Source organism: Cricetulus griseus, chromosome 4 (genome assembly GCF_003668045.3).
Source record: "Cricetulus griseus strain 17A/GY chromosome 4, alternate assembly CriGri-PICRH-1.0, whole genome shotgun sequence".
In the NCBI taxonomy this organism is placed as follows: Eukaryota; Metazoa; Chordata; class Mammalia; order Rodentia; family Cricetidae; genus Cricetulus; species Cricetulus griseus.
In genome coordinates this window covers 121,798,468-121,936,873 of record NC_048597.1, presented here as the reverse complement: position 1 = coordinate 121,936,873, position 138,406 = coordinate 121,798,468, and the positions used below count along the sequence as shown (strand labels likewise).

General features: G+C 40.8%; 5 protein-coding genes across 5 annotated transcripts; all 5 read right to left on the bottom strand.

Moving 5' to 3' along the window:
• Positions 1 to 2,974: 2,974 nt before the first annotated feature.
• On the bottom strand, positions 2,975 to 12,890 carry LOC100754854 (interstitial collagenase A). The gene is made up of 10 exons (XM_027415187.1): positions 12,792 to 12,890; positions 11,989 to 12,230; positions 11,741 to 11,889; positions 11,415 to 11,540; positions 10,361 to 10,519; positions 10,146 to 10,263; positions 5,938 to 6,071; positions 4,221 to 4,383; positions 3,313 to 3,416; positions 2,975 to 3,075 (listed from the first exon to the last, which is right to left on the bottom strand). The coding sequence occupies exons 1-10, from the start codon at positions 12,888 to 12,890 to the stop codon at positions 2,975 to 2,977; spliced, it is 1,395 nt and encodes a 464-aa protein (XP_027270988.1).
• Positions 12,891 to 19,836: 6,946 nt separating this feature from the next.
• On the bottom strand, positions 19,837 to 20,385 carry LOC100759664 (histone H3.3A-like). The gene has a single exon (XM_027415191.2). It carries the CDS (start codon positions 20,368 to 20,370, stop codon positions 19,963 to 19,965), a length of 408 nt encoding a protein of 135 aa, XP_027270992.1. The 5' UTR covers positions 20,371 to 20,385; the 3' UTR covers positions 19,837 to 19,962.
• Positions 20,386 to 22,028: 1,643 nt separating this feature from the next.
• Positions 22,029 to 30,961, bottom strand: Mmp3 (matrix metallopeptidase 3). Its single transcript, XM_027415181.2, has 10 exons — positions 30,848 to 30,961; positions 29,754 to 29,998; positions 29,513 to 29,661; positions 29,215 to 29,340; positions 27,163 to 27,327; positions 26,863 to 27,007; positions 25,750 to 25,883; positions 25,220 to 25,379; positions 23,523 to 23,626; positions 22,029 to 22,413 (listed from the first exon to the last, which is right to left on the bottom strand). Exons 1-10 carry the CDS (start codon positions 30,959 to 30,961, stop codon positions 22,313 to 22,315), a joined length of 1,443 nt encoding a protein of 480 aa, XP_027270982.1. The 3' UTR covers positions 22,029 to 22,312.
• Positions 30,962 to 75,624: 44,663 nt separating this feature from the next.
• Mmp12 (matrix metallopeptidase 12) lies at positions 75,625 to 86,895 on the bottom strand. The gene is made up of 10 exons (XM_027415185.2): positions 86,737 to 86,895; positions 85,370 to 85,617; positions 83,586 to 83,734; positions 83,318 to 83,443; positions 80,521 to 80,682; positions 80,018 to 80,144; positions 78,813 to 78,943; positions 78,266 to 78,425; positions 76,579 to 76,682; positions 75,625 to 76,070 (listed from the first exon to the last, which is right to left on the bottom strand). Exons 1-10 carry the CDS (start codon positions 86,815 to 86,817, stop codon positions 75,964 to 75,966), a joined length of 1,395 nt encoding a protein of 464 aa, XP_027270986.1. The 5' UTR covers positions 86,818 to 86,895; the 3' UTR covers positions 75,625 to 75,963.
• Positions 86,896 to 122,082: 35,187 nt separating this feature from the next.
• On the bottom strand, positions 122,083 to 131,872 carry Mmp13 (matrix metallopeptidase 13). Its single transcript, XM_027415183.2, has 10 exons — positions 131,723 to 131,872; positions 131,397 to 131,638; positions 130,334 to 130,482; positions 129,962 to 130,087; positions 128,678 to 128,839; positions 127,376 to 127,493; positions 126,414 to 126,547; positions 125,094 to 125,253; positions 124,176 to 124,279; positions 122,083 to 123,339 (listed from the first exon to the last, which is right to left on the bottom strand). The coding sequence occupies exons 1-10, from the start codon at positions 131,840 to 131,842 to the stop codon at positions 123,239 to 123,241; spliced, it is 1,416 nt and encodes a 471-aa protein (XP_027270984.1). The 5' UTR covers positions 131,843 to 131,872; the 3' UTR covers positions 122,083 to 123,238.
• Positions 131,873 to 138,406: the final 6,534 nt, after the last annotated feature.

The window sequence follows — 138,406 nt, the reverse complement described above, 5'->3', positions numbered from 1 at the left end:
TTTCCTATGATGTGGAAACCATCACTAAAGGTGTTAGTTTTTATGTGTACACCATACTGGGAACAAAGCTCCTTTTCATTTTATTCCCGTGTCTTTAACAGACACAGCTTGTTCCTACAGATTCCTAACAGCCCTGAGGTGCTGACTTGACAGGTTCTGAGCTGCCTAGTGTTTATTTGAGTCATATCTTTGTTGGTGTTGGCACACCCTGCCAGTGGTTCCTGTGTGCCCAAGAGCTATGGCTGTGACTGTAGTTGAGTAACCATGAAAGGACGTGCCTCCCAGGAGGGATTTTGTTGGATAAAATTACTCTACTTTAAGCCACCACACCTGGAGGAGATTAATGATTAAGGCTATGGAGTCCTGATTGTTACCTATTAAATTCACTGAATATTTATGCAGTAAAGCAAGCAGGGGCATATTCAGTTCAAGGAAAGTTTCAATTCAACCCTCAGAACAGGGCTCCTATATGTGAGATTTTAAGTATGCACGCTTTCTAATCTGCATAAGAACCCAAGAAGATTGAGACTAGAAACAAAAAACAGGAATGAACTCAAGGTCATCTAGCTAACCACAACTTACATGAAAATAAAGGCTGGTTATGATTGCAATTCCAGCATGGCAGGGGTGGGGTGGGTGGGTGGGAGGTGGGGGTGGTGGTGGTGGTGGTGGTGGTGGTAGGGAATCTCTGAGCTTCACTGGCCAGCCTGCTCAGACAATCCAGTGAGTTCCAGGCCACTGAGAGATGCTGTCTCCAAAAACAAAGAAGAAGAAAAAAATAAGGAAAGAAGGAAAAAAGAAGAAAGGTGGCTGGCATATAAAGAATGAAAACTGAGGTTTCTGTTTGTGGTAGTTTGAAGAGGAGTAACCCCAACAGACTCATGTGTGTAAATGTCCAGCCCAAAGGGGGTGGCACTATTAAGAGGTGTGGACTTGTTGCAGGAGGTATGGCCTTGTTGGAGGAAGTGTGTCACTGTGGACACAGGCTTCGAGGTCTTATAAGCTCAAGTCTGGTCAATGTGAGACAATTTCCTTCTGCTGCCTGCAGATTAAGATGTAGGACTCTCAGCTCCTTCTCCAGCACCATGTCTGCCTGTATGCAGCTGTGTCCCGCCATGATGATGTTAGACCCCTGGAAAACTCAGGTATCCGGGGTAAGGCCACGACCTCGGTCACCCCAATCAGCAGACAGATTTGAGAGCTTGATGCAAACTGCATGAGGTTTTATTGTTGTTTAATGAGCTAACCCCATGTTAGCTTGGGTCTTTCACCCACCCGCCATGGCGGATGGCTAGAAAAGACACCTCGAACCTGCTGCCAAGCGATGTTGTAGGGCAGCTTCACAGGCTTAGGATTGGTGTGCCTTCAGGCTTGGAGGGCTTTCCCTGTGTTGATTTCCCAGGGTGGTTGCTGTGCTCTGCACGTCATTGCTGTGCACTTGTCCGTAAAGCACACCCAGAGCCATAAAGCATAGCACCACCAGCTAACTTCTGATTGGTTCCTTGCCACGAGGCAGGCACCTAACCTCTTAGTGACCAAGGCAAGGTCATAGCGAGCATGTGTTACTGTCATGGCTGCCAAAATGGGGGGCTGGTCCCTTCAATGATAATGGACTAAATCTTGGAAACTGTAAGCAACCCCAATTAAATATTATTCCTTTAGAAGAGTTGCAGTAGTCATGGCATGTCTTCATAGCAATGGAAACCCTAAGACACTGTCTGACTTCCCCAGATGTATGGACATGCACCCACACTCATAAGTGCCTCAGACACCATTATATCCCTTTTCTAATATATACCTTATAGTCTTATGGAAAACTGCCCTCTGGGCCTTGCTAAGGACCAGAGTCTGGTGCAGTGTGCTTAATTTCCATGTAATAAAGCTCCAGTCTCCCTGCACATTCTAGCTGCTAACTCAACACTGAGACAGAAGTTTTGATCTTTATATCATTTACTATGGAACATCACTGTGTGCACGATGTGAGGTGCCAGGTAAACAGCACATGGGAACAGCTCCTGGATTCCTTTTGGAATGCCAAGTCCCAAGTTTTAGGTGCCCATTTCAATAACTCCTTTCTTGTCCAGCCTTGTAGCCCTGCCACGTACATCATAGCCCAGTGTTTGGGACCCACTCTGAGCACTGCACCTCTGTACTTGATGATAATTAATAAGGTCTAGGTGCCATGATGTCTGTGCTTATGAGACACATCCTGCTGTAGATGATCTCCACAAGAGTGTAGAAATTTGAAAATTTTGGATAGACTAATTTTCTCATGAGTATTTTTCATATTGTTTGTTTTCCATTTCAAATTTGAAAGAAATAACATTTATAGGTGAGGCTTTATAAACATGTAGTAACAAAATAGAAATAGAAAGCTTATAAAGCATTAGAGACAAAAGTAGCTTTATTTTAAGTATCAAATCTTTATTTTGTACAAAAAAATTCTTATCTGGGCATTACGGGCATGCCTGAAATCCTAGCATTTGGGTGTCAGCGGTAGAAGAGGTGTGAGTACAATGCCAGCCTGGCCTATAAGATTTGTTTTAAAAAACAGACCTAAAGCATCAATGGATTTTCCTCATGTAGAGCTATTCGTGTGTTCAAGAACTGCCTTTCTTCTGGGAGAGTTTGTCTGCTGACCCTTCTCTCTTGAAAGGAGAGGCCTAGGGTTAATGTCAGAGTCAATGGCCTTCTTCAATGAATTATCAACCAGGAACTCGACCTTGTTGGGCTGTCAATTGTGGCACTAAACTGTTTTAAAACACTGAACTAAAACATGCAAGATGAAATATAAAATATATAAAATACGAAAATATAAAAGGCAAAATATAAATACAAGTGTGCTTAGTAGCTCTGTATATCAACAATTCTAGAAGGTAGATAAATATAAAAATGCTTGACTCTTCAGAAGAGCATCTTCTTTTGCATCATGAGACATGTATTTTCATAGACTGGGAATAGGCTGCCAGAATCCTTAGCAGTTGAACCAGGTGTTAGAATCCCGGGAAGCATCAACCACTCTTGTTTGGAGGTTAAATCTGTATTGATTTGATTCGTGAAAGAAATAGAAATACCCTAGAAATACAATGAAATATATTTATTATATCATATATGCAGTTTCCAGATTTTAACTCAATCCTGAGTACTGCATGACTTCAGTATATATATGTTTAACATTTGCATTTTAATTTACATTTACTTTGTGTGGATTTTTTTTTTTTTGAGACAGGGTTTCTTGTCTTGGCTATCCTAGAATAATACTGTTACTTTTAGTATTGTAACAAATGGAGAAAATGCGTTTTATACTCTTACCATCTTTCTGGAAAACATCATCAACTTTATTGCCAACTCCAGGGAAGTCCTCTGTTATTAATTTGGGATAACCTGGATCCATGGACCGTCTATATTCATCATACCTGATCAAAAAGTGGTTAGAAGCATCAGGACCTTTGACCAAGCATGCAGATTGCTTAAAATATTTATGGAAAACACATCAGCATGGATTGCATACCAATTTCTAATTCTTGAAATTAGAAAAGAGTGAATTGGGTGAGGGAGGAAAAGTTGAATGTTGGGTATGTCAAAACATGCGTAAGGTCCCTCTGAAACCCAATGAACTATTTAGATACTCTCTGAAGGTAAAATGTTATGTGAATGGTTAAGTTCGGGCCAAAGTTGCTCTTTGTTGGATGCCCTCACTGTCCTATCTTTTCACAGACCCAAACAGCGCCATAGGCTCACTGACTAACGGATGTTCAGTGGCTGCAACCTGATGGGGGAAGTCCTTCTATGTATATGTTTGTCTTATTGGTTAATAAATAAAGCACTGTTGGTCAATCGGGGAGCAAGTTAGGTGGGACTAGGAGAGAAGGAGGATCCTGGGAAATGTAGTAAAGACAGGAGCAGCCATGTGATCCCAGCAAGAGAAGATGCCTGCCACTGGCGTCCGATAAATCTTTATAAAATATATAGATTAATGGTTATGGTTGATACTTAAGACAGAGCTAGAATATAAGAAATCCTAGTCATTGGCCAGCAGCACTGCAATTAATATAAGACTCTGTGTGTTATTTGGGGACCCTAACGTGGTGGCAGAACTCAGGCAGCTGGTGGAAAGAGTTATCGTTACAATAACCATTCACAAAAAAAGGCAGTTGGCCAAGGCCATTTCTGTATTCAAACAACTGGCACTCTAACATTATTTAGATTTCAGTCTTTACCTCCAATACATGTCATCAACAAAGAAGTATGTCTTTCCAGTCTCTTCCTCACAGACAGCTGCGTCAATGTGTGTCACACTTGTCGGGAAGCCGAAGTAACTGTGGATGTCCACTGGGAATCCACTCAGGACACTCCGTGTACGTACAGCCCACACCTTATCGCCTGCCAATCAAAAGCCACAGATGAACTTCCTTGTCTACATTTCCAGCTAAGCTTCACAGGCTAGAGCATTAACCTAGCTACGGACTGCGACCATCCAGGGAAGATGGTGGTGTCTTGTTCTTTGTTTAATGCTGATACTGGGATCCAATTTCAAACCAATTAAATGAGTTTACCTTTTGTTTGACTGATTGATTCTTGTGTTTTTGAGACAGAGTCTTACACTATAACATAGTCTGGTCTAGAATTCACTGTGTAACCATGCTTGGCCTCCAATTTGCAGCAATCCTCCTGCCTTAGCCTTTTAAGTGCTGGGATTAAAGGTATGAGCCACCAAGCCTGGTTTATATGCATTTTTTTCTTTTTAGGCTATTCTACTCTGAGAGTTATGTTTTTTCCCCCCTATTTCAGTTGAAGTTTTTTTCCAAAGCCAGATAGTCAAACAATTAGAAGTTCTAGGCTACCTCAGTGGTAACAAAGCTCAATGGCATCTTAAAAAGTAGATATGTAAATTTAGTCAGATTCCAGAGTCTATATACAGTACCTAAGCCATATATCATAGGAAACTGATCTGTTTTGAAGGTAAATCACTCTTGTTCACAAACATGCTTATTTCAGCTCACATGAAATTGTGTTTTAAAAGCTGTGTTTGTGAACTTCTATTTAATTTTACATAATAACGGCTGGAGATGTGTTGTTTCCAGTCTGAACTGCATTCTCTCCTTTGTTTGAGTGTGCAACTGTACCAGGTGTCTCAATAATTGTACTATACCAAACATGTTGGTAAAAACACATGTGTCTGACATGGTCTTCAAGTCAGAAGTGCTAGACTCTTTGATCTCACTGAGACACACAGACTCATTGAATTCCATCCACTGTGACTTTGATTTTCACATACATTAATCTATGAATGAGTTTCCTGGAAAACTTAGTAAAATTTAGATTCTCTCAAGGAAGGTTCAAAGTGAGACTTGAGAATCTCTTTTGTTTTTTGAGACAAGATGCCATCAGCAAAAGGGTACTGGGAACACGACTAATTTCATTTACCACCATGTAGCCTGACATCGAGAAAAGAGCCTTGGAATGAGAGTCAAAGGAACATGTTACCTCTTTCCAGGAGAAATCAAGTCAGCAGTGCCTCATCTGTCTACCTGGTAATAGCCACTCTCTCTCAAGGGGATGGTTCAAATTAAAATGGGGTCTAGGAAACTGCATACACAAAAGCCTTCTGTGTCTTCCTTTGTAGGACTGGCCCGTGTCTCTCAGTTTTACTTCTGATCAATCTCAGTGATATGAAGGAAGTTTAAAACACAGTGATTGTTTGCAAGGTCTTTAACAAGCCTAAATCTCTATATCTCTAGTCATTTACTTTTTAATGAACATTATGCTAAACATACAATATAACTTTTAACTAAGCCTAAGGGCTCCTATTAACTTACTTCATGAAACTTAGATTTTTCAGAAGTGCATTTGGTGACTACAGCTAACCATTTTATCTCACTCCAAAGCTAAATGAAAATTTCATTTATAAAACAGAGAAACAATCAGAAATATTACCTTTGAAAAAGCGGACTTCATCTATTATACTAGCTTCATAAGCAGCATCAAGTTTACCTGGCAGATTTGGCCAGAGTATACCTATCAAATTGAGCTCAGGTTCTGCCATGAATCTGTTTACTCGAATGTAGAACCTGATTTGAAAGGAAGAGAGAGCACAGTTGTCAGTGAGTCTCCCAGCAGTCCCCACCCCCTTTTCACTGGAGTGCTGCCCTCAGTAATGTTTACAGTCTCTCCAAAGGAGAGGCTGGACATGAAGGGTTCTGTTCAATATGCTTGTCTCTTGACAGAAATACTCATCCTGTGGCAAATCTTAAAATCAACAATAGTATATCATCTGGGACCCCTGTCATTTGAGACAAATGGCATGAACAAACTCAATAGAATGAATAAAAGGTAGTGAAAACAGGACCGGGGAGATAGCTCAGTGTTAGAACTCTGGCCTGGCACCTGTGAAGCCTCAAATCAACAAATTTCAGGGAAGACAATGACAAACAATTAAACCTAGAAGATGTCAGCTACCTAAACAGACTCATGACAAATGAGGAGACAAAATAGTAATAAAAAACCCTCCAAGCAGGAAAATTAAAAAAGAAAGTCCAGGGCCAGGTGGATTCACATCAGAATTCTATCAGACATTCAGAGAAGATCTACAGTCAATCCTTCTTAAACTATTAACAAAAACAGAAGGAACACATCTAAATTCCTTCTATGAAGCCATTATCACTCTAATACCCAAGCCAGGTAAAACATACACACACAAGAAAATTATAGACCAATAGTTCTGATGAACCTAGACTCAAAAATCCTTGGTGAAATACTTGAAAACAGAATGCATGCATATTTAAAAGTGATAACCCTCATTCACTGTTGGCAGGAACTGCAAACTGTCACAACCACTAGGGAAATCAGTGTAAAGAATTCTAAAACAAATAAAAATAAATCTACCATACAACCCAGCTATATCACTCCTAGGAATATGCCCATAGATACTTGCTCATCTATGTTCATTGCTGTTTTGTTCACAAAAGTTAAGAAATGGAAGTAACCTAAATGCCCTTCAACTGATGAATGGATATTGAATGTGTGTGTGTGTGTGTGTGTGTGTGTGTGTGTGTGTGTGTGTGTGTACATATACACTAGGAGTATTATTATCTGTAAAGAAAAAATGAAATTATGAACTTTGCAGATAAATAGATGAAACTAGAAAAGATCATATTGAGTGAAGTAACCCAGACTCAGGAAGACAAACAACACACATTCTCTCTCATCAGAGGCTCCTAGCTCCAGATCTTCAGAGGAGAGTAAATACCCTCGAGTAACTACAGAAACCAGGAAAGTGAAAAGGGACCATTACCAGAGTAGAAAGGTTGGGGAGCAATAAAGAGAAGAATAGTAGGGGACAAGTGATTTGATCAGAAAAAAAAGTGGGTAATTTTTTTACCCACTAATTAGAGAGGGGGAAGGGAGATAAATACAGAAGAAAGGTAAGAGTAGCGATATCTGAAACTGTAATAAGGATTCAGAGCACCTAACTAATAAAAACCTCAACACCAGGTGTGAGAATCCCTCTTTTGAGTTATTGGTCAGGGTTCTTCAAGAGAGTCTGCAAACATTATAGGCTATTGCCATTATCCTTGGTTGCCCCCAGAGGTGGAAGATAAGTCCCTATTGCTGAAGACACCATTCACCTCACACACACTCACCTGAAAGCCTCTTCCTGGAGCACTAGCCATCATACCGGAGAGTGCCATGTAAGCTCCCAAAGGTGGAAGGCTAATGACAGTTCTACCCAGCTGTGGTGTTTATGAACCACAATAATGTTCAACATGGTACCCTTAAGGGTACAGTAGTGGCATTCATACCTTGAAGGTAACCAACAACTCTCTAATTATACTTCAGATCTGCTCATTTAGAGGTAAACTGTGCCTGGCATAGTGGTATCATGTATATTGAAGGAAAACCTATAATAACCACTTTACTAAACTGTCATAGTCCCTAATTGCATTCTAAATATTTGTCTTTATGGCCACAGATAAGTGTAGTGTTTAGCCCTCAACAAGGAAACTCCTTTTTGCAACATACAGAGACCACTACAGAAAACCACAGCCAATCAAAATGTGACATTGTGGAGTTCAGTAACAGTGTATACATCTCCAAAACACTCCCACACCTAAGGCTCAGGGGACATTGAGTAAGTGGGGTGGAGAGAGTGTAAAGGCCCTGCTCGTAGATGAGCAGGGAGTCTGCTATGGCACTGTGTCTCCTAGTAATGTCAGAAGCTACACCTGAAACATCTCAACAACATGACTGCCTAAGCATGAGCTGTGTACAGACAACAACAGACTTTCCAAAGTGGGTTAGAAAAGTCCACAAAGCCTCAGCCTTACCCAAAGAACTACAGGCAATAAGAAATGCCAAGAAAAGAGAAATAGTCTTCCCCAAGGAATAGCACACCAATTGATTATCCAGTACTAAACCCTAAAAAATACATATAAGTAACAAGATACAGAGTGAGCAGGTTATATTTAAGGATTTACATATGCATATACATAGATGCATGTAAAAACAACTAATGAAAAAAGAGGCCATGAATTTGAAAGAGAGCAAGGAGGGGTGTATGGGAGGGATTTGAGGGAGGAAAGGGAATGGCAAAAGGATGTGATTATATTATAATTTCAAATATAAAAATAATATATATAGTCTATGAACATCTTGTTATGCTTTGAATTATCTAAATAATGCTATTTAAATGTTATTATATGATAATATTTTGGTATAATGTCAAGAAAACTCAGTACGGATGAAGTAGAAAAATATTGGTTAGCTTCATAGATCTTTGACTAATTGAATCCATACATGTGTAACACAGATACAGAATACAGACTCAACTCAAAAACCAAACAGGCTTACCTACATCATGGGTTTTTTTTGGGGGGGGGCTTTTCAAGACAGAGAACCCAAGCTAACTTCTAGGATAATTATCTTGAACTTGCTTCAAAGGTTTTTTTTTAGATTTATTCATTTTATTTTTGTGCATGAATGTTTGCCTGCATGTATGTCTGCGCACTGTGTGCTTGCCCAATGGCCACAGAGGTTGTGGGTGCTGCAGACCAAATCCAGAACTTCTTCAAGAGTAACAAGTGCGCTCTGTACTGCTCAGCTATCTCTCCAGCCCAATGCTGAACTTCTGAGATTCCTGCCTCTCCCTTCCACTTGCTGAGATTACAGGTGTGTACCATCATGTTCGTGATGCTGTGAGTCTGTGCATGGCCTATCTACTGAGCCACATTCCCAGCCTTTGAGATTTCCTTTAAGGCTATGTCTCAAAGTCTCACATCATGCAGGATCCATCCTTATCTTTCATTCTCAAAAGTAGTAAAGGAGAGCCTGGAAAGCATTCAGAGCCAATCACAATGTAGCCAGACAGCACCAAGTGCACCCTGAAAGGAGAGGCTGGAGGAACCCAGCCTTCCAGAGCACCTCTGCTCTATTCACTTTTCAGTGGGGAGCATCTGGGTGTGCTATTATGTTGCCTAGATCTTTAGAAATCACTGTGATGTGGAGAGTAAGCCTGGTGTGGAAGGGACTAGCATGTTTTCAGGTCCACATACTGAGAGGGAATTTTAAGTTCTCTTCCCTGTGCAGCTTGCACAGCATCCTGGCTGCCCTTCTCTGCCTGAGGGAGAAGCTGAGGAACTCAGAAGTCTTCTGGCAATGGCTTTTTCCTTTCTCTTTCCTGATCCTCCAGGGGCCACAGAGACCCTTGAGGAGAAAAGCAATGCTGTGAAAAGGTTTGGAGGCCTACGTAATAGTTTGTAAAAGATCCACGTTTTCTGGGAAAGTACTGTTATACTCATCAATGCACAGATTGAGAGCTGAGACAGAGCTCTGAACAGGGGGTAGGAGACTGATATCTGTTCTGCCACCCAGACCCTCTGTGTCCCCAGAGGGCCCCTCTTTCCTTTCCTGCCTAATTTTCAGATCCACAGAATGACATTAGACTGACTTGTTTTCACTACCATGGTGAATTTTCTCAATCAACTGACCTAATCCATGTAGAACCAGTCATTATAAGTTGCAAAAAGAAAAGAAAAGAAACATAATCAATTGTTACCATGTAATTACAAACACTGTAGGTTAATACATGAGCCATGTTGGTGGCCTACAACAGTGAATATAGAACCCAGTGAAAAGCAAGACCTTACCTGCCTTTAAAGAACATCACCTCTCCCCGAAAAGTAGTTATAGCATCAAAGTTTAGACCACTCTCACACGGTTGTGGGGTTGTTGCACCTGTGGGCTGGATGGGATTTGGGGAAGGTCCTAAAGAATATCAGAGACTTGGAGTTAGTTCCCATGGTTCCAGAAACCCACCCGAAGAATGAAAGTGCTTTCTACAGCTAATGGCTGCTTCACTCACCATATAAAGCCTGGATGCGATTAATATCTTCCTGGTTTAGCACAAAGTCATCAGTGTACCATGTGTAGCTGGGGAACATTAGTGCCCCTATATCAGAAGAATGAGTGAGTCCAAGGGAGTGGCCCAATTCATGAGTTGCAACATAGAATAAGTTGAAATCTGAAAGGACAAAGATCCATTTCTAATTACTAAAAATTATATTGTTTTGAGGCAGTAAGGAAATAATCTTCCAGGATGAATGTATCTCCCAAGTCCCTTTTTGAAATACACATACGTATACACAGTCTTTTTCTGATGGTGGGAGCATGCACACACAGTCAAGCCTACACTCTAGGATTATATTGGCACAATAGAGATCTCACTGATCTAAAGCCCAGCTCACATGAGTTCATGCTAACAATGAGCTGGGATGAGTTCCTTTGCAGAGGGGCAATGAAGCTCTAACAGTTTGCACCTTTTTATTTTCAAAGCAGGTAAATGATTAGTGCTGGAGAAATTGGAAAGCACAAAACCATCTTTTCTCATTCAGTTTCCTAAGTTCAATACCAAATTTATTAAGTTTATTATCCCTTTCTAGTAAAAAAATATTCCAGGTCCATAAGTAAAACTTTAAAACCTTCAACATTTCCTTTCTTCTTCAAAGATAAATTGTTTACATTTACTTATTGTGTGTGTGTGTGTGTGTGTGTGTGTGTGTGTGTGTGTGTGTCTCACGTGCAAGCTCAGAGTACACAGAGGATGACTGTGTGGAAGGCAGAGAACAACCTAAAGGGTACAGTTTCTCCTCCCAAGGAATCAAACTGTGAATTTCAGGAGGTGCATCTCATCAGCCCTCAGAATTTCTTAGGAAGTTTTAGAGTGACCTTTTTGCCACCAGGGAGATGAGACACCGTCAGAAACCACTCCTGTTTCACGCTTCTCAGTGTGCCACTAATTCTCTGAGTAATAATAGATCACCTACTTCCATAATGCATTCTGTCCATCAAATCAACTAGCACTGCAATGAACTAGGGAGTGTCAGTTGAATTGAGAGAATCAGTATCAGTAGACTTACTCTCACTGGTGTCAGTCCACCTTTCATCAAGATCAAAATGAACATCGCCCCCAATCCCTGGGCCTGGCTGAAAAGCGTGAGCAAGGCCATAGTTAGGTCCATCAAAAGGGTTATTGTCATCATGGTCTGCAAGAAACAAAATTCAATAAAAGGCTCATTTGGTTCTGATGTTGGTTAGCTCTGAACTTTGCTGAACAGTCAATAGACTTCCATGCAATGTGATGCCATTTTACTCCTCCACCCATAAACTCAATAACACTCTTCAATAAGCAACTGCCCTGCAGAGCAGAGGAGGTTGAAGGGCAGGGTGAGGTTGAAGAACTTACCTCCTCTGTAGAAAGCCAGCACAATGTCTCCATCCTCATCATAGACCCTGGTGAATGTTAGTGGTGTCACACTACTCCAGACTTGGAAGGCTTTCTCGAAGGACTCTTCCACAACTGCTCTTGACAAATATGGTGTGTAGTTTAAAATGCTAAGAAAAAAATAAGATGGAGACACATTGGGTCTTGCGTCCTTCTCCTCAAATGGCAAATGATGACCCCATTTTGATTCTGATGCACTGTCTAGTTACCTGTATGTCAGATCTGTTTTTGTCCAGCGGGGATTGTCGTAAGTGATAGCTTGTGGTGTCACATCAGATACCCCACACCTGGGCTTCCTCATGGCACTCAGGGTTTGAGAATCAGACTTTCCAGTCACTTTCAGCCCAAATAATTGCTGCATTTGCTTCAGCTTTGTAGCCATCAACTCCTTCCCACTCGGGTTGTTACCTGCTGTATCTTTGTTCAAGTTGTAGTAGTTTTCCAGGTATTTCTGATAAAATATAAAATTAATGAACCACTAAGTCTGGAGAGATGGCTCAGCAGGTAAGAGCACTGACTGCCTGCAGAGAACCCAGGCTCAGGAGATTTGAAGACCACTGTTGGCATCTACCTGAGGTGGGGTGGAGATAGATTACACTTAATTAAAATACATAAATAGTTAAAGTTATTGAAACACTAAATGGAAATAGGTTCTCCTTTTTAAAAACCTGACATTCTAAGTTTTAGCCAAACTAGATAATTATTTTTACTGCCCTCATTATTGCAGAGCAGAGATCTCCCACCATTAAGTACTGAGAATCCTGAAACCTGTGGTAGAACAAGATTTGTAGGTGAGGTCTGCACTCTGTTGCAAATCCACGTTTTAGAGGGAGCTGCCTCTCCTTCCTTGGGTTCCCTCCCCGCCACCCAGAAAGAAGCTATCTAGACTTGGTTTCTGGCAAACACCATTTCTCTTAGAAGACAATCTATCCCTAATTGCTATCATGCTGAAATAGAAGTGTGCAAAGTAATGACGCGAATTCCTGTCATATGCAATTTAGCACCCATTTACCCAGGTAGTCTCCACATCTTGCCGGTGTCCTTCTTCAAACACGGGGAAGGCATAAGAGCTGGTGCCCCAAAGAAGCAACAGCAAAGGAAGGCTAGGCATGGTGTCCCTTCTCTCTGGTCAGACCACCAGTGGTCCCTCCCTGCCTGCTCCAGGATCCCGTTTATATAGGGACTTCTCACACTTCTAGAAAGCCAGAGGCTGTGTTACTCATGACTCATAGCATTCTCTTCATCCCCGGCGAAGAGCCCTGGGAAATCAGAAACTGTGACCCCTAGCAGATTGTTTGGGCTCAAAGAAGACATTTGTGAAAGAGATGTCCTTCACCAATTAAATGGTTGTTTTCTCCAACTCATATCCATCTTACTTTAGAAAAGGCCAGCCTGTTAAACACATAGGCACAGCATACTCCAACAGCATGCTCCAATAGCACACTCCAAGGCTGTGTGTGTGTGTGTGTGTGTGTGTGTGTGTGTGTACGCATGGTGTGTGTGTGTGTATGGTGTGGGTGGTATGTATATATGTTGTGTGTGTGGTATACTTGGTGTGTATATGGTATGTGTGTGTGATGTGTATTTGTGTGGTGTATGTGTGTATGGTATGTGTGGTATGTATGTGTATGGTATATGTGTGTGTGTGTGGTGTGTAGTATGTGTATAAGTTGTGTGTGGGGGTGTATTGTGTGTGCGAGTGTGTGTGTGTGTGTGAGGCATGTGTGTATGATGTGGTATATATATGTGTGTATGGTATGTGTGTTATGTATGTATGGTGTGCGTTGTATGTGTGTATGTGTGTATATGGTGTGTGTGCATGTGTGTATGTGGTGTGTGATATGTGTGTGGTATATGTATATTGTGTGGTGTGTATAATATGTGTGTAGGATATGTAGTATGTGTGTGTGGTGTTTATGATATGTGTGGGGTGTGTTGTGTGTATAGTATTGTGTGTATGGTGTATGTGTGTGTGGTGTATGCATGTGGTATGTACGTATGTATGCATGTGGTATGTATGTGGTATGTGTGTGGTATATATATGTGTGTATGGTATGTGTTATGTGTGTGGTGTGTGTGGTATGTGTGTGTATCAGGTGTGTGTGGTATGTATGTGGCATTTGTGTATGTGTGTGGTGTGTGTGGTATGTGTGTGTATCAGGTGTGTGTGGTATGTATGTGGCATTTGTGTATGTGTGTGGTGTGTGTGGTATGTGTGTGTATCAGGTGTGTGTGGTATGTATGTGGTATTTGTGTATGTGTGTGGTGTGTGTAGTATGTGTGTGTATGGTATGTATGTATGTGGTGTGCATGTGTATTTGGTGTGTATGGTATGTGTGTGGGGTGTATACTCACATGCCAGTGTATATGTACATAATTGAGCCAGGGGACACATGTTTACACTACATACACACACATTCATGCACAGATTTATATGTTCATTCATTCAGAGAGTCTCTGGCATAGCAAAATACATGCATGACTGTACAGAAAGACATGCACTCAAGGACTCATGTTTCATATAAAACTGAAGTGGGAGCTGACTCGTGGTATCTGTTTCCCCATTAGAGACAGGTGGTCTGCCTGTGTAGGTACCTCTACTCCTGAATAGACATGGAGAAACACTGACCTCCATTCCCTTACTTCAGCCCTCATGGCATCACCCACCTTCCCCAAGGTACCAAAGTCAGTGTTCTCAGGACACTCTCACCTTATGGATGTCTGTTCTCTCTGTACAGCCAGTATCTTATTCATAAACAATGCTTTGATAGATCTTGTCTTGATGTGAAGCATTCATTTCCTCTCTAGTCATTTGTCCACAGCTTCCTCATATAAGGGGAGTTATATCAGAGTAAAACAGCATAGGATAGAACTGGGAGAAAGTCTCACAGAGACAGAACCCTTTTTGTGGGCATCTGATGGGGGGTAGGTGGGTATGAGAAGACTTCAGCGGAGTGACTGCAGCCTAGGCAAGGAAAACAGTGAAAACACAGTCATCAGAAGAGAGGCACAGGCTATGCTGCGACAGTTAAAGGGGGCTGGCACTCCGCAAATGCTTATTTTATTTTACATCCTATGTAAAATAGTTATTTTCATACGATGTATTCTAAAAATGGGTTATTGTTCTTCCCACCACTCCAATCTTCCAACTGCAACCTTCACTCTCTCTCTCTCTTAAAAAAGACAGAAAAATAAAAAAGACAAACAAGGATAAAACAAAACGAACAAACTAACAAAAAGAAAGAAATAGCAAGAGACACCACACACACACACACACACACACACACACACACACACACACACACACACAAGTACACACACCATAAAAATATAAAATCGGAAACCATAATACCTATAAGTAGAAGACCAGTAAAGTACTATTGAGTTCATTTTGTTTGTCATCTACTGCTAGGCATGGGGCCTGACTTTAAGTGTGGTTTGTGTCCCCAGTGAGACTTCCTTGGAGAAACAAACTTTTCCTTCTGGAGCAGTTATCAAGTGGGTGTATTTCTTGGTTGGTGAGGAGAGCTTGTGTCTACTTCTCCATCCCATCACTGGGACCCCCTGTACTTTGAACCTGTGCAGGTCCTGAGCATGCTGTCACAGTCTCTGTTAAGTTCATATGTGCGTCAGTCCTGCTATGACTGGAGGGTGTTGTTTCCTTGGTGTCATCCATCCCCTCTGGCTTTCACAGTCTTTGTGCTTCCTCTTCCGCATAGTTCCCTGAGCCCTTAGGGGAGGGATTTGATGGAGCCATCCCAGTTAGAAGTAGGTGTTTCAAAGTCTCTCATTCTCTGCATATTGTCCAGTTACGCATCTCCGTATTAAGTCCTATCTTTCTCTAATGATGACTGAGACACCCACCTATGGGTATAGCAGAATGTCATTAGGAATTTTACTGCTATGTTCCTTTAGCAGAACAGTAGTGCTTGGTTTTCTTCTAGGTCCATGGCCTATCTAGTCTCACAAGCAGTGTCAGGCTTGGGTTCCATCTCATGGAGCTGGCATTAAATCCAATCAGATAGTTACTGGCTACTCCCACAATGTTTGTGCCACCATTATACCAGCATATCATGCAAACAGGCCATGACTGTAGATCACAGGGTTTGCAGCTTGGTGTTTACCTCTCTCCTCTGGTAGTGTGCAGGGTACCTTTCAGTACCATGAACACTAGTCAGTAGGAATGAAGGCCCGAGGAAAGCACCAGCTCAACTTCTGCATGTTTAGTGAGTTGCGAAGGTGTTGTCTTCAGCAATAGGGCCTAAACATCAGTTTCTGGAGAGCAACCAATAGCCTTGGTAACAGACTGAGTTGTTTGGGGGGTGGTGGTTATGGGACACCTTTGACAACAACTCAGTTAGATGCAACCCATTCTTGACACTCACTGCAGGTTTCACTTGGATTTGAGTGATGTCCAGTTGAGGCTTTGACTTCTTCATTACTTGGTGATTCCATTAAGATTCCGTTCACATCCATATGTATTTTAAGAGGCTTCTGATGTAGTCGGTTTTTGTATGACTTCTCAAATACCCTGTTGTTTGCAGTTCTTCCCCATATTTCTTCCCTTACTCTGCTCTTCCTCCCAGTTTAATCCTCCCAATCCCTTCTGTTTATCTCCGTATGTTCTATTTCCCCTTCCTTGGGAGATCCTTCCTTCCCCAATAGCTCCCTACTCTATACCTCACCTCTGCGGTTATTCAAATAGTGTTAAAAGATAACATCCACTAAGGTCTCATGGCTCACACAGGAAGTGCCTTTGGTCACCAAGCTGTCTCCCTGTCCCCTGATAGAAATGGAGGCTCTCTGATGGGCCTTGCTCATGCCCTGTATGACCCACCTTCTTCAGCAAGGTCACCACTGTCTCCTGGTTCAATCCCAGAACCATTAACATAAACCTGAAGAAGTTTCATATTCTGTCCAGGTGCAGACAGGGGTTGGAAACTTGAAGCTTAAAGTAACATTTTATTCAATTTCTTTCAAAAACAACAAAAGAATTTGTGAAATAAGTTCTGCTAAGTGGTTAATCTCAGCTAGTTATTCATGGCAGAACTTTAATATCCACAGGTAAGTTGTAGACAGGTGTGTGATTATTGGAGAACAATAATTAATAAATTGAGGGATTCAATAAAATGAAGTTGAGTAATGCCTAGAATTGACATGGTTTACAGGGAGATAAAAATAAGTTAAAACCCTATTTGTTCTTTGTATCAGCATTAGTTTCTCATCTTCTAGGAGAATCTTCCTCTCCCACCCCTTATTTTGGGTATAATTTTATGGACATTACCTTTCTGCCTGTTGTCCCAGAGAATGACATGCCTGAAAGGACTTTTCCTGAGGGTAACTGTGCCATCTGACTCCCAGCTCTTTCTACACAGGCAAATGAGTCCGAAATTTTCTTGATTGTTTCATTCTGGGTACCTTGTGAAAGGCCTCAAAAGTATTTGTGTTTTCCATAGTAAATTCAGTCTTTGAATTTCAACTTGTGTCTTATATACTTGGGGAAGCAGCCTTTTGAATGTTACTAGTTCATTTGAACTGCTTCTCCTCCTTCTCTATTTTCTACTACATGTGTTAAGCGGTCTTTAACAAGAAACTCTTAAATATTAATAGTGATGATTTAATAGTGTTTTGTTAGGGAGTGGCATGTAGGAAAAGATGGTTCAACTCTAGTGATCTATCTATCTATCATCTATCTGTCTATTTATCATGTATCTATTCACCCCTATACATGGCCACATAAGGTTTCCTTTTAGGCCTAAATGGCCCACTGACCCTAAGTTCTAGGTCACAGCAGGTAAGGGGCAGAGTCATTTGAACATAAGTATTTGTGATGGCAGTACAAGCGTGTGCACACTCTTGGCATAGAAATTGCATTCTCAAATAGAAATAGTGTCTAAAGACTTTAGGGTATCCCATTAACTTCCTCAGGCCTCCATGTTACCACCCTGGCCCTCTTCCCTGAAGAGTCTTCCCTACTTTGCTGGAAGCTGTGATCTAATTACCCTTATTTCCTGACAAAAAGGTCCTCAAATTGCCACTGGGAATTTTTACATCAACTTCCTAGATTTTTACAAATAATCATGAATGAACTAATGTATAAGGAATGAGCAAATATTTAAGTGATGCCTAAATTAAAGAGATATTTCCTACTAGGCTTGATTGTCTGAAAAGGGCCTTATGCTTGTGGTTCTTTTTGTTTGTTTGTTTACTTTTCTAAGACCAAATGGCTGAAATGATCCTGAGTGTGGCTTTATCCGCTCTCTAGATAGTGTCTGCAGCTTTGGACGCTGGTTATGAGAGGACAACACTGCCTTAGCTAACTTGTTTATGATGCAATCACAGAGATGGCACAGTGAGTTTTCTAGCCTTTAAGATATTCCCCGAAATGAGGTCCTAGTCAACAGAACCTAGTCAACAGAGGGACTCCCAGCAGTAAATCCATTTTGTTGTCTGTACATTTTTCTTGTCTTGTAGTGTTTTCTTGAGCTATTAAGAGACTGATTTCTAGAATATTAACCCAAACACCAGACATATTTCAAATTCTCCATATTTCCACTGGCTGAAGTCCCATATGTCCTAGTTGTATATACAGAAACAGGCTACAGAGCCAGGAGTGACATTCTGGTGTGAAAATGATCCGCTCTGATGGCCGCTTAGGATACAGAGTCTGAGTTCACAGCTTTCGGTAGTCTTAGTCACACAAACCTCTTTATTTCTTATGGTTTGTGTCTGAGGTGTAACCCACAGTCTCATGGTTTGAACACCTCCAGGGTCTCTCGACCTACCTCTTAACTCAACTTGCTTTGGAGGACCAACCACTTCTTCTGTCTTTCTCCGGCTCTGGCTTACCTCTATCAGTCTCTCCTTATTCTACCAGCTTCGTTATTAATCACTTCTCCAGATCAGTCCCTGTCAGCTAAAGTAGGCAGGCACCAGAGTGGGTGGGGCAAGCCAGCATCAGACAAGTCTCTACTTACATCTTCACACCCTGAGGAAGCTGTGCAGCCTGTCTGAAGAATGGCTGTCTGTACCGTAAGACCGCTATAGCAATGCCTGTCTCATGGATGAGAGTTATAGGACAAGTGTGTGTGTGTGTGTGTGTGTGTGTGTGTGTGTGTGTGTGTCTGTGTGCGCACGCGTGCGTGCTCTCTCTCTCTCTCTCTCTCACACACACACACACACACACACACATATATCCTTTCTCTGTTAAAACAGAAACAGTCGTGTTTGCCAAAGTTTTGCTTGAATTAATTTTCTCATGTCTACTGGGGGCTTTATTTTTGCATACTTCTTGATAGTTTTTCATTATCATCATTTCCTGAAAGTCAATGCTGAAGTGTTCTCAAGACATTAAGTTCGGCCAGGTATGACGGTGCACATTTGTCATCTCAGCACTTCTTTGGAAGGCAGAAGCAAGAAGATTATCCTAAGTACATGATCAGCCAGGTCCACACAATGAATTGCAGGCCAGCAAGTGCTACTTTGTGAGACCATGTCTCAAAAATAAAAAGGTCTATGTTCATTTCTAGCCGTGTCATTGTGCTTCTTACATAGCATACTTAAATAAACATAAGTAGCATCTCTTGCACTGATTTTTATATTTAACTGATTAATATGGTTAAATATAAAGTATTCCTAATTACTTGAATTGCATTAAAATAACTATCTGAGTTATATTTTTTTATAGTTTAATGTATTTTAATAGCAAACTTACAGGAACAGCACAGAAGACAGACAACATTAAAACATGTACTTGCATGTAGGACAACTCAGAAAAGTATAGTGAATGGATGGAATCTACTGTATGATAAAAATGCTACAAACACTATTTAGTTTCTGTCAATAAGAAATTTACTTATTTGTAAAAAATCCAAATGCTGGCATTGTCCAGAAAGTTTTAACAGGTTTATTTTATAATTGTTATAAAGTTGAACTATTGAAATGTGTTCACTGAAACATTTTGTTTGCATTAATGCTTTACATCTTGCATTTATATTAAAAATTCACAAATGAAAATGGAAAAACTGCCAATACCTGATTTCTGTCCCCTATTTTTTCACTCGCAATCATATACTTAGGTACCTTTTGACCCCATGGAAAAAATATCTAACATTCAGAACTACTGATAACAGGAAGAGGAAAAAAATTTTTGAGAATGAAATGTTTCCCCTCATAGTGGACTCTTAAGCACGTTCTCCGCGTATGCGACGTGCTAGCTGAATATCTTTTGGCATAATTGTTACACGTTTGGCGTGGATAGCACACAAGTTGGTATCTTCAAAAAGGCCAACCAGATAGGCCTCACTTGCCTCCTGCAAAGCACCAATAGCTGCACTCTGGAAGCGCAGATCTGTTTTGAAGTCCTGAGCAATTTCTTGAACCAGACACTGGAAGGGGAGCTTGCGAATCAGAAGTTCAGTGGATTTCTGATAGCATCTGATTTCACCGAGTGCCACAGTACCAGGCCTGTAACGAGGAGGTTTTTTCACCCCTCCAGTAGGGGGCGCACTCTTGCGAGCAGCTTTTGTAGCCAGTTGTTTCCAGGGTGCTTTACCACGGGATTTGCGGGCAGTTTGCTTTATACAAGCCATGGTAAGAGCACCTCCTTACTTACCCCCCTTCTTCGGCTGGAGCTCGGCCTACCTGAGTTATATTAAAAGTGAAATTTAATCGGTATTCATATTATAATGATTTTTAATGTGGATGAGTTTTCAAATAGTGCATATCTTTTATGTGGATGGACTTAAAAGCCACTAGTATTTCTAAACACTTAGACAGCTCCCATTAATCTAACTAATCAAAAATTGAATTTCTTAAGTCAATCCTCATATACTTTTCAAGCACTGTGAAACAGAAAAAACACAATGTTCAGGACAGGGGGCTACACACCAAGTATCATGACTAATCAACACTATTTAAAAAGCCTCAATGCTATATTCACCCCTTCTCTCTCATATATATATATATATATATATATATATTATATATATATATATATATATTTCTCATCACCACCTCTTCTGTTGGTTTATCCCTAATTCCTCGCTAGACCCCTAGCTTCCGCTTTCCCTCCTTCTACCCTGGGGCTCAGACACGCCTCACTTCCTGTAAACACAGAACTCTGAACTTTCCAGGACCAAACATTCCCAAGGTAATAGGCACTAAGCCATTCTGGAGTCTTTAGGGCCAGCCTGAAGGTAAAATCTACAGAACAGAATTGAGATAGGGAGTGAAGGCTAAGGGGCCAGAAGCCAGGTCACACCAAGTTCTAAAGTCTTCCTTGATGCTGACTGTCTCTATAGAGGGTTGCTACGAATTGTCTTCTGTTTATGATCAAGGGCTTCTTCTCATTTACCAACCCTCCCACCACAGTCTGGTTCTGTTTTGGGGTTCCACCAGCCTCAAATATTCTCAAATATCTCCCTGAAAGTGCACCGTTCTGAGAAGAGCCTCCTAGAAGTATACACAAAAGTGTGCTTTCTTTTATAACTCCTTCACATTTTAAGTGTTTCTTCATATTTGTGATGACTTGCATATCTTGTTGGATTTTAATGATAATTATAATAACCCCAGTGAAGTCAGGAATTGTGTGCATATTTCCTGGTTTCTGTGTCTCCAATCTAGCATAATGCCTGCCACACAGGGAACATGATTAATAAATTATTTTCTATGGATGGATAGTCTAAAGGTGAGTGGCAGCCCACTGAATACTTAGGTGTTGAGCTTCAAGTATTACTAAGGGATGAGAAACCTGTTTTTGAATTGTCTTTTACAAATGGACATTCACCTCAAGGCACACACAGATACAAAATGAGCAAAAGATTATATTTTCATGTGTGTACATGGTAGACTTGAGGGAAGTTGATGGCTGAGGCAGGGGATGACAGTACTGAGGGAATATGTAAGTTAAAGGGATAGGTTTGATTCCCTCACCTGTAAAATGAGCTATTCAAACTAGATTATTTACTATGAGTGTAGGATTCATTGCAGTTATTAAAAGCCAGCCCTATAATGAGACTCACCCCTAGCTCTTTCCATTAGGTATGACAAAGATATATGAAGTCTAGTTCGGGTTTGTAGGGGTGTGTTAGGTGAGCGAGTGGTACTTTTTCTTTATGGATAAGCTCAGGGGTGGAGACCGCAAACATCTACCTCCAGTGGCCCAGCATCTCAAGCTGTGCATTGCTCAGTCCCCAGTGCCCAAGAAGCTGAGTACTTGTTCTGGAAATCAGCACACAAAAGTCCATGATTAAAGAAATGATACATCATCTTTATTAAATAAAGGCAAACCATTTACATAGATACAGTTACTTGTTTATTGCCCAGGAGTCACCTCATTTTCTCCATGTGACAATGGACAAGCTAAGCAGTGCTTCACAATGCCCTGTGATAACTTGGGCTTGCTGGTGAAATCCATGGCTTCCATCTGTTTCTGCCATAGCACATACTGGGGGAAATGAACCACCTCAGTTCACAAAGACGAAGAACTGTCGATCTTCAGTTAAAATATGCCAAGCCTTCCTCAAATCTCTTCTAACAATTAAACCAACTGTTACTCTTCAATACATGTGTCACTTTCTTTGCATTTGGGTCAAACTCCAACTGTGAAGATCCACTGAAGAAATAGAAAAATCCTGCATGTAAAGACAAGAGAAAATGTGAGCTACTTTCTTCTAAGTAAAAAATTGGGGAGATGAAAAATTCAGTAAGAGGTAAGTGGAAAACAGAGAGAATCAGGGATGTGACTCAGTGGTAGGGCACTTGCCTAGAGTGTCCAAAGTTGTATGTTCAAACCCTTGCTTAGAATGTTCAAATCCTTGATCCTCTGAGAAAACAACAATAAAACACCACAAAGTGTCTCTGTAGTCTTTAGTCTGTGCCAGGAACAATGTTAAGCATTTAACAAAACTACTAGTTTTAAAACTTTGGTTGGGAAAGAGCTTTGTGAAGTAAATCTATCTAATTCCATCTTTCTGGTAAACCAGTTGAAGTTTAGGCAGATGCAAATATTTGCCTCAGCGTATTTTCCAGGGACAGAAGGAGACAACACCGAGTCTGTGTTTCCAATTAGAAAAAAAAAATCCCTGCTTGTTTGAAACCATGATTTATTTTCTTTCTTCCCAGCCCTCCTTCTCCCCTTCATCATCTTCTAGCCCAAGGGCTATTTCTGGCCCTAGGGTAACTGATTTTTAATCACCATACCCTCTCTTTCTCTACAGATGTGGCACTTGGTGTCGGTAAGATCACCAGCTTACTCTTGCATAGGAAAAAATTTTCTTTTAAGCTTCGATGCATGGGCAGATGAGTATTTACAAGGAACCAGTGTTGTCTGTCATTTACCGAGTCAGGAAAGACAGAGAAAGTCTGACGCTGAGTAGTGGAAACAGATGGGGTGGAGAAGGCCAATTGGCCGTAAATCGGGTGCCACCACTGAGGGCAGCCTTGTAATAACATGGATCAAGTAAGGCAAGAGCTCACAATGTGAGGAGTGACTTGCCAGCACTTTGGTCTTCTATTTGTGCATAGGTTAGAAGAGTTAGTGTTAATCAGCTTCAAGAGTCAAAACCGTTCACCTGAAGGAGAACTGTAATTGCCCACAAAAGCAAAAGAGTTGAAAATCTTGGGAGAGCAGAAAGTACTGATTTTCAAAACTTTGTTATTAAAAATTATGTAATCCTCTTTTGTCTTCTCACACTACAGAGCATTCCAAGACCCATTGCCAACAGAGTAAGTGTCCCCTTACCAAATGCCTCAAAGACAGCATCCACCTTCGAGTCCACGCCTGGGAAGTCTGCAGCTATCTTCCTGGGATATCCGGGCTCCATGGATTGTTTCTTCTCGTCAAATCTGCACAAAATGAAAGAAGTACAGCTCAGCAGTGCATGGAGGGCATGCTTCCCAAACTTGTAAGCTTGTGGAACTCTAGTGACCTTCCCAAGTTCTGCACATAAATGTCAAGCTTATTTAGCACCATGTGTTTTTAATAAGGTAAAACTTAGCTCTTAAAACCATAGCTGCACTGGGAATGCAACAATCTCCTACTACAGCAATATGTTTTGCTACTGTTCTTCTGAAGCCTGGACAAGAGAACCTTCATCTCCTTTCAACCACAAGGGCATGAGCATGTGAATATGCAACCATGTATACACACATATGCCTGTAAGTGTACAAACAAGTGTATGTGTGGATTGAGATACTGGTCAGAAATACAATTACCATGGCTAGAGAGATGCCTCAGTGTTACCAGCACTTTTGCTGTTCTCTCCCTTGACTGGAGTTCATCTCACCATCCACAGTCAGGTGACTTCCAACTGCCTGTAACTACAGCACCAGGGGATCTGTGGATCCCCTCTTCTGGCTGCTGTGGCACCTGCATGCCTGTGTACACATTCTCACACAGATAAACCCTCATACATAGAAATGGGACATTTGGTGCTGGAGTGATGGTTCAGCTGTTAAGAGTACTGTCTACTTTTACAAAGGCCCCATGTTAGGTCCCCAGCATTCGTATGGTGACTCACAACCATCTGTAACTCCAGTTCTAGAGGAATTTTATGCATATTTCTACCTCCAAGAGCACTGGCTGAATGTGGTAATGTGGTGCACACATGAGCGCACGCGCGCGCGCGCGCGCGCGCGCGCACACACACACACACACACTGCTTGTATAATAAAATAATAAAACAAATTTTAAGAGTTGAATATTAAAAATGAAAAATACACTTTCCAGTTCACCACCATAAGTAGGCTGTCTGTCTTTTCCCTATCCTGTACCTTGAAGTTTTCTATGGAAGCCCCTAAGAAATGGACTGAATGGGAATCAAAGTAAATAAGTATGGTTTTGACCAATGGGCTGCACGCTGGATGGTCTATCTTGATGTCTCAATACCTGGACTGATAGCCTGCAAGGAGTCATTAGTGCAAACCATGAAACTGGTTGGCTATTGTGTCTCATTTCTAGCCAGGCAGAGGTTATCCGTATATGAGCTCAGCTGAAGTCCTTGAGATGAAGACAAGATCAATGCACACACCGGAGTCAATGAAGGCTCTGGGGCACTGGGAAATGAGCAATAAACTGAGGTGTGGGCTCCTAATAAGGACATAAAGGCCAGTTGGACTTGAAGTTCAGAAAGAAAGACTTCATGAAGGTGGAGGGAATTAAGTCTGAGCTTGAAGCATATGTAGGATTTAGCAGGTAGAGAAGAGGGGCTCTACATGAGGTGTGTGTGTGGCGGGGGTGGGGGCGGGGCTGGGGAGTGGGGAGGCACACTCTAAACAGGAACACTTAAGAAATGCCTGTGTTTCCAAGCCCTCCCCACAGTTGTCAAAATCCCTGTCCTCGTTCAGAAAGGAGAGTGAGGATAAGGGAAGTGTTTCCTCAGAGAGAGAAAGCAACTCTCAAGTCAGTCTCTTCACAAAACCATCCTCACAGCATCTCACCTCCAGTATTTGTCCTCTACAAAGAAGTACGTCTTCTTCTTCTCCTTGTCAGAAACGGCGGCATCAATCTTCCCAACAGTTGCAGGGAGACCCAAAGTGTGGATGCTTTTAGGGTAGCCTGCTTGCTCCTCGTGCCCTCGGACAGCCCAGAACTGATCCCCTGTACAGAAACAAAACAGCAACAGAAACAGCAGTCATGTTAAAAGTCCAGTAAGGATGTTGTGGAAATACAATCTTAGCACCTTGTCTTTTTGTGGTGAATAGATTTAGGCCTTAGCTCTAGGATGGTCAGTCAACAAAAATGCACAGCTGGGAACAATGAGCTAGGAACAAATGAGGTGATTTTCAACCCAGTCAATGTATCTCCCTGAGTTCACTTTTTAACTATAAATAAAATGTTGGTTTTATGTGTTTCTTTATTATCTTTGGCTATTTTTTAATTGAACAGAATTTGACATAGTAAAGCCCTGTTCAGTTTTCCCATCAGAAGGCTGTTTCACTAAGTTAAAGCAATGTTGTGGAAGAATCACCTTTAAATATGAAAACAGTGTCTCTGTTAGTAACCTCATATGCGGCATCCATGCTGGAAGGGAGGGAGGGCCAAAATGAAGAAATCAAATAAAAGCCAGCCTCAGGGGTCCTCAAAGATTTTCGCCAAAAATGCCTAAAAAATAGATGTAAAAGAAAAATAGCATTTGAAAAACAGCCTTTTATCTTTAGTGTATTATCCTGGGTGTCAGTGCTAATTCACCCCATGTTCTCTCATCCACTAGTGCTCTCTCTCTCTCTCTCTCTCTCTCTCTCTCTCTCTCTCTCTCTCTCAGACTGCAACAGACCTCCTGTCATAGATTCCCAGAGCAATATCTGTGAAACCAAAGTTCTCCACCATGTCAATTAATTAGTTCAGCATAAGCTTTAAGTACATGTAATAAATGTGAAACAGTGTGTAATTGGTAATTAAAGTACCACTCACACTACCCAAAAAGATAGACAGTGAGTGAGAGGTGTGTGTGCCTGTGCATGGGTGTGATGTATAAATATATCCTTGTACAGAAACATCCAGGATACACAAGAGATCTTGAACTAGGGTATGGTGGCACAGCCCCTAATCCTAGCACTTGGGAAGAGGCAAGAGCATAACAGCTTCCAGCCAGTCTGGGCCTCTCAAAATATCCAGATTGCTTAAGTGTGGAGAAATCTGGGGAAGAAAACTTTCAGCTCCCTTTCATGCAGATGAATGTTTTCTCCCAGGCATACTTACTGAGCAGTACATGAACCGATAAAATATGATGCTTCTCCTAGTGTCATTTTGAAAGAAAGTAAAGATAAAACTCTGCCTCTGAGGATCATTTCTACCCTCTAAACAGATAAACTGTGCTCTGAGGATCATTTCTACCCTCTAAACAACAGCCTATGACTAGAACATCTGGGGACAAAACCTCAGTGACAAGAATCAAACTATCCAGCTTCAAAAATGAACTTGACAGTTTTAGAAACATGTGGAAAGGTCAGTGTCAGATCTGAGAGAGTCCAGGCTTGAGAGTTTGTCTTTAAAATGCTTATATTGATTGTTTTCCTGGTTATTGCCCTTTCTAAGCAATTTTCATAAAAATAGATAGCAATTTAGGGTTCTTGGGTCTGACCTGTCTTTAAAAAACAAGAATTCTCCCCGAAGGGTGCTGACTGCATCAAAGGACAAAGCAGGACTGCACATCAGCGATGATTCAGGTTCCAGAGAGTTAGGTTTGGTGGGTACCACGGGGACATCAGGGGATGCTGGGGGAGGTCCTAAAGGGAACAGGTTAAAGGAGGCAACGTTAAGAGAAATGTGGCCTGCATGTCAATTCTGTGCTCCCCAAACACCCCCAAGGACTCTGAATCTAATCACAAATACTTATGTAACATCACAACAGCCTCAAGTACTCCTTTGTCCCGTCACTCACCGTAGAGGGACTGAATGCCATCCACATCATCTTGAGAGAGACGGAAGCGGGCCAGGTCTCCGGAGGACTTGTAGACTGGGTACATCAATGCTTCAGGCTTGGCTGAGTGAAAGAGGCCCAGTGAGTGGCCAAGTTCATGAGCAGCAACCAGGAATAAGTTGGTACCTATGGAAGAAATCATAAATAATAGTTGCTTATCCTTAACTACATCTACATCATATGGGCCAGTTGACACAGCATTCATTTACTTCCTGAAAACACACAGACTTGTACTCACCTTGTTTGCTGTCTCGTTGAATAATAGACTGACCCCACACTTGGCAGGAAAACAGTATATTTTAAAACTCGTGCTTGAAATCAATCTAAAGTCTCCAAACTCATCCAGTGGTCCCTCTCTTTGACCTCAAACTGTCTGAACAGCAGGTCTCACTCATTGTTGTTAGAAATGGAGCCTGTTATTTATTGTTTAGCATATCAGAGCTCTCTCTTTTCCTTTGTCCAGGAAAAGCTAAAAGTACTCCAGCATGTGATTAGCATTTGACAATTTCAATATCAGCTAACTAATCTCAGGGTAGTATTCATCTTAATTCTAAAACCCTTAAATAACCGGAACCCTACTCTTTCTTTCTTTTCTTTCTTTCTTTCTTTCTTTCTTTCTTTCTTTCTTTCTTTTTTGGTTTTTTTTTCCAGACAGGGTTTCTCTGTGGCTTTGGAGACTGTCCTGGAACTAGCTCTTGTAGACCAGGCTGGTCTCGAACTCACAGAGATCCGCCTGCCTCTGCCTCCCAAGTGCTGGGATTAAAGGTGTGTGACACTACCGCCCAGCATGAACCCTACTCTTTCTATCGGATTTTACCTACATCATTTTATAGCTTCATCATCCTTTTACATACCAAGTGCCAAAAATGGCTAAGGATACAGATGTCATAGGGTTTGTAAAATTGGTTTTAAACATAACATGCATAAGTGTTTATCATAAATGAGGTCTTAGACTCTAACTGTATTCACATTCTCATTAGAGTTGTGTGAAAGAATGCCTTCAGTGCTGAGATCAGGATGTGTGAGGTGATTAGGACTGGCAGAACTTTCCTAAATATTCCCTATGGATGTTGTGGGCCAGAGTGTGTCCTAATTTTGAATAAGGGTCCTCTGGGGGAAATGCTAATTCTACAAAACATGAATTTTATTCAGTGTAAAAGCTAGATTTGTATTTTCAACAGGTATCAGTTTATGTTTTCATTGTGAATCCAGTTCAGTCTCAAAAGCAATACAATTTATTTCAGCCAAGTTTTGAAAACTTAGTCAATCCCTGAAGATAAGAACTAAAAAATCTTCTGCCTAGACAGTTCATTGTACTTCAGGGATAGTTCTCTTTCGGAAACTGATCAAAATTCATCTTAACCAGAAATCACAAAAAGGTGAGCTTAATAAAACCAACCAACCAAAATAAACAAAAATCTCAGATTTCTGAAGTTTCATTTTGGCTTCTAGTTTGAAAAGTAAAAGGGGAAAAACAAGAGTCAAGTAGTGCTCTATTGTACTGCCTGAATATCTACAATTTGATACCATTAGGCAGTCTTTAGTAATAGTAGCCTGTAGATCACACAAGATCCACAACTGTTAAAAATGTAGTGTTTTCCCTTTATCGAGAATAGATTCTTTTCTCATACAATATGTTCTGATTAGATTTTCTACTTCCTCTGCTCCTCCCAGTTCCTCTCCACCTCCCTATCACATCCAGATCCCCTCCCTTTCTGTCTCTCATTGGAAAAGAACAGGGTTCTAAGGGATAACAACAAAATATAGGATAAGACAAAAACCATCACATCTGAGTTGGACAGGTCAAACATTTAGTGACAGATTTTATATTGTGCTTATTAGAAAAATAAATGCATTTTAGTTATCTGGAAATACACTAAGCAATGATTAAAACAAAAAATGTATTCCACTGGAATCCAGAACACATTCTAGCATTAGTACAGCTGATTATGAAAATTTGCCCAAATATGAAAAGAAACTAAACTAAGTCATGCTGTGAGGTAGAGCACTAACCTGTCGTGTCCTCAGTCCACTGTTCATCATCATCAAAGTGAGCGTCTCCATTAATCCCCAGCCCAGGTGCATACGCATGAGCCAAGACTGCTCCAGGCCCATCAAAAGGGATGAAGTCTCCATGTTCTGAAGGGAGAATATATATATATATATATATATATATATATAATATATATATATATATATGTACACACACACACACACACACACACACACACACACCTGCACCAATTGCTAATTAGGACTCAGTAAAACACCACTGGGCAATGTGTGCTTCAGGCAGTTCTTGCATTTTTACCTCCAGCTGCAAAGGAGATCATTATGTCAGCCTCTCCTTCAGAGCGCTTGGAGAACGTGAGTGGGGTCACCTCTTCCCAGACTTTCAGTGCTTTCTCAATGGCAGAGTCCACACTCTCTTTCGGTAAATCTGGTGTATAATTCACAATCCTGCATGAGAGAAGAGGAAGAAGGCAGTGTGTGCTGCTCGATGACTCTGACACAGTGTTAACACGTGTGAAAACTTCGGACCCGTTACCTACCTATAGGTGAGGTGGGTTTCCCTCCACTTTGGTGAACCTGGAAAGGTGCTGAAATCACCGACATCGGGGACGCCACACCTGGGCTTGAGCATCACATCCATAGTGCTGGAGTCCAGCCTCCCTGTCATCTCCAGCCCGAGGAACTTCTGCATTTCTTGGATTTTTTTGACAACAGGACTATTGTTCTTTTTCTCAGTGAACTGCTTCACATCTTTTGCAAGGCCGTAGTAGTTTTCTAAGTATTTCTAAAGGGATCAATGTCACCCTTACGTCACAATTCTGATCTCTTTTAGCTATTGCTATTTTTAGTAAATGTGTGTATTCATATACCTTCATTTCATTTATTCATTCATTCATTCATTCCAGTATCTCACTATCTAACCAAGAAACTCCTTTGAATTCATGCTCTTCTGCATCTGGCTCCTGAACCCTGAGATTACAGGACTGGACTCAAAGCCAGGCAAGGGCTTTACTTTTCTTAGTCTCTTTAACCGATTTTTCTCATTCACTGAAATCATAAGCATACTATTTCATTTAATTTGTCAGTGATAGCTCCTCCTTCTTTGCTTTATTTTTGAAACGCAACATCTCTGTTTGCCACTAAAGCACTGAAAGTGAGGGGATGAATTCATAAGTATTTAGTGCAAAGAAAACTAACAGGAATAAATAAACATTTATGAGAATATTTGTCAGGGTAATTTTATTTAATTTCCCCAATTTTATAGTTTTCACAGGATGTGGCTTGCTAGGGAAAAATTAGGCAAGGCTCTCATTTATTAACACTATTAATATTTTTTCTAAAATGTAATGGACTCAAACTGTAAAGGAAGGTCCGAAGCAAGGCACAGTTCATGCTCTTTTTCCTTATCACACCTTTACCTCCAGCGTTAGTGCTGCTGCTTCCGCCATGCTGTGTGATATTGAAAGTATTTATGGCCTTTGTTTCCTCTCATACAAAAGGAAGAATCATGTGATATTGAGACCCAACAGCTTCTAAGCCTCCTCCACTGTGGAATCACTCATTCACAAGCAGTCAGAACCGATCTATATAATGTAAAGCTGTGCCCTGCCGAAGAGCATGGAGGCCAACTTACCTGAAGAAGCTCCATACCGGTGTCCTCCTCCCTTGCACTACCACCATACAGAGGGTAGGCTGAGCAAACTGCTCCACACAGCCATAGCGGGACCAGGACCAAGAGACTCTTCATTTCCGCTGGCTTTCCTCAGCTCTATGCTGCCTTTGCCGTGTTCTCTGCCCACCTCCTTCTACAAACACCCTCCTGAACCCAAGTTTTATAGAGTAACAGTGCTTTTAGGGATGACCCACAAACTGACTCATCATTGCTTCCACCCAAATGGGACTGCTTCCAAAAGCCGAAAATCAAAGTAGGGTGTTACAACTTTCTTTACCAAGTTCTCTGAACCTTCTGAATTTTGCAAGGCAAAACAGTGATTAATCGCCAGGAAATGCTTCCTGCCTGGCAGGAGAGAAAACTGGGATTTTTTTTTTTTAATTTGGAAAACTTAATTATAGTTCAGACACAGTAATGTTTGTGACTCGGATAGAAGTGGACTAACTTGGTAAAAGGCCCAAGTTGTGCAGAACTTCTAGAAGCCAAAGCTAAATACAGTGAGATGTGGGTAAGGAAAATAAATACCTATATAGATAGCTACACTTAATACTATATGTCACCACAGCCCATATACTATATTCCACACACAGGATGGAATATCCAGAAGGAAACCTAAAGGAAAAAACCCACCACTGATTTCTTTTATTTTTTTCCTTCAGATTTTTAAAATTTGAATTAGAAACAAGATTGTTTTATATGACAATCCTACTTCCCTTCTCCCTCCCACCCTCCCCTACCCTCCAACTAAAACACATATCCTTTCTGCTCCCCAGATGGTGAGGTCTTCCATAGGGTGTCATCAGAATCTATCATAGCCTTTGGGATAGAGCCTGGGCCCATCCCCACATGTCTTGGTTCAGGGAGTATGCCTCTGTGTGGAATGGGCTCCCAAAGTCCACGCCTATGCTAAGGATAAGTACTGTAGATTTCCGAGGTTTCCTCAATGAAATCCATGTTCCTGGGTCAGTCCCATGCTGGTATCCCAGCTATCAGTCTGGGGAGCAAGAGTTCTCCGATGTTCAGGTCAGTTGTCTCTGTGGGTTTCACCAGCCTGATCTGGACCCCTTTGCTCTTCACTCATCCTCTGCATCTGGATTCCAGTTCAGTTCAGTGGTAAGTTGTGGGTGTCTGCTTCTACATCCACCAACTGCTGAAAGAGGGCTATCAGGTGCCATATAAGTCAGTCATCAATCTTGTTATGGGGGGGCATTAAAGGGCATTAAAGAGTAGCCTCTCCTCTGTTGCTTAGATTGTGAGCTGGTGTCATCTTTGTAGATCTCCAGACATTTCCCTAGTGCCTGATTTCTCTGCAAACCTAAAATGTCTCCTTCTATTATAGTATCTCCATTCTTTTTATCCTCTATTCTTCACCTGACTCAAACTTTCTGCTCCCTCATGTCCTCTGCATCCCTCCTTTTCTTCCCTTCTCATTCTCCTAGCTCCCTTCCCCTTCTTCCCCTGCTCTCAATTTGCTCAGAGGATCTTGACCCTTTCCCCTTCTCCAGGGGACTATGTTTGTCTCTTTCAGGGTACTCCTTATTTACTAGCTTCTCTGGCAGTGTAGATTGTAGGCTGGTAATCCTTTACTCTATGTCTAAAATCAGCATATGAGTGAGTACATACCATGTTTCTCTATTTGTGATTGGGTTACCTCGCTCAGATTGTTTCTTCTAGTTCCATCCATTTTCCTGCAAATTTCAAGATTCCATTGTTTTTTTTTTCCGCTGAGTAGTACTCCATTGTGTAAATGTACCACATTTTCTGTATCCATTCTTCAGTTGAGGGGCATCTAGGTTGCTTCCAGTTTCTGGCTATTACAAATAGTGCTGCTATGAACATCGTTGAACAGATGTCCTTGTTGTATGAATGTGCTTCTTTTGGGTATATGCCTAATAGTGGAATTGCTGGATCTTGTGGTAGACTGATTCCCATTTTCTTGAGGAGTCACCATACTGATTTCCAAAGTGGTTGTACAAACTGGCACTCCCACCAGCAGTGGAGAAGTGTTCCCCTTTCTCCACATCCTCTCCAGCATAAACTGAAATTGGCGTTTTTGATTTTGGCCATTCTGACAGGAGTAAGATGGTATCACAGAGTTATTTTAATTTGCATTTCCCTGATGGCTAAGGATGTTGAACACTTTCTTATGTGTCTTTCGGCCATTTTAGATTCCTCTATTGAGAATTGTCTATATAGTTCTGTACCACACTTTTAATTGCATTTTTTTTTTTTTTTTTTGGTGATTTGGAGACTAGCTTCTTGAGTTCTTTGTATATTTTGGAGATCAGCCCTCTGTCAGATGTGGGGTTGGTTAATATATTTTCCCAGTCTGTGGGCTATGTTTTGTCTTGCTGACTTTGTCCTTTGCCTTATAGAAGCTTCTCAGTTTCAGGAAGTCCCATTTATCAATTGGTTGATCTCAGTGTCTGTGCTACTGGTGTTATGTTCAGGAAGCAGTCTCCTGTTTCTTCATGTGGGCATTTAGCACTATGAACTTTCCTCTTAGCACTGCTTTCAAAATATTCCATAGGTTTGGATATGTTGTGTCCGCATTCTCATTGAATTCTAGGAAATCTTTAATTTCTTTTTTTATTTCTTCCTGGACCCATGAATTGTGCAATTGGGTGTTACTTAATTTCCATGAGTTTGTAGGTTTTCTGTAATTCGTGTTGTTGTTGAATTCTAACTTTAAAGCATGGTGGTCTGATAAAATACAGGGGGTTATTTCAAGTTTTTTGTACCTGTTGAGGTTTGCTATGTTGCTGAGTATGTGGTTGATTTCAGAGAAGGTTCCATGTGGCACTTAGAAGAAGGTGAATTGTTTTGTATTTGGATGGAATATTCTATACATATCTGTTAAGTCCAATTGTGCCATAACTTCTATTAGTTCCTTTGTTTCTTTTTTAAGTTTCTGTCTGGTGTTCCTGTCCAGTGATGAGAGTGGGGTGATGAAGTCTCCCACTATAAGTGTGTGCGGTTTTATGTGTGATTTGAGTTTTAGTAATGTTTCTTTTACAAACGTGGATGCCTTTTTATTTGGGGCATAAATGTTCAGAACTGAGACTTTATCCTGATGGATTTCTCCTGTGGATGGGTAGGAAGTGACCTCCTTCATCTCTTTTGATTGATTTTAGTTTAAAATCCAGTTTGTTGGATATTAGGAATGCTACCTCTGCTTGTTTCTTGGGTCCATTTGATTGGAAAATCTTTCCCCAACCTTTAATTCTTAGGTACCATCTGTCTTTGAAGTGTGTTTCTTATATGCAGCAGAAGGAAGGATTCTGTCTTCTTATCCATTCTGCTAATCTGTGTCTTTTTATAGGGGAGTTAAGACCATTAATGTTGATGGATATTAATCACCATTGATTGTTCATTCTTGTTTGCTTTTGATTTGGTGATCATGGCAAGATTATGTGTAGGATTCTATTCCTTTTCCATTTGGCTATTGGTAAAGTGGGATTATCTATTGCCTGTATTCTGGTTGTAGTTAACTTCCTTGGGTTGCAGTTTTCCTTCCAGAAATTTCTGTATGGCTGGATTGGTGGATATGTATTGTTTGAATCTGGTTTTGTCATGGAATATCTTGTTTTCTCCATCTATATTGACTGAAAGCTTTGCTGGGTACAGTAGTCTGGGTTGGCATCCATGCTCCCTTAGTGTTTGTAGAATATCTATCCAGGACCTTCTGGCTTTCAGAGTTTCCATGGAAAAGTCAGGTGTAATTCTGATAGGTTTGCCTTTATAGGTTACTTGACCTTTTTCGTTTCCTGCTCTTAATATTTTCTCTTTCGTCTGAATGTTTGGTATTTTTATTATTATGTGGTGAGGAGACCTTATTTTTGGTCCAGTCTATTTGGTGTTCTGTAGGCTTCTTGTATTTTCATTGGCATGTCTTTCTTTAGGTTAGGAAAGTTTTCTTCTATGATTTTGTTGAATATGTTTTCTGGGCCTTTGAGTTGGATTTTTTCACCTTCTTCTATACCTATTATTCTTAGGTTTGGTCTTTTCACTGTATCCCATATTTCCTGGATATTTTGTGTTAGGGATTTGTTGGACTTAAGATTTTCTTTGGTTGATTAGTCTATTTTTGCTAGTGTGTCTTCAACTCCTGAGATTCTCTCTTCCATCTCTTGTATTCTGTTGGTTATGCTTATGTCTGTAGTTCCTGGTTGTTTACCCAGTTTTTCTATTTCCAGAATTCCCTCAGATTGTGCTTTCTTTATTGTCTCTATTTCAGTTTTTAGGTCTTGAACTGTTTCCTTGAGAGATTTGTTGATATCTTGTTTTTTTTGGTTTGTTTTTTTCTTCCATTTCTTTAAAGAATTTTCTCATGTCCTCTTTGAGGTCCTCTATCATTTTAATGAAGATGATTTTAAGGTCATTCTCTTCTGGTTCATCTGCATTGTGATGCTCAGGTCTTGCTGGTGCATGGTTCCTAGTCTCTGGTGGTGTCATATTGGGTTTTCTGTTGTTGAGTGTGATTTTGCATTGACGTCTTCTCATCCTTTCTTGTGGTGGCTGTAGGAGGAGTCTCTTCCTCTCTTGGTGGGTATGGGACCAAGATTCCCTTCTGGTAGATGCAAACCGATCCAATACTCTGAAGTCTGACCTCTTCTCATGGATGGAGGAGGAACTTCCACTGGGGCCTTGGCAGTGTCCAGGTTTGCTGGGTCGATTCGCAGTTCAGGTCCGGTGAGCAGAACCCTGGCTTCAGATGTCTCTCTGATTTCTTTTATTTACTGATTGACTGATTAAGACATATCTCATTGTGTAGCCCTGACTTGTAACTCACTATGGAGACTAGGCTGGTCTTGAACTCACAAAGACTCATCCACCTCTGCCTTCCAAGTGCTAAAATTAAAGGCGAGTGCTAGCCATGCTGGATGATTTTTAAGGAGAGAAAGCACATGGGAAAGGAAGAACAAAGAGGATCTATGAGAAAGAAGCTAATCATTTGGGCGTTTGTGCCCTATTAGCTAAAAGACAATGGACCCCTAACAGCTTTTCCATAAAGTCTCTTAGAATTGAAATTATTTACTGGACTGAAATACTTTTTCTTTTTATCAGTATTTTTCTTTTGTCCTTAGATTCAAGATCTGAAGCTGAAAACAAAGACAAAAAACAAACAAACAAAAAACCCCCACCAGATTCTTTGCTTATGCTTCTCTTTAATTTGTCCCTTTCTCCATCTTTCTAGTCTTTCCTCTCCATTTGTCTTCCCTCTTCTCCTCTCCCCCTTTTACTCCTCCTCCTCCATTCCCTCCCCTCCATTCATTTTCCTTTCAAGTAGAGCCCTGCTCACATTGTTGGTATATGACACATGATGGCAGTGAAGACCTTAAACATTTTTATAGACTTTTTGTTAAACTTACTACCCTGGCCCCCTTTCCTGCCTATCTTCCCTAGTCTTCCCCATATATATTGCTTGCTTTTTATTTGCTTGTCTGTAGGCCATTTGCTTGCTAAGGCGAACACTATGCTGGTGATGGGAATTGGGTTAATGGTTATTGTGCACATAGAGGCATTTCGTGAGTATAGGCTTTGTGCCTTCCCTCCCTTTGCGCTTCTTTCACATGTTCTTTTTGCACGATTCATTTTTCCAGTTGAGAAAATGGTTAAAGACCGGGTCACTCTTTTGAGAACTAGACTGCCAGTGCTTGAGATGCAAAATAGACACCTGACAGTCAGTTGGCAGAAGGCCACACATCACACCACATGAAGGCATCTCTACTCCAAGTTCTCTTTACAGGTCTCTCAAAACCAGAGTTCTATAATTCTCTGTTCCTTAGATGGAACAAAATGTGTGTATTTGTCTTGACTGAAAAAGGAGGGAAATATTTGTCTATGCTGATGGGAAGACAAAGGTCGGGGTTGGGCAGACCCTTAGAGGATATGGGATTTAGGAAGGGGCAGAACCAAGCAAAGAAAGTGAGATACAAAGGGCTGGAGAGTCATGGTGCCCATAATTCCTCCTAGATGAATGATTTTTGGTTTTGCTTCATATTTTTTTCTCTGAAGTTAATCTCTAAAATAGAAGTTAGTATATTTAAAGTTTAGAGAGAGGTCTGAAATATATGTGCTTATATTCTCACTTGTACAGATGTGACTGGCAAAATGATCATATTGTTCTTGAAACAAAAACAAACAAAGCTGGTGATATGCAATGTAGGTGGATTTTTCTGTCCTGCCAGCCATCTCCCCAAAAAACACATGCAGACTTCTTATTAACTATGAAAATTTGGTTGATAGGTTAGGCTCGTTTCTAACTAGCTCTTATAACTTACGTTAACCCATTTCTACTAGTTTATGTCCTGCCTTGTGGTTTTACTCTGTACTGCCCATGCCGCTTTCCTGCTTCCTCCATGCCCAGCTGGCAACTCCGCCTTCTTCTTCCCATCAGTATCTCTGCCCCCAAAACCTGACTAGCTATTGGCTGTTCAGCTTTTTGATTAAACCAATCAGGGTGACAAATCTTCACAGTGTACAAAAAGATTATTCCACAACAATGTAACAGAATGTTCTTACCTTTATGAACAACTTGAGACTTCTTTGAGAAATCTTTTCAGGTACCGGCCATCATCCCCCACTTCACAGTGGCACCCTATGTCTGCTTCTGTTGGTGCATTTTTCAAATTGACTGTGATGCAATGGTTTATGTATCTTCCTGCCACAATTAACACTAAGTTTCTTGACTTTTGATTCTGTATTCCTAGTGCTTAGCATAGCACTTGACATGTAACATACAACTAAAATATTGCTTAGACAGTAAGTTAATGTATTAATCATGAATGAAAGGCACATAGAAAAACAAAATATATAATTCATGCAGACAATTCTGAATTCTCAGATCCTCTAAATACTCTAGCAATTGACTTTTCAGTCTTTCTGAAGTTTAGTTAATTTCTTTATTGTGTGTTTCCTTGTGTTCCCATTGGTAGTTCAGGAGGTTTGCACCATGGCATGTGCACAGAGGTCAGAGAACAACTTCAGGAGTCAACCCTTTCCTTTCACCACGTGGATCCTAGGGATGACACTCAGGCCATGGGCTCAGCGTCTTCATCCAAAAGCTATCCCACTGACCTTCCAATAATTGAATTTTTGAAAGCTTTATTTCCACAGAAAAAGTTCAAGCATATATTTGTATGTCTTCTGACTATTCAGACTAAAATCATAGGACCAGCTACTTTACTTACAATAAAAGAGACAGTCAGGTTGTACTCTGTTGCTTGAATATAAAAATGTATTTCATTACTGAAAAGGAACAGATGAAATAAACTAGGAAGGAGGGGAAGGAGGTGGAAGGGAAGTCAGGAAGGGAGCAGGAAGGAGAAGAATGTACAGTGAAGGGGGAAGGGGAACAGGAAGTCAGGAAGGGAGGGGGAAGGGGAAGAAAGAACAGTGAATGGGAAGGGGAAGAAGAAAGGAAGGAGAAAGAAGTGAATTAATATTTTGAATGTGCAGGAACATGCGAACACTGGGAAAATGTGTATTTCCAACACAGAAATGGGAATGATGGCCCCACAGAACAATCGTTTAGCACATGGTTTAATACATGCAAGGATCTGATGGCCACTAGCGTAATAAATCTGGCCTCTGAGTGAGCACAGGCCTGGAGCTAAGCTTTTCTACAGAAGTTGCAGCTGTTTCTAGCAGCATCTTATCTGATAAACCCTCAGTTCCGCTTCCTGTTGGTCATACTCCTTCCTGACTAGCCTGTCATGATACTAGTGTAGAATCGTTGCTCTGGTTAGCAGATAAAATCACTTAGCTCTACACTAACTTATTAACTATCCAAACCTGAAGTGCTTCCAAATACCCAGACTAAGAGCTCACATTAGCAGACAAAAATTTGAAAAAAAATTTAGGGAATGGAAAGTAACAAAATTAATTAAAGCTAACAATTGAATTAATTTTGTAAATGGGAAATAAAGAGCAGAGGAAGAAAGGAATGGAAGCATGATGGAAAGAAGGCTACAGTCAAGAAGAGGTGTACCTTATACAATAGTTCTGTAAGAAATAGGAGCTAAACAGAAAGTGTTTAAAAACAGATAAAACAGTTAAAGCTGCTAGCAATGAGTTTATACAATGATGTGGACATGGGGAAATCTCAGGAGTTAAAAAATAAAGAAATGATAGTGGCAGGGGTCTTTGGGTATGATTCCCAACCAGAAAAGAAAAAGTTAGGTTCCCTCTGAAAACCAGAGGGCAGTTACTTTTTATTGAAATGTAAAGGGAAATAATGAAATATGAAAATAAAAATGTGTGAAAGTGAGCTTGAGTTGATCATGGAAGATCTTAACTCTCCAGGTGAGGTATTTGAAGTTTATTCTATGTAGATGAAAAGCCTTGGTTCTGAAAAACATATAGAAGCTTTAATATTTATGATGAAAAGTTTAGAATATGTAAATGTAGAGGGGAATAAATCATTTGCAGTCCCATTACAGGAGGAAATTGCCTAATACTATGAATTGTACATTTGTATTTTTTAAGATTTATTTTTATTTTTGTGATGATAGATGATGCTTGCATGTATGCAAGTCTGTGCACCATGTGAGTGCCTGGTGCCCACAGGAGTCAGAAAATGGTGTCAGGTCCCTGGAACTATAGTTCCAGACAGTTGTGAGCTGCTATGTGGGTGCTGGAAGTTGAACTCAGGTCCTCTTGTAAGTCAGCCAGTGCTCTCAATAATTGAACCATCTTTCCAACCCTGAATTTGTATTTTTATACCTGTATGTTGTTTTCATGTAATGCTGGTCACAGGAACTTAGGAAGTTTCAGCTATCTGTTCTCAAAATTCTGAATCCTACTACCCAAAGAAGCCTTAATAAACTGATACAATCCAGTCTGAATTATAGTAGAAATGATTACATAGAGATCTTTTGATGTGTATTTTTCAATTAAAATTGTGCTATATATGTTGACTTTTATGTCCATTGGCTACAGAAACACCAAAATATTCTAACTGGAAGATGAACTAAAATGAGGTTTTAGCTCAGTGACACTCATTACCTAGCTTGTTTAAGGCTTGGGATTTCAGCCCCAGCTTGGGGAAAAAGAGTGTCTGCACTTGCTGGCTTTGTTGGGTTTAGCTCTATAAAGGTCTCAAGAGGAGTGGTTGAGAAGGTAGCTCAGTTGTCAAAGTACCTGCCTTGTTACACAAACATGAGGATTTGAAGGGTTTATTTCCTTGTCATTTTATTAGTTCTTTGGGAATTTCATCCAGTGTACTTTGATCATGCTCATTTTCTGGGGAGCCAGTCTAGTCCTATCAAGTCAGTGAGCAGAAGGTTCAGAGAGAGAACCTGTCTCAAAAAATAAAGTGAGGATCAATTGAGGAATACACCTGGTGCCCTCTGGGCCATCAGGCTTCCTATTTTGTCACATAATCTTCCCCTCTCATTTCTTCTCCCTCTATGATGCCATTTGCCATGTAGGGCCCCCAAAGGGATCTATGTCAGAGATGAGCCATACTGGGGCTTGAAGCTCTAGAACAAATCCTTGCAAAATAGCTTCAGATGGCAGGAGTAATTTCTTTTCAAAATGGAAACTTCTCTGGAAGATGACTGAACAACTCAAACCATGACAAGAGACAAAGGGCCTGTGCATCAAAGTTCAGATGAAGACAAGGGTAAATGTGAATTTCTACCAACATTACCCAGTCATCATGTCTTTAGATTCTAAGGAAGACTCACCTGAAAGGCTTTGAACCACCAGTGGTTGGGTCCAGACTGGCACTAGCCTTCTTTCCCAGATCAGTGTCTGTAACAGAAGAAACCACTGACCATGTGTGCTTTCTGAGTATTCTGCCTCAGGTACACAGAAACACACAGTTAAAGAAGATTCTCCTTGAATACTCTCCTCATGTATATGTATTATAGTCAGACATTGAGAGGAAATTGTTACAGCAGCTCTTGGCCACCTCAGTCCTGCTCTCCTGGGGAGTTCATTATAAGTAGTTCTGGTGTGAGATGGTCACATAAGGTATCTGTGGTGAACAGAGCTCCTGAGAGGATTCACTTTTGGTTAAGCGATTTGTCTCTCCACCACTCAATTCCCTGACCCCTAACCTATGACAACTCCTGTCCTCTCTGCCAATGGGAGTCTTCAGTTTCCTAACAGAAAATCATCTGGATGACCAGGATAACCTTCCCCATATAAGAGTTGCTTTTCAGAAATCATAGTGTGGAGAGCTTTCCTCGTTTCCTTCTATTGATGCAATAAACATCATAATCAAAAAGCAACTTGGGGAGAAAAGGGTTTATTTGGCTAACATGGCCCAGGAACACAGACTATCACTGAGGGAAGTCAGGGAAGGAACTCAAAGCAGGATCCTGGGTGCAGGAGTTGATGCTGAGGCCATGGAGGAACTTCCTGGCTTGCTCTTCATTGCTTGCTCAACCATTTCTTATACGGACTCTGAACAACCTGCCTAGGGTGGCAGTGACCACAGTGGACTGGGCCTTCCAAATCAATTATTAATCAGGAAAATGCCCCCACAGCACAGAGTTTCTTATAGGCCAATCTGATGGTGGTATTTTCTCAGTCGAGGTTCCCTTTTCTCAGATGGCCCTATCTCGTGTCAAGTTGACAAACAAAACACAGGAAGCAGCACAGCAAGTGATTCTCATCAATGACAGTGGAACACTACAGCCCAACACAGGAAGTATTTCTCATCAATGACCGTTGAACACTACAGCCCAATAAATTGAATTTAGGACCACAGGAAAGGACGGATGGCTGAAGTAGTAACTAAATGCCTCAGGTTAACTGTTGGTCACAAGTTGATTTCTTGGAAAGGAGTAAGAGGAGTCTGGAAGCTGTCATTTACTCTTTTGAAACAGTCCTCTTTGAGGAAGTGTCTCATGTACCTCAAAGGTTAGTTTTGACCTTCTGATCCTATTGTCTCCACCTGCCAGTGATGAGACTGCAGGCATGTACACACCCAGTAAATGTAGTTCTGGATATTGAGTCCAGGGTTTTGTGCATGCTAGATCAGTGCTGTACTAATTGAGCATTGGTCCCTGTCCTCTCCTCTTGAACATTCTTGGAGGGTGTTGAAGCCTTCTGCTGCTGCTCTAATTAGAAATGTTTTCCTTAAATCTAACACTAGAATCTAGAAGATAGGATTTAGAAAAACTTGGACTGAATTGATGGGTGTGCCATCCTTAGTATTATGTAGTGATCATCAAGTTAAGAAAGTGTACCTTTCACTCATTACCTCTCTGAGGATCTCTTTAGAAGAGGATTTTAAGAATTATTTCATAGCAGACATACCATTCCTATTGGGTGGGGGCTTTCAATATTCTTCAAACTGTAAATTGTGAAAATACAAACTCACAAGCATCACATAAATCAGTTGTATTTGTTGATGTTTATGATGCAAAGACAAGCCATCTTTTAGCTTCAGAAATGTCTTAAGAGACATAGATTGGGTGGAGATGGGATCCATTCTTTTCCTTTTGGTCTTGTGCTATGTATGTGGGGGCTAGAATTTGCTTGAAATCAGGGGAAAACATGAAGAGTATACAGAACATGCACCCAATGTGAAGAATGGATCAGGGTATTTAGAATTGATAGCAATCTCTGCCATCACACTTCATGATAGAAGTGTAAAGAGAAGCTAGAGAAATTGAATCCTGAGCTACATTGTAACTTTTTTCAGGGCAATGGAAGATGAAAATATGTCATTATTCTCTTTAAAAATGCATAATGAGCGGGGCGGAGGTGGCACACACCTTTAATCCCAGCACCCAGAAGGCAGAGGCAGGCAGATCTCTGTGAGTTCATGACCAGCCTGGTCTACAAGAGCGAGTTCCAGGACAGGCGCCAAAGCCACAGAAAAACCCTGTCTCGGGAAAAAAAAAAAAGCATAATGATTCAGGCCATTCCCAAGAGTGGTAAACAGTCATTCAATGTCCTTGGCACCAGCAATGGCTTTCATGTGGTTTCAGGCAATGAACCCTAAGAGGAGAAGAAGGACATTTTGCAACATTCTTAGCACAAATATTTCAAATGTACAAAATGGAATAACATAAATTAATGATTAAAGCAGTACTTTTTAAAATGTGGTGTATCCCATCTGACTGTGAAGTGAGAGAATGCTGCTTTAAAAACATTTTTTTTTCATCTGTGGATCTGTATGGAAGGGGAGGGAATGATTATGAAAAAAACTGGGGGCCAAGCTTAGCTCTGGGGTGCAAAGCCGACTTGACAAGCTATCTTCCAATCAGAAAATTGACTGTGTCAAAAAAATTCAGAGCAAAAGAGACTCTAGGAGACTTCTTCTAGCCTGACCGATGTGTTCTGTCCCAGTTGACTTTAGTTGGCAACTACATGTTGTGTTTGATCTTGGGTTTTGTTGGTCACTCCTATGTAGAGAGATATCATCAGTAAGAAAATCTAGAGCCACCATATTTCTCCTTCTACAAGTGATACTCATTCAGTGGAGACACAGATTTGCTGTTTTCTAATTGATGGCGAGCAGTGGGTCTCACCTCCTGTAAGGAGTAAGTTGTCTGTCTACTTCTAGAACCAATGGTTGCTGAGCTTTTGCCTAAGACAGACACGAGCAGGCCCCTGAATCTTTTAGCTGATACAACTTCATTGTTCCTTTTTCTACTGGGCAAATTCATTCCAAAATACGGGGAGCCTCACTTTCGATTCTGTGGTTCCTTAACCAGTTGCCTTTTAAACTGAAAGGTTTCCTGATTGCTATTTTGATCAGGCAAGTGACATCACAACTGTACCTGTATGAGAATGATCTGGAGCTGGTGATTGAAGAGACTCAAAATGAGAAGAACGCAAAGGTGACTCATTTAGGGACTACTGAAACTGACAACTTAAGGCAGTGATTGTTATGCACACTTATCCCAGCAGGAGGCTAGGGAAGGAGAATTGTGAATTCAAGGCCAATCCAGGCTACATAGCAAGATACCTTCTCAAAAATTATGTATTTTATGTGTGTGTATAATTTATGGGCATGCACACGTACATTATACATATACACACAATATGGAGGAATGCAGATATAAATGAAAATATTGATAGAGAAAAAGAGTGATATGGAGAGAAGAAAGGCAAGATGAGATAGGCAAAACATGTACATTGAGAAGAGTGAAAGTAGCTATCCACAGTAAAGTTGGGCTCCTTGGGAACAGTGAGGAAAAGCATCTGCTAGTAAGCTTGAGGACCCAAGCTTGATCCCTAGGACCCACAAGGAGGAAGGAGAGAACTGACTCCCACAAATTGTCATCCGACCTCCATATACTCACAGTGTCTTGCATGTGCCCACACAGATGCACATAAAACAAATTAAAATTTACTGAAAATTCAAGTAAAAAAGCCATGTTAGGTTACTTTTGTCCTAACTTTGTGGACCTGGTGTGAAAATAATCAAAGCTGCCAGAAGGTGGAAGCTTAAGGCTATATAATCACAGCTTATTAAGACAGATGTGCGAGCTGTGGTCACTTGAGTTCTGACAAACACTAAGATGGAGGGAAAAATAGGAACACTTTATAGCAGAGATGGGGTGGGGACTTCAGACCTCCTGACAGAGAGAAAAGGGGGATCAGGCCCTCCTAACAGGGAGAAAAGGGGATTAGACCCTCTCAATGGAGAAAAAAGGGGGATTAGACTCTCCTAACAGGAAGCTATTGGCAGGAAGTGTTGTAGGCAGGGCACTTGGACATATGGAAAACTTTGTTAGTAGATTGGTTTTCACATTTAGTGCTTTTTTATTTATTGTTCCTAAATTGGAAGGTGAGACAAACAGTGCAGTCCTGTCAGTTATCAGTAAAATCCTGGCCATTTAGAGGCAACTGCAGTCCTGTCAGCTATCAGTAAAACCCTGGCCATTTAGAGGCAACTGATAGAAGCAATTGCTGTTTACAATCATGAAATGTTGTGTAGTTAACAGCCCACCTTCCTGAGAGCATGAGTTTATATGGTGGCTTTTATTCTAGATAAAGAGATTGGTTTCCTGGAAATGTTGCTAGAGATCAGACTTCTACAAACAACCTGGACATTGTCCATGTGCACCAGTCTCTCGATGGGAAATTGTGTATTAACTCCACAGCTTTCCACCTTTGACCTACACAAAAGTCTGGGATACACCCTTACCTGAGTGACAACATTATGATTTTAAATGTTATTCATAATTGTCTTATAATGGGCATCAGTTTTCATGGTTCTATTTTCTTTCTCAAATGCCTGTCGTCAGTACTGTTCACAGAAAAATCTGTGACCATGAAGTTATGTTCTTTTTGGTCCCTGCTCTGGGGACATCTCATCTTTTTTTGAGTCATGATTTTGTTAATGGTGACACATCCTTTGGATGGACCACATTATATAACAAAGAATGACACAATGGAAGTTTGAGTTGTGGGAACATCCAAAATTAGGCCTGGCTGTATCCCGAGGCAAAGCTTACTCTTGAAATTCCAGTGAATGGATATGTGCCAGCCTGTTCCTCATTAAATCCACACTATGGGAAGAAAAGGACCAATGCCAGAATATTCATCATTCAACAATGTTTTAGGTGATAGATGACTCTAGGTTTTCTAAGAGTGTGTAACATGCTCATAAAATACATATGGAGCATAATTACTATTTAAGAAAAGAGAGAAAAGAGAAAAAAGTGTTTCAGATATTGCTCAGCTGGTAGGGTACTTGCCTAGCTCCATGTATCCCCAAGTGTTGTAGATACAGTTTATCTGGTAGGGTGCCTGCCTGGTTCCTGAAGGCCCAGATTTGATTTTCAGTAGATCAGCGATGCATGCTTGCAATCCCACCACTTGGTAGTTGGAAGCAAAGGAATCCCCAAGTTCAAGATTATCCTCAGATAGATAGCTGTTTTAAGATCAGCTTGGGGTACATGAGATACTGTCTCAAAAATAATAAAGGAAGGAAAGAATGGAAGAAAGAAAGAAATGAAAGAAAGAGGAAAAGAAAGCATGTTCCAATCATATCTGATCATTGTCTGACACACTGCACAGATTATGTGCAATCTTGTATCCTGCATTACAAAGTAACATTAGTATGCCCATGTTACAGATTAAAACATTGAAGGTCTGAAAGTGTTAAAATTTTTTTTTCTAATCTATTAGCACCATTTTTTACAGTCAGACCCACAGCAAACAAAAATGGTTTGCTACATTTTTTTTTTAATCCCAATCCTTCATGCACTCTGTTAAAAGCATTCTTTTAATCCAGTTATAACCTACCTCACACATTTTATTGTTCAGATGTTCACATTCTTAGAAATTGAATTCTGGGGCTGGTGAGATGGGTCAATGGATAAAGTGCTTTTCATATGGGTGTGAGGACCTAAGTGTGTATCCACAGAACTCATAAGTGTGAAGGTAAGTGTGATAATATGTATGCCTGTAATCCCGGAAGTCACACATTGAGATGGGAGGCAAAAATAAGACAATCCCCCAGGGGCTTGCAGTCCCACTAGATTGTCATAGTAAGAGACCCTGTCTGAAGCAAGGTGAAAGGCCGGGGCCAACCTAATGTTGTCCTCTGACTTCCAGAGGACCCCATGGCACATGTGTAAAGAGGGGGGATTTAAAAGAAAAATCTGACACCTCACTCTGTTTCCAGGCTCAGTATTTGATAGTTCTCAATTTGGGGGGCACCTCTCATGATGTTTCTGACTTTCAGACTCTCCTATCCCTTTTCTAAGTCCAGTTATTCTGCCCACTGTCTTGCCCCTCATGGTGTCCAGATGTGACCCAGTTAGGACAAATGGAAGATTCATAAGCACACCAGGACTCCTGCCTCTCAAAGATCAGTCAGAGTTCCAAATCAAATACAAATTACAAATCTTTAAAATCTTGCTGTTCATGAACTCCTCGGTGCTTTTCAGCAAAATCCACGTTAAGTATCAGACTAGCATACGGAATTGCACAGCTTTGTAATCTAGCATACACTTTACAGGTTCTTGAGGGTGTTGCTTGTTGTTGTTTGTTACAGATTTTTTTTTTGAAAATCATATTTTGCTCAAATACAGAGATGGGAACATGCTGTTCAAACTCATAAATTGAGAGTGTATGTGGAAATTCCCCCTCAGCCTTATTTGCATGTTGGAGACTATTCCTTTGCACTGTGTGAAGATAGGTCCCTGTGATTGGTTCTTAGAGAGCTGAATGACTATAAGCTATGCAGGAAGACATTAGGCAGGATTTCTGGAGACAGAAAGAGCTCTGGGAAGAAGAAAGAAGGAGTCCCCAGCCAGACAGAGAGGAGGCAGGTTGGGGAGTACAAAGTAAAGGTAACTGAGCCTCATAAAAGAACATAGATTTAAGAGGTGGGCGGATCTCTGTAAGTTCGAGGCCAGCCTGATCTCCAGAGCAAGTGCCAGGATAGGCTCCAAAGCTACACAGAGAAACCCTGTCTTGAAAAACAAAAAACAAAAACAAAAACAAAAAAAAAACCAAACAAAAAAAAAAACAAAAAAACTCCATAGATTTAAAATATGGGTTAATTTAAGTCATAAGAACTAGTTAGGGGGCTGGAGAGATGGCTCAGAGGTTAAGAGCGCTGGCTGCTCTTCCAGAGGTCCTTAGTTCAATTCCCAGCAACCACATGGTGGCTCACAACCATCCATAATGAGATCTGATGCCCTCTTCTGGCCTGCAGGCAGAACACTGTACACATAATAAACAAACAAATGAAAGAACTAGTAGGAACAAGCAGAAGCTAAGCCCAAGCTTTCATAATTAATAATTAGTGTCTGTGTCATTTTTTGGTGAACTATCGGCCCAAATTAAAATCCATCTACACTTACATATACAGAAGTCTCTCCAGGTGGTGGTGGCACCCGACTTTGGGATGCAGAGGCAGTCGGATTCGGGCCAGCCTGGTCTACAAAACGAGTTCCAGGACAGCCAGGAATGTTACACAGAGAAACCCTGTCTCAAAAAACAAAACATCTCAACATGTTTTCTTGGGCTTCACTTACGTACACTGTGCTCTGGGACTGTTCATGGTAGTGTACCTGCTTTGAAAATACAGAGGAGGCCCAGGACTTTGGAGGTGGATCACTTAGGAGCCATTTCATCATTTCATCATATGCCTAACAAATGGGGCATTCTCCTTGTTAGTTAAATGACTATCTGCCAAAACAGCCAAAGAGGAGTCAGAAAAAAGAACATGGCTTTGGGGGTTAGAGTCTTCAGTCTAAATCCTAGTTTGCAGACTTCCAAGCTATGTCAGTAAATGAACTGCTTGTTTCTTCCATCTTTTTCTTCATTCTTAAAGTGTTAATAACATATCAATCCTATGAGTTTGATGTATATAACAGAAGTTATACACACATCCCTAGAATATGATAACCATTATTCAAAATTAGATATCTGGAAGAATAAAAATTAAGGTTTGGGATAAGTAGGGTCCATGGACTGCTGCCTCACATCGTATCTGTAAGAGGAAACAGCAGGAACACAATGAGAAAATGGGCTTCATAACCGGTTCTCTAACTTCAGGTGATCTGCAGTAGCATGTCATAAGGGAAATTATGGAAGAAACACATGATGCTGCCTTCCCCACAAATGAAAGTGATCCCTAAGGGGACGAATGTACCTGCAGAGGAGATGTTCTGGTTTCATTCTCTTTCTATAACCAAACACTTTTAACCAAAAGCAATTTGTGGAGGAAGGGTTTATTTGTCTTACATTTCCAGATCACAGATCATCACTGAGGGATCAGGCAGGAACTCGGGCAGGGATCTGTAGTAGAGACCACAGACACACTGTTTACCAGCGTGCTCTTGGAATCGCTTAGGCTCTCGCTCAGCTATATTCCTTATGTTGTCTGGGATCACCTACCTAGGGAATGATGTCTCCCACCATTAGTTAGGATGAAGACATGCCTGCAGACTAAGCCAGTAAAAAGTTATTCAACAGAGACCCCCCCATTAGTTTCAAGCTGTGTCAAGTTGACTGTTGTTGCCACTGAGGAAGGAGGGGAGCAGGAAACATTGCAGATCAAGGAGCAGTTTGAATGGAAAGAGACAAACCCCAGTTGAGTACCTACCAAATTTCAGAGGCTCCACCTGTGGCAGTTTTAGACCAGAATTTTATTATGTGATGCCAACAAACGTTCCTACTACTTCACAGTGAGCCATGCAGGGGATCTTCTCATTTATTAGTGGTGTGGACCTCTGTGCCACCAGTCACTGACCCAAACTTTACCTCTCAACTTATTTGCAATATCAAAAGATAAGCCACACCTCCACCGCAGTGTAACAGGTGGTACACTCCAAAGGGCCTTTGTATAGGAAACCAGACTTGATAAACCTCAGTGCATTGCTGGGCTTGAAAGTCATGGTGGGAATATCAGGGGCTGTCCTGGTCCCTCTACACAGGCACACACACATGCACCTGCAGGCATACTTATCTGCTCACAAAATGAACTGAAGTTGCATTAGGCATCAGTGAGTACCCAGCCAAGGAGAAAGGAAAATTCCCCAAGGGTGTAACCTGTAGATTGAGGGTATCCTGAACTTGAACAATTTGAAAGTTAGGGAAAGATACGCTATCTGGGCTTTTTACCACAGATATTAAAAAGAGGAAAGATTGTCTCTAGTGAGAAAAAAATTCCTGATTCTTAATGGAAACTGTGTTAAACATAAGGAAAACCACAGCTGGGTATGGTGGCCCACATCTGTAATCTTAGTACTCCTGAGAATAAAATAGGTGAACTGTTATAAGCATAAGGCTAATCTGAACTACATAGAGAGAATTTGTCTTTAAAAACACTGTTTAAGATTTTTCTTTTTTTAAATTTATTTTTACATTCCAATCCCAGTTTCCCCTTCCTCCTCTCCTCCTGCTCCCCCTACAACCCACCTTCTCCCATCTGCTCCATGGAGAGGGTAAGGCCTACCCTAGGAAGTCTACGAAGTCTGTCCCTTCATCTAGTTGAGGCAGGACCAAGGCACCTCTCCATCCCCACACCCTGATGTCTAGGGTATCTCTCCATATAGAATGGGTTCCACTAAGTCAATTTGTGCGTTAGTGTTAGATCTTGGACCCACTGCCATTGGCCTCATATATTGTCCTAGTCACACCATTGTCACCTATATAAAAGGAGTCTAGTTTGGTCTTATGGAGGTTCCCCATTTGTCAGAGCTGAGTCAGTGATCTGTCACTAGCTCAGGCCAGCTGGTTCTGTGGATTTCCCCATCATGGTCTTAACTGCTTTGCTCAAATTATCGCTCTTCTCTCACTTTGAGTGTACTCCAGGAGCTTGGCCCATTGGTAGTTGAGGATTTTTGCATCTGCTTCCATCTACATCTGGAAGAAGGTTCTAGCTTCTCTGGGGTTGTGGATTATAAGCTGTGTATCTTTTGCTTTATGTCTGGTATCCACTTATGAGTGAGTACATACTACATTTGTCTTTCTGGTTTGGAGTTACCTCATTTAGGATGTTTTTTCCTAGTTCTGTCCATTTGCCTGTCAATTTCAGGATGTCATTGTTTTGTTTCTTACAGCTTAGTAGTATTCCAATGTGTAAATATACCACATATTTTTTTTTATCCATTCTTCAGTTGAGAGGCATCTTGGTTGTTTCCAAGATCTGGCTGTTACAAATAATGTTGCTATGAACATTGTTGAGCAAATGTCCTTGTGGTATGAATGTGCCTCCTTTGGGTATATGCCAAACAGTGGTATTTCGGGGTCTTGAGGTAGGTTGATCCCTAATTTTCTGAGAAATTGCCATACTGATTTCTGCAGCTGATGGGGGAGGTCCTTCTGTGTATGTTTATCTTCAGTACTGTTGGCCAATGAAGAAGTAAGTGAGGCAGGTGTAGGATTCAAGGAGGATTCTGGGAAATGTAGTAAAAGGAAGTCTTGTGATCTAGGCAGGAAGTGATATAGCAGTCCAACTCATATATAAACAAGGGCAAGAAGGAAGGACCTTAATGTGGCGGTGGGCAGAGCTCAGGTGGCCTGGCAGAAAGCGTCCATGTGGCAGCAGGGCTCGGGTGGCTCAGCAGAAAGATTTATCGTAGCACACAGCAGCTGTATAAGTTTGCACGCCCACCAGCAATGGAGGAGTGTTCCCCTTTCTCCACGTTCTCTCCAACATAAGCTGTCATTGGTGTTTTTTTTTTCCCAATTTTTTATTTGAATAAGAAACAGGATTGATTTACATGACAATACCAGTTCCTCTCTCCCACACATCCTCCCTTACCCCCCCCCAACTAAAACCTTATCTGTCACATATATTTTCTGCTCCCCCTGGATGGTGGGGCCTTCCATAGGGTGTCATTAGAGTCTTTCGTATCCTTTGGGATAGGGCCTAGCCCACCCCCATGTGTCTTGTCTCAGGGAGTATTCTTCTATATGGAATGGGCTCCCAAAGTCCACGCCTATGCTAGGGATAAATACTGGGCTTCTACAGGAGGTCCTATAGATTTCTGAGGTTTCCTCATGGAAACCCATGTTCCTGGGGTCTGAATCAGTCTCATGCTGGTATTCCAGCTATCAGACTGGGGAGCAAGAGTTCCCGGATGTTCAGGTCAGCTGTTACTGTGAGTTTCACCAGCCTAGTCTGGACCTCTGTGCTCTTCATTGGTCTTTCTCTTCATCTGGGTTCCAGTTCAGTTCGGTGATTAGTTATGGGTGTCTGCTTCTACTTCCACCAGCTGCTGGATGAAGGCATATAAGTCAGTCATCAGTCTCATAATCAGGGGAGGGCATTTAAGGTAGCCTCTCCTCCATTGCTGAGATAGTTAGCTGGTGTCATCTTTGTAGATCTCCAGACACTTCCCTAATGCCTGATTTCTCTGTAAACCAAAAATGTCTCCCTCTATTGAGATATCTCCATTCTTGTTATCGTGTATCCTTCCCCTGAGTCATACTTTCTGCTCCCTCATGTCCTCGGCATCCCTCTTCTTCTCCCCTTCTCATTCTTCTAGATCCTTCTCCCCTCTTCCCGTGCTCCCAATATGCTCAGCAGATCTTGAACCTCTCCCCTTCTCCAGGGGACCATGTATGTCTCTCTTTATTAGCTTCTTTGGCAGTATGGATTGTAGGCTGGTAATCTTTACTCTATGTCTAAAATCCGCATATGAGTGAGTACATACCATGTTTCTCTTTTTGCGATTGTGTTACCTCGCTCAGAATGGTTTCTTCTAGTTCCATCCATTTGCCTGCAAATTTCAAGATTCCATTGTTTTTTTTCCCGCTGAGTAGTACTCCATTGTGTAAATGTACCACATTTTCTGTATCCATTCTTCGGTTGAGGGGCATCTAGACTGCTTCCAGTTTCTGGCTATTACAAATAGTGCTGCTATGAACATCGTTGGGTATATGCCTAAGAGTGGAATTGCTGGATCTTGTGGTAGATTGATTCCCATTTTTTTGAGGAATCACCATACTGATTTCCAAAGTGGCTGTACAAATTGGCACTCCCACCAGCAATGGAGAAGTGTTCCCCTTTCTCCACATCCTCTCCAGCATAAACTGAAAATGGCATTTTTGATTTTGGCCATTATGACAGGAGTGAGATGGTATCTCAGAGTTGTTTTAATTTGCATTTCCCTGATGGCTAAGGATGTTGAACACTTTCTTATGTGTCTTTCGGCCATTTTAGATTCCTCTATTGAGAATTGTCTATGTAGTTCTGTACCCCACTTTTTAATTGGGTTGTTTGGTGTTTGGGGGGACAAGCTTCTTAAGTTCTTTGTATATTTTAGAGATCAGCCCTCTGTCAGATGTGGGGTTGGTGAATATCTTTTCCCAGTTAGTCTGCTGCTGTTTTGTCTTGCTGAAGGCCTCCTTTGCTTTACAGAAGCTTCTCAGTTGCAGGAGATCCCATTTATCAATTGTTGACCTCAGTGTCTGTGTTACTGGTGTAATGTTCAGGAAGCCGTCTCCTGTACCAAATTAATTCAAGGGTATTTCCCACTTTGTCTTCTAATAGGTTCAGTGTAGCTGGATTTGTGTTCTTTGATCCATTTTAACTTAAGTTTTGTGCAAGGCGATAGGCTTGGGTCTAACTGCAGTCTTCTACATGTCTGCAACCAATTATGCCAGCACCATTTGTTGAAGATGTTCTCTTAGTTCCATCATATAAATTTGGATTGTTTGTCAAAATCAGGTGTTCATAGGTGTGTGGGTTAATATCAGGGTTTTCGATTCTATTCCATTTGTCTACCTGTCTATTTTTGTGCCAATACCAATCTGTTTTCAGGACTATAGCTCTGTAATAGAGATTGAAGTCAGGGATGGTGATGCCTCCAGAAGTTCCTTTATTGTACAGGGTTGTTTTGGCTATCCTGGGTCTTTTGTTTCTCCATATAAAGTTGAGAATTGTTCTTTCAAGGTCTGTGAAGAATTGTGTTGGGATTTTGATGGGGATTGCATTGAATCTGTAGATTGCTTTTGGCAAGATTGCCATTTTTACTATGTTGATCCTACCTATCCAAGAGCATGGGAGATCTTTCCATTTTCTGGTATCTTCTTTAATTTCTTTCTTTAGAGACTCAAAATTCTTATGGTACAGGTCTTTCACATTTTTGGTTAGTGTTACCCTAAGGTATTTTATGTTGTTTGTGGCAATTGTAAAGGGTGATGTTTCTCTGATTTCTTTCTCCACCAATGTGTCATCGGTATATAGTAGGGCTATGGATTTTTTTGAGTTAATCTTGTATCCTGCCACTTTGCTGAAGGTGTTTATTAGCTGTAGGAGTTCTCTGATAGAGTTTTTCGGGTCACTAATGTAAACTATCATATCGTCTGCAAATAGTGAGAGTTTTACTTCTTCCTTTCTGATTTGTATTCCCTTGATCTCCTTTTGTCATCTTACTGCTCTAGCTAGGACTTCAAGGACAATATTGAAGAGGTATGGAGAGAGTGGACAGCCTTGTCTTTTCCCTGATTTTAGAGGAATTGGATCAAGTTTCTCTCCATTTAATTTGATGTTGGCTGTTGGCTTGCTGTATATTGCTTTTGTTATGTTGAGGTATGTTCCTGTTATCCCTGATTTCTCCAAGACCTTTATCATGAAGGGGTGTTGGATTTTGTCAAAGGTTTTTTGGCATCTAGTGAGATGATCATATGTTTTTTTTTTTCTCAGTCTGTTTATATCGTAGATTACATTGATGGATTTTTGTATGTTGAACCATCCTTGCATCCCTGGGATGAAGCCTACTTGATCATGGTGGATGATTTGTCTGAAATGATCTTGTATTCGATTTGCCAGGATTTTATTGAGAATTTTTGTATCAATGTTCATGAGGGATATTGGTCTGTAGTTCTCTTTCTTAGTTGTGTCTTTGTGTGGCTTAGGTATCAAGGTTATTGTAATCTCGTAAAAACAAGTTTGGCAATGTCCCTTCTGCTTCTATTTTGTGGAACAATTTGAGGAGTATTGGTATTAGCACTTCTTTGAATTTCTACAGTAGAATTCTACAGTGAATCCATCTGTCCCCGGGCTTTTTTTGGTTGGGAGACTTTTGATGACTGCTTCTATTTCCTTAGAGTTTATAGGTCTGTTTAAGTTGCTTGTCTGTTCTTGATTCAATTTTGGTAAGTGATAACTATCCAGAAAATTGTCCATTTCCTTTAAATTTTCAAATTTTGTGGCATACAGGTTTTCAAGGTATGACCTGAAGATTCTCTGGATTTCCTCAGTGTCCGTTGTTATGTCCCTCTATTCGTTTCTGATTTTGTTAATTTGCATGACCTCTCTCTGCCTTTTGGTTAGTTTGGATAACAGTTTATCTATCTTGTTGATTTTCTCAAAGAACCAACTCTTTGTTATATTGATTTTTTGAATTGTTTTCTTTGTTTCGACTTTATTGATTTCTGCCCTCAGTTTGATTATTTCCTGGTGTCTGCTCCTGCGGGGTGAATTTGCTTCCATATTTTCTAGAACTTTCAGCTGTGATGTCAAATCTCTGGTGTGGATATTCTCTAGTTTCTTCATGTGAGCACTTAGAGCTATGAACTTTCCTCTTAGTACTGCTTTCAAAGTGTCCCATAAGTTTGGGTATGTTGTGTCAACCTTTTCATTGAATTCTAGGAAGTCCTTAATTTCTTTCTTTATTTCTTCCTTGACCCAGGAATGTTGCAAATGCATGTTGTTCAATTTCCATGAGTTGGTAGGTTTTTTGCACTTTGATTTGTTTTTGATTTCTAACTTTAAAGTATGGTGGTCTGATAAGACACAAGGGATTATTCCAAATTTTTTGTACCTGTTGAGGTTTGCTATGTTGCCAAGAATGTGGTCAATTTTTGAGAAGGTTCCATGTGATGCTGAAAAGAAGGTATATTCTTTTGTGTTTGGATAGAAAGTTCCATAAATGTCTGTTAATCCCAATTGGGTCATAACTTCTGTTAGTTCCTTTGTCTCTTTGTTAAGTTTCTGTCTGGTGGTCCTGTCCAGTGGTGAGAGTGGGGTGTTGAAGTCTTCCACTATAACTGCGTGAGGCCTTATTTGCGATTTGAGTTTTAATAATGTTTCTTTTATGAATGTTGGTGCTTTTGTATTGGGGCATAGATGTTTAGAATTGAGACTTCTTCCTGATGGATTTTTCCTGTGATAAATATGAAATGACCTTCTTCATCTCTTTTGATTGATTTTAGTTTGAAGTTTATCTTGTTAGATACTAGGATAGCTACCCCAGCTCATTTCTTGGGTCCATTTGATTGGAGAATCTTATCCCAACCCTTTACTCTGAGGTAATATCTTTCTTTGAATTCAAGGTGTGTTTCTTGTATGCAGCAGAAGGATGGATTCTGTCTTCGTATCCAATCTGTTAGCCTGTGTCTTTTTATTGGCGAGTTAAAACCATTAATATTGTGGGAAATTAAGGTCCATTGAGTGTTTATTCTTGTTTGTTTTTGGTTTGTTGTTGGTACTGTTATTGTATGTGATTTACCCTGACTTTTACTTTGTGTTTTTGTAAAGTGAGATTATCTATTGCCTGTGTTTATGTGAGTGTAGTTAATTTCCTTAGGTTGGAGTTTTCCTTCCAGTACTTTCTGTAGGGATGGATTAGTGGTTACATATTGTTTAAATCTGGTTTTGTCATGGAATATCCTGTTTTCTCCATTTATAGTGATTGAAAGCTTTGCTGGGTATAGTAGTCTGGGCTGGCATCCATGTTCTCTCAGAGTTGGTAGAATATCTATCCACGTCCTTCTAGCGTTCAGAGTTTCCATGGAGAAGTCTGGTGTAATTCTGATAGGTTTGCCTTTATATGTTACTTGGCCTTTTTCCCTTGATGCTCTTAATATTTTTTTATTCTGTACATTTGGTGTTTTAATTATTATGTGACGAGGGGACTTTCTTTTGTGGTCCACTCTATTTGGCATTCTGTAGGCTTCTTGTACTTTCATTGGCATGTCTTTCTTTAGGTTGGGAAAGTTTTCTTCTATGATTTTTGGAGAATATGTTTTCTGCACCTTTGAGTTGGATTTCTTCACCTTCTTCTATACCTATTATCCTTAGGTTTGGTCTTTTCACAGTGTCCCATATTTCCTGGATATTTTGTGTTATGGATTTTTTAAACTTCAGATTTTCTTTGCTTGACGAGTTTATTTCCTCTAGTTTGTCTTCAGCATCTGAGATTCTGTCTTCCATCTCTTGTATTCTATTGGTTATGCTTGCATCTGTGGTTCCTGATTGTTTACTCAGCTTTTCCACTTCCAGCATTCCCTCAGTTTGTGTTTTCTTTATTGTCTCTAATTCGGTTTTCAGGTCCTGAACTGTTTCCTTCAGCTGTTTAATTGTATTTTCTTGGCTTTTTTTGGCTTTCCTTGATTTCTTGCATCTTTTGGTTTGTCTTTTGTTCCATTTCTCTGAAGGATTTTCTGATTTCCTCTCTTAGGTTCTCTATCATCTGCATGAAGTTGTTTTTAAGGTTGCTCTCTTCTGCTTCTTCTGTGTTGGGATGTTCATGTCTTGCTGGTGTAGAGTCCCTAGACTCTGGTGGTGTCATATTGGTTTTCCTGTTGTTGGATGTGTTCTGTTGTCTTCCCATCTCTTGTTCCAGTGGGTACAGTTGGTGTCACTTCCTTTCCTGGTGTGTATGGGTCCGGTGTTCTCTTCAGGTGTGTGCAATTGACTTTGATACTCTGATGGATTTCAAGTTGGTTACAGGCAGGTCTGAGGCACTTGCTCTCCAGATGGGTGAGAGCAGCACTGGCTTAGAGATGTCAGCAGACTCTGGGTTGCTTGGTTCTCAGGGGTCGAGTTGTCCTGTCAAAGATCCCGGGGCAGGGTTTGCCAGGGTGGACAGATGGAAGTTGGGCCCAAGGCAGGGGCTGAAGCAGCTCCCCTCTGCACTCTCTGCACTCTGGAGGCTGGAATAGCCCAGTGATCTCAACAGAGTCAGGATCCCAGGGCCCTCAGGGATAGATTTCTGTCATTGGTGTTTTTGATTTTAGCCATTCTTATCAGTAAAAGATGGAATCTCAGAGTTGTTTTGATTTGTATTTCCCTGATGACTAAGGATGTTGAGCATTTCCTTAAGTGTCTTTCCACCATTTGAAGTTGTTCTGTTGAGAATTCTCTATTTAAATCTGTACCTCATTTGTAATTGGATTATTTGATAGTTTGATTTCTAGTTTCTTGAATACTTTGTATATTTTGGATATGATCAGCCCACTGACACATGTGGGGTTGGGAAGATCTTTTCCCATTCTGTAGGGAGCTGTTTTGTCTTGTTGAGCCTGTTCTTTGTTTTACAGAAGCGTCTCAGTTTCAGGAGATCCCATTTATTAATTACTGCTCTCAGAGTCTGTGGTACTGGTGTTCTATTTAGGAAGTAGTCTCCTGTGCCTATGCATTCAAATATATTTCCCACTTTCTCTTCTATGAGGTTCAGTGTAGATGGATTTATATTGAGGTCTTTGATCCATTTTGACTTGAATTTTGTGCATGGTGGTAGATATGGCTCTATTTGCATTCTTCTACATGTTGACAGCCAGTAATACCAGCACCATTTGTTGAATATATTTTCTTTTTTCCATTTCATATTTTTTGCTTCTTTGTCAAAATTTAGGTGTTCATAGGTGTGTGTGTTGATATTGGGGTCTTTGATTCAATTCTGGTTGTCTACCTGTCTGTTTTTATGCCAATACCAAGCTGTTTTCATTACTATAGCTCCATAGTAGAGCTTGAAGTCAGGGATGGTGATGCCTCCAGATGATGCTTTATTGTACAGGATCGTTTTTGCTATCCTGGGTTTTTTGAACTTGGGTATTGTTTTTTCAAGGTCTGTGAAGAATTGTGATGGGAGTTTGATTGGGATTATATTGAATCTGTAGATTAATTTTGGTAGGATTGTCATTTTTACTATGTTAATACTACCTATCCAAGAGCATGGGAGATCTTTCCATTATCTTCTTTAATTTCTTTCTTTACAGACTTGAATTTCTTGTCATGCAGGTCTTTTACTTTTTGGGTTAGAGTTGCCCCAAGGTATTTTATGTTATTTGTGGCTGTTGTAAAGGGTGATGATTCCCTGATTTCATTCTCAGCTTGTTTGTCATCTGTATATAGAAGGGTTACTGATTTTTTTTTAGTTAATCTTGTATCCTGCTGACCCGACCTGTGGGGTACCATGAGAACTCACACCCAGATGTGCTGCAGTCACCAAAGAACCTAGAATGATAGGGTCAGGAAGAACAAGGAACCACAGCAAGGCAGGTTTCTGATCAAGCTGCAGATTTTTATTGTTCACAGGGACCTTATATAGGGGTGCCAAGTGGGGAGCTTGGCAGGCAGGGAGAGGTTGCTTGAAGCCATATGCCTGATAACCAAACCGTGGGGGCATGCCCCTGTGCATGAGTCCTTGAGGGTGCAAGGTGTTACCAAGGTTGAAGCGTGCAGGTGTTAGATAGTGGGTTAGAAGTGGGGAAGGGTTGCTAGGTAACCTGACCATAAAATGTATCTTTCCTTCTATAAGCTACTTTATGAGCCCAGGTCTTATGTATCAGGGAGGAAAGGATTGAAGGCAGCTATTCTTTTAATCATAATGGGTTATGCTGGCAGCTTCTGCTCAAGTCTCTTACAGGTCCAAGATTACTTTTGCCATGGCCCCCGACATCCTGCTACATTACTGAAGGAGTTTATTGGTTGTAGGAGTTCGCTGGTAGAATTTTGAGAGTCACTTATGTATACTATCATATCATCAGCAAATAGTGATAGTTTGACTTGTTTTACAGTTTATATCCCTTTGATCTCCTTTTGTTGTCTTATTGCTATAATTAGAACTTCAAGTACTATGTTGAATAGATATCAAGAGAATGGACAACATTGTCTTGTTACTGATTTCAGTGGTATTGCTTTGAGTTTCTCTCCATTTAGTTGATGGTGGCTGTTGAGTTACTGTATATTGGCTTTATTATGTTTAGGTATGTTCCTTGTCTCCCTATTCTCTCCAAGACCTGTATCTTGAAAGGGTGTTGAATTTTGTTCAAGGCTTTTTCAGCCTCTAGTGAGATGATAATATGGTTTTTTTCTTTCAATTTGTTTATATGGTGGATTTCATTGATGGATTTTCATATGTTGAACCATCCCTGAATCGCTGGGATGAATCCTACTTGATCATGGTGAATGAATTTTGTGATGTATTCTTGAATTTGGTTTGCCAGTATTTTATTGAGTATTTTTGCATCTATGTTCATGAGGGAAATTGGTCTGCAATTCTCTTTCTTAGATGTGTCTTTGTGTGGTTTGGGTATCAGAGTAACTGTAGCCTCATAAAAAGAGTTTGGCAATGTTCCTTCTTTTTCTATTGTGTGGAATAATTTGAGAAGTATTGGTATTAAATCTTCTTTGAACATCTGGTAGAATTCTGCACTGAATACTTCTGGGCCTGGGCTTTTTTTTTGTTTGGGAGACTATTGATAACTGTTTTTATTTCCTTCGGGGTCATAGGTATATTTAAATTGTTTATCTGTTATTGATTTAATTTTAGTATGTGGTACTTATCTAGAATATTGTCCATCTCTTTAAAGTTTTACAATTTTGTGGAGTACAGGTTTTTGAAGTATGACCTGGTAATTCTCTGTGTCTGTTGTTATGCCTCCTTTTTTGTTTCTGATTTTGTTAGTTTGTATATTCTCTCTCTGCCTTTTGGTTAGTTTGAATAAATGTTTGTCTCATTGATTCATTCCATTGTTTTCTTTGTTTCTATTTTATTGGTTTTAACCCTTAATTTGACTTTTTCTTGCCATCTATGCCTTCTGGGTGAGTTTGGTTCTTTTTATTCTAGTGCTTTCAGTTGTTCTGTTAATTCACTAGTGTATGATTTTCCAAGCTTCTTTATGTAGGCATTTAGTGCTATGAACTTTCTTCTCAGCACTGCTTTCATTGTGTCCCATAAGTTTGGCTATGTTGTGAGGCCATTTTCATTAAATTTTAGGAAGTCTTTCATTTCTTTCTTTGTTTCTTCCTTGACCCTGTGGGGGTTCAGTTGATCATTGTTCAATTACCATGTGTTTGTGGGCTTTCTGAAATTAATGTTGCTGTTGAATTCTAACTTTAAGCTGTGGTGATCTGATAGGGTATAGGGGTTTATTCCAATTTTTTTTGTATCTGTTGAGGCTTGCTTTGTTACTGAGTATGTGGTCTATTTTTGAGAAGGTTCCATGAGTTGCTGAAAAGAAAGTATATTCTTTTGTGTTTGGGTGGAATTTTCTATAGATGTCTGTTAAGTCCATTTGAGTTATAACATCTGTTAGCTCCCTTATATCTCTGTTGAGCTTCTGTCTGGCAGATCTGTCCAGTGGTGAGAGTGGGCTGATGAAGTCTCCCATATTAGAGTGTGGGGCTGGATTTGTGATTTAAGCTTTTGGATTTAAGGAGCCCTTGTGTTTAGGGCATAGATGTTCAGAATTAAGATTTCTTCTTTATGGATTTTTCCTGTGATGAATACGAAATACCCTTCTTTATCTTTTTATTTGGTTAGTTGTTAGGGTAGCTATACCAGCTTATTTCATAGGTTCATTTGATTGTAAAATCTTTTCCCAACCCATTACTTGGAGGTAATGTCTGTCTGTGAGGTTGAGGTGTGTTTCTTGTATGTAGGAGAAAGATGGATTCTGTTTTTGTGTCTAATCTGTTAGCCTGTGTTTTTTATAGGTGAATTTCTACCATTGATATTAATGGATATTAATGACCAGTGATTTCTAGTTCCTGTTATTTTTGTTTTTGTTGGTGGTGATGGCATTGTGTGTTTAATTCTCTTTTTGGGGGTTTGCTGCTGTAAATTCATCTGTTTCCTGTGATGTTGTGGACATAGGTGATTTCCTTGGGTTGGTGCTTTCCTTCTAGTACTTTCTGTAGGGCTGGGTTTGTGGATAGGTATTGTTTAAATTTAGTTTTATTGTGGAATATCTTGTTTTCTCCATCTATGGTTATTGAAAGCTTTGCTTGGCAAAGTAGTCTGGGCTGGCATCTGTGGTCCCTTAGGGTCTGCATAACCTCTGACCAGGACCCTCTGGCTTGCATTGTTTCCACTGAGAAGTCATGTGTCATTCTGATAGGTCTGCCTTTATATGTTACCTGTCTTTTCTACTTTGCAACTCTTAATATTCTTTCTTTATGCTGTATGTTTATTGTTTTGATTATTATTATTTTTGTTTTTTTGTTCCAGTCTGTTTGGTGTTCTGTAAGCCTCTCATATCTTCATAGGCGTGTCTTTTTTTTTTTTTTTTTTTTTTTTTTTTTTTTTTTTTTTTTTTTTTTTTTTTTAGTTTGGGGATGTTTTCTTCTATGATTTTGTTGAATATATTTTCTGTGTCTTTGAGTTGGACTTCTCCTTCTTCTATCCCTATTATTCTTAGGTTCAGCCTTTTCATGGTGTCCCAGATTTCCTGCATGTTTTGTGTTAAGGATTTGTTGGTTTTAAAATTTTCTTTGACAAGTGAATTTATTTCCTCTAAGTTATCTTCATACCTGAAATTCTCTCTTCCATCTCTTGTATTCTGTTGTTTATGCTTACATTTGTGGTTCCAGACTTACCATTCCCAGAATTCCCTTGGTTTGTGTTTTCTTTATTGCTTCTATTTCAGACTTCATGTCTTAAATCATTTTCTTCACTTGTTTGAATACTTTTTCTTGGTTTTCTTTCTTTCATTTTTTTGTTTTTTCAAGACAGGGTTTCTCTGTATTGCTTTGGAGCCTGTCCTGGAACTCTGCAGACCAGGCTGTCTTTGAACTCACAGAGATCCGCCTGCTTCTGCCTCCTGAGTGCTGGGATTAAAGGTGTGCACCACCAACACCAGGCCTAGGATGTTTTTAAAATGAGCCTGCAAAGCTTCTCTAATGCACAATGGGACAAGACTCTAACAGTGAAAGGCAATTGAAAAGCAAACATTGAACTTCAATCTACAAAGCATTTGAATATAGAAATTATTAAATCCTCACTATATAATGAAGAATTTAAAATATAAAAAGGTAAGAGAGGAAAATCACAAAGTTGATCAGACAACAAGAAAGCAAGTCATGATCAGTCCATTTTGAAAACAAATCAAGTGGGAACTTAGGAATCCTCACTTTTGCTCAAATGTAAAGTCAGAATGAATGGGCTATACAATTGATTACAGAGCTGGGATGATGGCTCAGTGTTAAGAAAACTGGTTGCTCTTATAGAAGACCAGAATTCAGTTCCCAGCACCCATGTTAGTCAGTTCACAATTACCTGTAATACTAGTTCCAGGGAGAATCTGATGCCCTCTTCCAGCCCCTTCAGGCACTGAATGTACAAGGTCACACATATATACACTCAGGTACATACACATACATATAAAATAAAAATAAACAAGACTTTCGCCAGGTAATGGTGGCATACACCTTTAATCCCAGCATTCAGGAGGCAGAGGCAAGTGGATTCTTGTGAGTTTGAGGCCAGCCTGGTCTACAGAGCAAGTTCAGGGCAGGCTCCAAAGCTACAGAGAAACTCTGACTTGAAAAACCAACCAACCAACCAACAAACCAAAGTTTAAAAAGAGTTGATGACAAGCAGGTGAAAAGACTGTTTCTAAACTTGAAGATAAATGTGAAAAGTAGTTCAAAGTAAGATAAAATGAAGACTCAAAAGAGTGCTTGAGGTCCTGTGGTGGGCGCCAGAGCCTCAGGTGAGTCTGGGCACTGCTCTGCTCCCCCCAACCTCCCCAATCAACCCCTGCTCACTTCTGCCTGAGCCCACCTGGACAAGAATGGACCTTCTCAGACTGGAAGGCCCACCCTGAGTCTGGACATACCTCACCCCTGTCTACACACTGCCCTCTGTCCTGCAGCAGGCTCCCAGCCTCAGGTGAGTCTGGGCACTGCTCTGCCCCACCAACCTCCCCCATCAACCCCTGCTCACTTCTGCCTGAGCCTCCCACCCCCGGAAAAGAGTGGACCTGCCCAGACCGGGAAGGCCCACCCTGAGTCCAGACACACCCCATCCTTGTCCACCCATTGTCCTCTGCCATCCGGCTGCCACCAGAGCCTGAGCCCTCCGTCTGCCACCTGAGAGAGGGAGAGACCCCACCTGCACTCACTGGAAGAAGGGATGGGAAGAAGACTGAGTAAGAACACACTCAATAACAGAAAGACCAATATGACACCACCAGAATCTAGGGACTCCACACCAGCAAGATCTGAAAAGCCCAACACAGAGGATGAAGAAGACATGGACCTCAAAAATTATCTTAGGAAGATGATAGAGACCTTTAAAGAGGAAACAAGAAAATTCCTTAAAGAAATAAAAAAAAACAAGCAAAAAAAAAAAACTACATGAAATGGAGGAAAAGACAAACCAAAAAATTCAAGAAGTAAACAAATCTCTTAAAGAATCTAAAGAAAGCCAAGAAAAAAAACCAAACAAGTGAAGGAAGCACTCAAAACATTTCAAGGCATGTAAGCTTAAATAGACACAATAAAGAAAACACAGAATGAGGGGATGCTGGAAATAGAAAGGCTGGATAAATGATCAGGAACTAAAGATGTGAATATAACCAATAGAATTCAAGAGATGGAAGAGAGACTCTCAGTTGTTGAAGACTTGATAGAGGATATACAGTCATTGACCAAAGAAAATCTCAAGTCCAACAAATACCTAACACAAAATATCCAGGAAATATGGGACACCGTGAAAAGGCCAAACCTAAGAATAATAGTTATAGAAAAAGGTGAAGAAATACAGCTCAAAGGTACAGAAAACATATTCAACAAAATCATAGAAGAAAACTTCCCCAACCTACAAAACCTACAGAACACCAAACAAACTGGATCACAAAAAGAATTCCACCCCCCTCACATACACACAATAATCAAAACACCAAACCTACAGAATAAGGAGAAAATATTAAGAGCAGCAAAGGAAAAAGACCAAGTAACATATAAAGGCAGACCTATCAGAATCATACCTGACTTCTCAATGGAAACTTTGAAAACCAGAAGGTCCTGGATAGATATCCTACAAACACTAAGGGAGCATGGATGCCAACCCAGACTACTGTACCCAGCAAAACTTTCAATCACTATAGATGGAGAAAACAAGATATTCTATGACAAAACCAGACTTAAACAATACATACCCACAAATCCAGCACTACAGAAAGTTCTGGAAGGAAAACTCCAACCCAACAAAGATAACTACACTCACAAAAACATAGGCAATAGATAATCCAATTTTACCAAACACGAAAAGAAACAGGAGGGCAAAATACACACACAATGGCACCACCAACAATAAATCAAAAACAAACAAGAACCACCATTCAATAGACATTAATATTCTTCAATGCCAATGGTCTTAATCTGCCCATAAAAAGATACAGGCTAACAGAATAGATACAAAGACAGAATCCATCCTTCTACTGTATACAAGAAACACACCTCAACTTCAAAGACAGGCGTTACCTCAGACTAAAGGGTTGGGAAAAGATTTTCCAATCAAATGGGCCCAAGAAACAAGCTGGTGTAGCAATCCTAATATCTAACAAATTAGACTTCAAACTAAATTCAATCAAAAGAGATGAAGAAGGGCATTTCATACTCATCACAGGAAAAGTCCATCAGGATGAAGTCTCAATCCTGAACATCTATGCCCCAAATACGAAGGCACCCACCTTTGTAAAAGAAGCATTACTAAAGCTCAAACCACACATAAAACCACACACACTTATAGTAGGAGACTTCAACACCCACCTTACACCACTAGACAGGACCACCAGACAGAAATTTAACAAAGAAACAAAGGATAGCAGAAGTTATGACCCAACTGGGTTTAACAGATATCTATAGAACATTCCATCCAAACACAAAAGAATATACCTTCTTCTCAGAGCTACATGGAACCTTCTCTAAAATTGACCACATAGTTGGCAACAAAGCAAACCTCCACAGATACAAAAGAATTGAAATAAGCCCCTATATCTTATCAGATCACCATGCTTTATAGTTATAATTCAACAGCAATACAAATTGCAGAAAACCTACAAACTGGTGTGTAGGGGACAGTAAATTCTATTAACTATTTAGGTTACAAGACAGACTTACAAAGAGTCAGACCTCAAAAGGTAGAAATTAGGAGAGATTGTTATCAAACTCTTAATTCTCTTCAAAAATTATTAGGGGAAATTTCTCAATTACAGACGATTATTGGGTTAGAGGGACGTGACTTAAAGCATTTAAAAATGGCTCTTAAATGTGACAAGGACCTAAACAGTCCACGAATATTATCCAATGAGGAAGAAAAAGAATTCCAATGGGTAGAAAACAGAATATTGGATGTGCATGTAGATCAGATAAACCTTGATTTAGACTGTATTCTGGTTATCTTGCCATCCAGAGAATATCCTTCTGGAATTCTGACACAGAGGGGAGACACCATATTGGAGTGGATATTTCTGCCACATAAAAAGAATAAAAAGTAAAAGACATATATAGAAAAGATTTCTGATTTGATTTTAAAGGGCAAATTAAGACTTCGTCAACTGACTGGAAAAGATCCAGCAGAAATTATAGTACCTTTAACTAATGAGGAAATTTCCTCCTTATGGAAGGATAATGAATAGCTCTTACTGACTTTTTGGGAATGATTAGCAACCACTATCCCAAAACTGACAGAATTAAATTCATAAAAAAGACAGTCTGGATTCTTCCATGTATTGTAAGACAAACTCCCATTTCTGGAGTTCTTACCTTCTACACTGATACCAACAAATCAGGTAAGGCTGGTTATAAGACAGGTGAGGTAAGTAAAGTAGTTCAAAGTCCATATACATCTCTACAGAAGGCAGAATTATATGCAATTATCATGATGCATATGGATTTTACAGAACCTCTTAATATAGTTACTGATTCCCAATATACAAAGAGAGTGGTCTTACACATTGAGACTGCAGAATTCATTCCTGATAATACAGAATTAACCTTGTTGTTTCTACAATTACAGGAAACAATCAGAAACAGAAGTAATCCTATATACATTACACATATCAGATCCCATATGGCTCTGCCAGGCCCACTAGCACAAGGCAATGATGAGATCGTTTATTAATTGGAAGTTTGCTAGAAGCCTCAGAATTTCATAAGGAACATCATGTAAGTAACAAAGGTTTAAAAAAAGGACTTCTCCATCACTTGGCAACAAGCCAAGGAGATAGTGAAAAACTGTCCTATTTGTTCTTTTTATAACCAAACTCTACTGCCAGTAGGCTGTAATCCTAAAGGCATTCGGAGGAATGAGGTCTGGCAGATGGTTGTCTTTCACTTTTCAGAATTTGGAAATTTGAAATATGTGCATCATACTATAGGCACATTCTTAGGGTTCCAATGGGCTACTGCTCTCAACTCTGAAAAAGCTGATTCTGTTATTACACACCTGCTAGAGCTGATCACAGTTATGGATATACCTACACAAATAAAAACTGACAATGCTTTGGCATATGTCTCCACAAAAATGAAACAGGTTTTCAAATATTATAACATAAAGCATGTCACCGGTATACCACAATATCCTACAGGACAAGCAGTGGTTGAGAGATCTAATAGAACACTTAAGGAAATGCTCCATAGACAGGCTGGGAAGTCAAAACCCCCCAAACATAGGTTGCATAATGCTTTATTGACACTAAGCTTTCTTAACGCTAATGAAAAAGGACAAACAGCTACAGAAAGACACTGTACTACACAGAAAAAAATTGCTAAACTGAATCACCCAGTATACTTCAAAGATGTATTAACCTCGGTATGGAAGCCTGGACATGTGTTACATTGGGGTAGGGGTTTTGCATTTGTTTCCACAGGAAAAGAAAAACTTTGGTTACCATCAAAGTTCATCAAGATTTGAGTTAAAAAAGACAAACTTCTCGACAAGGACAAGTAACAGGTATTTTATCGAGGTATATCTCATAAACTAAATAGAAACAGCCCAAAGGAAAGAGAAGTGTTTTGCTTTTATCTTCACAGGAAAACTCATCTCCAAAAGTCCAAGAACACTACATGGGTAGATACTTAAGAAGAGAAGGTAGCTATAACCATCAAGCAAAAGGAAAATGCCATACAGTAAACATTACAGCTGTCTCTCAAATAACTCTATTTCTCTTTATTTTTCTAGTACCTATTCAAGTAAATCAAGGCTGGATTTAGAGTTGGATTTGGCTTTCCTCTTCTAAAATCCAAGCATGTTGTTTAACTAAACTTTTGAGTTTCTCTATTTTATCAAGAAGCCAATTGATAGAATACAGATTAAGAGAAGAATTTGAAGACTGTCTTTGTCTTTCTTGGCTCTTTCCTTCAAGGTGTACACCCTCTCATAATCATTATTTTTTCCACGACTGCCTTTTCCAGCATACATACATATACAAGCAAACATTTCTCTGCTAACACTTAGGTTTGAGTCCCACACAGCCAATGAAGATCTGCCTGACAGCAATCCCTGGACACTCCGGAAGGAAATTAGGCCGTACCTCCTAGACTGCACTGGATACAACTTACTCCATTTCAACTGACACTCCAACCAGAGCTTTGAGTACTGACTTCAATCAAGTTGAGGATTTCAACCTAGATCTTCAATCAAGCAAATCCATCTAACATGGACTGGATATAATCCATTAGAGACTTTCACTATACTAACATTTTCTTCCCACAGGACCCCACGAGGCTACCATCCTCCCATTTCAGCAGGAAGTAACTTGGAGAATGCTACACTCCCTTTCCCCCATTGTTGTCACTTAGGATAGTGTATATACCTAGTTAAGGCTACTTTCCTATTGTTTAGGGTTGGGATTGGAAGGAGGTGTTCAGGTTTGGACATCTCTTTCAGATGACTTTAGGGTTTAGCTGAAATAGACATGGTTGGGATGTGCAATAGCAAATTATTGTATCTTCTTGTATTTCACCTTTATGATTGTTAATTTTGGATACTTTACACTGTTAAGTTTTAATCCTATTTTAGACTAGAAGGGGAATTGTAGGGGACAGTAAGCCACACCTGTTGGAGGCTGGCTACAGAGGTGCCTGACCACGCCTGTCAGGGCTTGCATTTGGATGGTGTTTATCTGAATAAAGATATCTTAAACTTATGAACTATGGATCAGCTCTCATTATACTTGTGGAAATTGAACAACACCCAGTTGCACCTTTCCTGGGTTGAGGAAGAAATAAAAAAAGAAATTAAAGACTTCCTAGAATTTAATGAGAATGTAGACACAACATACCCAAACTTATGGGACACTCTAAAAGCAGTACTAAGAGGAAAGTTCATAGCACTAAGTGTCCACATAAAGAAACTGTAGAAAAGTCACACTAGAGAATTGACAGAACAACTGAAAGCTTCTAAAACAAAAAGAATCAAACTCACCATGGAGGAGTAGATGCCAAGAAATAATCAAACTGAGGGCTGAAATCAATAAAGTAGAAACTAGAAAAACATTACAAAGAATCAATGAAACAAAGAGTTGGTTCTTTGAGAAGATCAACAAGATAGACAAACCTCTGTCCAAACTAACCAAAAGGCAGAAAGAGAGCATGCTAATTAACAACATCAGAAACAAGAAGGGGGATATAACAAAGGACACTGAGGAAATCCAGAGAATCATCAGGTCATACTTTGAAAACCTATACTCCACAAAATTCAAAAATCTAAAGGAAGTGGACAATTTTCTCAATAGATATTACTTACCAAAATTAAACCAAGAACACATTAGCAGTTTAAATTGACCTATAACTACTAATGAAATAGAAGCAGTCATCAAAAGCCCCCCAACCAAAAACAGCCCAGGGCCAGATGACTTCACTGCAGAATTCTACCAGAAATTCAAACAATTGCTAATACCAGTACTCCTCAAATTGTTCCACACAATAGAGGCAGAAGGGACATTGCCAAACTCTTTTTATGAGGCTACAATCACTTTCATACCCAAGCCACACAAAGATACAATAAAAAAAAGAGAACTACAGACCAATATCCCTCATGAACATCGATGCAAAAATACTCAACAAAATATTGGCGAATTGAATCCAAGAACACATCAGAAAAATCATCCATTATGATCAAGTAGGCTTCATCCCAGGGATGCAAGGATGGTTCAACATATGAAAATCCATCAATGTAATCCACCATATAAACAAACTGAAAAAGAAAAACCACATGATCATCTCACTAGATGCTGAAAAAGCCTTTGACAAAATCCAACATCCCTTTATGATAAACATCTTGGAGAGAACAGGAATAACAGGAACATATATAAACATGATAAAAGCAATATACACCAAACCAACAGCCAACATCAGACTAAATGGAGAGAAACTCAAAGTGATTCCTCTAAAAGCAGGAACAAGAGAAGGCTCTCTCCATATCTCTTCAATATTGTACTTGAAGTTCTAGTTAGAGCAATAAGACAAGAAAAGGGGATCAAAGGGATACAAATTGGAAAGGAAGAAGTGAAACTTTCATTTTTTGCAGATGATATGATAGTCTACATAAGTGACCTGAAAACTACCAGGGAACTCCTACAGCTGATAAATACCTTCAGCAAAGTAGCAGGATACAAAATTAATTAAAATAAAATCAGTAGCCCTATATATTCGATGATAAATTCAATGAGAAAGAAATCAGAGAAACATCACCCTTCACAATATCCACAAGCAACATAAAATATTTTGGGATAACACTAACCAAAAAGTGAAAGACCTGTACAGTAAGAACTTTGAGTCTTTAAAGAAAGAAATTAAAAAGATACCAGAAAATGGAAAGATCTCCCATGCTCTTGGATAGTTAGAATCAACATAGTAAAAATGGCAATCTTGCCAAAAGTAATCTACAAATTAAATGGAATCCCCATCAAAATTCCAACACAGTACTCCACAGACAATGAAAGACCAAACAAAAAACCCAGGATAGCCAAAACAACTCTGTACAATAAAGGATCCTCTGGAGGCATCACCATCCCTGACTTCAAGATCTATATAGAGCCATAGTTCTGAAAACAGCTTGGTATTGGCACAAAAATAGACAGATAGACCAATGGAATCCAATTGAAAACCATGTTATTAAGCCACACACCCGTGAATACCTTATTTTTGACAAAGATGTTAAATCTATACAATGGAAGAAAGATAGCATCTTCAACAAATGGTGCTGGCACAATTGAATTCAGACACGCAGAAGATTTCAGATATATCCATGTCTGTCATGCACAAAACTTAAGTGCAAATGGATCAAAGATCTCAGCCACATTGAATCTTCTAGAAGAGAAAGTGGGAGATACCCTTGAAAGAATTGGCTTCCTGAACATTGCACCAGTAGCATAGACATTGAGATCTGCAATTAATAAATGGGACCTCCTGAAACTGAGAAGCTTCTGTAAGGCAACGGACATAGTCAGTAAGACAAAACGACAGCCCACAGAATGGGAAAAGATCTTCACCAACCCCACATCTGACAGAGGGCTGATTTCCAAAATATACAATGAACTCAAGAAGCTACCCACCAAAACACGTAACAATGAAATTAAAAAGTGGGGTGCAGAACTAAATAGAGAATTCTCAACAGAGGAATCTGAAATGGCTGAAAGACACTTAAGAAAGTGCTCAAAATCCTCGGCCAGCAGAGAAATGCAACTCAAAGCAACTCGAAGATACCACCTCACACCTGTCAGAATGGTTAAAATAAAAAACACCAATGACAATCTATGCTGGAGAGGATGTGGAGAAAAAGGAACACTCCTCCATTGCTGGTGGGAGTGCAAACTTGTAAGACCACTTGGGAAATCAGTATGGCTGTGGCTCAGAAAAAATAGGAATTAGTCTACCTCAAGACCCAGCAATTTCTCTCTTGGGCATATACCCAAATAATGCACGTCCATACAACAAGAATATATGTTCAATTATGTTCATGGCAGCATTGTTTGTAATAGCCAGAACCTGGAAACAACCTAGATGCCCCTCAACCGAAAAATGGATAGAGAAAATGTGGTACATTTATACAATGGAGTACTACCCAGCAGAAAAAAGCAATGGAATCTTGAAATTTGTAGGCAAATGGATGGAACTAGAAGAAACCATCCTGAGTGAGGTAACCCAGTCACAAAAAGACAAACATGGTATGTACTCACTCATATATGAATTTTAGACATAGAGAAAAGGATTACCATCCTACAATCCTCTCCACCAAAGAAACTAGGAAATAAGAAGGAAACTAAGGGAAAAATGCATGGACCCCAGGAATGGGAAGGGGCAGGAACTCCTGTGCTAATTGGGAGCATGAGGGTAAGAGAGTGGGAGCTGCCAGAATGAGAGCAGTAGAAGAGGAGAGGAGAGGAGGAAGTGGGGGAGCAGAAATATTGAGTTGGGGGAAGAATAGGGGAGAGCAGGATGAGAGATACCATATTAGAGGGAGCCATTATAGGTCCGAGGAGAGATCTGGCACTAGGGAGATTTCCAGAGACCTACAAGGTTGACACGAACTGACAATCTAGGCAATGGTGGAGAGGATAACCTAAATGCCCTTCCCCTATAATGAGACTGATGACTACTTTTTATGCCATCCTAGAGCCCTCATGCAGTGGCTGATGGAAGCAGCAGAGGCAGACATCCACAGATATACACTGAACTGAACTCTGGAACCTAGCTGCAGAGAGGGAGGAATGAAGATCAAAAGGGTTGGTACCAGGCTGGTGAAACCCACAGAAACAGCTGGCCTGAACAAGGGGGAGCACATGGACCCCAACTGCTGTCTGGGAGGCCAGTACAGGACTGATCCAGACCCCTGAACATGGATGTCAATGAGGAGGCCTCTACATTCTAGGGGGGCCCTGGTAGTGGATTAGTATTTTTCCCTGGTGTAAGAAGGGACTTTGAGAGCCCATCCCACGTGAAGGGATGCACTCTCGGCTGGACACATGGGGGAGGGCCTAGGCCTGGCCCAGGATGATGTGGTGGACTTTGGGGAGCCCCCATCTAGGGCCCTACCCTGCCTGGGGAGTGAAAAGATGGATGGGGTGGAGGGGATGGGAAGGAGGAGTTGTGGAGGGAGGTGAGCGAGAGGGAGAAGGGATTGACATGTGAAGCAAGCTTGTTCCTAATTTGAACTAATAAAAAAAATTTAAAAAGAGTGCTTGAAAGAATAAAGGGCTATGATGAAGAATGAGTGATTTTTTTTTTATTTGAGTCTCAGAGGGATATGATCAAATGATTAAGAAAATTGTTACAAAGGAGACAATTACTGAACTTTTTCAGAGTAGAAGACAAGTCACAAAAATAGGGAACAAAATTTTTTAAATGTCTGTTTTTTTTTTTTACAAAACAAAAGAGAGCTCATTTTAAAGCACTATAGGCTTTGTAAAAGTAAAAAATAGGAGCATGAAGACATGCTCAATGTCTTCAAAACCAAGAGAATAGTCATGCTAACCAAGAACATGCAGCCAGCAAAGATCTTTTCAATAAAGATTATGTTAGAAATTTTAAATTACTATACTATACCCAGGAAAAGAAGTTCTCACAGTTGGTCCATGAACACCTCTCTATCCATAAAGGCAGCAAGATTTTAAAGAGCTTTTATTTGTTGTACTATCTCAGAAAACATGTGCCCAACTGGGAGTGAAGAAAATATTTTAGCTATTGAGTCTGCTAAGGCGCATTTTAATATAAATATTATGGCTTTTGTAGCCATTGACTAGAACTTAGCTTAAGAGTTGAATGAGAATTCTTCATTACCCCGGGGTACTTAAAAATGAAATCCTAAACTTGGACACTTGGGATGTCAAAGGAGGAGACAAAATGAAAGGTTTCAACATAAAAGTCTGTTGGTAGTCGTTAAATTAAATTTTCATTTTTATTAAAAAGCTGTGTTTTAAATATCTGACTGTGGGTTTGCCTGGATTAGAAAGACTAACATGCTGATAAAGTCACTAAGTCAGTAGAGTTAGGCTTTCTACTAAAATACCACTATTTTACTGTTATGTTGAAAAATATTGTCAGCAGACAGCAGCATAGAAAGCAAACAGCACTTAACTCTGAGGGCCCCTAGCTCATTCAGTGCTGATTGCATGTAAAAGCCAATAGGAAACATTAGCTTGATGACCGAGGGAGCTCCATCAGCTAGCTACCTTATAATTTGTGTACTTGGGTTTGGTATCTTTGGCCTATGAAGACACTTTGTGAACTTTAGAATTAAGGAAGTCAAAATCATTCCCTAAGTCCCCATTGGTATTTGAAGATCATATTTTATTAGAGCTTTAATGTGGAACTAAAGAACTAAAGATTATTCAAATCACATCTGTAGATACTGACCAAAATAATATCTTTTTTCAATTTGTGGGTGTTTAGTCTCTTCTTATAAGAATGCAATTTATGTGAAAATGCTAATGTGAAATTATTTTAAGTACTTTGGGAGATGATGGACTTGTCCTACCTATGTTTTAAAATTAGTAAATATTGTCTAACTAAGCATGATAGATGGTTTTAATTTATATTAATTAAGAGATTACAAATAATACACATATCACTATATGGTATTAATAAATACAATTGAAATAAAAAATAAATAATATGGCTTTCAAAATAACTATTTTGACAGTTACTGTGAGCACCAATTTAGGGCTTTAAATCTCTTTTTGCTGTCAACACTAAAATTAATTCAGAGCCATGTCACCTAGGGTAATAGAATAAGGTCAACCAAAATACCTTTTTCGGAAAAGCAACAACTAGCTGTTAATGGCAAAGTCAACATTTTTAGAATCCTAACAGGCAGGGTATAGCTTAAAGGGACAGTGCTTTTTTAACATACACATGGCCCTGGGTTCATCTCTAACACCAAAAAGAAAAAAAATCTAGAAAATAATCAAAGGCTTACAGCAGCCTAGACAGCAAGTGTTCCATCAAGCTGAATGTGTCGGGACTGTGTGGAATATGATCTGACTAGTGAATTCCAAGAACATGAACATGAGCCTACTGCTACTCTGCTTTGGCTGTGCAATGAGTTCCCTGGTCAGAAACAATGCAGTGCAGTAAGGCATGGCGGTGGATAAGGTGTTCTGCAAGTCCCTGGGCAACAGTTTGAGCAGAAGCTTCTGTACATGAAGTACAAACTCATAACCAGAATTCAAGCATCTATCCTTGTAAGGACAAAGTGCTGCCCTTTCCATGATGGATGTGTTCTAATGCTGTCAACCCGCCACCACTCTGAAAGAGGGAATTCCTCCCACAGTCCACCTTCTTTGGATAGTCCTCAGGTGTCTGTCTGTTATATGACCCCAGATCCCATCAAGTTGATGGTGAATATCATCACTCACAATGTCAGAGACATCAAAGCTGGAGGGCCCCTTCCCCACATCTCTCCACCTTCAGTTCATTTCACTCTTCAAAAATGACCAGATGTTCATCTGCTATGGAGGGCTTTCTGTATCTGGGTCAATACATCAGTCAGTTTTAATATTGGACACATTTCCCAAATCCATAGCTTTAAATGAGAGCACTACAGCACACACAATGCAGAGGATAGGGGCCTAAATGTCAGGGCAATGCGGGAAACTGCTAGAAGGCCATGACACAGGTGTGAGGGGATCACCATGTTGTGTTTTTCTTCCACAACAAACTTAGAGGTGTGTGCTACTCATATTTCCTCCTATTTTTAAGGAGTCATAGATTTAATACCCTGTAAGGCTCCACAGCAATGGCACAGCCCACTCTCTGATGTGCAATGAGCCACACAACATATCTATCAAGAATGGAAATCCCATTTCATCCTCTCTCCTCTCAAGTCTTGTGGTCACATGCTGCAGTTATTCTTGGGGTCATGTGCAGGCTAGAGGATGCTTTCTTGTCATAGGATTAAACAGGTGTCCTTATACAACTGATCAAAAGGACTTCAAGCTTCAATATTTTTGTAGCTATCACGTCTCTATTGACTCTTTGATACAGTCACAGAAAGACTTTATTTAGAAGCCAGAGTTTTTTCAAAATTCATTCTGTTCCTCAAGAAAAATAGTAAGAAAAACAAAAACAGACAAACAAACAAAAAACAGGACCAGAGAGATGACACAGACATTAAGAGCACAAGCTGCTTTTCCTGAGGATCCAGGTTCAATCCCCAAGGCCCACAAGTCTGCCCATAACCATCTGTAACTTTAGTTTCTAGGGATCTGATGTTCTCTTCTGGCCTCTACCAGCATTGCACACATGTGGTGTACATACTTACATGCAGTCAACACACACACACACACACACACACACACACACACACACACAATTTTTAAAGAAAAAAATCAAAAGCTAAATTCTTTACATTTTATTTGACAAAATAATACACATTAAATATTAGTAAAGACAGGGAAGTAATTCGTATTGGTGCACTTGAAGGTTCTTAGAAAACAACTTAGAAAGAAACCTGGCAGACTTGGCAGGTACCCGCTTTCAAAAGTAAGAAAGGAGTCAAGTGAAAAAGCTTACCAGAAGAGGATAAATTTTGTCAAAGCATTTTTCGGTGTAAATATTTATCTGTGGCCTGTACACTTCACCTTATCTCATGTTACATTATATGCATAATGAGCATAAAGTGCAGATGTGATAAATACTTATTAAACTGAAGAACTAGCGAAGATCCTCAACTGCATCATTTCAAACAAACAAACCAGCTCGTACTTTTGAGCCTTTTGGTGACACGATTCGACAGGGGGTCATATTCCAATTGATTGGCTCCTTGGAAGAAGTAGTAGTGTCCTAAAATGGAAACAAATTCAATTCTTTAATTCTTATCGTGTCTTCCTTTAAAACATAGAGTTAATTTTATAGGTTATCTAGACTACAAAAGGTGTGACTGAGATGTCAATATCGGGGACCCTTGGCAGTGCACCCTGCTCTGATGTTCCCCCCTGAGCAAGTCACTCTCTGGGTGGAGGTCTCAAGACTAGGATCTAGGTCAGGCATACAGTGATCTGGAAGGAGGAAAAGGCTAGAGAAAACTCAAATTTGTTTTTGAATCTTGGTCCACTCAACAGGAGAGGAGAAGGAATAAAATGAGGTTCCCATTCTTGTTAAACGTGTCATGCAGCTCATCTCACACAATGTGGGTTGTATTGTTGCTATGTGACACTGATAGGCAAGTTTGCTCAGGCTGAAGTGGAACATATTCACACCACAAACACAAGCATCTTATACCCACCCTGGATCCCAGTCTGTGGTATCACACTTTAAAATGTGATTTCCAATATTTTCCCACTCTATTTACCTTTGAAAGAGAAGCCTGCATCAATTTTAGGCTTAATTCCTGAGAAGTGCAAGGAAATAAGTTTGGGATAAGTAGGGTCCATGGACTGCTTCCTCACATCGTATCTGTAGGAGGAAACAGCAGGAACACAATGAGAAAATGGGCTTCATAACATGAAGCCCACGTTGGTCTTTCCTGAGAGAGTTTTAAATGTACTGATGAAAAATGCAAAGACATAAACAGTTGGTTGGTTTTCCCTAAGTAACTACAAGGGTCAAAACTTGAACCTTGACTCTAGTCAAATCTCTTTCCATTCTCACAGTGCTTTCCCCACTGCTTAGTCCCTTCCCACACAGCCTGGCATTGAAGAGGGCTTGATATGCGACATTCCTCAGTGGCCCAATGACTTAGTTGTCTATCACCATTTTTTGCAAATCTTTTCTAGCAAGACACATATCAATGATTTTTTCCCACAGTGAAGAGAAGGGGTACTTAAGAGTCATGGAACCAATGGGTTTCGAACATCCATGTTAAAGAAAAACTAAAAGTAAAACAAGTCATGTCCACACTGGAGAGTGGGGGGGCCCTAGTATTTCCATAAAGTCTCTTTTACCACTGAGTGAAAAGAGTCAATTTTTCTTTAGACTTCCACATGACAGTTGAAACATAGTTGTCTTATTTTTCATTCAGTTTAGTTCTCCAACCATTGTTTGCTTGACACTGTCCCTCTGGAATTTAGGAAAAGGAATTCCCCTGTCAGTTGGAAGTATAAAGGGGGAACCAGTAGTCAGACAAATTTCTAAGAATGTTAGATTACTCTGGGTGGTGGTGATACACAGCTTTAATCCCAGCCCTCAGGAGGCAGAGGCAGGCAGATCTCTGTAAGTTTGAGGCTAGCCTGGTCTGCAGAGTGAGTTCCAGGACAGCCAAGACTGTTTCACAGAGAAACCCTGTCTTGAAAAATCAATCAATCATCAATAACAACAAAATAAAGAATGTTGGATTACAATAAACTGCACCTGTTTGTCACCTATTCAGAAAGTCTTATTTGGTGAAATCACAAGTCCTATTTCTCAAACAAGGCTAAAGTTGTCAAACCAATTCATGTCACAAATATATGGCATTCAGTTGAAATTAGATATTGAATTTTAAGTATTCAAGAAAACATAGAGGCTTTATTATCTTAGTATAACCTGTTAATGTCTTATGCCAAGTATGCAAACTGTTTTCTTCAGAAGAACGTAGGGATGATCCCTCCCTCTTTCAACATTAGGTGAGTAAGATAACCAGGCCCTGGTTTCCTTGTGGCTCTCTTGTCACACAAAGGGCAGGCTACTCATGTTGTCTTCTGGGTCCACTGGTTATGAGAAGGAGTCCTGGAGTCCAAACACTCTCCAAAATGAAATTAAATAAAAACCAAAGGCCCAGAGTAAAGAACCAGGTCGATAGTGACTGTTTCAGACCTGTGTTCTCTTGCTGCCTATCCCTAGGCAAAGAAATTAGAAACCTTCATAGAAAAGCTGCCTTCTGTATCCAGTGCCCTCACACAGTCATGCCTGTAGGCAAAAACTCCAATAAAATAAAAATTTTAAATATGCAGATGATCATTAAAAAGCAAACAAACAAACGAAAGCTGACTTCTTGAAAATTCCAAGATGTGCCTGCTTCTCAAATCTTTGTGGACAAAGTGCCTGCCATTGGACCTCACCTCCAATATCGTCTATCCGAGAAGAAGTAGACCTTATGATGAGATGGGTCAAAGATGGCTGCATCAATGTTTTTCACAAACGCAGGGAAGCCCAGAGAGGATATGTTTCTGGGATAGTGTGGCTGTGCTACTAAGTTGTTTATTAACCAGTACTTGTCATCTATAAGGACAAAGACAAAGAACACAACAAAATCACACCAAAGAATAATACAAATACTGACTTACTATAAAACATCTCTCTTGTGCAGAATTCTAAAATTAATTTTATTTTATTTGTGCTTGGGGGTGGGAGGCAAACCTGAGACTCCATCCATAGTAAATAGGTTCTCTGTCACTGAGAAATTGTCACCCCAGTCTTTTTTGTTCTCAATCATTGGTTTACCTCCCTGGTTCTATGGTTTGGATGTGTTAAGTGCCATTGACTCATCTTTTATACACCTATCCCAGAACTTATCAATCAGATCTCTGATAACAGAATTGATACCCTTCCCTTTACTTCTCTCCTCCTTAAAGTGTTCTCAGTGGCAGAACCAAGCATTGGAGTTACCTTTAAAAAGAAAGAGTTGATTTCTGCCTTTGATTTCATAAGCAGCTTGAATACCAGATGGGATGGTTGGCCACATGGAAGAAATTGAAGTGACGGTGGCTGGACTCCCAGGCAACATCCACCAGACGAACCTGGTGGGAAACGCATTTCATAAATGTGAAAAACTGCTGTAGATTTGTATTCTTCAAAAACACAAATGAGAACTTGTGAAATGATTCAGTATTTTTTTCTTGCACATTCTATTCCAGGGATTTCTGTGTGCGAGCACCTTGAAAGAAAACCTGACTTAAATAGGAACCCCCCCCAAAAAAACACCCAGGGTCTGGACTCCAGGGATCTAAGATTCTGGTGTGGCTTCACAAGGTTGTAAGGTTATCTGGTTTTGAAGAAATTACTGTTTTATAATCTCAAAAGCAGGAATCCATCCTCTGTCCCACGCATTAGCCCTCCCCACTGCTCTCCCTGCTAGCCAGCATCTGTTTACATCTCTGCTCCAAAACAGAAACTAGAGTCATTCTGGAATTCTCCACGTACAAGGAAGCCTACACATGATCTTCTTCAAGAGTTCGTGAGTGTGTGTGTGTGTGTTGGGGGGAAGGTCTTCATGTATATGTATATGTGTTTGTGAACATGTATGTGGAGACCACAAGTGTCTTCCTCAATCACTCCACACCCTCTATCTTTTGAGACATATGTTCTCATTGAGCCTGGATTTTTGGGTTCAGTTAGACTGGGTTAGACTCCACAAGCCCCAGCAACCCTGCCCTCCTTCCCTGCACTGGGATTCCTAGTCCATGCAGCTGCCCCTGGGCATTTCTGTGTGGGGCTGGGGACTAATATCAGGCTTTCTTTGAACACTGCATACTTTGCCAACCGAACCATCTCCTCAACCTCTGAGACCTCATCATTTTTACCTGGGCTTCTCCACTTCCTGTCTTTTAATTCCCCAGCCAGATTCCTACTACAAAGCAATTTTTTTCACACACTAGCTTCCTAGTCAACACAAATGGCATCACACCAATTCACTATTTAAAAAAAAAAAATCTAAGATCTCTCTAAAACTTGGGAATCAAGTTCTACAAATTTACCTTACAAATTTGATCTACATCCTTTCAAATATCTTCTGACAAAAAACAAACAAATAAAAAACTAGCAGATTTAGCGACATATCCTGTAGCATTCATTAGCTATGAAAATGACCATACCTGTCTTTAAAGAAAAGGATTTTGTCTCCCACTGTTGTGACGGCATCAAAGCTCAAGCTTTGCTGACAGATAGTTGCTGCTGATGGAATGACAGGATTTCTCAAGGGTGGGTTTTTCACTGGGGATCCTGAAAATACATTTTGATGTTCATTTGGGGAAATTTTGTAAGAGGAAAGGCTATTCTTTTTAAATATTCTGTTTCTTAAAAGAAAATACAAAACAGTCATGCTTCCAATGAAATTCATAAGAAGCCTGCCCTGAGGACTTTGTCCCACTTAGTGGCAGCATCACAGATGAGAATAATTGAATTTCTTTTCTCCGGAGGCCCCATCAACAGATCAGTGATGCCATTGTTAGAACACATTCCAAATATGAGGCGAAATTACGATAGTGTTTGCAGCCTATCACATGACATTTAAATTACTAAAATCTTCTAAATATACAAATGAGATTATTCATAAGAACACAGGGTATAGTATGGCAAATTATGAGGTTCAGCTTACCATAGAGAGACTGAATACTTTGTATGTCATCAGCAGGAAGGCGGAATGTGTTGGGGTTAACATAACTATAGCTAGGGTACATTACTGAGTTTGGATTGTTGGAATGCCGCAGCCCCAAGGAATGGCCAAGTTCATGAACAGCAACGAGGAACAGGTTTGTGCCTGAGAAGCAAGGAGGTAAAAGAATAAATCTGTGAAATGGATTATCACTTTTTATTTAACTCACACATGAAATTGTACATGTTTACAGGATATTATGTGATATTTTGATGGCTACACTCATTGCATAATGTTCAAGACAAGATAAATATATCTTTTCAAATATGTACCACTTTTTTGTGGTGAAAGCACTCAAAATCCTTTCTTTCCAGCCTTTTGAAATCAATAGTACACTACTATTGTCTATAGTTGTATTGATGCACCACAGTGTCAAGACTATGGCTCCATGCTCCTAACTGTGACTTAGCACCAAGGGCTCAGCCATCACCCATCCATCGCCCCTTTCTCCTCAGCCACTGGGAACCACCATTCTGTTGTAACATTTGTGAGACTAACTTTTCTCATGTCTCAATATGAATGAGATAATAGGGTGCTCATCTTCTTATGCCTGACCTTTTTACAGAAAACCCAGTTCCATTCAAGGGATGGGAGCCAATCCTTTAGTGGCTGAATGTCATCCCCCTGTGACTATGCTGTGCCATGTGAGTGCAGGTGCCTGCAGAGGCCACAGTTGGGCAGTTGTGAGCTGTCCAACCTGGGTACTGGGAATAGAACTAGAAAGAGGGCCCTCTACCAGCTAGGTACACTCTGAGCCATCTTTCCACCCCATTGCCTTGCCATTTGGAAGGAAATAATACAACATCTAACACAGTAGAGGGGATGTTTGAGGCTCCTTTGCTTGTTTCCCAGCTCTTTCAAATAGCTTTTCTCAGCCTCAATAGTGTTGTCATTATAGGCTAGGTAAGTACTGCCAGAGCCATCCTCTATTACAGATATTTAGAGATCTCTAGTTGCACCACTCTGTGGAAGTATGAATCCCCACTTCTGTTTTTAACTGAAAATGTCCCTTTGGAGCCAAAATTGTCTATAGTTATGGACCATCTCATTGCCAGATAAGTGAAACATTCTGGCATGATTCTTCCTAACATAAATCACAGGTATGTTTGATAGCTCACATTGCTTCAAATTCTTTCTTAAAGCTGGGACAATTGCATGTGTCTGTTGTCCAAGCCACTCAGGAGACTGAAACAGGGGGATTGGATAAGTCTAGAAATTCAAGTTCATAAGGTTTTGTAAAATTAACTCCCATCAATGTTCATCTGCAAACAGGGACTTTCTGTTTGTCTGGTTTTCTGTTAAGTTGCATGCTCCTGGGGAGGATTTGTCCTTTTTGTCTCTGAATCAAAAATGTCACTCAACACTGTAACAGAAACTCATCAAGCACCTATCAGAATCTTCATTACTGGTTCAAAACAATACATCAATACTGGGTATGGTACTATATGCCCATATCCCAACTCAGAAAGATGGTGTAGGGGGAACATGAGTTCAAGGTCAGCCTGGGCCACACAGATAGAATTTTCAAAAACACCCTTTTTAAAATATAAAGTCAAATCAATTTTTAAATTAAGACCAGGAATAGCCAGGTGGTGGTGGCACATACCTTTAATCCCAGCACTTGGAAGGCAGAGTCAGGAGAATCTCTGTGAGTTCAAGTCCAGCCTGGTCTACAAAGCTACACAGAGAAACCCTGTCTTGGCAGGGGGAGAAGGTCAGGAGCCAATAGTACATGTTCTAGTCATACACAAACTTGCTACTGACTTTTGCTTGTTCTCCTCAGGTGAGAGCAACTGCACTGATTTACGTTTCTACGGTCCATTAGAATTCCAAAGCATTGTCACTTGGTGAAGAACTTGCAACCAGCCCCCAAATGACCCTAGAGAAAATCTCACACATGGACCATATTTGGTTGAGAACGTGTAGTTCAGCAAGTGCCAAATCATACATGATCTACCTTTCAGCCTTCAAAATGCCTTTATCAAAGCTGTGTCAAAGCAGTAGTCTATGTGTCTACCTTTCTATTTGTAAAAATATAGCTATACATCATATGAAAAATCAGTCAGAGAAGGGAGATTCAGGGTAGAGAGACCACATTCTTGAATGTCTCCCTATGTTTTCCACATGAATGAACTGTATAATTGAGAACTTCCAAGAGATATTAGAAAAGCAACTGAAATGATGGCTTAAATTTTCTTTTCCTAGGGATGGCCTCTAATAATAATAATAAATTAATAATAAGTTAACCTCATTCCCCATTATCTGAGTGGTATAGTGAGTTCCTGTTCCAATTGATTGATTGGACATTCTGAAAATGGTATCCCAAGATCAAGCAAGGCTCCCAGACTACCTAAGAGCTTATCCATAGGGATCTGTAAATTTTCTATAAATATCTTGCCACGTCATCATGAATCTAAGAAATTGTCACTATACAATCAATCACAGAATTAGCGTTTGCTTTTAAGTTTATAGATTTTACTGGCAAAACCCTTTCCAAGAGTTTACTGTACAGAACTTGCTCATAGGATCACTAACGTAATCACACCCAATACCCCAGTTTGCAATGAGGAAACATTGGACTAAATATATAAAATCTTAAATTTGATTTAGAGGTAAACAATCAAAATTTAACATTTAAGACTATAATATTTCATCAAAATGTATTCTTTCAAGATCAGGGCCTATGTTAAATTTAGTTATGGTTAGTTTTCATTAAAAAAAAGAAAGAAAACTCTCCTACCTCGAGAACCTTTACTCCAGGTCTCTGCCTCATCAAAATGTGCGTCTCCTTGGATACCGGGTCCAGGGTAAAAAGCATGTGCTATTGTGCCACCTCTGCCATCAAAAGCACTGAAGTCTCCATGAGCTTTTTAAAACAAAGAAAGTCATTAGTCAGCTACATCTGTCAGAAGGTATGCCATCACAGAGCACAACACTTGGTGGCATCATGGGTGTGTTGAATGATGCCGTCACACAGCCTGACAAATGACACAGGTGAAGCTGTGTACCTCCAGATGCAAACAGTATCATAATGTCCGCCTGGCCTGTATAAATCTTCCTGAATCTCAACGGGGTCACATCACTCCAGACTCGAAAAGCTTTCTGAAATGCCCTGTCAACGTCCTCACGCTTCATGTCAGGGGTGTAATTATAGATCCTGTGTTAGAGAAAGAGGGAAACAAACATGACATTATTGGTTAATTTCATCTCTTCTAGTCTCTTAGTTCTGCACCCACGCCTGCCAGAAGAACTTCCCCACGTACGGACAGTCCATGTTAAAAAAATGTTGAACTTCAAACCATTTTTTTCTTTGGAAAACCTTTATCAATCAAAATGTAATTTAATTTCTTCTTATTTATAAGTTACTAGTAATTATTGTGAAGGATTCACTTTCTTTTTTATTAATTTATTTTTTACATTCCAATCGCAGTTCCCCCTCACTCCTCTCCTCCTGCTCCCCCTACAACCCACCTTCTCCCATCTGCTCCATGGAGAGGGTAAGGTCTTCCCTAGGAAGTTTGTGAAGTCTGTCCCATCATCTAGTTGAGGCAGGAGCAAGGCACCTCTCCATCCCCACACCCTTGTGTCTAGGCTGGGCAAGGTTCTCTCCATATAGAATGGGTTCCACTAAGTCAATTTGTGCATTAGTGTTAGATCTTGCACCCACTGCCATTGACCTCATACATCGTCCCAGTCACACCATTGTTACCTATATTTAGAGAGTCTAGTTTGGTCTTATGGAGGTTCCCTGAGTCAGTGATCTCTCACTAGCTCAGGTCAGGTGATTATGTGGGTTTCCCCATCATCGTCTTGACTTCTTTGTTCATATTTTTGCTCCTCCCTCACTTCAATTGAGCTTGGCTCAATGGTTAGTTGTGGATTTCTTCATCTTCTTCCATCTGTTTCTGGAAGAGGGTTCAAGCTTCTCTGGGGTTGTAGATTGTATGCTGGGTATCTTTTGCTTTATTTCTGGTGTCCACTTATGAGTGAGGTTTTGGGTTACCTCACTTAGGATGGTTTGTTTTCTAGTTCTGTCCATTTGCCTGTAAATTTTAGTATATCATTGTTTCTTACAGCTGAGTAGTACTCTGTTGTATAAATGTACCACATTTTCTTTATCGATTCTTCAGTTGAAACCTCATAGAAGAGGATTTGCTTTCATAAAAACAAATAGGCATTGTGCCCAAACTCCACATTTGTCCATCTTTAATATTCTGCAGACTTCTGTCTTTTATTTGTATTCGATTCAGTTTTGTTTGGTTTGCTTGCAGTTTTTCTGTTCTGCACTGGACTGACTGACAAGAGAATGACTGCAAGTCTTCCTTCAGTGAACAACTGTCCTTATAGAGATAATGAATTGTGTGTGTAGGGGGATGTGCCTGGGTAGGTATGTGTGTTGTGTGCGCATGCATGCATGTAGAGCCCTGAAGTAGACTCAGGTGTCTTCTCAATCATGCTCCACTTTATTTATTGAGGCAGAATCTCTCAACCATACCAGAGACCTTGATTCTGCTAGTCTCCCTAGCCAGCTTGCCCTAGGCATCTCTTATCTCTGCCTTCCATGTGCTGGGATTACAGACAGCCACCATGCCTGTAATGGTGTTCCCATGGACTCTTGGGATCTGAACTCTGACTCCCACGTATGACAAGCACTTTCTCCATTGAGCCATCACCTTAACAGCATACAGAGGCTACTCTTAGATTTAAAACTTTGTTGTGGCTAAATGTTTCAGGTTTCTAGAAGCCACACCCATGGGAAAGTAGAATTCACTAGGGTGTATACGAACATTACCTGTAGGTGAGGTGATGCTTCGTCCATTTTTGCATCCCCGGCAATTCTCTGAGATTCTCCACATCAGGAACTCCACATCGAGGTGTGTGCATTATCATCAGAGTCTGGCTGTCCAGTTGCCCAGTTGCTTTGAGCCCAAAGAACTGCTGCATTTCCTGGATTTTTTCTTCAAGGAGGTTTCTCTTGGCTTTCCATTTTGTTTTTTGAATTCTGTCCTCTTTAAGGTCATAAAATTTTGTCAAGTACCTCTGGACAAAACACAAGTAACATACTCAGTTATACTGTACATGCTGTACACGGCCAGGGTTCTGTTGGGAGCCCTGCAAACATGGCCAGCAACATGATGATTTCCCTGAACTAGGTATTTCAATCACAGCCTACATTATTACTATTTAGACACCAACTACAAGGAAGAAAAAAATTAACTTCCTATGCTATTTAAACATGTCATAGTCAGACTCACCAAAGACCGGTGGAAAACTACTTGTTATTCTGTGTCTTCAGGTTTGCTTCTGGGTTTTTAGAAGCTATTTTAACATTGACTATAGAAGGACACATTGTAAGTGGCAAAATCTTTATTTTCAGGGTGCTTAAGCCATTTAGGTTGCATCAAAACTTGACTTAACCGGCAAAGGTAGCTTAGTGATGGGACACTTGCCTAGCATGCTCGAAGATCTGGATTTGATCCCCAGCATTGGGAAAAATCTTGACATAGCAGAAGACTTGGATAAATTCAAAGTAAAAATAATGTTAGAAAATAGAGCCAGCTCCTGATGAGGACAATACAGAAGGGCCATCTGAGTTCACAAGTTCAAGGCCAGACAGGACAACACAGCTGACCCGTTCTCAAAAAGGAATGTAGGTAATTTTAGAAAATAGGAGGTCATCTTTTAAATTAGAAAAGGTAAGATTTTAAAAACACTTATGAAATGAATAAATATCTGAGGTAAATGAACATGGAGGGAGAATGCTGTAACTATCATGAAAATTTGAAGCTATTACATCAATTACACCTTGTCCAAATCTCACATTATTAATGGACATTAAATTACTAATACAAATAAAAGACAAAATGGGGGTGGGAGACCAAAAGACAGCACTCTATTAGACATGTAATTCAATTATATTGAGCTAAACTATTTACCCATAGGTTTTTGTAGATAGCACAATTATTCACCAATTTAATAACATTCTTTCAAAATCATAACTTCATTTGGATATTCCTCGATGGAAAACCAAACATGCTGAAAAGAAAACAGCTACCTATGCTGATTTTTCCAATCAAATCATACTGTTCAAAATAAAACTTACAAATTCAGTAGATATTAAAGACACAGGCTAGGCCAGTTCAGCCCTGTCATACTCACTTCAGCAAATTCGGTTTCATTTATAGGAATGGCCCCACAGGCAGACACCTGCAAGACCACGAGGAGCATGAGGAACTTCATTGTGACCAGATCTCTCAGCAGAGCTCTGCTCTCTAAGTTCCCTTAAAGTCCGCTTTATATAACACTTTAGTCCGGATCTGTGAACGTGAAATCCTCTGAGTGACTCACAGTTGATATCATCTCTTACTGTACTTCAGAAGCATGTGAATGGACAGTGGGTCAAAGTGCCATACAAGTCATCACTCACCTAATCATGTCTAGAGTATTTCTTCAAAATGACCAGTGAGCCTGAGCTTCTACTTACTTATAAGCATAGGTAAGACACAACAACAAATCTACCAAAACTCTGCCAGTAGAGTTTTGGAAAGCTTGGTGTTGTCCATTCTCCTTACAATGCTTTCCTTATACTCATTACAGAAGAAGTGCTTTAAAGGAGATTTTAAAAGAATGTGTGGAGAAAATACTTTTGCTAGAATATGCTGTGTGGACAGAACTCTGTCTAACCCCTTTAATCCCATCACAAGCATCTTCTAGATGAATAGTCTAGGGTATGGGTGTACAAGTGGGCTACTCTCTCCAATCTCTCTGAGATGGGACATGCTGGCTACTTCCTAATGTTAATTTTAATGAATTTTAGGGGCCTATTAGATGATTTAGCAGACAAAGATACTTCCTCCAAAACTTCATGACCTGAGTTGGATCTCCAGGAACCCACATAGTGAGTGGAAGGTGAGGACACATGTTTGGAAGTTGTCCGCTAGCCTTCACAAGCCTATTATGGCATGCATGCACACAGAGAGACATATATAATAAACAAATGAATGAATATTGATGTTTCGGTTATCATGCAAAACAACAGATCCAGTATGGCTTCTTCATACACATGTGTCCTATGCTTTGTTCTCCTTTGTTCCCCTTTTCTAACGATTTTAGAAGTTTCAGACAGGAAGAGAAGGAACACACACTCCCACCCCTGCCACCACACTATCCCGTATCCTTACCCTACCTCTTTCATATTCTGTGGCTTGATTTCTAGGTGACCCACTTGGAATGGGGACAATATGCTTTAACCTACTTATGCTATTGTGACAATTAAATGAGACAGTGAGTTAAGCACTCTAGTGACAGGAAGTTCCCCACTGTTACCCAGTCAATTCCCTTTGTCCTTAACAGGGATTATCAAGCATTGAATTGGAAAGCAGAAGAAGCTCAAGGGTTCAGAAAGAGAATGATCATGTGTTGAACATTGTAAGGAAATCCTTTCAAATACCGAATCTAACTCAATAATCGTAAGAGGAACAGAACTGGGTTGGGCTACAAAGTGGGAAAATGGAGGTTTTTTGTTTGTCTGTTTGTTGTGTATTCCTGGTGCTGAAAAGTACCTTGAGGGTAGTAGACACTCAGTACCACTGAGTCTGGTTGGAGAACATTAAGGACATTGGAAATGAACCTCACAGGTGGGAGCAATCACTACCAGGAGGGTGTGTTCCTGATCCACTGAAAGCAAGAACTGGTCTCATCCACAGCAAGACAGAATTCAGTTCTTGGAAGATTTGCAGGAAATTTCTCGTGCATGTAGGATGCAAGACGCAAGAGGATAACAGAGATACTAAGAAGTGAGAGTGCCCTAAACAGAAATGAGAGTAGGTGAACACGTTTTGGTTCTCTTGTGTCTCAACTCACCAGTTGCTCCAAATTAGTCAAGTGTAAGGAGAGAAAGACTACATGGGTAGCTACAGGCACTTCCGAGGTTGTCAAGTTAATTCCTAGACTAAAGCTGACCTGATTAAGGATCTTAGTCTGGTGTTTTATGACCTTCAAGATGAGTTTTCCACTTGTAAAGTTGAAGTAAAAATTGTTTCTACACCAGGGATGGTTATAAATAATAGGGAAAAGTAGTGAGCCAATGGCCTGGCACAGCTTAAAGGTCACCTACAATGCAACCCTACACGTACAGCTCAGAGAAAATCAGAGAAGAGGTGGTGAAAGGATTACAAGCAACAAAGGTCCAGGACCCTGATGTGAGATAGTGTCTTCTAGATATGACAGGGATGTTGCACCCATGAAAATTCAACAATACGCTCACTTAAGCAAGGCCTGTGTAATTGCAATACCAGTTAACTTGTCAACATGGATGGGGTGCATATTACAAGGCTCCTGAATGAAAGCTACAAGCAGTCAATGGTGGCTGAGAGAAAAAGAATCAGTTTTTTTCTGGGGCTAAGCGGATAAGCCCCCTTGATATCTTATCCAACTCCAAGTGATCAGCCTTAGAAACATACAGAGGCTGGGTTATGGTGGAGCACAACTTTAATCCTAGCACTCAGGAGGCAGAGGCAGGCAGATCTCCATGGGTTTGAGGCCAGCCTGGTCTACAGAATGAGTTCCAGGACTGACTGCAAAAGCTACACAGAGAACCCAGTCTCTAAAAACAAAACAAAACAGCCCCCTAAAACATACACACAGAAGCAAAACTGTATGCTAAATGGACTCAGTAAAATCTCTCTCTCTCTCTCTCTCTCTCTCTCTCTCTCTCTCTCTCTCTCTCTCTCTCTCTCTCTCCGTGTGTGTGTGTGTGTGTGTGTGTGTGTGTGTGTGTGTGTGTATAAAATTAAAGAACAGGTCATAAATTTGAGAGGGAGTGATGGGGACACGGAGGAATTAGCAAGGAGGAGGGAAGGGGAAATGTGTAAAACTAATACTTATGCATAATTCTCTCTCTCTCTCTCTCTCTCTCTCTCTCTCTCTCTCTCTCTCTCTCTCTCTTTTACACACACACACACACACACACACACACACACACACACACACACAATTCCATGATTGCAATATTCCTTCATGCTTTCTTTCTGCACTCCCATGTAAGGTAATTTTTTTTTTAAGTTGGTAATGAGAATGAAGAGGAAGATTGACTACTGCTCAGCTCTCTTTACAGAAAGAACTACAGGAAGCTCCTGACCCAGGTCCTGATTTAAAGCTGAGGATCCCAGAAGAGCCACCATGGGGATTGAGAATCAAATGCCCTTCAATGATGCTCAACACAAACAGCACCTTTATGGAAATGCAGAAACCAGCCACTGCCTGAGTTCTTCATACACAAAATGATGGGTACTCATCAGAATTTCCTTAAGTAGAAGGCATATTTTATAACATAAAGTCTCCAAAAGTACAAGAATTTAGACATTGCTGCATCCTCAGACAGACATCAGGACAGTTGAGTGTATCAATGATACCCAAAACCATTTGTAGTGCCATTCCCCGGGAATCCAGAGGCAAACTGGTTTCCAGGAAGGACCAGGAAGGAGCTATGCTCCAAAAATGCACAAAGAAATGCATGCTTTCACTGACCTTTCACACACCACTGGCTTGCTCATGCAGGAAGAAAACTTCAATTGCTTGAATTTCCTGCAATAATGGATAAAGAGATAGGAGTCTTGGAAAATGAAGTGAGTTGCTCCTGGAGGCATTCTGGGGTCTCCTCACTGTGTGCTGCTTGTTACTCCTCCATCCTTCTCTATCCATTTTTCTTTCCCTGCAATGGAGAAAGGCTCTTCAAAATCACAAGTTAAATACAATTATGTAAAGCCTTCTTTTACAGAAAAGTCTTGAGTAATATTTAGGAAAGCCAGACTCTTGCTGAGTTCCTCTGTTGGCCCCTGTCTCAACCATAAGCACATTTACCACTAACAAGAAGCACCACCCTCCTGGAGTCAGTGACTGCCTGTGCTGGATGCAGCTCCAGGAGAAGCAGCCCTCTCCAGGAGACAGTGGCTGTTGGCACTGGGTGTGACTCCTGACCAAATGGACTGGACATCGACCTGCTGCTCAAGAGAATTGAGCATAACTGGCACTTCAAAGGCACACTCTACTGCCTTCTGTACAGGGGCTCCTCCCAAGACTGCACCAGAAAGCTCTCTATCTCGAAGACAGTATTCCCACCCAGGAAGTTAGAGTGTTGGCAAAAATCTTGAATGTGTGGAGTTGAGGAACAATAACTCGCACAATGTTGTAGCTCAGAGAAGGGAAATGGAAGGAAGACGTGGAAAGACACAGAGAGCACTACGCATCCTTTCCCCCAGCAAATGGCTCCCTTGCACAAAGATGTAAGCTAAGAGACAAAATACAGCTGGAAGTAGTGATCACAAGGACTGAGATGTGGTGATACATGGATGTGTCTGGTGTTGGAGAGATCCCCCCCCCATTCTAGGACTGGAGTTGTAATTCAGGGAGAGAGCACTCATTATGTCCACATTAAACCTAGGTTCAATCCATGGGTGTGTTTATTCTTCTTCTCCAGTAACAAGGTGAATACATGAGGCAGTAATCTCTGACTCAAATGTGTGACCTGACTGACTCTGGAACCAGGTTTAATGGAAACAGACCTGGTCTCAAACCTCATCTATGTCACCTACGAGCTATGTGGTTCTCTTGAGTTATTTAAGGTCAGTTTCCCTGTCTATGCATGACTACTGTGAAGGTTAGACAAGAGAATACAAGACACTAGTTAGCACCGTGCCTGACCATTTCTTCCTCTTGTTACATCTGGAACAGTGCTTCTCCACATTTATTAACACTTTTCATAAATGACATTTTAGACATTCTAGTTATTGCTCTGTACCATTTAGAACCAGAGATGTGCTATCTATCTGTTCATTGGTTGAACATATCTCTCCTTTAGGAGAATGTGTAGAATGAGCTGAATAGCTTTGCCTCTGATGACCAGTTTTTACCTGACTGGAAATGACATTGTCCTCTTGAGGATGCCTGTTAGGCTACGTTGCTGGGAAGGTAAAACCACTTTTTTAATGGGAATCTCTCTAGGGAATAACAAAGTTTTGAGACAATATCTATGATGCTGGGAAATCTGGGTTATTCTGTTAAAGAATATCACTCTTCTCAGGAGGGACTGACTGACAATAACTGCTGGTCAGTGGACTCAGAAAATAACAAACCAATGGCTAGAGAGAAGAGGATGAGTCAGAAGTAGTCTGCACAGTTCTCCATAAGAATGAGCTGAAGTGGGTTTTAAATTCTCAAGTTATTTTTTCATGTATTTCTCTCCTTTCCTGCAAGCCCCCTCAAGCAGCTAGTTGGTTTTTTATGTCTTACTTTAGCATTGTGATGGCAAACATGCTGTTTACAGTCTGACTTCTTTCCAGGAGCCCAAATTTAATGATGTTCAATCTACATTCAAGAGAAGAGGTGATTTTTTAGGAACTGGGGGTATGACTCAGTGCAGAGCACTTCCCTAAAATGTACAAGACCCTGGGTTCAATGCCAGTGTGGTAAAGAAGAGAGAATGAAAGAAGCAAGAGAGGAGGACAGCAGGGAGAGAAGGAAGAACAGAGGAGAGAGGGAGACATGGAAAGAGGGAAAGACAAGATTCCTCCTAAACTAAACCAACACAAGAGGCTGCAGGAGAGGCTGTGGGTTCTGATACCATGAAGAACTGAGGAAGCACCTCCCTTTGGGACCCAAGGATGTGGAGACCAAACAGAGGAATGGCCACAGGAGTCAGTGAGACAGTGAGATTCATGGGTCCATTGAAGTCAGCATTCTTGAAGCAAAGCATTCCCAGAGGGCAGCAGCCATGGAAACAGAAAAGCCATGCAGGCTGGTGGAGCAGAAAAACTCAAGAAAGTGTATGTGTCTTCAATTTAAGTGATTGTGATTTATTTATATAATGGTAGGTCATTCTGTAGACATGAAAGAGAAAAAGGAATAGTACCACAAGACAGTTAATAAATACATGTTTGACTTTAAATAAACTGGAAAAAAAAAAACAGAACAAAAAACTCCATACATGTGACATCAATGAAACAGCACAGGAATCCAGACCATGGGATCCTTTTTCCATGTACATATTCAAACTGTATACATGAGGGACCTAAGCTAAAGTTATAAAATGCACACCATTCAGCCCAAACCTTGAGCCATGCCTTCCCAAGCAAACCTGGACTTTCAGGGACCTCTGCTGTCCTCGGATGACCTTGGACAAATCCTTCTTCAAGGTATTATCCAATGGCTCCTTGGATGTGGGCCAGGAACTCATTCACAATCATAGCTTCAGTGTGCTACTGGGCCACCTTCTACTGAAATCTGTAGAAACTTGCAAACTCCAGGCACACTGTGGATAGTTGAGGAGGGAAATGGTGTTGAATGACTGTTCTTCACTGGCAGCCTCCATTGTCTCAGCTTGTCTGTCTTTGCTACTGTCTTGATCAGAACTAGACCATGCAGGTCCCACAGAAGAGAAAGCACACAGGCTATGCTGAGGATGGGGGTGGGGGTGGGAGGCATGGATTCAAGAAGGAGAAGGGAGGAAATAGAGAAAAGAAACACAAATGGAGACTGAGAATGAAAGCTCTGGAGCTGGGCTACCATAGAAGAGAGTTGTCTCTGCCTCCATTGGTTACCTCACTCACCTCAGATAAACACAGATAACACAGAGAGGCCCTTCCTTACTTAGTACAAGCCTTTTCATGAGCTCAGGTTTCATATCTTAGTTTCATGAGGAACAGCAAATCTTTTGGGATTTTCCAACCCAAGTCAGCTCTAGAAGATCCACTCTGAGAGTCAAGAACTTCCCTCTTCTCAACAGCGAGAGTTAGTGAGGTGATTAATGAGTTCTTTAGAGGATGGTGAGTCATGCTGGAGTCCATTTATAATTGCAAACTACCTCACCACGGTGACAATGTTTAAGATTTTATCCTAGATAAATCCTAGATATTATCCTAGACATACATAATTCAAGGAAATTCGCGGGGCACTTCGTGTCTCTCCTCACGTTCTCTTCTGCTTCTGGAGAGTGATCCTATCTTCCATCCACCCAAGTAGAGCCTGTGCTCTGGGTTCCAGCACGCTAACTCCCATGAGATCTCACCTCATGACCTCCTTGTTGGGTCTGCAAGCCCCATTGGAGCAGCTAGCAGTCTCTGCTCTGTACATGAACATCTATGACCATAAACACTGACTTTCTAACTTTGTTCACAGAGCTCCACAGAGTCACTCCTCTCAGCGTCTACCTGGTGATGCCATGTCCTCACTGGGTCCACACAAAGGACAAATGACACAAGGAGAAATAACAGAAGCTGCAGTTTATATGTTTCCATGTCTCTTTTCTGAGTAATTAGAACTGTGCATGGGAGAATATGAAATGCCACCCGAACTATAGGTCTATTTTTCTTTTCTTCATTATAAAAATTTAAATATTTTCTCTGATTATTTAAACAATGCATGCCATCCGTGAAATAATTGCACTACAAAAGAAGAAAAAGAACCAAATGCAGTTGCTATTGAGTGCAAGACCCCCACCCTTGTACTCATCACATGCTGCTCTTTCATATGCCTAGATTCACAATGCATGTGTGATTCTTACAAAAGACACCTTCCATTTGCAACAGAATAGATCCTTTGGCAGTTTGTTCTTGTTCTGTATGCATCCTCTTTTTCCTTCTATCCCTTCGTTAGGTAGGAAAAGGAAATTCCTCTCCATCAACTAATTATAATCCAAATTTCCCTCCTTGTTTACATCGTCGTGCAACTGTGTGCACACACATATGTGTATAATGGGGAAGGAGGTCTCTCATGCTTTATTCTGTAGAACAGAATTCCTTTACATAAATTTCTCTGAAGCCGGGTGTTGGTGGCACACACCTTTAATCCCAGCACTCGGGAGGCAGAGACAGGCGGATCTCTGTGAGTTCGAGGCCAGCCTGGTCTCCAGAGTGAGTGCCAGGATAGGCTCCAAAGCTACACAGAGAAACCCTGTCTCGAAAAACCAAATAATAATAATAATAATAATAATAATAATAATAATAATAATAATAATAAAATAAAAAATATAAATTTCTCTGATTCCTTCTCTACACATTTTATACCTGTTTGTTAGGCCAATGATAGATGCAAAAACAGAAATCAAGTCTGAACTGCAACCAAGGGGAGCTCCCTCCCATGCTCCTGTCCCTACTTCCACAGGGTAGAAAGAGTATTCTATAGAGTTTGGTAGCATATGCCTATAACTCTATCACTTGGGAGGTGGGGGCAGGAGGATTGGAAGTTCAAAATTATAACAAGCTACACGAGATCCTGTCTCAAAACAAGCAAACAAGGACAAACATGGTACTGTGTCTCCACACTGACAGGCAAGAATCCAGAAGTCCCTTTGAGCACCACTGTTCTGTAGCAACTTTAAAGAAGCAAACTCAAGATACTGAGGCAGATGGTCAGCCTCTCCTGCATCTGCTCCCCTTTCTTACTCTACCCTGGAGGCTCAAGACCACAAGGCATCCGGGAAGATACAGCCAGATGTCCTGTTCGACAAAAGCTGGGACCTTAACATCATATGACAGTTTCTCATTTGAGGGCAAGAATCTTTTGAGGTTAAGCAATACATCCCTTTAAATGATAAATGTTTTCTTCTTCAAGATGACAGTTTGATGAGACAGTTACTTTGCATATTAAAAATGCCCATCTCTAAGGTGATGAAGTAAGCAGCTTGAAGGGCAGCCTCCTGCCGGGGCTCATGAGAGTGAAGAAGGCACTGAAAAGTGAAGATGACCAAGACCATCGAGAGAGGAAAACTTCCTTGGCTTCAGAACGGTTGATCATGCAAATATTCCTTCCTGAAGTCTGGCCAGATTACCTTGGATGCCAAGCCTCGGAGACTGGGAAACTCTAGGGAAAGTAATTTAGGAGGGGCAAGCCAGTGCTACTCACAGCTCACCTCAGAACATCTGTTTTCCAAAATTGGGAAATGGAACATATGAAAGAAGCCATTGATTGGGTTTTAATGAGTCAACCAAACATTCCTGTAAGACTAGTACTGTAAAGGAAACGAGTTCCCTGCTATGACCATCCATGGGGAAGCCCACTGTTTTGATATTTCATATTACTGGTGGTTTGACTTGACTGTCTATTTTCCTATGGGAAGAACCTCCACAGTGAACAAAGACTGTGATTTCAGCTACAAGCCCTTTTATTATCATTGGCACCTCAGCTGCAGACTTGGCTGCTTTCAGTTATGACAGGGATCCTTCATATTCTCACTGTTACTCAAGATCGCCAGGGCCCGGCTGGCTTTGACTCCTCACGATGGCATGGATTACTTTTCATCCCTTGACTCTGGAAGACTGAAGCCCAGAAAAGGTCATGGAGACATGAAACAGAGGCAGGAAGTCGCACAGGAGCCTTTGGAATGTCAAGCTCTGGGATGGACACTTCTGTGCATGTTTGCTTCATTTCATCTTGATGGGGCTATTGGTATTGCTTCATTTCATCTTGATGGGGCTATTGGTATTGTCTCCATTTGCATAAGAGGAACTTGATGCTCAAGGAGTTCTCAGAGCTTGGTGAGCCAACCAGTGGAGGAACTGAACTACCTTTAGGTAGATTTTTTGATATATCATATACAGACTGAAAAATGTGCAAATCACGGTACTCATCCCAATGGATCTTCAAAAGTGAATGTGCCCTTGTGACTATAACTAAGCCATTTCATTTAGTTTGTCATTCTACTCAGAGATTTTTTCAATGTTTCTGTGCTTTCCCTGACCACTGGCTATCAATGGGATTTTTTTTTTTTGATTAGGAGGTGTCTGTTAGAAAAAGAACCCAATTCCTATTTTTCATCAGAAAAAATTTTACCCATCTCATCTGACCCTATCTTAGTACCAGCCATTGAATAAATAAGAGGTTTTCTGCACCTCTTCCCTGAGCAGCTAGTCTTTTTTTTTTTTCTTCAAGGCCAGAAGAAAATCAGGCCACATGAGGTGCAGGGAATTGGGACCCATAACTCAAAGGATTCTGGGAAAGCCCATGATGCAATGCTACTACATCCGGTGATGAAAAGTCAGTAAGTGGAGTCAATTTACTGATTTTCTTTCCTTTGTTTTTGGTGATGTATTGTGTACTGAACCCTGGGTCTCACACATCATATCAAGTATCCTATAACTGGGCTATAGCTCAAGCACCTGACTGACACATAATAGAATGGTGTGATACTACATAACCCTGTGAGGAGAACAGGGCCATGGGACCAGACTGCTGAACTGAAAAATAATACCCGTTTCATATTCAGTGACAATCTGGTGCATGGAGAATGCAATCTTTGTACTAGTTATATAAAACTCATCACTAAATTGGTTCCGTGCTGTTGTACAATGAATAGTTGATTTGTTGTCTGCATATAGATTATTTTTCTTCCGCTGTCTTGACTTTAATGTGACTATTACTGACCATCAAAAAGGAAGTGAAACCATTCCCAGACACAGTAGGTATTGCTGAAACCACAGTAAATTTACAGCAAAATAAGCTGCCTACACCTTCCCAAATGATCTGAAAAGGTCTAAGTCATGCCCTGAGGTTACTGGACTTCTTATTTTCTCTTCCTCTTTTGCAGAAGACTCAGGATGATTTCATTTACATTCTCAAAGATTTTCTTAGTTGGTGTATTTTAGGTGGGAGTGTGAACAGCTGCTTAAGTGGCTTCTTAAAATCCAATCCAGAAGCAGCATTCGGCAGTCCAGAGGGTTGAGTAAGAGAAGGTAAAGAGCCATTTGATGGGTGTGAAGCCTGCAATGTCTCTTCTGCTCAGTTCCCAGTGCCCAAAGTGGCTTTTATAGCAGAAGCCTCTGAGCTGATATGGACAGGTAACTTGCCATCATGACCATAGATGATCATCTGTGAGAGTGAAGCCTTGGCCAAGGCACTCATGTGTTAGCAAATAATTCTTGGAACAAGGAAGTGAAAGGCCTGCCACAAGGGCTCTGCGCTGAGTCAATAGCTGTGTCCTCTACAAGAGGAGGCTGGAATGTGAGTGGGTAAACCAGGAAAAGCAGACAACCTGAAAGGCCTTGAGAAGCCAAGGCACCCCTCGGATACATATCCCAAAGAAATGATATCTGCCTTTTAAGGAAATATATGCACCTTCATGTCCATGGCAACATTATTCACAATTGTCAAAGGATGCAAGCACCCTAAATGTCCTTGAATGGGTAAAGAAAGTTGTATATACATAATGTATGGAATTTTATTTGTTTTTAACCAAAAAAAAAAGAAATCCTACATTTGTGACATGAGTGGTCTCAGAGACTATGCTAAGCTAAAAATACCAGATACAGAAAGGCAAATACTGGAAGAGCTTACCCATATATGGACTCTAGGAGTGTAAAGTTTGTCAAAGCAGAGGGCAGAATGATAGCTGCTAGGAATGAGAAAAGGATGGGGAATGAGAACTTGCTGGTCAAGGAGTGAGGAGTGCCAGTTTGCAAGACAAATGGGTTCTGGGGATCTGAGTAAGGCATGGAGACTATAGTTAACTATACTTAATAGTCTATTTAAAATTTGCTAAGAGGTCTTACACATTCTCATCATTTAAAAAGGAAGCAAGCAAGGAAGGAAGACAAACATACAGATTACCTTGTCTATGTTGATAATGTCTCAATATACATACAACCAAAATATCAAGGGGCTAGACATGTAGGGGTAGAGTGTGTGCCTAGCATACTTATGATTGTGGGTTCAGTCCCCTGTATCAATCAATCAGGCAATCAATCAATCAAATCAAATTAAGCTGGATGTCTTAAATATAATCTTCCTTTGTTTGTTATACTTTTTATGGAACAAATTATCAGTCCTTGAAGGAAAAGTTGAAGTAGGTATTGGTGATATCCATTTACAATAAGCCAGTTAGGACATGAGCCTTTGAAGGGAAGCTATATACTGAGCTACAAGAATATAAATTGGAAAGTAAGAAGTAAGGGTTCCAAGGGGATGCACGTGTATATTGGAGCCTTTAGAAGTTACACACCAAACCCTGCCCAGAAACCTGATGCTTATCGGTTAGATGTGCCATCAGAGGGCTGTGGCAGCACTATGTAACCTCCCATCTTATTCTCCCAACTCTGTCCTATCCATTGGCTCCTCACCTTACTTCAGCCACACCCATCATGCCAGGAGGCTGTAAGCCTGAGTTTTTGTGTGGAGTTGTTAAATTTGTTAGGACATTACATGATGAAATGTATCTATTCTTCAAAGGGGAGCTCTGAAATTCAAGCAACTTGTGGTGTGTAGGCAAGTCTGTCCAGGAGGAAAGTGAGATGCCTCACACTGCTGACTTAAGATTCCCAAGAGCTGAGGTTCCATCCGAAAGGCCCTCAATCCAGTTCCTACCATTGCAATAAAAATGTAACAAAACAGAACTTCAAATATTTCTAGATAGATCTGGGCACCTCCCAAACCATATGACCCCAAGAGAGCAAGGGAGTAAAGACATGTGGGAAGACAGCTATGTAAGCAACCTCACTATGTGATTTTAGGAGAACACCTATAAATCAAAGGCAGCGCCTTTCTCATCTGACTCTCCCACCATCCACATAGACACTCTGCCATACTCTCAGTCTTACTGGTGCTCAGAGGCCTACTGAGCTTGTGAGTTCTCCTCCAAAAGTGTCATTCTCTCTTCTGGGTAGCATACATCAGAAAATGTAGGAAACTGAAAAGTTTTTATAGGCTGGTGGTTTTTGTTATGCCAGTCACTAGAATGAAAGGGCCAATTTGGGAGTCTTTGGTTCAGTGTGCCTGCAGATTCCTTGTATCTACAAGTGCCCTCATTGTGAGCTTCACTGTCTGGTAATGGGTTTTCCTGGCACCAGTTCATGAGAAGGGAGACAAGTCTTTGTAGTCCTCTTCTGCTTGGTGTGTATGTATGTGTATGTATGTATATGTAAACACATGAATACACATACATACACACAAATAAGGCTTTCATTTTCTCTACAATACACTAAATTTACAGTATTGGTGAACATAGGCAATCATAATATACTTAGGAGGTTGTGCCTCTTGTATAAACCTGGAAGCCCAGGAAGGCTTCTGAGATGAAGCTGCATTTGAAATGAGATTTGAATGTTGAAGAGGAGTTGGCAGAGATGCTTGTGATGGTTTATACTAACTGCAGAAACAACAGAGCTTGATGTCTTTGGTCACTGAAAGGGGGGTGACTGAATATTAGGGTAGAATTATAGGGGGGATAAGAGGGGTAGCTGGCCACATTGAAAGGTTGGCTGGAAAGCAAAGTGTGTGCAAGGGTTCAGGTGGGTTGGAAGTTTCTAATCCTCACTGAGAAGTATGAATCATGCTCCACAAGCCAACCGGACCTTTTGAGGAGTTTTGAGCAACGGAATGGCATAAATGTTAAATAGGTAGGGAGTTTTCAGGCCTCCCATCTGCTCCTGAACAATGCTGAGGCTGCTGGCTGGCTTTATCCCCCTTTGTATGTTTGTTTGCACTTAGGACTAATTTGGATTTTTTTAGGTATACTATTAATATATGAAAGCCATAGATTTGTCTTATGTATAGATAAAAATGAGGAAGTATTTTGGCCTCTCATAATGTTCTAAGTAAAATGTGATTATGTCGGGGCCCATAAAGATTGGCTCCACTCCATCTTGACTAAAGGTCAGAGAGTTCAAAACTGTCCTTAACCCTATAAGTCTATAGCTTGGAGGCTACAGAATGTTTTGGCCTTGGTAGTGGATGTCTTATTGTAAATAACAACAGATTTGTGCTCAGGTGTGTTTACCCTTGGCCCTGAAGGCCAGATGGCATGTGTGGCTACCAAATACCCAGAGGATTAAGGGAAGTAAGTCTATTTACCCCTTATACATGATAATAGAAGTCTTCTGCCATTGTCCCCACTTTCAGGTGGGTACCTAAGATTGTTAAAGAATAAACTAAGGGCGTTCAGTATGGTTTGAATGGCCCTCCTGACACCTATCCTGTTTCCATCTCGTCTCTTAATTTCTTTAGCTAGCCCTTCTTGGTTCACACTCCCCTGATCAGGTACTGCAGCCCTGCAAAGACAGCTTCCCACATGATTATAGATAGCTTTCATAGGGCTAGGACATAGATGAGCAGTAGAGGGTTTGACAAGTATGCGTGATGGCCTATGGTATGATGATGCATAGCTGTAACCTCAGAACTTGGAAGGCTGACAAAGGAAGAACAATAATTCAAGGTTGTCAGCCGAGGCTACATAAGACCCCATATCAATCAAATAGTAAACAAATAAATAAATAAATAAACAAACCTCCTACAAAACAAGATTTTAAGGCTCTCTAATATTTTTTTTCCAGTGTGGTTTGAGCTACCTATTAGTTTCAAACTAGAAAATAGCACACATTTTATGTACATAATTTTTAAGACAGAGTCTTGATATGTAGACCAGGCTGACTTACAACTTGCTATATAGCCCAAGATGGCCTGGAACTTAAAGCCATTTTCCTCTTTCTGCCTCTTCAGTACTGGGATTGAAGATGAGTAAATATTAGCCACTGACTGAATGTTTATTATCTGGAGGGCTATTTCTGCCTGGAAGGAATTAATTCCCAGTCAAAAGGCTAGGTGGGAATGTAGGAAGTGTTTTGGTCTACTTTGGGTCAGTCTTGGAAACATGTGAGGTCTAACTTCATGGAGGATTGAAGATAGAAAAGTTCCATTTCTTGATTTAAAAGACTTATGATCTTAATAGAGGAGATACAAAGAGAGATAATCTAAAGAAATAATAAAACAATAAAGCAGCTGGAAATAATGGCAAAAGCAAACTGAGAGCCAGAATCAGTGTGCCTCCAGCATCAACCATGTCCCTGTCTTCAACCTGCAAGGCACATTGTTTAAATCCTTTTTGGGAAACACACTAAAGTTATAAATATGCTATAGGTGATGAAAATAAATAACCCTGGTACTCAGGACACTAAGACAGAAAGACAATGAATTCAAGGCAGTGTGGGCTACATGGGAAGAAGGGATATTTAGACATATAAGTGAGAAGAAAGAAAGGAGGGCAATGAAAGAGAAGGTGAAGAAAGGAAAGAAAAATTTTTCTTATTGTTCAAAGGCAATAGAACATTAGTCATGATCTAGGTTTAGGCCAGTGAGTCATGGTATAGAGGAAATCATTGATTTCCATGGAACCAGCTACTTTCCTCTAAGTGTGTGCTTTCCTAATGTATGTAATCCTCTCCCAGCATATGCTGTCAGCTCAGTCTCCTGAGTGGAACCCAGAAAAGAGTGTAACTATAATAATTTGCTATAAATGTCGGCACAGGGCCATATGGATTAAAAGTATTTAGACTCCTCCTGCCTCATTTCAGTTCTATTTTATCCCTGTTGTCTTCTTGGCCTCTAGGAACATGCATTCTAGGAACAGGAGTGACTCACTTCTTAGAGATATCTTTGAAGCAAACTTGTCTCTATACTGGTTGTGTCCTGCATTGACTTGAAAAATCTGGCAGTCTTATTCCTCTGGGATGAAGAGGAGTGGGGACCCTGTCCTCCCAAGAGAAGACAAAACCTTGAGAGCCGTTCAAATTCCAGTCCAACTAGCAGGGTCAGGGTGGTAGATCATGTTATACCTGCCAATGTGCAAGAAAAGAATGCACAGGCTACTGTGGTTCTCATGTGAACAATAACATTTGTATTAACTCTTTCCGCCAGCCGCCTGAGTTCCACTGCCACCTTAGGGCCCCCAAATAGCACACAGAGATTATATTAGTTACAATGATGCTGGCCAATGACTAGGATTTCTTATTTGCTAGCTTTGTCTTAAGTATCAACTATAACATTAATCTATATATTTCATAAAGACTTATCTTATTGAGGACGCCAGCAGCATGCATCCTCTCTTCCTGGGATCACATGGTGACTCCCCTCTTTACTACATTTCCCAGAATCCTCCTCAACTCCTAGCCCCACCTATCTTGCTTCCCTATTGGCCAACAGTTCTTTATTTATCAATCAATAAGACAAGCATATACACAGAAGGACTTCCCCCATCAAACATTGTTTGAAACTTGTTAATTTTCTTTACATTTAAACCTTCTGAAGATATTAAATTAAAAAAAAAAATCAGGCCCTTCTTTGTATGGCCCCATTCAGACTTTGGAGGGATGGCATTCAGTTACTGAGACTTGTAGTCTCTCATCCCATCAACATTCAGCTTTGATTGACTATCAACTGTGGTGGTAATTTCCACACTAAAAGTCCTAAGTTCTTTCTTAGGTTCTCTTACCAGTGTGTATGTGGGTGTGTTTTCTGGTAATTGAACATAGTATAACACATATGCCCTAGCACAAAGCACCTGTATGCTATCCTATATCTCTCAATAGTGTTAGATTAAAATATTTTTCTGTATATTTTAAAAACATTTTGTTAGACGCTGATTGTGTGTATTTATAAGGTGCACTATAATATCTAAATTCAAATAAACAGTAGATCAAGATAACTAACATATCCATACTTTATTTTTTTGTGATGGAAACATTTAAACTTTTATTTATTGACTATTTAAAATATACAATTGGTAGTTGCTCTTAACCACAGTTACCTGCTGAGCTCTAGAACACTAGAATTCATTCACAACACTGAGGTGCACTCTGGTGCTTGCTGACCATTTTTTATCACCTCCCCTACCACATACACAGCAAAACAAAGCATAATATAATATGATCTAATATAAGGTAAGATAAAACAAAAATCAATACCTCCAAATTGGATGAAAAAAATTAAAAAAAAAAAAACAGAGGCAAGAGCCCAAGAGAAAGCACAAGAATCAGAGACCCACTCATAGACACACTCAGGAGTCCCATAAAAACACTAAACTGGAATTCATAATGTATACATGCAGACCAGTGCAAGCCCTGTGCATTCTTCTTCCATCTCTGTGAGTTCATATGAGCTTTGATCACATTGATTTTGAGAGATGTGTTTTCTTGGTGTCCTCCATCCCCTCTGGCTCTTACACTCTCTGCCTCCTCTTTCACAGGGTTCCATGAACTCCAAGGAAAGCGATTTGATGTAAACATCCCATTTATGACTGTCTGTTCCAAAGTCTGTCTCTCTCCAAGTAATGTCTGTCTGTAGGTTTCTGTATTTGTTTCCATCTGCAGGAGGAAGCTTCTCTGATGATGTCTGGTGTTGATCTATGAGTGTAGCAGAATGTTAGTAGGAGTCATTTCATTTCTAGGGTTTTTTTTTTTTTTGTTCTGTTTTGACAGTATTGTTGTGGAATATTCACCAAAGAAGACTTCTCAGACGTGGGTCTAAGCCAATAGAAATTCAGCCAGTCAGTGATTGTACTGGGTGCTCAGGATCCCAGTGTAGCAGGAAGTCTTTCACAGGAAGAGCTTTTAGGCACAACAAAACCATATTCTGGGTTGACATACTTCAGTTAATAAGAACAGTTAGCCAGAAGTGTAACTACAGAAGCCAAAAATCAAGGTTAATACATTTAGAGATTTCCTGATATCTATACCCTGATAGATTCAGTCTTTGTTTTAATTTTTGGTTGGTGGTGCAGTCTACATGCTGGGTTTTACAGTCTGAATTATACGTCTGTCCTGGTGTCAGTTGTGCTGCGGTCTGGGCCCTGTTACAAGTAGTTTTGGTTTTATCCTAGATTCCTGTGCTATCCAGTTTCAGGTTCTTGGTCACCAAAACAGTGTCAAGTATGGGTTACATCTGATGGAGTGGGCTTTAAGTCAAATCAGGTATTGATTGGCTACTCCCAAAAGCTTTGTGCCACTGTTGCATCTAGAACACCATTGTAGCTGGTTTGGTGTTTACATATTTTTTGGGAGCAAGTAGAGTACCTTCCTATACCAAAGACTCTAGAACATAAAGGTAAAGACTCCATGTAGGCACCAGCTAGACTTCTCCATCAATGAGTTGTGCAAAGTGTTGTTTTCAACAATTGGGCCTTGCTGTCAGTTTGTGGAGAGCAACCCTATGGTCTTGGCAACATCCCTGGTATTTGGAGATTCCTCCCATGGGATCCCTTTGGTTACAAATCAAATAGATAAAACCCAATGCCAGTACTGGAAATTTCATTTCGTGACAAGAGATGTCCACTTGTGGCTCTGTCTCTCCCATTATTTGACGATTTCATTTAGAAGTCCTTCATAAATGTATATATTTTAGGAATCGTCAACTATATTAGATACCTCTCAAATGATCCTTAGTTTTAACACTGTCTCCCCATATTCCCTGCCTCACTCCCCTCTCCCCTTCCCATCCCAACTCGGTCATCCCATTCTAGCTCCCCAATCCATAACTATCTATTCTATTTTCCTTTCCTACAGAGATCTATCTACACCCCTTAGTCTTTTATTCTATCCCAAATCTCTGTGGTTCTTTGGATTGTAGTTTTTATTTTTTATTTTTCTGGTTTGTTGGAAGACTTTCAATGACTGCTATTTCATTAGGGGTTTTAGATTTGTTTAAATTGCTTATCTGATTTTGGTTCAGTTTTGATAAGTGGTATATATCAAGAAAATTATCCACTTATTTTACACTTTACAGATTGGTGAAGTACAGGTTTTTAAAGTACAATACTATGATTCTCTAGATTTCCTCAATGTCCATTGTTGTATTCCCCTTTTTCTCTAATTTTGTTAATATGGATATTCTCTCTCCACCTTTTAGTTAATTTAGCTAAGGGCTTGTCAATCTTACTCATTTTTCTCAAGGAACCAACTCTGTTTCCTTGATTCTTTGTTGGCAGGAGCCATGTGATTTCAGGGGACAAGGCCTGAGAATAGCACCAACTAGCTCTCCTTGTGGCAAGACACTGAAGAGACACTGACCCATTTGGCAAAGCTTATAGACAGTTCACTGCAAAATTCTGTGCATGCTCCCAGAAGCATATGTGCTACCTGCTCTCTTTGCTTTCACTATGCTAGCCATATTGCTGGCTTCCTTTAGTTTCATTTTCTCAGTCACAAATAAAGTAAATATTATAAAAAGAAAACTTCCTTCTGATGACTCTCTCCTGAGTGAGCCAGAGGGAATGCGGTTACAAACATATATAACAGACCTGATTCAGCACCTTAAAGCCTTTCATGTTTCAGGTGTGACAGTGAATTCAAAATTTTTAAGAACAGGATGTTGCCTTTCTAATACACCCTGTAACTAGCCTGGAAGAGTCACAGTAGTTCATGAAGTTTAATATTACATATTTTCATAACTGTTCTGGAAAGAATTATTTAACCACAAGAGTCTAGGAGAAATGCTAATAAACAGATGATACCAGGAGTTAATGGGAACAGTCTAGAGACAGGGAAAAAAGCAGAATCATAGGAGCCCACAGTTTTCTCATAGTTGTGCCAATACCCTAAGCAGTTGAGAGAGATGAGAATAATGGATAAGCAGTGCCATCTATTAAGAATAAGTTTCCAAGTTATGTTGCTCATAGGATAAAAGGGAAAACCTGTATATTCCCAGAGGGGATGGAGTGGTACAGAATGTAGAATGTATTGATCCAGCTTCAACTGGTGAGTTGATTATGAGAACACAGACCCTACCAAATATACAAAATTGTCCCCCACTCTATATGACGCTGTAACCACAAAGGCTGCCAACTGGGCACACTGTTTTCTACCGGTAGGGTTGCTTGCAACACAGTTTATGTTTCTAACATTAGTGCTATGGATCAAACAGGTAGTTACCAGTAGGAAAGGTGAGTTACAGAAGAGGAAAGAAAAAAGGAACAAACTGGCAATTATTGCAACCATTTTTAGAAACTTAAGGAAACAAATCTAATCGTAAAACTGTTTAAGCAAACCATTGAAATTGTACAGATAAATAACAAGGTATCTGGAGCTTGTTTGAAACAGATGGTCACAGTTTCTGCCCAGGTCTTCTGACCCATCTGGAGTTAAGCTTCCCTGAGTCTGATTGCTTCTTGCCATCAACTCCTTTTGGATGTGGTCTTTTTTGTTGTTGTTGTTATTTTAGAGCTTTCAGATGTGCTAAGTTAGTATGGGATCTCTCCCTTCCTTCCTTTCTTCCTTCCTTTGTTTCTTTCTTTCTTTCTTTTTTCCTTTCTTCATTAGTATTCATTAGTCTGATGCCTGGCTTTTTCACACCTTCTTCATAATCCAGAAGGAAGGAGTGTTCTGTTTGAATTATGCTTGAAAAAACATTGTTTCTAGGAGTACCCTATTTACAATCTCTTTTAAGGTGATATTGTTTGCCACAGTTGAATAATTTGACATTTCAATTTTCCTTCAAACCTCTTGAAATCATCTCTCCTATCTATATATTATCATGGTCTTGAGATTCAAGATTGGTTGTATATTGGATCCATTCTTCCAAAGGTGCTGATCTTGCCTTCAACGGCCTAATTATCCTTTTACATTGAGAATTAGCATTTTCAAAAGCCAGGGATTTGATTATTATTTGTCTAGCTTCTGAATCTGGTATCTTTCTATTTACTGCTGACACCAGTCTTTGTAAGAAATCTGTGAAGGCTTCCTTTGGGCCCTGTATAACTTTAGTAAATGATTCAATTTTCTTTCCTACTTCTCTAATTCTGTCCCAAGAATTCAAAGCTGCTGCTGCATGGCATAAATCCAGGACATTGTCATCATATAGAGATTACTTTTCTATAGCAGCATAATCTTCTTATCCAAGAATTTTATGTTGGTAGATAACTAAACCTCTGGCTTTAGCCCATTGTTCAATAGTCTTAGACTCTTCTCTGAACCAGGTACTTCATTGTAATTGTGGACAAGGCTCTAAAATAGCATTACCCAAGTCTATCCAGTCTTTAGGGATAATTCCATTACAAACTGACCATGAGTTTGACATCTGCTTCACAAATGGTGACTGCATGCCGTATGGGACTATCCCTTCCTTGAATCTCCTTAAATCTAGCATTGTCACAGGAGTTCAGTTAGCTCTTACAGAGCCTCTATTATTTGGCAATTCCTGTAAGGTTACTGGCTATATTAAGATTGGTGGCTTGAGAACCTTAGACTGGTCCTCTCTAACCTAATAATGCAGTGCTGAAATTGGTTCTCCATTAAACTCCTCTGTCTGTGTCTGAATATCTCCATGATCTGTTTTATTAAATTTTTTATTTAATTTAGAAACAATCTTATTTTACATATTAATCTCAGTTCCCTCTCCTTCCCATCCTCTCATGCCCCCGACTGACCCCCTATCCCACCTCCCATCCCCTCCCCAGGGAGGGTGAGACCTTCCAAGGGGGATCATCAAAGTCTGTCACATCATTTCGGGCAGGGCCTACGCCCTCTCCCATATATCTAGGTGGAAAGAGTAACCCTCCAGAGGGAATGGGCTCCCATTTGTGCACTAGAGATAAATACTGGTTCCACTGTCAGAGGTCCCATAGACTGTCCAGACCTCCTAACTGACACCCTCATCCAGAGAAGGCTTGGTTCTGTCCAATGCTGGTTCCCCAGTTTTACGTCTGGGGTCCATGTGCTCCCACTTGATCGGGTCAGATATTTATGTGTGTTTCTCCAGCATGGTCTTGACCCCTTTGTTCATCCCTCTTCCCTCTCTACAAATGGATTCCAGGAGTTCCCCTCAATGTTTAGTTGTAGATGTCTGTTTCTGCTTCCATAAGATACTGGATGAAGGCTCTAGGATGGCATATAAGGTAGTCAACATTCTCATTATGGGGGAAGGGCATCCAAGGTAGCCTCCCATTATTGGTTAGACCCCTAATTAGGGTCATCCCTGTGGCTCTCTGGACATTTTCCTAGTGTTAGTTTTCTTTTTAAACCTATAATGACTCTCTCTATTATGGTATCTCTTTTCTTGCTCTCCTCTATCCCTCCCACCTCACTCAGTCTTCCTGATCCCTCAGGCTTTCCTCCCCCCTCCTCTTCTCCCCTTCTCTTTCTCCTAACTCCCTCCCCCTACCTTCTGTGCTCCCAATTAGCTCAAGGGATCTTGACCCTTTCCCATTCTCCAGGGGACCATGTAGTTCTCTTAGGGTTCTCCTTGTTTCCTAGCTTCTCTGGTGGTATGTATTGTAGGGTGCTAATCCTTTACTCTATGTCTAAAATCCATATATGAGTGCGTACACAGCATGCTTGTCTTTCTGCAACTGGGTAACTTCACTCAGGATGCTTTCTTCAAGTGTATTAAATGTTTCTAAAACTTGTATCTTAGCACTCAAATTAACCAACTTTTTAGTGATGAAACAAAAATGATAAAATTGATAATGATTATAATTGACATTACATAAGTCCCATCTATATTAGTTATTCTCTCATCTAATTGTTCCATTTTCAAACCATCATACAAAGACCTAAATTCCCAAATCTGCCAGTGAATTGTGAAGAATAGCATGTCTGATCAAAGAACTAGCGTGTAGCTGTGAGCTGAGAGTAGCAGCTTGATGAGAGGGGCTACAGGGAAACCCTGCAACCCTTGCAGGGGGAGAGATAGAGATAGAGAGAGAGGGGAGGGGAGAGAGAGGAGAGAGAGAGAAAAAGAGAGAGAGGGGAGAAAGAGAGGAGAGAGAGGGAGAGAGAGAGAAGAGAGATGGGAGAGGGAGAGAGGAGGGAGGAGAGAGAGAGAGGAGAGAGATGTCTTTCTGAAAAACCACACACAGCATTGTGTGGTAAAAACACACGTGGAAGCAGCTTAGAGGCAGAGGCAGCCAGTCTAGGGCAGGTTAAGTCCTGTGGCATTTGGAGCCCAGGTGATTCTGGAGTTTGGGTGGCAGGTGGAAACTGTTTTAGAGGGCCTATAACAGGAAAATCCCAATCTTGCTCAGAAGCTTTGGGGAAAAGGAAAAGAAAACCTAGCTGTCTGGACAATGACTCTGGCGGGAGCCCCGTGTGCAGCTCTGGCCTGTGCCAGTGGCTGCAACACCGCAGGCAAGCAGCTTTTTCATTAATTTGTACCCCAAAAGTTGGGTGCCAGATGAAACACAAATAGTAAAAACCCAGAGATAGATGTTGGGGTTAAAGCTGAAAATCAGAGAAACAAATCGGCCAGTCACTACAGAGTTCTCACCTCTACCAATGCTCAGACGGAAAGGGTGATCCTGTCCTCAGACTGCATCTCCAGACTGCACTGCTCTCCACCAATCCTCTCTAATGCTGGAATAAAAGGCATGGGATCCCAAATCCTGAGACCACCTTTTTGTGAGCTCTGTTTCCCTTTTAGACTGCATCAGTTTTGCATAGTTCTGGGTGGCCTTGAACTAACAGAGATCCATCTGCCTCTGTCTCTTCAGTGCTAGGATTAAAGGTGTGTATACCATCACTACCTGGCCTCTTTGGCTGTGGCTGACTTTACACTCTGATCTTCAGGCAAACTTTATTTGTTAGATCACAAACAAAATATGACCACAATCTTCTGGATCATATTATATTTCCTGGAACTGGATTTTATGATCCTTCCAGGGTAGTGAAGAAACCACACAGAGCAGCACATGACAAGAAATTCCATGAGTGAAGCAATAACATCTGGGATATTAATTAAGCATGACTCTGTTTATAATTCTTTGTAATGTATTTATAATTTAAGTGGTTTTTCTTTTCTCAAAACTAGTCATTTAAAAACCCTAAAGGAAATACAATATCCAGCTAATTTCCAGTTGTGCTTTCTGACAAGATGGCACTGACTTTTCCATGAAGTAATAAAGACAGAACCTTTTCCTAAATTTGTTGGGATAACAACTAGAAAATCCCAGTTCAAAGCCAGCAGATTCTAAAGCAATAGGGTTTAAAGGACTAACCAGAAACTAAGCAGAAGGATTTCTGTCACTCTTAAAAAACCATCAGCTTCCCTGAGTGAGGAATCTGGCCCCTCAGCTCTAGCTGCAGTCAGGGCTCATGCTGTGCTTCCATTCTTCACTGTTGTCTCTTGTGTTTCAATATGATGGGACACAGGCTAAATGCCTTGCTGTGTAATCATTTAAACAGGAACTAGGGTTTGGCTCAGTTGGCAGAGTGCTTGCCTAGCAGGCTTGAAACCTGGGTTCAGTCCCCAGTCCCACACCTGCAGCCAGCTCTCAGGAAGGAAAGATGAGACACAAGACCCCTGGGGACAGCTGGCCAGCCAGTCTAGATGCCTCTGAACTCCAGTTCCAGCAAGAGGTCCTTCTCAAAAAATCAGGTAGAGAGCAACTGAGAAAGACAGCTAATGTTGATCAAAAAAGTCATTCTGCATTGATCTCTGGTCTACACACACGTGCACACGTACATGCACATACACACACATACAAGCACACACATATATGCATACACATACACACGCATACACACATACAAATATACACACATGTGTACAAACACACATACATACACACACACACACACAGAGAGAGAGAGAGAGAGAGAGAGAGAGAGAGAGAGAGAGAGAGAGATGATCAATTAAATGATACCTTCAGTGCTAGAAGCCAAAGTCTTTGCACAGGGCTAAGCCCTTAGAGATGTGAGATGGTTGTAGGGTGACTTTTAAGAAAGAAGGAAGAAAGAATGAAAGCAGGGAGTGAGTGTCCTGAGCTCTACAAACACCTAACAATATTCATCTCAATATCACTTTCCATTTACAGACACTGATGATATAGTTTGAGCTGAGCACAGTAATTGCATTCCTCATCTCAGTACAGAGAAAGGTGAAGCAAAGAGCACCAGAATGGAGGGTCAATTTTGAAAGTTCTGGACCTCAAATTCAAACTCTGGCTTCTAAAGACCATCCTTGCATTCCATTGTTGAGCTTCCAAGGTCAAAACACCCAAACAGATCCTGTATGTCTCCGTGGAGGAATTTCAAGTGTATTTTAGGGTCTGCAGAGGCTCTGATGCTGTCTGGGGTCTTGGGCTCTGAATCTTCCAGTGACTCAGCTTCATGGCCAGTCAGATACACTGCACTATTGTGCTGGGGACACACAGAAACAGACATGTGCATAGCACAGTCACATAGAGAGTCACAGAGATGCACACATGGGCACACGTGTGTGTTCACACATGGACATGTACACATATAGACATATGCACACATACAAACACCAGACAGTATGTTTCCTCTACCCTGCAGTTTTAGACAGTTGTGTTTTCCAAGTGCCTTTTGAAGCAGGAGCATAGCTTTCTGTCTCTTACTCCAGCCCACAGCCCCCCTTTCCCTTTCCTTCTCTTTGTCGTGTGTGTAACTCCCAGCTCCTGCTTTGCAGGTCTCCTCTAGCCCAGTCAGTGGCATGTCAAATAAATGCAAAGGTGCTTCTGAGTCAGTAAGACTGAAAACTGAAGACATCAGCAGTATTAGCTCTCCAGCAGGATACGGTCAGGTTGTTTAAGGTCATGCAGCTTGTCCTAACCTGTCAGTGATTGTCATAGCTGTTCGTTTTCTATACCCAGGGCCACAGGGCCTGTCACCCACAGAATCACCACCCTGAAGGGCATCTTGTCCTCACTGGCCTTCATTGCAATCAGTATGTAAAATCTGAAGCTGCTTGGAGCCACAAAAGTGGTATGAGGCCCTGCCTTCCCTTTTGTGGAGGATTCCATTAAAATTGCACCACCCAGAGAGAGGCTGCATGGGGAGTCATCCAGACATTATAAACCCTGAGAGTACCAAGAGGGGTTCTGTCAATTCAGGAGCTTGCTGTCCTTTAAGCCATTCTACCCTGAGCCCACCAATTATGTCTCAAAATTAGGAACTGTGTGTTTCCTTGTCTGCTGTGGATCTTTTCGTCCTCATTTACCTAGACCAAAGACTCCTTCATCTTATAATACTAACCTGCAACAATCATGTGATTAGAACAAGCTAACTTCTTATTTTTCACTTACATTTCTCACTTGGGTGGTTTGACCCAGTTTTAACTAAAACCAAAATCTTGATTCCACTCTGAAGTCCAGAGTCACAACCCCAGGAAACAGCTGCTCTGCTACACGGACACTGTGAGTGCAAATGGCGATATAATTCAATTTTGTTCGAAGCAGCTTGGATGGTAGTCTTCCCATGATGGCATTCCAGTGTTTTGAGAGCTCCCAGCTCTGGGGAAAGTCTCAAGGGCATACACTCAGTGTCTTCTCAAGATTGACTCAGCCTTGATGCTCATGACTTCACACTCAGTAACAGGATTTCAGCTGTATTAAACTTCCACAGGGTGAGTTTTTAGCTCCTGGGTCCAAAGTCTGAATTCTTCACCAAGTATTCAGCATCAATGAACATAGTATCAATTGGGCAGAAGTTAGACTTCCTCTGGATACCACGAGACATACTTGTAATGCAGTTATGGTCACACCCCACCTGTGGTTTCAAAACAATAGGTGAAGACCCAAAGGGCTTGGTATTTACACTACTACATCATCAGAGTTGATTCATTTACTGATGTGAAAATAAAGCCCAGCATATAATTGGAAAAAAATGAGACCTTCTGTTTCTTTGGCTGACTGCATTACATGAACAGTCAAGTTGTGTAAGGATAGGGAGAGATGGGTTCCGAAAAGCACCACACAATGCCCATGTGAACATCAGCAAGAATTTAGTCTGCTCACACCGTACATTCCCCACACAGTGCCTCTGTCCCTCCCTTGAGAATACTCGGCAATTAGCTAATCTTCCCTACATCCTGGAAGCCTGTGGGCCTTTCTCCTTGGCTATGTAGATGTTAGGAAATACACTCTTTGTAATTATTCTGAATAAGAAATCCCCTAAAGAAAAACTATTTGCTCAAACCAACCTTCAACTATAGCACATGGACAAATGGAGAACTGTAGCCCATGGACAAACAATAATATACCCTTTGTTGGGCATGTCCATGTATTAATAAGCTGCCATACCCAGTGCCAATATTATTAGTATATAGCAACAGCTCCATGGTTGGTCAGATGGTCTTCACGAAGAGCAGAGGGCCTATATGCCACAATCATATAGGGAGCTGTCTTCTTTTACCACAATCAAGACTGGGGGTAGGACAAAAACACAGATCATTCATGTTTTCATCCTTCATTCTAGAATGTTCCTTGTTTGTTGAAATAAAATTTCATATACTCAGAAACACAGTAACTTGACTAAGTTGCATAGAATGACCCTCGGTTGTCTGAACAGAGGGAGCAGTTAGTCACTGCAGCTACAGACCTGGAGGAAGGGCTTCTGCAGCTGCTTTTAAGGGTGACCATTGTGTCTCTTGTTTAGTTATATCCATCACCCCAGGTGACCACCACCTACTGCCCATCCTGACTACAACCCTCAGGACTAAAAAATGACAGCTACTATTTGCCGAGCATTGAATATTTGCCCAGGGCTCCACTAAGGGGTGACACATCTGTTATTTGGGGTTTCACACAGCTTTAGAGATAGAATGCCGGGTTCAAATCCCAGTTCCTCAACACACTACTGCATGACCTCGGGAAAGTTTCTTAAACTGTCTATGTTTGCTTCCTCACACATAAGATAGCAACAAATGTAGAACTATTGTGACAGTAATGTGTGCCATATTCAGGCAGCTCTGCTATGCAGAAAAATACAAATGTTTGTTATTAGTATTTTCCAACAGTAGTCAGCAAGGTTCTATAGTCTCAATGCTTTCACATCAGTCTTACAGGAACAGGTTTAGTGAGTTTTACATTTTAGAGATGTTTCCTTCTTTGTGTTATAGTTTAGGTTGGGTTTCTTCACTGAAGCCACCTGGGAGCCTCTTCAGCATTAGTCCAGCACTCCTGGGGTGGGGCTCAGCATACATGAAGCCCTATGCTCAGTTCTCGGTCCCCTCAAAATAAGCTAAACCAAACAAGCAAAAATGAAACCTCCAGAAGGCCATACTTCACATGCCCAAGGCTTTGAATTTCCCTCTGATGGCCCCATAACACTCCACATTTTGAGAAAACGAATAGAAAAGTTCAGATAAGGCTGGCACTTTGGTCAAATGTCTATTGTTCTAGTGAAATAGCAGAGACCAGATAGTTTATAATAGCAGAGGTTTGCTCAGCTCATGGTTCTGGAGGCTGGCAGGTCCAAGCCAGCATTTGCTTGTTTTCTGATGAGAGCCTTCTTGCTTGCTGTGTCATGACAGGGTGGTAAGCATTACATACAGAGGAGTGAACCAGAGCAAAGGCATCCCTAGTATAACTCACTAATCCATTAATGGGTTAGTCCCTTCCCAAGAGCAGACATAGTCCCCTCCCGAGGCCTCACCTCTCAAATACCAACTCCATAGAACTCTGGGGATATATGTCCAGTAGATGATATTTAGGGGGCATGTCCACACTCTGGCTGGAAAGTGATGACAAGAAAGGAGTGAAGTCAGGAAATCTAGGCCAGATTCTGAAATTAAAGAGACAAAAGTAGTCTGTAGACTAGGAGACAGTGTAGGGCTGGCCATGCCATGAGGCAGAGGGTCCTGCCTGTCTGATCAAGAGAGTTCAGAGGGGACCAGATGCTCTACAAGGGCTGAGCATGTGGTGGACTTGACCTTTATCCCAAAGGACACAGAGTCACTAACTTAACTTCTCTTGACAATGGGTCATGAGATGGGTAGAATTAAAATTATGTCCCCTAATAAATAATAGCAGTATTAGTATTGTGTCCTGTCCTCTCTGCTAAAACATGGCCTCACTATGTAGCCCTGACTGACTTGGGACTCATTATGTAAAGGACACTGGCCTCCAACTCACAGAGATCCACCTAGTTCTGTCCCCCTCCCCAAGTGTGCTGAGACTAACAGTGTGTGCCACCATACCCACCTCTTGATTTGTTTGCTTTTTGAGGCCAAGTGTCATATAGCCCAGGTTAGCCTTAAACATGCCGTGTTTTCAAGGTGGCCTTAACTATAGGCCTCTTGTCTCCACCACCTAAGTGTCAGAATTGTGGGCACACACCACCTTGCCCAGCTGTGGCTTTGGTTTCTTATTTGTATATTTGTAATCTAAATAAGGTGATATAATTTGTACCTTCATTTTTTAACATTGCATAATTAGAGAACATGCAATACTGCCGCATCCTCATAGCCCCCCAAATCTAGCACACTGAAATATTTCAAGAAAACCATTGAACTTAAATGTAAGGTACATAATACAATTCTAGGAAATACTTCAGAAAATGTTTTAAATTATTATATTGTGCGTGCATGACCTCAGTGTGGCACAAATGTGGTGGGCAGAGAATATCTTGCAGAAATCCTTTCTCTCCTTCTACCAAGTGACTACTGAACATTTAAACTCAGGTTCTCAGTCTCAGGTGTGAGTCTCTTTGCCTGCTGAGCAGTCCTGCGGAGCCACCTCTGAGTTCTTAACTCACATTCCAGTGTGAACACAATCCCTGGAAAGAAGCTCTCTGCAGAGACTGAGGGGCTGCTTAGAACTTCAGTGGTGTGCAGAGGCTGGAATGCTGCAGCAGAAACTAATCACCTCTTTTCTGTCTAGCTTTAGTGCCCCAGTAGCCAGGCCTTGACCACCTCTTTGTCTGGACTAACATCCTATGACTAATAGGTAAAAACCTTTTGAAATCCATGGACTTAGCAGACCACTAGTTTCCACCCACACCAAAACTAAGAATAGCATCAGATAGCATCTGAGAATGACAGAAAAGCTCCCCATTGTCTATAGCCACCTCTCTGATGCCCCCACGAATGTCTTTTAAACTTGTCTTTGACTTATAACCTTCTTTGCTCTGAAAACCATAAAACTTCATGAAGCTGCTTCCATGTTGGAACATGGAATTTTGGGTAACCTACATCTGTGTACCCAGGCCAGTGTACACAAAGTGTACACAAAGGGACACAAAGGGACACCAGAACAAATGATTTCTTGTTCCCTGGAAGGTGAGAGCTGTGTTTTTGTGCCAATACTAGTTAAACCTGTGTCATTTCCTAGTGATTGTCATTGCCAGGCTCTCTACTTCATTATCCCCACACAAAATGTTTGCCACTATTGCACTTCCTTATAACCATGCTTCCTTCCTCAACCTCTGTCTCAGTTTCTGTAATGCAAACCACAGAATGAGCTACTTGTTTCCTTTGAGACAGGAAATGCAGCTCTTTGGGAGAGAACCTGTTTGTTAAGGAGTAGAGGCTGATGTGTGGGTTTGTAAAGGTCAGCTTGACTATAGCTTTAGTTTGTGCTGTATCTCAGCCATTTTCTTAGGTCAATGTGATCCCAAAATTTGCCAGAAACTGATCCAGCTCAGTCAATACTGCAGGCCACACACACATCAAGAAACCTGAGCTGTCTGAGTTGCATTGTCTTAGAAACACAACCCAAAGCAATGGGCACTTACTGAACTGAGTCTGAAACTCACAAGCCTTTCATTAAGAGAAGCGAAACTTTTCAGCTAGAATTGGATGGGTCAGGTGAATTTCTTTGTCCTAACCTGTGATGTGCCATGCTTTAGTGTCCTGTCTACGAAAGGGGAAATTTGTTGTTGAGAAAAACTATTGCCATAACATCATCATTAAAAGGACATTCAATATCTTCCTCCAGCTTCTGTATGAGTGAGCATGGACACATGTGCCTATACATACCACATACACAATGCACGCACACACACACACACACACACACACACACACACACACACACACACTTACCACACACACCACACATCATACACACACACATATATACACACACAATCACACACATCACACACACACACACACACACACACACACACACACACACACACACACACACACACACACACACACTCACATCACCAACAATACTAACACACCACACACCCAACACATATAAATCAAAACACAGGTGGATGGTGACTTACACACACACACACACACACACACACACACACACACACTCACATCACCAACAATACTAACACACCACACACCCAACACATATAAATCAAAACACAGGTGGATGGTGACTTACACACACACACACACACACACACACACACACACACACACACTCACATCACCAACAATACTAACACACCACACACCCAACACATATAAATCAAAACACAGGTGGATGGTGACTTACACACACACACACACACACACACACACACACACACACACTCACATCACCAACAATACTAACACACCACACACCCAACACATATAAATCAAAACACAGGTGGATGGTGACTTACACACACACACACACACACACACACACACACGCGCGCGCGCGCGCGCGCGCTAAATAAACCAAAAAGTCTTTTTAAAAATTGTAAGTTTAAATCTTTTTGTGCCGTGAGATAGGGTCACAACTGAGAATACTTTGTCAATGTCTTTCAGTCAAGCATAAAGCCATGAAAATACCTTGATAGCTCTCCATGTGTAAGAAGTTGTAAGAATCTTGTACCGTGAGGCCAATTCCATCACAAAAAAAAGTTAAGTGGTTCTAACTCTAATTATATAAAGTCCTGTAGTAACTACTTGCCCAGTAGTGTCTTTAGTGAATGATTAAATCTAGACTGGATTATAATTATTTTTGAACATATGTATGTATATTCAAAATAGCACTTTACACAATGGAATTTTTCAGGCTCCTATGTAAAAAATAAAATTAATTTCTTAAGGAATCTATTTTGGCTGGGCATAATGGTGCACACCTTTAATCCCAGCACTTGAGACATAGAGGTGTGATCTCTTTGAGTTCAAAACCAACCTGATCTACATAGAGAGTGGCCTGGTCTACAGTGCGAACATGTCCAAAACAAACAAATGAGCAAAATAATTTTAAGGGATAAATTTGGTGATTCAGGTCTAGGAAGGCATTATGAGAAAGTTACAAAAATGGCTACATGTAAGCTCAAGAAACTGATTTTTCAGAGGCTGCTGATAAATGAGATCCCTAACCATGTAAGTATTTCTAATCAGACATATACAGTTGAGAACACCAAGCCTCCAGACCAGAAAAGCTGGGAAAGAAAGCTTGGTAACCTTGAACGTCCTCCTCCCGCCCCCAGCTTCTCATTTTCTTTCTTTCTTTGAAAAACAAGGGCACTTGGTTCTCCTGTCCCCTTGCTGCTGGAGTGGTCTAGCCTGCTGTCACTTTGTTGCACTTGGTTAGGTTTATGCTTGTGCCTTTTCTGTTTTAAGATCACATCAGAGGGTGTCAATGGCAAGCCTGTGATGACTCACAAGCCTCAGCTCTAAAGGGTTTGTGCCACAGGCTTTGGTGGCTTTGTATAACACGCCATCCTGACTCTTGACTCTTATATAAGTGACAGAGACATGTTTCATCCTAAGAAACCCTGAGCAAACTGTTTTTCAACTCATAAGAGCTGATGAACCTCACGGAAACTCAGTGACATAAAGTTGGAAATAACAGAGTCAGCCATTGGGCCAAGTTTATCATCCTCACAAACACACACACACACACACACACACACACACACACACACACACACACACACACACACACACAAAACAAAGCACGGTTTTGACTTACTGAAATGACAGTTCAGTAATTTTAAAGGCCTTGTTGGTGCCACCTAGTGAATATGGTGCCACCTATTGGTACTGTGAGTGAACAGCCTTGTGCTGGATCTTTAAGATCACTGTTTTCCCACAGAAACAGCTGACCTGAACATCGGGGGAGCTCTTGGTCCCCAGACTGATAGCTGGGAAATCACCATGGGACTGATCCAGACCCCAGGAACGTGGGTGTCAGTGAGGAGATCTCGGAAATCTATGGGGCCTCCTGTAGAAGATCTGTACTTATCCCTAGCATAGATGTGGACTTTGGGAGCCCATTCCACATAGAGGGGTACTCCCTGAGCCAAGACACATGGGGGTGGCCTAGGCCCTATCCCAAAGGATACAATAGCCTCTGATGACACCCTATGGAAGGCCTTACCCTCCCTGGGGAGCAGAAAGGATATGTGATAGGTAGGGTTTTAATTGGGTGGTGGTAGAGGAGGAGGGGAGGGAGAGGGAACTGGGACTGACATGTAAAACAATCTTGTTTCTAATTCAAATTTTTAAAAAATCTGAAAAAAAGTCACTGTTTTCTTCCTGTGACCAGGGCTTCCGTGTGTGTGTGTGTGTGTGTGTGTGTGTGTGTGTGTGTGTGTGTGTATGTGTGTGTGATGGACTGTGTTTGGCAATGTCTGATGTTTGCTTGATTTTTTTTATTCTGGAACAAGCAGTAGTGTGCACGTGTGTTTGGCGGAGTTGGGTGCCCACGCATGTGTAGCCCATCACTTTGCACTTTAGCCATGGAGGCAGCATCTCTCAATCACGTGTGTGGAGCTCACTGCTTCAGTTAGGCTGCATAGCCAGCTTGCCCAGGGTCCCCTAACTTCACTTTCTGAGCTAGAATTACAGGAGACTGCCACAGCCAACATTGCATGGGCTCTGAGGACCCAGACTTTGCTTTTCACTTGCATAGCCGGTGCTTTGCCCACTGAGCAGTCTCCTCAGTGCAGTGATACTGTTTCTAATTTAACATGAAAGCTCTCCAAGATTCATTTTGTTTTCAACTTGACTGGGTTGAGAGACAGCTAAAAAGTCAGTAAAACAACTTCTGAGGATGTCTTTGAGGTTGTTTCTGGAACAGTTGGCAAAAATGTCAAGAGAGATGAGTGGGAAGGTCTTCCCTGAAGGTGAGCATCCATGGGATAAGCTGGGGCCTGGAAGGAGCAGAGGGGAATGGAGGGGCACTCATGTGCACACCCACACTCAATCTTCCTGTGGGTGGTGGTGCTGCAATGACCCTTCCTGGGGAACCGTGGGACCTGAGTGACTTACTAAATCCTAGTTCCTTCCCCAGCAGGCCTTGGGTGGCATAGGACGAGTGTTGCTGACAAGTACCCAGGTAGCATGGATGTGCTGGTCTACAGAGAGCATCTTGAGGAGTGGTATTCTGAGGTAAGTGTTCTTTCCCAGAAAGCAGCCAGAAACCAACCTCCAAAATCCTCCTAAGACAAGGACCAAAGACGGGGAGTGGCCTCCAACCACCCCAGGTCAATACTTTGAGCTCCAGATTAGAGAGAGGACTTCATTGGTATTCTTACAAAGGTGTTTCAAAGGGATGGTTATTCACCCTCCCCCAAATCAGTGTGTCCATTAACTGACTCAGTTACTGAGAACAGATATCACATGCTACTGTGTTGAATGGCCTATTGTCAGTTTTCTTATTTATGTTGGGGGGAGGGATGGAGAGAGAGGGGGGGGAGGGAGTTCTACATTTGGCCTTGTGACTTACTTCAAGGAGAGGATAAACAATTTGCACTAAGCCCAAATCATCGTAAAACAGCCATTTAATGTACTTTTGAGCTCCCAGAGATCCATTCTCACCTGAATCCAGTCTGCTTATCTTCATTGGCCTTTGTGACCTCTGCCCATCTAGGCGTTAGCACACCTGTGTAAGAACACCAGGGAAGTCCTCTCTCTCATCTGGAACCCATGTTTCACCCTCTTTATCCACCTCCTTAGACCACCCAATGTTTCTGTACACACCATGGTTGCCTGAGGCTTATCACGGTTGCACTGTGCTCTGCTCTTCAATGTTGGTCTCTCCAAAGAGAACAGGAACTCCAAGACAGCAATGAGGTTTTACCCCTCATTTTCCCTTAGCACTACTTAAGCTTCTGGAAAACGACAGGCACTCAGCTAAATTCATAAGGTGGACAAGCTATGTTTTGTTGTAATAGCAAACCTTAGGAATCGGGCATCCTGAGCTGAGAGCAGAGTGAAGATTGTTGTAAAGCTCCTGGAGAAGAGGTGAACAGTGCCTTCCACCCACTCCATCATCACTGCTCTCCCAGAGAGCATCCAACTGCTGAACCCAAGGCTTTCCCACAGCCTTGTCTTCATAGTGGGAGAACCACTTTAGGAGCAAGGGACCAAGTTCCTTTCATTAGTGAACACGTTTAACAGACACTTACTAAATACTTAGGAATGGGCAAAACTTAGGAAAGTGAAAGGTGCCTAAACTTTCCAAGCCTGCAGAATTCTTGGGCTAGGGGAATGTCTCGAGTAAAAGAGCTTCTGATGACAGCTTGATGACCTGCATTCAGTCCCTGGATCCTACAGTAGAAGGGGAGAATTGGTTCCCAAATGTTATCCCCTGACCGCCACATATGTACTTTAGAATGCACACCAAACACACACCTAAGATGATTTCAATAACCTATGTGATCCTAGGTGTTTTTACCTTCCTCTTGCTGTTCCCTGCCTCCTCTACCTTCCCCCAATTTACTCAAGAAGAAAAAAAGTAAAGTTCGTGCAGATTGAATGGCACAAGGACACACACAAAACTCAAGGCAGAGCACAGGTGCACATTTCTCACCCTTTCTCCAACCTATTCCTTCCTAGCCAGCACCCTCAGTAGGCAGGGTTCTGAGGAACACGGATGAAGCAATCTGGGGAAGCCATCCCCAAAGGAAAGCTCATAGGCATCTACCCATCAAACGCCAGAAGACTTTGTATCAACATTGCTAAGTACAATTAATTCTGGTACTTAAATTTGGAAGGAGGGAGTGGAGGAGGACAGAGGCCACATTTTATAAGAAATTTTGATAATATTTTGTTTTTAAAAAATCTGAAGTTATGGCCAAAAATCAAATACACAAAACAACAATATCTGCTGAAAACATTTTTTATTAGAAACATCAACATAGTCTAACACACTGTGCAAATACATGATTCTTTTCCATTTTCCTAGTGTAACAAACACCATCTTTCAGCACAATAGTCACTCTCCTGGTGACCATCACATATCAGTAAGTGCCAAGTGTCAGACACTAAGATAAGCAACAAGGAATTAACAAACAAAGGCAGAGCACAAAGGGGTGCTCTCAAAAGGGTCACTGTCCAGCTTCATTCTGGTTGTCTGTATCTCTGCAGATCTGCTTGTACTTACTATGACTGCCTTAGTTCCTGTCCTGTAAGTCACTAGAAAAGGGTCTATTATCAAAATTGGATAATTAAAACAATTAGTCAGATAAATATGGTTGAAACCTAGTTTTATTCTCAAGTAATCAAACAATTTATGAAAAGGCTATGCTACTGCTTAGGTATTTTATAACAATTTTATTTTTTTTTTACTCTATGGCCTGTTAAAGACCTGAAATAGTTTAATAAAAAGAGACATTCTCTGTTTCTCTCTCTACCTTCTATCAATGTGCACAGTCCTTGAGTGGTGACCCAAAATGAAATAAGCTTAATGCAAAGCCACCTATACGTCTTCATAGTGGCCGTTATTCCCTTCCCTTGGCGACATTGATCTTTTATTAGTGTTTGTACGAAATGGGTTTAAATCTGAATACTTACAGTACAAAGCCCAAATGACTCCTTTGGAAAGTTGTCTGCTATTCTGTATTTTGCAGGTATTTCCCTCTATCTACATTCATCGGTGGCTACATACACTCCCCAAATTTCCATGTTTGTTATATAAATATGATTTATTTTATGACTTTTAGGATTTTTATAAATATATTAATAATTATGTTTACTCTCATCACAGATGGATCCCATGTTTGCTGTGGAAAATATCAATCTTGTTTCTTCACTGCTCCCAAGAATCAGTCGATCCTTGGGGTTCTCAATTTCATTACTTTAAAATTCTTCAATGTGGTCCCAGCCACAAATAGTCACATAGGCACTGCATGCTTGAAGATAGCTTCCTGAACCCTGTTCCCAGGAGGAAGTTTCCTGGTGATTCCCCACCCCACCCGCCAGGATGGAAATTGTTATCCTGATGCTCTCCAGGAGTTAGATAACAATTCTGAAAAGATGCTTAACACCACAACAAAGAATTTGTTGGCATGACTCGAACAATGCGATTACTCCAGATACTGTATTCAAACTGTATGGGCCCATTGAAAAAGTAGATATAGCCTAGGAAGAAAGAAAACAAAAGGAAAATCTCAGACTTTTAAAAATATTAGGATTTACTACAGCTAAGAATAAAGATCCAATCTATGATAGTCCTTCTCTACTTATCTAATTGCTTACTGAATGTCTAGAGACCCACCAGAGCCTCACACATGCTAGATAGGCAGTCTCTTCGTTTATACCTCTCAATCTTTATTTTTGAAAAAGATACCATTTTAATGTTTTGCTTGTAGTTTAAAGGATATGTGACAATAACAATTAAAGAAAAAGAGGCCAGCAATTTGGGGAGGGGCATGGAAGGGGTTGGAGGTAGGAAAAGGAAGCAGAGAAAATTATATAATTAAACTTTAAAGTATTTTTAAAAATACATAAGTATTCAAAGATTATATAAATTGTGCCCTAGAATTAATTGTATTGCTACAAATTCTAGTTTTTATATTAGAAACATTGGTATTCATCGGCTGTTATAAATTAGGGTAATGCTTATTGTCATAAATAAAGCAAAAATAATTGAATAGTTATGACAGTTATGAATATTTATAAATTACTCCTTACTCCAGCCCGAATTTGAATGTTGACACAACTCTCTGCCTCTTGGCATCTCTACATATAATTTAAGACCATCCTTAGGTTCAACATCTTTCATTCCCACACTTGGAAGTAATTAAGTAAAATCCTCATTGATTCTAAGCAAGTTGTTTTGTTTGCTATTTAAGTAGTCACACAATGGCCATGCATATGTAGGCTCATCTGGATTCTGTTTTAAGATCCTTTATATGTGAAACATTTCTGGGGGCCCAGAAGCCCTTCTGCAAAATCAGTGCAATGTAGCTACTTACCATTTTTCTCGTAGACAGCATCTACTTTATCACCGATTCCAGGGAATTCTTCTTCTATGAATCGGGGATAGTCTTTGTCCATAGTCTGATTAGCATCATCATATCTGATTTTTAAAAAATGAAGATAAATTTATCAAAATATAGGAAGGGATGACAAGAAAGAGAATCCAGGTGAAAGATTAGAAGGAACAAAATTGCAAAAGCTAAGAGACGGCTTCGCTGTATGAAGAGAGGACGTGTGGCTGGGAGAAAATGGATGCTATGGGTAGTGGGGTGTGCATGTGCACGCGAGTGTGAGATGTGTGCAAGAAAGCATGAGGTGGCTTTAGTCCCAGAGTAGCTGCTGGAGGAGTTGACATGAAACAGGAATGTTGGCCTGTAACACATCCAAAATAAAACGTGATAGTGTATGGGAGAGGGAGGTAGGCAGGAGGAAATGCATGAGCAAAATTCAGTGACACACATGGAATGAGTGGAACCCAGGGCTTTGTTTGCTAAGTTAAAAATATAAACATTTCAATAAAACCATCCTTGTCACTGAACCAAAGTATGAGAAACAGTTGGGAGCAGCAGTAGCTACAGGTGTGGGCTCTGCCCCCAAGGCACTGGTGGGGCTGGGGTGTGCGCTCGTGTGTGTGTGTGTGTGTGTGTGTGTGTGTGTGTGTGTGTGTGTGTGTGTGTGTGTGTGTGTGTGTGTGTGTGTGTGTGTGTGTGTGTGTGTGTGTGTATGAGTGTGTGTGTGTGTGTGTGTGTGTGTGTGTGTGTGTGTGTGTGTGTGTGTGTGTATTTGAATGCTCCACTGGGTATGTGTATGCCTGTCAGTACAAGTTCCAGTATCCCAACCCCAGTCTTCACAATTGCACAGCAAGTCTCTTAACTGCTGAGCCTCTAAAGAGTGCTGGAGATCCAGTGCCTCACCTCCACACCTGGTTCCCCGAGAAGAAGAGGGTCTTGCCCATGTCCTCAAGGTGCACGGCAGCACTTATTCTCTTCACCTCTTTTGGAAATCCCAGGTCAGATATTTTTTTGGGATAACCTTCCAGAATGTCATAACCATTGAGAGCCCAGAATTTTCTACCTAGAAATAATGAAAGAACAGTTTTCATTACCAAGGAGTGTATGTCAGGGCTTACGTATGCAAGCATGTACTGAAACAGGAAACTATTTAAGAAATAGCAAAGTCAGTGATATCAAAGACAGGGAAGCATCATTCCAGCAGAGACAGGATTCAGGGCTGGGACTTCCAGGTTATTAACACAGCCAGCCAAATATCACAACCAATTGTCAACGTATTGCCTCTGAGCATTAAGTTTGAAGCTGATTGAGAAAATTATTAAAATTTCTAAGAAAAGAGCAACTAGGATCAGTGAATTAGATTCAAAATTCAAGTTTTTTGTCAGTTAAAAAAGTTACTTTTTTCTCTGGAAAGTAGCTTCATCAAGTATAAGAGTCAAACAATGGAAATGACATTAGCAGAATGTTATGTAAATAAATTATGGTCATTAAGGCAGGGCAGCATTTTCATCTCCCACCCCACCCCCATGCTCATATATTAGGGCTAAGTAGGGGCTGGAGAGATGGTTCATGTATAAGAATGCTTGGTGTGGGAACATGAGGACCTGAGCTCAGACTCAGAGCATCCATGTAAGGAGCCAAGCACTTGGGGTTGGGTGTAAACAGAAGGATGCTAAGGTCTTGCAGGGCAGTCAGCCTAGCCAGGGAATAAAGGAAACAGAACATAAAAATCATACCCATACTTTGCCTCAAGTATGTATAAATGAGATGAAGGACTAGAAAAATAGATCAGGAAATAAACAACTAGTAGAAGGGAGAACCCTGCTTAAGTCTTCCCCACATTTTAAAAATGCACACTGTATATCCTTAGCAAGTAATTTTTAAGAGAAACTAAAAGAAAAACTTGGAAAGAGCACGATAAAACAAAGCCTGGATGGTAACAGTGCCCTTCTTTCCCTTTCTTTTTGCATCGTTGGGGATCAAACCCAGGTGCTCAGATGTGCTTGGCACTGAGCCATGTTTCCATCCCACAGTCATTTTACATACTAAATTAAGGACATTTGGTAGAACAGGTACATGTACTTTCTGGCCTTCCTGTGTTGTGCTGTGTTCTTAATTTAGGTCTTGCTTTGCTAGTGGTCATGTTACTAAGTCTCTGGCAATAGCAAGTTAATTGCCCATCTATGCTGGCCCTTTGGAGAGCCTCCCCGGTGGCAGCCTTACCTCTAAAGATGAACATAAGGTCATGGGATGGATGTTCATATGCAGCATCCACATGGTTGGGAAGTTCTGGCCAAAATGATTTTGTCAAAAACAGCTCTGCCTCGACCTGCTGAGGATGCAGACGCCAGAAGAATCTAATGCAAAAGGGAAAACAGTTTATCACACTAAGTGTGATAATTCCATCCTGCTAATGACCACTGTCCACATCAGTGCTTCTCGGACACTACAGCCATTCCTGTACCCAGACAGGAAAATAAATGTCATTTCCCTTTAAGTTATAGGTTGTAGCTTTCCAAGTTCTAGCCAGGTCTTCTCATCTGAAATGCCACAGAGCCTTATTGAAGGTTCCCTATAGGTTGAAACCATGCTTTATTCAACTTAGTATATATTCAGAGTGGCAAGCACATTTCCCATGCACTGTTGGGCTCTAGGAGTATGTCTTCCATTATCTCACTGACCTTGCAAACTGATACAAGAGGAAACACCTTGGATACCAGGTAATTAGAGAGGCCATGCTATCTGACCCACTTGGAAACATGAATCAATGAAGAGATTAACACAAAAGCAAGATACAACCATGTACAAATTGGAAGTGAATATTTCATTTTTCATTACCTATAGGTTTCATCTGAAAATCACCCCCTCTTTGAAAATTCCAATATAGATATTGGAATCAGTCTATCCATCTTGAAAGAAAGTAGTGTGGCTATCGGTAAATTTACTAATGTAGCAATTACTTTCAATACTTTTCATGTTTTTTAAGTAAGTTGGGTTTCTATTTTTTCCCTTATCTTATTAAGATTTATCCACCATTTATTTGATACAAAGCATGTAAGTGAACTGCCCTTGGTCTAGTTTCTGCTTTGCCCTTGGGAAGTTTGACAGGATGCTTTGGCAATTTGCAGACATAACTTTATCAGAGCTCATCATGTGCAGATTTAACAAAGGAATCTTCAGAGTACCTGTCTTTAAAGATCATGGTTTCTCCTCGGAGACTGGTAATGGCATCAAGGGATAAGGCTGGGTCACACTTCTCTGGTGTTTTGGGATGTTTAGGATTGGGGTCTTCATCTCCTGGACCTGCAGTGACAGAGCAAATATGAGAGGTTTCCAAGTGTCCTGAGTCATAGGAAGGCTAATCCTTCTGGGAAGAGGAGGAAAGGGCTGCACTCATTCTCCAATACCCAGCAGACTTCCTTCCTCCCTGCAGAGTACCACAGGCTAGCAGGGTGCTATCCCTCTGCTCTCACTACTCTGGACCTCCTGTCTTCTGAAGCATAGCTGTACATTTCTTGAAGATGATGGTAGAAATGCAAGGTGAACCAACTCTGAGAGCATTTCTGCTGCACAGTCACAGCCTGCTGACAGGGTCAGGAAGCACATCACTCTAAGGCTCGTGGATCCTTCATCTTGGCTCCTTCTTTCGACTATTTCAACAACTGTAGATATCAGCTGATTTTGCTTCATCAGTTTGTCACACTACAGTTCATATCAGTGACAAACGGACCTTCAAGAAGCTCTGCTGTGACCTGCCACATGTTTGTAACCCCACACTTATTCCCCCCCAGACACATAATTCTGTCAACAATTCCTAGGTCACAGCATGGTAGAATCAAGAATTACAAAATACGCTTGAAAAGTCCTTTTTCCACCTTTAAGTTCATGCCTTCAGTCACACAAACTACCGTAGTCTTTTAAGTCCATAGGTGGCTTGAGCAAGTTTTCTGAACTAATTCTTCAAGAGTGTTTGTGCTACGCCTGTGAGCAGTGGCTGTACTTCTTTTTATGACACAGAACCCAGAAATAAATGTTTGGGTTGAAATTTAAATGTTTTGTAAATATTATTGGAAAAGTGGAAGGAAATAAGAGAAAATTTCTCACTGCGGATGTTGGTTGAAAACCACCAAAGGCCCTGTGAGAGATTCCTATAGCAGCAAACCACAGTGGTTGAAGAAAGGCAGAATTTATAAGAGCTCTTTATGTCCTCATCTTCATTATCACCTCTGTACTGTGCATAAAACTCAATAGAATTTAGTGGCTCCTAAGTTAAATAAGTACAAATACAAGGAAGTATGATCTGAAAAACATTTTTAAAATGAGCTGTAGCTCAAACCTGAGCAACTAGTGTGATTCAGAAAGGTGGATTATCTTTTCTCATGTTTGAAAACATAAAAAATGGGTTATTAGTCTCAAAAGGAAATGTACATCTATTGTGCTAATATAACTATATTAATTACTTTTATAACTGGAATATTAAGAGTTACCATAGAGAGACTGGATTCCTTGAACATCGTCATCGGGAAGCATGAAATGGCTTTTGCCAGTGTAGGTATAGATGGGAAACATTAGGGCTCCTGGGTCCTTGGAGTGGTCCAGACCTAGGGAGTGGCCAAGCTCATGGGCAGCAACAATAAACAAGTTGTAACCTGTAAAAAAAATAAATCAGGAAACAATGAGAAAACAACACCCTCCAATGAGAAGGTAATGAAGGAAACCCAAATCTCTCCATTTTTTTCCTAGTTCATCATTTCCCTCACTCTTTAAAATTAGTTCTCAGCAGCCTCAGAGTCAATATGTGGATTCACAGAAGTAATCCTTGTGACTGTAAGGATGATAGCTCCCTGCATGAATAATCAATCCATACAATTCACACATGAAGAATCAATTCTACTGTCAATAGATTATCCTCACTAAAGATGGCCATGAAGACAAAACTTGATCTTTCTTGATCTTTCTCTTTGTCTTCTCTGGCCAGGTTAAGGAGGTGGACAGAAATGACCTGGAGTCAGCCATATGGAGTCAGTCACATAAGTTCGCAGCTAGCTCTAGCCTTCGCTTAGAACATAATTCAGAGGGATAATGAACATGTCACTCACTATATTTTCATCTTTCCTGTAATAATTCTATCCCTCATCTTTTAAAGTGTTGTTTTTAATTGTGTGTGTGTGTGTGTGTGTGTGTGTGTGTGTGTGTGTGTGTGTGTATTAAACCATACTTCTTTAACAGGCAAAACTGTAATCCAAAGTAAGAAACAAAACCATGCCTATCAGAGAAGACCTTTGACCCTACGTCATGGAGTATATCCCCAAAGCCACAATAACAAATTTCATAGATTTTATTCAATTTTTCACATGTAATGATTTGTAAAATACTTATAGGAACTAATTAGTGCAAAATACACCTTTTTATTTTAGGTAATGTAATTAAATGCTAAATGCAATTTTGCTTGTATGCTCTCTAACTTCATAGCAGTGTGTCTGTGTCCAATAAGATGTGAGCTAAGGGCTGGAGAGATGGCTCAGAGGTTAAGAGCACTGACTGCTCTTCCAGAGGTCCTGAGTTCAATTCCCAGCAACCACATGGTGGCTCACAACCATCTAACCTGCATTAAGATCTGGTGCCCTCTTCTGGTGTGCATATATATATATATATAATATATATATATATTATATATACATATATATATGGAAGCAGAATGTTGTATACATAATAAATAAATAAAATCTTAAAAAAAAAGATGTGAGCTAAATATTTATAAGGAATATTACCTTTGGAACTACTTGTCCATGTTTCATCATCATCAAAATGGGCATCCCCTCCATAATTTGGTCCAGGAGGAAAGGCATGTGCCAGAAGACCAGAAGGTCCATCAAATGGGTAGAAGTCACCATGCTCTATGTACAGAAGCAAGAGTTAGAATCCCTTTATACATATACATGCACACACACACACACACACACACACACACACACACACAGAGAGAGAGAGAGAGAGAGAGAGAGAGAGAGAGAGCTAGTACCTGACTTAGGGGCTTGGTAGAGTTTTGTTAAATGCTTTGAAAGTAATGAGTAGGAATTTAAAAAATGAAACCAAGAAAGAATTAATATATTAACATGTTTCAAATGATTCCACATCCTTACCTTTAGTTCCAAAAGATATCATGATATCAGCAGTGCCATCGTGGATTCTGGTGAAATTCAGAGGCGTCACATCAGACCAGACTTTGAAGGCCTTTTTGAAGGCCTTATCCACCTCAGAATGGGGCATATCAGGGGTGTAGTTCACAATTCTATTCAACATAGAAAGTGTCAGTTAAACTTTGAAAGATTAGAACTATTTTTAAAATATACTTTCTTTGCATTGAAAGTTCTACTAAGTATAATGGGTGCTTTACAAGAATGGAATTCAGGAATTCTATCAGATATTTAAGCATCACCAAATAACTGTACTCAGGTACATATATTACACCTGTACTTGTGTGTGGTTTCAGATTGACTAGAATAAAAATGTTAAAATTCAAAAAAAAATAACTGAGTACTTGGAATCTTAAATTTAGAACATTCAGATGTAACTTTTTTTTATTCTAAAATTTGGAACTAAACAGGATGGCCCTGCAGAGCCTATGGAAAGAGAGGACCCTCTGTGCTCAGGGGCATGATCACAGATGTGGCTGATGTGACATTGTGAACTTTCTAGAATCCCCTCCTAAATTGTGGTTTCACTTCTAAAAGAAATATTTTGGGACATCTCTGAAGAATGATGTTGGGCTTAACATTAAGATAATAAGGCTTGCCGGGCATTGGTGGCTCACGCCTTTAATCCCAGCACTCGGGAGGCAGAGGCAGGTGGATCTCTGTGAGTTCGAGACCAGCCTGGTCTACAAGAGCTAGTTCCAAAGCCACAGAGAAACCCTGTCTCAAAAAAAAACAAACAAAAAAAAGATAATAAGGCTTATTAAATTAATTTATTCATTTTCAGATTTAATATTGACTTATAGACACCTCTTTTATAAATACTAAGTGCAATACAAACTTTCAATTTTGTAGAAAACACGACCAAATATTAAATATAACTTACTTCTATGCCTTTTAACTTGTATAAAAGCCAATCCTGAACTTGACTTCCCATTAAATACTGAAGGCGTGCTCCAGACACGTAGAAGAAAAAACTGACACACGCTGGGGAGATGGAGCCTCAGCTTACCTGTAGGTTAAGTTGGTGTGAGACCATTTGAGCGTTCGAGGAAAAACACTGTATTCACCCACATCAGGGACTCCACATCTTGGTTTTTTCATGATGTCTAAGGTGGGATCATCAAGTATGCCAGTCACCTCCAAGCCAAAGAAAGACTGCATCTCTCGGAGCCGATCAACTGTGGAGGTCACTGCAGACTTTTTTAGGATGCCCGCGAGAGTCACAGGGTGATAGTATGACTTCAGGTAGTGCTGGAAAAGAGACGAAAACAACCTAATTTTCCAGAGGAAGAAATTAGGAAGCACTACACCGGGATGATTAGCAGAATACTGTACCTCTGCAAACTCAAGGTCTTCCTCAGACAAGTCATCATCATCATCGCTACTGGGAAGGGGCAGGGACCAACAGTGAGTCCAGCTCAACAAGAAGAGAGTGGCCAGGACAGCTGAATGCATGGTGACCAGCAGTGCCCGTAGTCTCGCCTTCCCAGGGCACACACCTTCTATTTTATAGACCCATAGCGATGAGTCACCACTTGGGGATGTGTGTTAACTTCCTAGTCAGTCGAAGGTAAATATGCTTACATGGTCTTTTTTTTTTTTCCCTAAGTGTGGTTTGTGGCAGAATCTGAGGGAAATGGAAAATGAGGACAGTGGGGGATATCAAAACCCATCTGGCAAAATAAACAGCCTCAGCATATTTATGGATATAGTGGGGGAGAAGCAGAGGCTAGAATGTTTTCACTTCGCTGAGCAAAAGATGTTTTCTTCCTTTCATAGGAAAAACAACTACCCTGAGTTTTTCAGGTAGCAAGAATAGCAAATTGGTACATTTATTCTCATGAAGAGAAACAAAGTCCTGTTTGTAAAATGTTTATAGGCTAGTGAGTTCTCCACTGCACTCTGCCATGAGTAACAACAATGAGAATCTTTGCTGCATCCCCTCGTGGGTCTCAGAAATGCACCAGAACAAAGCTAGAAGTCTTTGAGGGACTGTAGATGGTTTTGAGTGCTAAGCTGGGATGTTAACATCCAGGCATGACCTTTGGATGGCTGTGGAAATTGTATGATTTTCCTGCATATGCAGGCATCTGTTCTGAGGCCATGCCGGAATGCAGCCCCTCTAATGGTTAGGACTATGTTTTGAGGGATTACTCCCAACCAAGTTTGAAAGGCATTATCTCATTTAATCCCTATAATAACCCAAGTAAATATTGTGAGAATTCAAAGGGTCTTACGCTGTAGCCTAAGAAGCTTAGAGCTCATTATTTCAGGAGGCCCTTGAACTCACCCCAACCCACTGTGCCACACATCTTTTGGATTGGTTTATTTGATCTACAGTGGATACTGTAGACAATCCTCCTGCCTCCACTTCCTAAGAAATGTGATTACAGGTGTGAAGAATCATGTTGGATCATTACAACACAACCTCTCTCCAGAAGAAATACTTCAGTGAAAAACAGATAAATGCCAGTATTTCTTAATATTAGTGCTTATTATCAAATAGCTTTCATGTTTTATTGATTTATTCTTTCATTCAAGGGCAATAAAGAGCACAGGGCATGAACACACAAAAAAAGTTAGTACCTGTTCTGACATTTTAAGCAGAAATAGAGAAAAACTCATAAGAAGATTAAAATAGACAGTCATTCCTTAAGAGAATGCCCAACAGTCGACAGACAGGATATTGTTCTGGAGAAGTGATTGTAGACAGCTGACAGGATGTGTCATCACAATGATGTATTAGCAAACTCTTGTCAACACAAGTCCTTATCTCAGGCTGTTAACTGTACACATGAAAGCAAGCCTTTGCTCATCACTGCTGGAAGGATGTGTGCTTTAAAACCACCCACTTGAAAACAGGGAGCTGAGTTGGCATTCGAAATGGTTCTGACAAGGGCTGCTGAAATCACTGGGAAATTTGAAAACACACAGAATGAGAAAACAAAACTGAGAGTAGGAATTTAGGAGCAAGTGCCACCTGCTGATTCAGAGGTGATACGGGACTTTTTTCAAACATGTCATCAGCAGTACCTAAGCACAAAACTAGAGAGAAGCAAAAAACCAAAACAGTGCTAGACAGCTTTAGTAAAGACCAGAGTTCCCAATTAGGACAAATAATCATTTGGGTTAGATTGAAAGTATAAAGCAGTTGTAAGTCAAAGAATTCTTGATATGAAGGGTTTGGTTCTCATTTAGAATTATGCATTGCCTGTGTTGGAAATGTCAATAAAAACTTTATTTCTAGGAAAAGTAAGTGACTTCACTCTACAAATTTCCCTCCCCCCTTGGGAACACGCTATAAAAATTTCTTTGTTCTTGTTTCATTTTCTTTTTCCCATAACCCTGTGGAATAGGATTATAAAATCAGTTGTTCAGTCAGTTGGATTGCTTGTTTGTTGTTGAGGCTGGGTCCCGTGTGGTCCAGGTTGTCCTTAAACTCACAATGTAGCTGTTGGCCTTCTGCTCATCCTGTTTCTATCTCCTGAGTGGTAGGATTACAGCTTGCGCCACCATGGTAGGGGTGGAATTCAGGGCTTCCTGTACACTAGGCAAGCACTCTGCGAAGTGAGCTACATCCCCACTGCTGACATACTCTTAAGATGGGAGAACTAAATTTGAACTTAAACAATGTGTGTTCACCGTAGAATGAGATGTAAGAACACCTCTACCTGGAGCAGAGTCAGTCATGGCATGATCCTTGGGATGTGCAGCAAAATATAGGACTCAGGATGCTTCAGTTTCCAAGGCTAGTAACTCAGGAGAGCATGTGCTGTGACATCCGAGCCCCGTGTTCCTCACAGGTGCTGCATTGATACTGGGTTCATTTACAGAACAGCTTAGGAGAACCTGTATAAAACAAAGGCGATTCTTTCTTAGCTTCTACTGAGACAAACATCTAAAAGGAGAAACTTGCTTTCCCGGGCTCCCCTCACACTGCATTTATGTTTCTGTTGTGTTTCACTAAAGACAATTTTTCCTGAATGCCGATCTTGGCCAGAGTCCATGAGAAAGCAACTGAGAACAGGGCAAGCACTCTTGCCCAACCTCAATTTCACTGAAAAGGTAAAATCTAGGTCCTCTGCAAGTGGCTAGTGGAAATTAAATAAATTAGAAAAATGAAAACATGTCTCAATGGTTTTAACAACAAACCATCTTAGAATACTTTTTAAAAAGCCTTAGTATTAAATAATGAAGCAAGGTTATATTTTTATAATAACCTAGTCCCACCATGTAAGCTTAACTCACTAAAATAGATTTGTTGTGTAACTTTAAACAAACAAAAATTCTGATTTAAAAGGTTAGACAAGCCAGAAAATGGCTCAGCAGCACTTGTTTTGCAGGCCTGATAACCTGAGTTCAATCCTTGAAACCCATGGAAAAAGAAGAAAACTGACTGAACAAAGTTGCCCTCAGACCTCCACACACATGCCATAGTCCTTGTGTCCACATCCATACACACACACACACACACACACACACACACACACACACATTATAAACGACAATTTTTAATGTTTCAAGGTATAATGTATAAAAGCAAACAATATTATAAACTGCATAAGGCTTGGAAAACAGAGGCTCTCTGATGGGGAATGTACTGTGTATGTTTATCTTATTGACTGTTAGATAAAATACTGTTTGGCCAATGAGACAGCAGTTAGACGGGACTAGGAGTCAAAGAGGATTCTGGGAAATGTAGTAGAGAAGTGCTGATCCAGGCAGGAAGTGATATAGCAAGGAGACTCATACTTAAGTGAAAGAGAAACAGGATGGCCCTCTTTTCCCCTCCGCTCCTGCTCCAGCGGCATGATGTGATCCACCGACCAGGAGGAATGCCAACAAGGCGTCCGATAAGATAAGTCTTATAAAATATACAGGTTTATGATAGTTAAGACTGAGCTAACAGATGAGAATCCTAGTCATTGGCCAAGCAGCTTTGGACCTAATTCAAGTTTCTGTGTATTCATTTGGGCCTAACTCAGGCAGGCAGCTGGCGTAAAGCTCACATGTGGCAGTGGGGCTCTGCGGCCTTTGGCGGAAAGATTTATCGTAACAGCACTCAGAAAGGAACAAATTATTCTAAGGCCTAAGACTTTTTACATTAACCTCCCTAACATACCGCACCATTTATCATTAAAGTTCATTATTTCATCTACGGTGAAAATTGAAGTTTTTGTTTTGTTTCACCTACCTGCTCTTTGTTTGTCTTACAGTGCTGAGATCTAAGCCAAGGCACTGCACAGGCAAGATAAACTCTCTACCACTGAGCCACATCCTGGCCTTTCCTTTCCCTCCCCTTGCCTCCCCTCCCCTCCCTTGCCCTGCCCTCCCCTTCTCTCCTCTTCCCTCCATTTTTGAAGTATTCACACATACACTTTATTGGAATTGTTTGATTATTGCCATGAGTGTATGTGTGTGCACCCACATGCCATGGCACACACATGGAGATTAGAGGACAAGTCATGGGATTAGTTCTCTCTTCACCCCAAGTGGAACCCAGGGATGAAACTCAGCTTATTGAGCTTGGTAGCAGAAGTGTTTAGCTATTGTGCAGTCTTGTCAGCCCATGAAACAGTACCTTCTACAATAGAAAGGCTTACCATGTTGCTGGTATGTGTTATCCACAACCTTTTCAATCCCATTAAAAAAAATCTTCAGTCAATTTGGGTTGTTGAGATCTGTAATTTACTTTGCCTCATCAAGCCCAGAAAGTCAAGAATGAACTGAAAATGTTCACAAAACATAGCTTAACAATGTTGCATACAAAAGCTCAATATTTGCTTTTTCTGTAAATATGCTCTAGTTAGTTAATTTCATAAAATTATAGTCCAGATTTTGTGGTGAGATGAACTGCCAAGGAAGAATTCTACCTCAGCCTGGTCCTAGTATGGTGTCAATCCTCGAGTTCTTGCCCATCATGAGGAGATGCTCATCCTAGGGTTAGGGCCAGATACAGGGGCATCCACGTGGTGAGGACTCCTCAGAATTCAAGCTCACCAATGCCCTTGGACATCCATGGAGCACATGGCCATGCAAAGGTCCCTGTTCTCTTCATGTCAGAAATAAGAAGTCTTGGCAGAAAAGTTAAGACTGAGCAGCTTGAACACAGTTAAGACAATAAGCAAAAGCACAATAATTAGCATCTGGACCCTCAAGAAATCCTTATGAGCTGAGGGCTAAAACACTCCTTCATTTTGTCTGTCCAGTGGTTTAATCCTTTATAAACAGTGGCTACAAACATAAGGACATAAGTTTATGATTAGGTACAGCAACTTGTGGTAGTTTGAATGTAATTGGCCCCAAAATCTCACAGGGAGTGACACTATTAGGAGGTGTGGCTTTGTTGGAGTGAGTGTGGCCTTGTTAAAAGAAGTGTGTCACTGTAGGGGAGGGTTTTGAGGTTTCCTATGCTCAGGATACCACCCAGTGTCTCAGTCGATTTCCTGTTGCCTGCCAAGATTTAGGACTCTCAGCTACTTCTCCGGGACCATGTCTGCACCTCACCATGCCATGATGATAATGGACTGAACCTCTGAAACTGAAAATGAGCCACCCCAATGAAATGCCTTCTTTATAAGAGTTGCAGTGGTCATGGTGTGTCTTCACAGGCATAGAAACCCTAAGACACAGCCTAAATCCCAGCTCTGCCATCTATCAGTTCCCTGACTTAGCAGCTTGTTTAACATCAGGGGAAGAATAGAAGAAAACAAGAATGGAGATACCATAATAGAGGGAGACATTTTGGGTTTACAGAGAAATCAGGCACTAGGGAAATGTCTGGAGATCTACAAAGATGACACCAGCTAACAATCTAAGCAACAGAGGCTACCTTAAATGCCCTTCCCTGATAATGAGATTGATGACTGACTTATATGCCATTCTTTAGCCTTCATCCAGCTGCTGGTGGAAGTAGAAGCAGATACCCACAACTTATCACTGAACTGAACTGGAATCCAGATACAGAGAAGGGCGAGTGAAGAGCAAAGGGGTCCAGACCAGGCTGGTGAAACCCACAGAAACAGTTGACCTGAACAACAGGGTGCTCTTGGTCCCCAGACTGATAGCTGGGAAACCAGCATGGGACTGATCCAGACCCCAGGAACATGGGTGTCAGTGAGGAGACCTCAGAAATCAATGAGGCCTCCTGTAGTAGATCAGCATTTATCTCTAGCATATGTGTGGACTTTGGGAGGCCATTCCACATAGAGGAATACTCCCTGAGCCAAGACACATGGGGGTGGGCCTAGGCCCTATCCCAAAGGATATGACAGACTTTAAAGACTTCCCTATGGAAGGCCTCACCCTCCCTGGGGAGCAGAAAGGGTATTGGATAGGTAGGGTTTCAGTTGGAGGAGTGGTAGGGGAGGAGTGGAGAGAGAGGGAACTGGGACTGACATGTAAACAATCTTGTTTCTAATATAAATTAAAAAATGAAAAAATCCAAAAAAATCCTTAATAATGTCTCCACAGACAAGAAGAATAAAGATGCTCTAACAACAGAAACATACAGAGAGCTAAACTACATTTATGGCTCCATATATGGTTGTTACTAATAATGATGCCATCCACTAAGCTATATTAAGTGCTACAAAGATGATTAACTATAATTATTCATTCATCCTCTGTGTTTGGTTCCAGCGATTTTTAAAAAATGAGTATCTGTAACAAAGCAGACAAAAGTCCTCAGCTTGGAGTATCATTCTGCTTCCTTCATTAGTCCATCAGCTGTCTTCCCTCCTCTTTCCCACTTTAGTAATCCACCAGTCACTGCTCCCCATCCTTCTTAGCCTCGGTGGTCTTAACCTCCCTAGACAGGCCCATTTGTGGAAACCTCAAAGCTTTTCCTGATCTTCCCGAGAATGTTTGTAATTACCAAAAGGGAGCACAAGTCTTCAAGACCCAAAAGGATTTCAGTTCCCAAAACAAAATGAATGGAGTATTGAATGGTGGGATTCCAAATGCAACTGAAAATACCTTGGCTGTACTGCAGACAATGGGCTGAAGGCCTTCCCGGTA

What these genes read in the sequence shown, in the direction of transcription:
- LOC100754854 (XM_027415187.1), bottom strand. Translation starts at nt 12,890, where the DNA reads ATGCCTAGCCTTCCTTTGCTGTTGCTTCTTTGGGGCACCAGCTCTTAT. An exon ending in AAGATGTGGAGACTACCTGG is followed by an intron (nt 12,231 to 12,791) that starts GTAAATGGGTGC and finishes ATATTTTATCAG; the next exon opens with AAATACCTGGAAAACTACTA. An exon ending in GTGATGTTCTTTAAAGGCAG is followed by an intron (nt 6,072 to 10,145) that starts GTAAGGTCTTGC and finishes CTTTCAAATCAG; the next exon opens with GTTCTACATTCGAGTAAACA.
- LOC100759664 (XM_027415191.2), bottom strand. Translation starts at nt 20,370, where the DNA reads ATGGCTTGTATAAAGCAAACTGCCCGCAAATCCCGTGGTAAAGCACCC.
- Mmp3 (XM_027415181.2), bottom strand. Translation starts at nt 30,961, where the DNA reads ATGAAGAGTCTCTTGGTCCTGGTCCCGCTATGGCTGTGTGGAGCAGTT. An exon ending in CCGGTATGGAGCTTCTTCAG is followed by an intron (nt 29,999 to 30,847) that starts GTAAGTTGGCCT and finishes TGATCCCTTTAG; the next exon opens with AAATACTTAGAAAACTACTA. An exon ending in TTCTTGTTTTTTAAAGACAG is followed by an intron (nt 25,884 to 26,862) that starts GTCAGACCCAAG and finishes TCTATTTTTTAG; the next exon opens with GCATTTTTGGCGAAAATCTT.
- Mmp12 (XM_027415185.2), bottom strand. Translation starts at nt 86,817, where the DNA reads ATGAAGTTCCTCATGCTCCTCGTGGTCTTGCAGGTGTCTGCCTGTGGG. An exon ending in AAGCATCACCTCACCTACAG is followed by an intron (nt 83,735 to 85,369) that starts GTAATGTTCGTA and finishes TCTCTAACACAG; the next exon opens with GATCTATAATTACACCCCTG. An exon ending in TCGGATAGACGATATTGGAG is followed by an intron (nt 76,683 to 78,265) that starts GTGAGGTCCAAT and finishes TTCCTCCTACAG; the next exon opens with ATACGATGTGAGGAAGCAGT.
- Mmp13 (XM_027415183.2), bottom strand. Translation starts at nt 131,842, where the DNA reads ATGCATTCAGCTGTCCTGGCCACTCTCTTCTTGTTGAGCTGGACTCAC. An exon ending in ATGGACAAGTAGTTCCAAAG is followed by an intron (nt 128,840 to 129,961) that starts GTAATATTCCTT and finishes TTTTTTTTACAG; the next exon opens with GTTACAACTTGTTTATTGTT. An exon ending in AGGAATCCAGTCTCTCTATG is followed by an intron (nt 127,494 to 128,677) that starts GTAACTCTTAAT and finishes CTGTCACTGCAG; the next exon opens with GTCCAGGAGATGAAGACCCC.